The sequence below is a fragment of the Battus philenor genome, unplaced genomic scaffold (assembly GCF_028537555.1).
Source record: "Battus philenor isolate CCGP_79_NKW_IND1 unplaced genomic scaffold, ilBatPhil1.0.hap1 SCAF_19, whole genome shotgun sequence".
Lineage (NCBI taxonomy): Eukaryota > Metazoa > Arthropoda > Insecta > Lepidoptera > Papilionidae > Battus > Battus philenor.
Window position 1 is genome coordinate 8,929,403 of NW_027181681.1, and position 142,598 is coordinate 9,072,000.

General features: G+C 34.0%; 7 protein-coding genes and 9 non-coding genes across 34 annotated transcripts in view; 4 read left to right on the top strand and 12 right to left on the bottom strand.

The window, feature by feature from the left end:
* Nucleotides 1-33, bottom strand: part of LOC137921365 (DNA-directed RNA polymerase III subunit RPC1-like) — an 8,539-nt gene extending 8,506 nt beyond the window's left edge. For all 19 annotated transcript variants that reach the window (XM_068764080.1, XM_068764096.1, XM_068764084.1 and 16 more), the window contains exon 1: nucleotides 1-33. This exon is cut by the window's left edge and continues 60 nt beyond it. The gene's annotated coding sequence lies outside the window, so the exon portion shown is untranslated.
* Nucleotides 34-3,428: 3,395 nt separating this feature from the next.
* On the top strand, nucleotides 3,429-4,341 carry LOC137921694 (probable Ufm1-specific protease 1). Its single transcript, XM_068764506.1, has 4 exons — nucleotides 3,429-3,557; nucleotides 3,627-3,797; nucleotides 3,885-4,094; nucleotides 4,166-4,341. The coding sequence occupies exons 1-4, from the start codon at nucleotides 3,429-3,431 to the stop codon at nucleotides 4,304-4,306; spliced, it is 651 nt and encodes a 216-aa protein (XP_068620607.1). The 3' UTR covers nucleotides 4,307-4,341.
* A 1,133-nt stretch (nucleotides 4,342-5,474) lies between these two features.
* Dhc98D (Dynein heavy chain at 89D) lies at nucleotides 5,475-97,386 on the bottom strand. Its single transcript, XM_068764507.1, is given in 91 exon segments — nucleotides 5,475-5,707; nucleotides 8,979-9,125; nucleotides 10,351-10,530; nucleotides 11,081-11,300; nucleotides 12,867-13,026; nucleotides 14,343-14,474; nucleotides 15,225-15,396; nucleotides 16,815-16,964; nucleotides 17,956-18,098; nucleotides 18,743-18,944; nucleotides 19,021-19,180; nucleotides 20,163-20,341; nucleotides 21,495-21,590; nucleotides 22,518-22,681; nucleotides 22,932-23,040; nucleotides 23,374-23,538; nucleotides 24,445-24,663; nucleotides 25,159-25,306; nucleotides 25,993-26,135; nucleotides 26,697-26,844; nucleotides 26,969-27,487; nucleotides 27,653-27,858; nucleotides 27,930-28,147; nucleotides 28,586-28,730; nucleotides 29,560-29,757; nucleotides 30,278-30,473; nucleotides 31,065-31,207; nucleotides 31,442-31,572; nucleotides 31,937-32,114; nucleotides 32,859-32,984; nucleotides 34,164-34,252; nucleotides 34,942-35,074; nucleotides 36,630-36,818; nucleotides 37,271-37,441; nucleotides 38,148-38,303; nucleotides 38,424-38,576; nucleotides 41,844-41,936; nucleotides 42,793-42,977; nucleotides 43,283-43,406; nucleotides 47,750-47,845; nucleotides 49,356-49,515; nucleotides 50,525-50,785; nucleotides 52,434-52,528; nucleotides 53,378-53,536; nucleotides 54,599-54,764; nucleotides 55,263-55,435; nucleotides 55,960-56,148; nucleotides 56,595-56,848; nucleotides 57,674-57,799; nucleotides 58,483-58,665; nucleotides 59,445-59,623; nucleotides 60,130-60,272; nucleotides 60,919-61,005; nucleotides 62,588-62,723; nucleotides 63,409-63,506; nucleotides 63,586-63,781; nucleotides 64,491-64,669; nucleotides 65,371-65,480; nucleotides 66,243-66,391; nucleotides 66,922-67,175; nucleotides 68,028-68,264; nucleotides 68,774-68,932; nucleotides 69,779-70,070; nucleotides 70,869-71,069; nucleotides 71,967-72,128; nucleotides 73,295-73,482; nucleotides 74,220-74,389; nucleotides 74,996-75,238; nucleotides 75,924-76,050; nucleotides 77,376-77,458; nucleotides 78,466-78,579; nucleotides 80,115-80,295; nucleotides 80,977-81,090; nucleotides 81,572-81,716; nucleotides 81,797-82,044; nucleotides 83,429-83,627; nucleotides 83,787-83,977; nucleotides 84,391-84,483; nucleotides 85,459-85,605; nucleotides 85,978-86,149; nucleotides 89,042-89,129; nucleotides 89,132-89,151; nucleotides 91,413-91,483; nucleotides 91,709-91,840; nucleotides 92,771-93,001; nucleotides 93,729-93,781; nucleotides 94,229-94,351; nucleotides 95,442-95,462; nucleotides 95,727-95,903; nucleotides 96,046-96,349; nucleotides 97,329-97,386. Coding segments are annotated over 90 exon segments (14,616 nt in total). The 5' UTR covers nucleotides 97,329-97,386; the 3' UTR covers nucleotides 5,475-5,560.
* On the bottom strand, nucleotides 40,463-40,535 carry TRNAA-AGC (transfer RNA alanine (anticodon AGC)). Its single transcript has one exon. It is a non-coding gene; the product is annotated as a tRNA-Ala (tRNA).
* Nucleotides 41,079-41,151, bottom strand: TRNAA-AGC (transfer RNA alanine (anticodon AGC)). The gene has a single exon. It is a non-coding gene; the product is annotated as a tRNA-Ala (tRNA).
* On the bottom strand, nucleotides 43,540-43,612 carry TRNAA-AGC (transfer RNA alanine (anticodon AGC)). The gene has a single exon. It is a non-coding gene; the product is annotated as a tRNA-Ala (tRNA).
* On the bottom strand, nucleotides 45,382-45,454 carry TRNAA-AGC (transfer RNA alanine (anticodon AGC)). The gene has a single exon. It is a non-coding gene; the product is annotated as a tRNA-Ala (tRNA).
* Nucleotides 45,779-45,851, bottom strand: TRNAA-AGC (transfer RNA alanine (anticodon AGC)). The gene has a single exon. It is a non-coding gene; the product is annotated as a tRNA-Ala (tRNA).
* TRNAA-AGC (transfer RNA alanine (anticodon AGC)) lies at nucleotides 46,837-46,909 on the top strand. Its single transcript has one exon. It is a non-coding gene; the product is annotated as a tRNA-Ala (tRNA).
* On the top strand, nucleotides 47,190-47,262 carry TRNAA-AGC (transfer RNA alanine (anticodon AGC)). Its single transcript has one exon. It is a non-coding gene; the product is annotated as a tRNA-Ala (tRNA).
* On the bottom strand, nucleotides 51,261-51,333 carry TRNAA-AGC (transfer RNA alanine (anticodon AGC)). The gene has a single exon. It is a non-coding gene; the product is annotated as a tRNA-Ala (tRNA).
* On the top strand, nucleotides 52,126-52,198 carry TRNAA-AGC (transfer RNA alanine (anticodon AGC)). Its single transcript has one exon. It is a non-coding gene; the product is annotated as a tRNA-Ala (tRNA).
* Nucleotides 97,387-99,906: 2,520 nt separating the features above from the next.
* Nucleotides 99,907-101,633, bottom strand: LOC137921696 (uncharacterized). Its single transcript, XM_068764508.1, is given in 1 exon segment — nucleotides 99,907-101,633. A coding segment is annotated over 1 exon segment (1,281 nt). The 5' UTR covers nucleotides 101,188-101,633.
* A 4,196-nt stretch (nucleotides 101,634-105,829) lies between these two features.
* Nucleotides 105,830-110,275, bottom strand: LOC137921698 (GATA zinc finger domain-containing protein 7-like). Its single transcript, XM_068764509.1, has 3 exons — nucleotides 110,187-110,275; nucleotides 109,424-109,581; nucleotides 105,830-109,251 (listed from the first exon to the last, which is right to left on the bottom strand). Exons 1-3 carry the CDS (start codon nucleotides 110,273-110,275, stop codon nucleotides 105,830-105,832), a joined length of 3,669 nt encoding a protein of 1,222 aa, XP_068620610.1.
* Nucleotides 110,276-128,015: 17,740 nt separating this feature from the next.
* On the bottom strand, nucleotides 128,016-130,319 carry LOC137921562 (uncharacterized). Its single transcript, XM_068764359.1, has 3 exons — nucleotides 129,981-130,319; nucleotides 129,502-129,734; nucleotides 128,016-129,158 (listed from the first exon to the last, which is right to left on the bottom strand). Exons 1-3 carry the CDS (start codon nucleotides 130,185-130,187, stop codon nucleotides 128,762-128,764), a joined length of 837 nt encoding a protein of 278 aa, XP_068620460.1. The 5' UTR covers nucleotides 130,188-130,319; the 3' UTR covers nucleotides 128,016-128,761.
* Nucleotides 130,320-130,506: 187 nt separating this feature from the next.
* On the bottom strand, nucleotides 130,507-131,940 carry LOC137921631 (uncharacterized). The gene is made up of 3 exons (XM_068764430.1): nucleotides 131,584-131,940; nucleotides 131,268-131,503; nucleotides 130,507-131,172 (listed from the first exon to the last, which is right to left on the bottom strand). Exons 1-3 carry the CDS (start codon nucleotides 131,782-131,784, stop codon nucleotides 130,770-130,772), a joined length of 840 nt encoding a protein of 279 aa, XP_068620531.1. The 5' UTR covers nucleotides 131,785-131,940; the 3' UTR covers nucleotides 130,507-130,769.
* Between the last annotated feature and the right edge of the window lie 10,658 nt (nucleotides 131,941-142,598).

Here is a 142,598-nt window from a genome sequence, read left to right on the forward strand (position 1 = left end):
AGATGTGTTGTGGGATTTACTTTACTCCTCGCCTTATATAAACATGCACGTAGCCCCTCTCCCCCCCTGCTTTGTCGTTCACGGTCAATATTAGGCAATACGTAAATATAATTGATCAAATACTAGTTTTCCTGTCCAACTTCATGCTAAGTGAATTGAAGTATGTTTTCTATGTAATCGTAATCATTACGAGAATTTGAATGTTTATTATTAATGTTTGTAATTTTAAGTTTTCTATAACATGGCCAAAACTTGGTTTATTCATGCATTATGATTAAGCGTGGTCTGTATTAGAATTATAAATTTTAAGAACGATAGTTTCGGTTTCAATTTTAGTTCATGTTGTATATACCGTAATTTTTTTGCATTGGAGGTGGGAGAACACCAAATGGACTTTACCTAGGTACAGTTAAATATGCTAGAAACATCGATTTGGTCCGCTGAACTCTTTAGTTGCTATGGCGGACCTTTGATGAAGTGACTAGACGCCAGGTAGTTTACAGGACCTTGGCATGATCAATTCCCAATTATAGTCTACCTAAACTATTTGTCAGATATTTCGTAGCCTAGGTAACTTGGAAAAATAATTCTGAATAGCAAAAAAAAAGATATTTGATTAATATTTTCAAGCACACGCTCTAGTATATAGTAAGTGTTAGATATAAATATTAATATATTCTAATTAATTTTTTATCAGAAGTGTTAATTATTCCTAAGAATATATGGGCACCCTATCAATGAAAACATTATAACTATTTATTGTTGTACTTATAAATGAACGCGTGTAAGTATAGAGCATTTCATATTTGCTTCTTCAAAAAATAATCGTATGACGCATCTCTGCGATCACAAAAAATGCACTTACAGAACACTTGTGACGAGATGTGAACACAATTGTGACTGTCTATTTTTTGCAGTACTGCAATTCAAATAACCATGAAAACCTAGTCGTATTAATACTTTATTAATACTAAGTTTTCCTCAGCAGGTGAACGTCTGGAAGAGCACAGCGGTGCTTGTTGTCCCAGTTAAATTAAAATAATGTCACTACTAACAACGAATTATTATAGCTCATCACTAATTTTTAGATTAATATTCTGCTTATAATTTCTTGACACAAAAGAGGCACTTTTCGTGAGCTAAGGGCAAAAGTCGTTAAAAATAATAACAAACAATTTGTTTGCATCGCTGATGGGTCTTCTGAATATGTACAAAATACTCAATCTTCTGGAGGAAGGACTAGTTATGTAGGATTCCTATCTACTAAAACCTTCTCGGTCTTCTACGGTACTTTTATCATTAAAAAACCTAACTTAACTTTCTCAAAATAATGGAAGTGAGCAACAACTTTATTTGTGGAAACTATTTAACTTTAATTGTAATTTCGTTGTACATAAAGTCAAAACCGCGGTTTCTTTATATGTATATATTGTGGATAATTTTCTACTTGCTAACCGGCAAACTGAAATGTATCAATTTTTTTAATGAAGTTCCAGGGATTGTTAACAAAGGCATTACTATGATTGCCTCATTGTATATAAGTAATAAAAACTAATCGGAAATTCGTTCATGCCTTTCAATAGAACAATGACGGTGAATAAGTTTTGGTTAAGTGTTAATGTGGTTTTACTACTGTGTATCTATATATTTTAAGGAAATAAATTTCCTGTTTATGAAAGAAACTAAATATAGAAGTATAAGTTTAATATTATGTTTCAAATTAAACAATACCTAAACCTTTATTGCAGATATTATTCTAACTATAACTCATCAAGGGCTAATGTTCATAACAAGCGCACAAAAATCTTTATAAGTTACAGGAGATAATTGAGAAAAATTCTCTTTTGCAGTCCTAACGGTCCTAACGTTTCAATGTAAGTTACGTCCAGCCATGCTTGCCACTGTCTTTCCCATATTCTCAAGAGAGGTAATTTAGGTTAAGTTTACGCTAAGTTTTATCTAATTAATAAAAAAATTACATTAATTGGACAATAAGAAAAGCCACGACTTAATTCAGTCTAAAAAATAGCGCATAGTGTATGTCAAGGTGTCGTGCAAAAACGTTTTCGTAGCTGACAGACTAAGCATTGACAATAATATCTTGGTCTAAAAATGATAAAAGTAATTATTTGATTTTTATAAAGGAAAATAGAAAATTACTTTTTACATGCATAGATAGATACATGTCTTATAAACAAGTTCGTCAATATAAAAAAGAATGCTGTGTTGAGCTTTTCCTCATTTCAGCGTAAAAAAAGACGTATTTTTATGGATAAGCTAAATACTGCGTAACGATAAGACACTTTCTAAGAATTTATAACTTTAGTAGTATATGTAGAGATTACACGTACAGAATAAAACAAATGATTAGTTTGTTTTAAGCAATTTTTAAACTCATTTAAAGGTTATCATTGAGGTCAGTATTGCGTATTCTTAGAAATCTTAAACCAAACTTTTGTAAGTTACAAGGTGTTGAAATAATTCATCGGCGATAATTGAAAATATTAATTTTAAAATTCAACGTAATATATTAATATTCTTTTAGAATAATATATATATTTGTTATTTATATAGCTCTTACATATAAGTAGACATTTTTTTAAATTGTGTATTTTGCTGGTCAGATGAAAATTTAACAAGCTGATTTGTGTCAATATTATTCTAATGTACGGCTTTAAATAAAACATTTTGTTCAAGATAGGCCGCATTTTCATTACTTAATATGACAGCGTTAACGTTTATTAGTTTTAATATTCTCAACCGGATATAAAATAAATTGACAATTTGTATAAAAAATAATGTATTTTGTTTTTCGGTTTAAAAGCTGTACCATTTTTGGAAATATTTATAAATGTACTATTAAAAAACAGTACTCTCTACTTATAACAAAGTTCCGTGGTAGAAAAAAAAGCGTGTTATACGTGTAGACTCGTGTAACACACTCTTTTTTCTTCGAAAAACGCTCCATGTACAAAAGATTCGCGTTTAACTTTTGAACGTTTCAAGAGGGTCTAAGTCTAATATGGTTTATTTCATAAGTACGTTTTTCGTAAATCATGCAAAATCGCCGGCGTTTGTTTAAGGGTTAAACTGGATATCGTTGAAATCTCAGTTGTATATCTAAATTATTTGTAAAAGGTAAACAAGAGAATTCAAGAAATCTGGTGTTAATTGCGTTTATTAGATTTTTATTTAATGAGTACATTTATTGAAAGCTTAAATTGTATATTTGAGACAGCACAATAGAATTAATCTATCTATATAATATCTATCTATATAATAAAATCTTATTTTTGACCAATACAGTATATAATAACATCCATAAATTAGATAGTTTTAAAAGATTATAACACAATATTATTTCGTATGTTAAAGAAACATCTAATCCTTTTTCTTTTGTCTTTTTTATAAAAAAATATCCGTCAGAGATGTCAAAACCTACTGACTTATTGACAAATGTTCATGATGTGCTTTCTTCAGAATTTGATAGCGATTGTTATTTAACGAAAGGCAACTACCATTATTATCACTACATCTGCGATGGTTTTGATGACAGAGTTAGTTCACATTATTTTAACTTTTAATATTTACGTTTATATGAAACCTTTATGGAAACTTGCTTCTAGGGCTGGGGATGTGGTTACAGAACTCTACAAACGTTATGCTCCTGGTTAAGCCTCAACTCCCAAAATGAAAAAAACGTTCCTACTATAAAAGAGATACAAGAAATTCTAGTTGAAATGGATGATAAACCAGAAACATCTTTGAATTCGAGACAGTGGATTGGCAGTTTTGAGGTTAATAATTTGGGCAATTTGAGATACATAAAACAATTATTTTTATAATAATTGCTTTGCAATGATTATATTAAATGGTTATTTAAGGTGTGCCTTGTAATAGACAAATTATATGATGTTCCATGTAAAATTCTACATGTCAATAAAGGAGACAAGTTGGAGACTATAAGAGAAACTTTAAAACATCATTTTGAAGATTTTGGAAGTCCTATTATGATGGGAGGAGACATAGATTGCTCTTCTAAAGGTGTTATGGGTATAAAATTATCAGGGAAGAATACAAATTTATTAATAGTGGTAATGTTTTATGTTAATATGATGTTTTGTCATGAATCCAATTTTATACTGATTAAACATTTTTATTCCAGGACCCACATTATGTTGGAAAGGAGCAGTCTAAACAACTTCTTAAAAACAAGGGTTGGGTTAAGTGGCAGCCATTGAATGAGTTTTTGAGTTCATCATTTTATAATCTTTGCCTTCCTCAAGTAAAATTTAAGGTTCGATAAGTTGCTCCAAAAACTCATTGAAGTTTACAAAAGTAACACACACACACATTATATATATATATATATATATATATATATATATATATATATATATATATTAATAAAACAATTTATTACAAAATCAGTCTTTATTTTATTAACTAAGCATAGAGTAATGAAATATGATAAATTTCAACAAAAATTACTACATGCTTCTGAGCTAAAAACTTCTTGATCTCTGTAAACAGAGAAAATGTTACAAAGACAATATTCATAGACTAGAATAAAGAACTAAATATGTTAGTGTTGTTATTTAAAAAAGTAGTAATGTTAAGACAAAATCTGTCTTTAGCCAGTTTAAATTTGTAACAAATTGCCACATTTTAGGATATTTATTTTTCTCCTTTACATTTTATCTGTAGATATTGATTAAATGTTATTAACACACTTTACTTAAATTTTAATTTGCTAGGGGTTTTTCAGTAATGTAAATGTTTTATGGATTATCTTTGTTTTATAATAAAAATGACATTGATTCATTCATTAATCAATTATCCTACATTAGATTAGACAAAACTGGAATAACATAAACAAAAGTTATAATTAAAATGTGAATAGATGTTTGTACAAAGCACAAAGCATTTTTACCTGCACCTAATGTTCTACCTCTTATTTTTATTCAATAACATTTTGCAAAAAGCAGCATTTCTCGGGAAGAAAATTAAAGTGATCGACCATTATTTATGTATGTCAAGGATTTAAGTTTAAAATTAAAATCATTTCAAACAGCAAAACTAAACAAGACAATGATATTTTGTTGTTTTAAAAGTTTTAAATTATATTAACCATAGTTCTTATTAAACAGTCATACATATTAAATGAACATAAATATGTAAGACTTTCATTGCTTGTTGTAATTTCACAAGTAGCAATTATGTAAGAATCTTAATAGCGAACATAAATTTAGAAAACTGAATAATTATTTAATACAAACTTATATCAAGCTGCCCAAGTTGAAATTAAATAACGAATATTACTGTTGAAATGAGTTCTTTTTTCAAATAAAGAATATGTGAAATATTGAAGTTTAAACCGTGTAAATATAATATAAATAATCACAAATTATTACGAGAGCAGTTAAGTTACGTAATCAAAACTTAACACAATAGGTATTAATATAAATGCCATTAAAGATCGGGAATTCGCAAACACTAAGCATCTCAACGAAAACGAAGCGTTTAACAAACAACATGTATTTTGTGCGATGAAATATATTTAGTCGGTGTTCATGATAAGACAGACGCCCTGCAAAACCCAATGACTGATGTGTTCTGCAGTCCAGAGGTCTGATTCAAATACCAGTCCAACGCCCATTGCATTTCTTCGTTGTGAGGTCGTGTACACGGGGGTGCGGAGGGTATTCTGTAATGCGCCAAGAAATTAAAACCCATTGACATTCATTTACGTATTTATATTTTTATCCACATAGTGTCAAATAAAATCGAATTGAGCTCCCCTTATAATGTTCAAACAAAGCCACGGTTCCAAACACGTCCTGATCAGAGAAGAGCACACAACAAACGCAGACAGGTTTTTTTGTGGTCATCTTTAGAATATTGTTAAAATAGCAGTCGAGAAATTTATTGCCAGGCCTTGTTATCTCTCAAAAAATCCTTTACAATATAAAAGGTAGTTGTTATTTAGTTCGGTGTAAATACGGGTGAAGCTTGAAAGAATATACACCCGTTTTCTGATGCGTGAGCGAACACACTACTAGACACGCAAATGACATGATCGGTCTAATACAGGTTTTGTAAAGATTTAATTTGTGTCAGAGATAATTTACTCGACGAACAGAGTAAGTGGTGTAGTTTAATAGCAACAAAGACAGCTTTGTTTCTAATATTATGGAGGTGGTCTGGAGTAAAAAGTGACAAAAATTTATAATGATTTCTGTGTAGTTATACGCGTATGTAGCATTCGGTCACGTATCAGAAAACCATTTGAATTAACTACAGTACCCGCATAGCCTCTGGTGCCCGATGGTATCTATCAGACGAATGTTGATATACACAGAAAGTGACCTAGAGCTACAGACTATCGCAGATTATTTGTGCTAAATATTGTAATTTTATTTCGATGAGGGCATTTGGACATTCGAACCCGCTGGTAGTTAACGCAGTTGGACCGAGGAGATAACAATTAATTCACTCAGATCTTTTTTAATTTTTTAGCTCGCGGATTTCGGCTTCGCAAGGCCTAAGACTGAAGCTTTAAAAGCCAAAACGGCTAACAGCGTTCGGCGCCAATCTTATATAGCTGTAAATATACATACTTCTACTCCGGACTACTTGTTGTTAATGCCTCAGGAACTACAGGCCCTAGGATGAATTCCACAATAAAATCGAAGGGCAGGTTTAGACATGTTCCATAAACAGCTGTAGAACTATATTAATTAGAAAGTTTATATTACACACATATATATATATATATATGTGTAATATATATATATATATATATATATATATATATATGTATATATATATATATATTAATATGCTATTCACAACACGAATTTCTTATCGTTATAAAATAATGCTCAGACATAACAACAGTTACTCATCTGTATAAAGTCTAGGAGGTAGTCGATATTAATATGAAAATGGCCTTCACTTAAATACATTATAAATTCGATTTTAAATCATCAAAGATAGCAAGCCTATATAATAGTTAAATTTTAAGGAAGTTACCTTGTGTAATTACGAACCATTGTACATCAAATCTTGCAAAGTGAATGTAATTTAAATCAAAGAAGTTTTTGTTATGATGACATCATATCATATTGGAAAAATATTAAATATTTTATATTAGCTAAGTTTAACAAGCCATTCAATACTTTTAGTATTAATATACGTACGTAAGCCTTGTGATAACTATTAATAGCTGTGTGGGTTAGTAACAATTACTTAAACATTCAAGGTCATTTTGCCCTCAACAATAAGGACAATATGCATTATTATGTATTTATATATCTTTCTGATGTACCTAGTCATTGTAAAAATATAATTGATTGTACATAAGACGCTGGATGTAGGCCGCTTTCAGCAGGTTCTATTGGAAATCTATAGGGGAGATGTTCAGCGATTTTTTATGGCCCCCGTATTTCGGGGCCTCTCGAACACCCCTAGCTTATTGTGAGTAAGGAACTTTTACATTTTTAATAAAATTTTCACGTGTCTTTTACTGTCACCCTCTTCTTCCAGTCTTCACATAATCGTTCATTCACTCTTCTGACATATATCACATAATCTAACGTTGTCATCCATTCTAAATTTCTTTCTTTGCATCGCCTTTCATCCTTTCCTCAATTATCACAGGCTAGGTATACCCGTAACAATGTATCATGTTTATTCTTAATTTATTTGGGCTTAAATTAATTATTTGTATTACAGATTTATTTTTATCATAGTTTATAGTTCTTTTCTTGCTTTTTCTTTATTTCAATAAATTTATTTATATTTTAATTTCATTACATCATTCTGTTACTTACTGCTCTTCTATGTTATTATTATTATTATTGATAAAATTGTCTAACCAGACCGTAATTTAATTTTCGATTTTGTTTTATTCCTCACGATTACATTCTTGATTACCCTCCTGCGGTAACTGAGGATGGATGCTTTGCCTGTTTCGTCCTTTATAAAAGAAGGCGATGTGATGCTCATATCGTCAATCTTTCTTTCTAACCGGCATTTCAAATCGTGTCTAAGTCCTCCGAATACGGGACAGTAGGCTATCAGGTGCACCACAGACTGGTCTACACTTGGTTCACAGAAGCACGCGGGGCTTTCCTTAAGCTTAAACGGGTGAAGGTACTCGGAGAATTCTCTATGCCCCGTGAACATCTGAACCAAGACCGTGTCTCGATGCTGCGGAGGCCACGGTAAGCTACGATGGCGCCCAGGAAGAATTTCCGCGATGTCGATGCTGTTCGTTCTTTCCCTATACCTCCGGTTCCATTCGTCAAGCGTTCCCTGATTAAGCTGCCGCTTGACGAATGAGATGCGGCATTCCTCGTAGTTCGCTCTTCTTTCATTCTTCAGCTCTGCCTAGTATACAGTGCAGAAGCTGTGCGGCGTCCTGCACGCACCTTGTTCTCAATACGGCTGCGGTTGGTAAGAATCGCCAGATCTGCAGCCGCGCTGGCAATTCTGGCCAGCCTCCTCGCCTTCCTTTAGGCAGGAGAATTCCACACCAAACTGACCAGACGGGTGTGGACGTCTTAAGTAGCGAACCGATAATCCCAGGTCTCGGTCCCTTACCGCTTGCCGAGAGAACCTACGTTTTATTTCAAGAGGCTGCTTTATGGACCCGAAAGTTTAGTGGAAATAGTCCGCCAAGGATAAGGGCCGAGTGTAAGGACGCGGTCCTGTAGGTCCTCGCGGTTTTCTGAACGAAACTCCGTTGGACCGCGCCAACTACCTGCGTATCAGCAGCTAACTAGCAGCCGGCGCCTATACACTCGCTGCATACAAAATTGTAGGCTCTAGCATCGCCTCATCACCTCCGGCTTCAGAACCCAAGATGACATAGCAGCCCGGCACAGCTGATGATAGATGATGTTCAGCATTGGGCGTCTTACGGCTGAAATGACGATGAAAAATACTAACGGAGGTGCTTTATCGTTCTTTACCTGCAACTTAAGTTTGTGGGCCTCTATGGGAATGATGTGCATGATTGGAATCTCCGTCACCAGCACCTTTGGATGGGAACGTCTCAAGCATCCGTCTTCAAGGTCCCAACGTGCACCCTCTAAGTATAGGCCGTGGATGTAGCAACCCTGTAATTATTGAGCATATTTAATATTAAAAATTCATCACATGATATCAAGAAAATAGATGTATTTATAGAAACGAATATTATTATTTATTATTATAAGATTAACATAGAAACGAAAATAATAATAATAAAGTCAAGATTTTTTAGAGACAGTTTTTATTAACATAAACAATCAAGCATTTACATATTTTAAAATAATATGTTTGAGTTCTACCTGACTCTTTCTGATTTATTTATTAACTTTAGGAATGAAAAGAGACTCTTTTCATTGTTGCCCCAGGAGGCGATGTTCCCAGCCTTGATCTTCTTTCCTATCTCTATTTCTAGTTTCATTCTTAGCCTAGAATATGTAGGACAGCCGGTGACTAGATGCAGCATGGTCTGGTCCACCCCCGTTTACAAAAGCACGAGGTGAAGGTACTCCGAAAATCCCCCGTGCCCCGTCAACATCTGGTCCTTTGGTATGAGCACCACCAGATACATTATTCTGATCACCTTCCAGTTTAGATCCCAAGATACTTTAGCGGCCCGTCACAGCTGACGATAGAAGCCCTGGGCCTACCTGCTCACGTTCTTTACGTGGCTGTTGAACTATCCTATCGTTAACTGTGAAGCCTAGTATCCGGACCTCCCTAATAAGTCCATACGGTTTACCTCCCATACTCAGTAGGGAGTTGTTGTACTTCAACTTATTGCTTAGCTTCATCTCCTTTCTCTTGTGAGGGGCAAACCTCTTCTTTTTTGTGGACGAGAACCTCGTGGGCCTTACTTGAGATATCCTGTGCCTTCTGTCCCGAGAAGACCACGATGTCCTCTGTGAACGCCTGGCAGCGTGTACCGGCCTTTCCTACATACTTCGGGAGGGGGTTTATAAGAGAAAGAACGTTGGGCCACCGACAGAACCCTCTACGCACCCCACGCAAAGTAGCTATCCACAAAGCGCCCCAGATTCGCAGGGCAGCAAGTATGTTATGTTAGGTACCGGACGTAGCCTTAAGTAGTGTCTGAAGTGGCAGTGGACGAGGCACATCGCTTGTGCAACCGATGGCCATTGAGGCCGAATGTTCACGAGTGGCGACCATGAGCCGGTGGATGCGACGAGGATATTAAGTAAACAAACGATATAGTCAAGGCCGCGGAAAGTCGCTGGAAGCGGGCAGCGCAAGATTAGTCCTTGTGACGATATTGGAGCGTTGATCCGCTGAAATTATAATGAGATATATTACGGAGGGCGGTCGCTGCTCGATGTCGGCGATAGCGGTGTAGGAGGTGACGCGCGTGTACTGCGTGGAGCGGTCCAACGGCCACGTATTGGCGCGACATGCGGTCTGCACGTGCGCGATCAGGTAAGACTCCGGTACGTGAAGCCCCGATAGCCACATCACCATCGGCTCCTCCATTGTTGACTGTAATCGTTTACTATAATGTCAACAAGATCTACAAGATCTTTATCATTAATTTTTTTTTTAATAACAACATACGGCTTCGGATTCTTTTGATTTACCTAATTGGGTATAAAGAATCTTAGAGGTAGGGACGTTCCCTATTGTAATAAAAACAAAAGACTGCTGTGCGAAGCAAACCGCATGACTGTTCGCAGTAAATATATAAATCTTATTTCACAGCGATATTTATTGATAAAAATTTTTAATTATTAACAAAACTTTAATTAACATAAATAACTTTTCTATCTTGTACACTGCAAGGCAATTATATAAAAAATAATTATATGCTTGTAGCTGACCTTCAGCCGGATTGGTAGAGCCTTTCCCATATTTCGAGTATGGTACCAAATTTCGAATTTTATATTTATTTGTGTGAATTATTTCTATATTATTATGTATTGGGACAAGAGAAGTGAGTAGAGAGAAAGAGGTAGAGAAAACCAATAAGATGCTAAATCCGTCGTTATACAAGTTAATAAATTAATAAGACGTAGTTTATTTCAATGTTTACCCAGTTAGTGTACTGTGTCGTGCGTGCCATGAAGTGGTCCATCCAGCCGCCGAGTCCCTTGCAGGTGGCGGGGGCAAGCGCGCGCCACACCTGCGGCAGCTGCCCGTTAAACAGGCTCGAGGAGACGTTGTCCAGAATGGCGTCCATACCAATCTCACCCGCTAGTGCCTTCCGCAGGAGAGACAATGTACTACGCATTTTGCTGATCAGACGGTTGAACCTAAAAGAAACCAAACCCATTTATATTTTTTTGGTTTGTGGGTGGTTTTTATAACATTTTCAACTTTTTAAAGTTTTTTGTTAGAAAAGATTAAAAAGTTGGAATAAAATATAACTGATTTACTTTGTTATTTATTTTTACAATCTCCTGTGACTTCTAAAAGAATTTTCACGGTATTAGAAAAGATACAGTGGTAATACCAGCAATGTATGACGATATAGCTGCATGAGAACAGCATTATATCTCTCAACTCGATTGTATTAAGAGATATAATGCTAGTCATACATTGAAAAACATTACTATATTATCATAATAAATATATTCATGTAGCAGTGGTCACATTTCGTCACTAGTTCGCGGGAACGATTGTCAGGGACATTGTTTAAATTGAATGTTGAAGGAAAATATCACGAGAGATTCTCCATTTCCATGGTCAAGCGACAGCTCAGGCTGGACACGCTTGGCGAATGGAATGGGATACGTATACGTGGTAAGGTATATGAAAGAAATGACGGCATCCACAACGAGGAAATTCTACTCCGAAAAATTCAGCTGGATACGTGTCTGGTCCAGATATTCACGGGCACAGAAGATTCACTGAGTAGTTTATGGGTATAAGCTCAAGGTGAGTCCCTCGTGTATCTGTAATCCGGAAGTGGATCAGACCATGGTGTACATTATTGCTGGCTGTCCTGTGTTTAAAGGACTCCGCCTTAATCTTGAGGTTGAGATGCGCAAGAAAGTGGAAGTGGAAAGTGCCGCCTCCCTCATAGGCGGCGATAAATGTCAATCTGCATTTATGAGGTTCGGCAGAGAAGTGGTGCAGCACACCATTGCTTGGAACAAGAGAAAAAAAATATATTAACACTCGCATTTTAACATTCCTGCCTGAAACGAAGCAGGGGGATCATTAAAAAAGACGAATAATTAAGAAGGTATGTGACATCAACCACGATGGACGACAATTTGTACCCTATATCTAACAGAAAGCTTCTGTCACAATACGCGGAACACAGGTTAATTTTTATCGAGGGCTGAGACTAAGAGTCAATTTATAATATTATCCACATAAGATTATTAACAATGATTTGTGTACTTTATGAGATATATACCAAAAAACCCAATTTTATAAAAACTTGAATCTGATTGTTTCCTCTATAAACGTCACGTTCCACTTATAGCTGTGTGGTTTCTATTGCGCCTGATAAAATAAAGATCAGTTCTTAATCCGCATATTGATTCAATCAGAAATTACTACTTCAGAGATATACAGATGACGCGCGAATTTGCTGATCGACGCTAATTGGAAAGTGCGCGTTCGTGAGCATCCTAGCGCCTAATGTGCGAAGCAATGATTACTTGTAACTGTTTGTCTATCAGTACTTTGTCAAAGCGTGTGAATACCGCATACATTTGTGCAAACTTAGCTTTCATTGTAAATAATTTGACTCTTCGATGCGACTCGGCACTAATATAAAATGATCTCAATAATATCTTCCAAAATGTGGCTAATATATTTAAAATGATGGCTAGCCACCGCCGAAGCTTGTAAAGTATTTGAATCACCTCTCGAGTTCCTGCAGCAGCACGACAACCGAAGGCGTGATGTTCATCTCGAACTGCTTGCGCACGCGCCAGATCTCGTAAAGCGCGGGCAGTTTGCCCAGCACGTCCACCGCGATCAGGTCTATGAAGTCTTCGCGACTCATCGCGCCCCCACCCTCACCTATGTTACAATTATTAAACGTCATACTTTTTAATTACTATATTGCGATACTTTGCAAGTCAATGTATCTACTGAAATGTCTGAACCAATCAGTAAGTATAATTTATTTATCAAATTAATAAGAGAAAATGGAAGATTTGAAAATAAAAATGTTATATTTAGCTATTTATCGGGTTATCCACATTTAACTTAATTAAGTTTCAAATCGTCTCACGACTTGACCTTCACTACCTTATAAATAAGCATAAAAATGTAATAAAACCGATAAAGGAAACTATATCATGTGTGAGATGGACACGTCTTTCGTTTTAAAATCACTTAAACTATTTATTAAGACCAAAATTTATGAGTCAATATTATCGTTTTCGGTCTAGATAATAAATACTATTTAATATAAGTCATCCATGTATGTGCAAGTATAATTTACGTATCAAAAAGTAATAATGAAATAAAAATCATAATAATGAACCGGAATCGCATGATCGTGAACATATTTACCTTCAGCAATTTTTGGTTAAGATATTATAAAGACGACTTCAATCAGTAATCATAAGGTACTTTACCGAAATATACTATTTTCGCTCTACTAAAGCTTAAGCAGGTTCAAATGGTTAAGACAAAATATGATTATCCACATTCTTCCATGCGTAGCAGTCTTCTTACGATATTAACATTATTTTCACTTTTTTTTACAACTTCAGGTAAATATGTATCCGAATCCTTAGTTATTAAACAATAGGTTGTTTTATTACCTTTAGTCACATCTAGCAGCATATTTAAAAAGGTTTTCCAAATAAGTGAACATCATCAAAATTTTATGAAAGCAATGAGTTTATTATTATATCACTAATAACTATATTATTGTGTACTTACGATCTAGTTTCCTGACTGAGCAACAAGGGGAAAAAAAACAGATTGTTATAAGTTCTTTGAAAACACACTTAGCTATTTCGAATAACATTGTGCATAAATTGCCGATTTTTTTGTTGATTTTATAGTTTATGCTAAATAAGCTAATATGAAATATGAAGTCTTATTTCAGAGTATGAACTCTGTTTCGGAAAAGTCAAAAGCTGAAAAAGTTAATTTTTAATTTTTTTTTACGTGACAACAATAGATAGTATTAGCGTAAAGGTTGAGGATAAAAACCAATGTATTAATTTATTAGAATAATGAATTGTTTAAGCGCTCTATTACAACAGAAGGCAACAGAGAGTTGTCAAAAAGTATTAAAGAATGAAGATTTTTTGAAAGACTTTAATTAATAAAGTTTCAATCTTGTGTATAAGTAAAATAAAAAAAAAGAGTCCACTAACTGGTCTGCGGCTGCAGGTCTATGAGACTCATCCACATGTCGCGGACGGCTTGGCTGAAGTACCCGATCTCGGCATTCGGGTGCAAGCCGAACACCTCTGGCGTGTTCGACAGCGGTAAGGTGTCCACGAAATCTGCAAAAATACAAGTACTAGCCGCTAATAATATAGAATTAAGCATCGTAAATAAATTTTTACGCCAGAAAAATCGACGACATATTCAAGGTTGCGAGATGTCGCTTGATGCGGGTAGCGCAGGAGCGGTTATCTTAGTCACCTTTGGGGTACGTCTGTATATGCCTTGTCTTATAATAGAATCTCGATTACAATACATTTACAATAGAAGCTTTCAAAGAAAGTTTGTATGCTAAGGATTACTACACTGTAAATGACCTTACATCTACTCCCTAAGCGTGCATCTTCATAGTATAATGATGTTGTTGGGCTCCAGGTCATATCATAGAAATGCATGTTAAATATATAATTTCGAATACCTCTAAAAACATATATCTTCTCTCACAATTTCTTTTACCTATTATCGGTTCTGAAGCATTGATAATGCCAACTGGCGGCAGACTTACCTTACGTCATTAATAACTGTTATTCATCCTATGTTCAAGAATTTTTGAATTTGAATATGCGAGGCTCCAAGTTAAGGGTTGAACCTACAATTTAGTAAATACTTTTTGAGTCCATTATCTTATCTGATTTATTAGATGGAAACAGCATCGGTTATTAGAGGACTTTCCTTTTACAATGTTGTCATTTGTAGACTTTAGATACTAGAAGCTTAGATTAAAACCGAACGTTACAAAATAACCATGACCACTTCTTTCACTGGCATTTGCTCATTGATCGTTTACAAAGGATTCTACTTAAACTTACCAATATATTCTTCTCGCTCTCCATCCGGAGGGATGACGTAGTCAAACACCTCGTCGCGGTAGAAGTGGAAGGGCTGGAACTTGTCGAACAAGAACTCGCCCATGTACTCGTCCATGTATGTGCCGACAACACGCCGGTCGAAGTCGTCAATCACTCGACCGCCGTACATGACCTACGACAGAACAGGTAAAACAAATATTTCTCGACGCTATGTCATCATGTCAGCCGATAGACGCTCGAAAATCGTCTCGATTTGTGATCTCGTGTTGTCCGCATTAAGCGACTTGCCGCGATTTTATATTATCGATCCACCTAGTCCTCGTCGCTTTAGGCTTGGGTAACCATAGGATTACACTTTTACGCTTGTTTAAGCCGGTGATAAACCCCTCATTAAAAAAAATATATTATGCGAGTCACTGGAAAGGAACGGAAGTACATTTAACACGAGCACTGACAGGCGAGCCGCTTGCGGCCTTTTTGACATTTTGTGTATGCGGCGGCCCTCCAAGCATTTCAAAAAAAAATATTTAATCGACTTTCTCCCATCAATATAATGTTATGAAATTAATAAAATTAAAATGGTACTACACACTAAATTAAAACTATTTGTGACGAGTTACCCACACAGCGACATGTTTAAACATGCAATACTTTTTTTAATGGCCCCCGTTATTAAGGGTATCTCGTTCTCCCCGATCTCGTTAAGAAAAAGGGACCTAAAAATTGTTGTATTTATTATTTCGCATCTTTCTTTTCATTTCTTTACTACTCTTTCAGTCTTCTTAAGATCATTCATTCGGTCTTCTAACATATTTCATATGATCTTACATCAATTTTTAGTTTCCTTCTTTTTATCACCTTTCATCCTTCTCCTCAGTTCTCAAATATCACAGGTATTGGGTATTATTACTTTTATAACTCTCCTATAATACCTAAAAAAGGTCGGTCTATTTACTTCATCGCATATACTATCTGCTATGCTATCTTTCTTAATCCTTTTATATAACAGAAGTTCGGAATCGCATCGGAGTGCACAAAGACTGGAAGAATTTCCACATTGTCGATGCAGTTCTTTCCATGTACTTCAATTCTATTAATCAAGCGTTTCCAGCCTAAGCTGCTACTTTACGAATGACATGGACATTCCTTTTTTTTATTCTTCAGGGCCAAGGCCTGCTGGTCCGCCTTCTCATTTCCCTCCGTCCCCGCGTGCGCTTTAACTCAGTACAGATTCACACTCACTACCTTCCGCTCTCAAACCAACGATAATAGTCTGCGCATTTTTTTTTGTATTGAATTTGTAAATGAAAACTTTTTTTCATTAATTTTAATGTTTTTAAAAAATATAGTTTTAGCGTATTTGTTACTTTATGGTCGACCCGTTGAGTAAAAAGGTTACTCACCCCCGTACTAGATCTAGATTTAAACCCTGTATCACGGTGTTGTTAAAAACGCTCGTTCGCCTATCAGACCTATTGAAGTTTGACGGAATAGAAAAATGATGAATGTAAGTTATGAAAATAAACTTCTAGTAATTTATATAAAGAATATACGCAAATGAGAAAAAAAAATATTTTAATAAATACCAACCTCGCCAAAGAGATACTTGAGGGTGGCCCAGGGCACAGCGTCAGTGGTGCGATCTAAGTAGCACTGTAGGATCTGCATGCACACCAAGAAATCTGATTCGCTGAAGTCATACGATATGTTCCAGCCTATCTTGTCGTACTTGCGACGCTCCTGCCGGAAACAAAATTAAACAAACACTTATATTTTGACAAACCCAAGATCATAGAAGGTTTATAGTAACACTTTAAATATGCGTTAAATGTTCAATATTTTTTGAATCTTCATTTATTTATTACAGGCGCATAAAATTATGTCTATAAATTTTTGGCCTGAATTCGAAATTGTTAATTTTTATGTGCATAAAAAAAGTTTAATAAATTTAATTTTTAAATTTTAACTTCCAAATTTTACACTAATTATAATTACTAAATCAGAAATTAAAGACGATTGGTAGTAGCGGTTAAAAAACTGTATTTTTTGACAGCAGGCTGTGGGTTCGATTCTCTATAAAAATGGCCATATGTAAATTAGTCATATATTTATAAAAACATTTTTAATAAATAATAAAACATTACCACTGCGTACAAATAGTCATCAATCATAGGGAAAGCGGACTTTTTCCTTTTAGAATAAAATCGCTATTAATAAAAATAATAAATAATTTATCTATTCGAAAATACAGCAAAAATAGGTTACAGGTCTTAAACAATCACAGAAATAGCGCGCTGTTTTCTCACTAAGGCGTACAAATATAACAGTCAATTTATAATATTATTTAATTTTGCATTAAATGTCAACAAACAGTGCAACAAAGTCGCGCTTGTGTGATTGGAATTCTCCCTGAGAGAGGGCAGGAGTGTCCGAATAGTGGAAACTTAATAATATGCTTGCGAACCCGCGGAACCTGTCAATGGCATTTGGAGAGCAGTGAGAGTGCGTTTCAAAAAAAATTTAGCCCCTTTACCAAATCACGGTGAGGTGCGTTAAGAGGAAAAAAAAACCAATACCGCCGCTGCGAGCGTTGACAATGGACCGACGGAAAGGAGCGGACAATACTCCCTTGTCTCGCTGTACACATACTTAAGACGCGGTACTGCGGTTTTGGTAGCATTAAAGGTTGGAAAGAACAACGAAGAATAAAAGAAACAAAACAAATGAATACTTGGACGACAGCGTGGAAGAAAGCGAGCACGTAGACAAGTTTCTTGAAAAGTGGATGGACACATTCCTCCAGCGCATGCGCACGCATCTTGAAGTACGTGTTGCGGAGGTTCAGCTTTAAGCCATTAGGGGGCTCTGTTACCACTGAAATCAACAAAAAAATGTAACATATAAATTTTAAAATACACTACAAATTATTCGCACATAAAACAATAATTATTTTCTCCGAGGATTTTCATAGTTGCCTGTCCTGGTGTACACTCCTCCAATATAGTACAGGTTGATAAATGATATGATCCAGTTACGAATAACAGCACCCTCCGAAACATTGATATATGTACGATCTTATCAGTTGTTGTAGACCTTATAAAGTGTACAACACTCGTTATAGATATATGTAGGTCTTATAAAGGTCTTTATAGGTCTTATAAAGGTTTTGGCTAAGGGCTTGTTTTAATTTCCACTTTTTTTTGCTAATCATTTATTGTATTATACTGACTTTGACTTGGAAAAAGTGTAAAACTGGCGTTAAAAAACTAACTATCTATCAACAAATGTTACAATTCAGACTTCTTTACTTAAGTCTAACATATGAATATATTCATAGTTACATGTACGTTATATCATCGAAAATTCTTACCAAGGCCTATTCAGAAGAATAAATATTTGTAATGATGTTTGTTTTTACTTTGACAGAGCCTTATTTAGGTAATGACTAAGTGCTTGTTTTGATCACTATTTCGAAATGAAAATATTTGTGTTTTAGACAGTGAGAAGTACTTAAATACCTTTAAGAGATCTTTGCAATATTCCTATAGGGAAGGTAGGAGTTGGATCAGTGGTTAACCATAGCCGATACTCTGGGTGAGGTTTCGTTAGCAGTTCCAGCTGTTTTTCCAGCTCGCGGAGGAATGATACTAGGAGGTGACAATTCTGCAGAATTAGCCACTGTCCGTGGGTTATAGCGCCTTCCAGAAGAGCTAGAGCTGCCTGTAAATGCAAACCTTTTAGAAATAACTAAGACATTATTGAAACAATTTAAATTTTTAATGTTTTTAATACTGACGCCTTCTTGTCCTTGTCCCAGCGAAAGATATTTAAATTTTCCACCTCCAAAACCGCACCGATCTGCCAGCTTCATCAGGTCGGCCGTGGGGTCCGACCCGGGGCTTAATATGAATACCACGGGCGTGAATGGAGTCGTCTGTTCGAATATCATGTCGAAGCTGAAAGTAATGAATGAAATTATTTGACTAAATAATACGAATTTTATTTAAAATATGTTCAGAACCGCTCAGTGATTTTTTATTGACGACATGCATGTATGTATATGTAACTGGAATTTAATCTGTGAAACAAAAAGTACATATAAAGTAATGTCACGATACAACCTAGGTGTTAAAGAAGTAACAATATATATAAATAATACTATACTAGTCTAATAGCACGCAAAGTCACCAGGTGAAAATGTAAACAAATGTAAACGCATCTTTAGTTTGTTATAACTAACAAATCAGATTGTGAATTTTTTGATTACATACAATGTTCAATGAATATAGTACAGCAGCTATTATATTTTAAATCGAACTGCGATAATCTTTTCATGACACTTGTCGTTGGTAAAATAGGCACCTAGTTTGCGAAGAAATAGCAGCATCACTAAAAATTATAGAATAATAAATAAAATGTTATCGGTGAGTCAGGCCTCTGTCCATCAGTGGACGAATTGTGGCTGAAATGATGTTGTGTTGAGGTGATATGACATGTCTACTTTTATGTCCTAGTTTCAGCGCCATAAAGAAGTGGGCAAGCCAGGCTACTGGCCAAGACGTCAAACAACAAAAATCTGTCATTTTTAATTATACATTTAATGCCTTTCTTATCTTTTCTTGTATGAAAGGGCGCTAAATTTTGTTTAGTCCGGGGCATCCAAAACAAGAAAAGGCCTTGCTTCGTTTACATGTAGTTTGGTTATGTTATCTAAATCTAAATCTGCTGGAGATAAAATAAATCTTTCCGAAGGAATTAAAGCGTGGATAGGCCCGCCACTAGTTGGACAGACAACATAGTTAATGTCGCGAAAACTTGCGGGACGCTGACAGCGCATGACCGGTCATAGCCCAGATATTAGAGGGAGGACTGTGTTTTGCAGTGAGCTTTTATGGGCTGATTTGGCGAATTTGATGTAGGTATCATAGGAGCTCGCACCTAATGACCGGCGGCGTGATGTAATCCTCGCCAAGTGTGACGGTGATGTAGTCGGTGAGCGCGCGGTAGATGCGGTCCACTCGGAAGCAACGCAGAAGCATCAGCAGCTCGAACGGCTTCACCACGTCACGGTACCCGTTTGGTATTGTGTTAGACTCTGGCGTGTCGCTGTCGAACCACTGCAGACCAATGAGAACTTTATACTTTGTGCTATCGATCAATTCTTATTTATTAAATTTATTAAGCATTGTCAACAAAATTAACAATATTACATTTATAATACAATACAAAAGAAAAATAAACGCAAATTACAAAGTAATTGCAATTTTAATGAAAGGCAAATAAAACCTGTTATCGATACATCGCTTCACTACTCTAGATTTTCGCTCAAAAACTATCTAATATCAATTACAAGAGAAGGTGGATGAACAACTATATGAATACAGTGTAAAAGCTTTAAAGAGATAAATGTGGACCGAATTTATTATATTTGAAGCTCTTACATCAATTCACAAATACCCTGTATAGTGTCCATTGGAATGTAATAGGCCAATAAATTCAGGTAGTACATTTGCGGGGAAACATAGTTATAAAATCATCAGACGACTTATTGCATAATAATACGCAAGCTAGGCAAAAACTGATATCTATTTCCTAAACTTCCCTTAGCCGAATGAGCTGTCTGCAAGACGTCGCAAGACTAATATAATCGCCTGCATATTTGTAATGCTATTTTATTTAACACGGTATCCTACATGCGGTATTTCTTATTAATTTCAAATACCCTTTTTATGTCACTTCCTTATGATACATCAAATAGGACTCTAAGATACTGATCCTTAACTAGTATCTATGTACTTAATAAATAAAAAGTATATAAAACTTAATATATAAAAGTAATTTAAAAATGCCGGCGATTTCTTCTTCGTTTATGGCCAAATCGTTTACCTCACAGGCCGTTCGATTGTGGAATGATTTACCGCTGAATATAAGACGTGCTAGGTCACTATTTTTAAGAAAACGGTTAAGAATTATTTTCTTATTTATCCGTTTATTTACTTTTTTTTACTTTCTGAGGCAAGCGCGACTCAAATCAGTTTAATGTTTTTTTAATTTTTAATTATTGTATTATATTAATAATATGTATTATACATTATTTATTACAAGTATATATGCTATACACATATGTATGTTCGAATATATGAATGTTTTGTACTCATAAACTACCCATTGTTTATACTTCTATTGTACTTTTTCGTTTATTATTTTGAAACTATTTAAATTTATCTTAGCGTGTGCAATAATAAATATTATAAAAATAATAAAACATACCTCTTGCCATTCGTCTAGGTGAGTAGTAATATGCGAGGGCAACAGCCCGAATATTTCTGGGAAGTCGACACTTAGCTTCATAATGTCTTGCCAACCCTTAAAAATAGTAATTTCATTTAAAAAAACAACTTTAGTAAAGGTATTGTCGCCCAGGACCTTGCTTAATATTATATAAATACGTTAAAATCTAGTGTAATATCTAGTCAGTGCTTTTGAGATCTGATGTTTATCAACGAAGATATCTAAACGGTTTCACGATTCTATAGAGAAGTCAAAATAAGTATATTTCTTTCCGGTCACTTTCCGGACTTCTGTTTTTTTTTTAATTCAACTGAATTAAACGATGGTTTTATTTATATTAGGCCCATTTTATGTTTCTTGAATAGCGGTCACCAGTTTCTTAAAAAAATATATTCTTTTCAAATATTCCGGAAGACTCTTACAGGCAGTTTCCAACTAGTTCTATTAAAATATCTCGGTGTGGCCTATGTCTATGATTTCGGCTATGCTTACAGCAAAGTATACACTACTTGCATAGATTTTTCGACATTTGCCGCAGTTAGAGCAAGCTACATTTTTTTCCAGCATGACTTCAATATCCAATGATTCTGTTATATTTATGATGCATTTTGCTACATTAAATGTTTAAAAAAATATACTTTATTCTTTGATTAATAATGTTGCTTGTTGGTCTATTTTCTCAAAAGCACAAATCGCTGCGAAGGCGGCTCAAAGTAATCAGCCATATCATTTAACAACATACTTTAGGCAAAGTTGTAATAAGATCTATTTTACTTTTTTATTAGTCTATACCTAATAGAATCCTTTTATAATTATGTATGTACTTAAAAGATCCACGAATAAAGAAATTTTTAGCTGCAAATATAGGAAATGGGGCGCAAGTTTTTAATCCGCGAATAAGCTTTTGTAGTATTACTTTATATCGTTAACTATATAGTTATGATCATATATATAAAAAGAGCTAACTTTACTATCTTACACTTATGGAAAAAAAATTTTTACTTGCGCTGGTATCCATGGTGCCGGGCAGGGTGTGGACGATTTCTCCAACGAGACGTTCCCTTTTATGAAGAAGTCCAGTTGCTGTTGACTCACATTGCCTTCGTTCTGCTCCAGTTTAATATTCATTTGGAAGGAGTATAGCAGCTTGTGTCTCTCGAATATACCTGTTGTTGGAATGACGCAAAAAAAGTACCATGTAAATACAATATCATTTCGTACAGCACCATAGACTTTATTAAGGGGTTAAACAAAGAAACTAGTATTATAATATTATGGCCGTATACCAGTTGCAAGCCCAATTGTGAGAGGACTTTATACTGCAAAATCCTGCATATCACCCTATAGTCTTAAAATGGTGGCAAATATTACGAAAAATAAGTTGAGTTTATAAAAAGATGGAATGTTACAACGAACCGGTGCATCCATAGTCGTACACGTTCTTAGTGAGCATGTCGATGATGTTCTTCAGACGCTTCGCGAGGATCACGTTTGGCATCGCCTTGCGCAATGAGAACGAGAACACCTGTAAAATGTTATAGATATTATTGTATCAATGAAATACATAAAGAAATACAATTTTAATTCGTACATTGAAATTATTGTTTTATCATAACAACAATTGTTTTCAAACGTCAATCTATAAAGTAGTGAGTATGTTTCATATTTTAGTTAAAGCTTTGAATATTTAGCACAGAATGAAATATTACCGCAAAGTAGCATATTGAATATAGGGATATTGCGTTTTAAAAAAGTTTAATATCTACCTAGACCTGAAGTCTGTAATTAAGTAATTCTCTTTAAAATAGAGTAATTTTTTTGATGTTTCTAAATATCCGTAAACATATATATCACTTACATCGAGATAAGAAGACAAAGAGTATTGGTACATGGTATTAACGACCGCCATGTCAGACAAAACAAAGAAAAGAATGGATCCGCGCTTCGCCACCGGCCGGTAGCCGTCGCGTAGCTTCTCAATGTCTTTCGTTGTTACTTCTGCTAGTTCCAATTTCTCCATTACCTGCAAACACATCATAATATATTTTTAACTGCAAAAATGCTTATTTGTATAATAAACCAATAAATAATATGAGTCTTAGAGAAGTTTAGTAAAGCAAAATAAATATTAAAGATAATTAATGTTCATTGTTAAAGGTGTATATCATTGTAAAAGCTCTAAAGAGCTAAAAGAGCTAAATATATAGTTCGTGTCCTGTTAATTAATGTATGGTATCACCCTGCCCACAAATCAATGATGAACGCAATGATGGTACACATAACTAATAAAAATAACTATAAAACGTAACGTATGTAAAGTACGAAAAATCTCTGTGACTCTGTGTTTGGCACTAATCGGTGTAACATAACTCTTGAAGATGCCTCGAGGAGGGGTGAAACACGTGTTGAGTGAATTAACGGTGCCATTTTTGTAATTCGTATTGTTTGCCACATACACATTTATCAGCGGTCTGGCGGGCGGTGCACTTTGTTGCACGACTATCACTGCATGTGCGGAAGTGGCTAAATGTTGGTTCTTTTCTTACTTAGGATGGACTTCCGCAAGGTAACGCCTGATTCCATTAAATACGAAAAATCGTTACAAAAATTCGGATGATAACATATAAAAAATAATTATTGTTTACTATGGTTTTATTCCTGCAAACTGTTCTACCGTAAAATATTGGCCTGTCATATTCCAGTAGAAAAAAAAGTTTCTTCACCTATTTCCAGTAGGAGCAGAAACTTTAATGCTTCCAACTTGTGTAAAGTTTTATGACTATATAATCACATTTTGAAATTAATGTAAACGGTTTTATTTATAAACTTAGCAACCAATAGGCGATCAACAAAAATTTCACGGGAGTATAGAGAGCAACGGAGACCGTTTGAATGTAGATACTCATTACATTACAACAACCGTACGTACCTCTGCAGCTTTAGATTTGGTATTTTCCAATGTATTAACAAGCTCCACATTGTCCAGCATGTTGCCAGTGGACGTAGCCAACTCGCGAAGCAGTGAATCCTCTAAACCGGACAATAAACTTTTGTTGGCGCTCGTCTCCATGATCAGGCTTTCACGCTGTTCTTCTAGATCCGACCTCTCTGCACGTACAACGACGCTGAGAAGTTGATCTTCTAAGCCCTGAACAAAGATGTTTTGAGTTCTATCTGTTAATAAATAAAAGATAGCGGGATCGCTTCTTTAAGGCGTACTCAAAAATATTATAACTAGTAATCATAAATATGGTAACTCTTTACTGTATCTATAACAAAACTACCACATAATTATTGTAAACGCCAAATTTTAATTTAACACATACAAAAACGCAAATTGGAGATTCTTCTCCTGTCCTGTCTTTATTAATATATTCAATATTTTAAGTCATTTCAAATAATTAATGTAATCCTTTAGCAAACATGCATATATAATACATACATGGCACTACATATTTAAAAATATAAAATTTTGTGGAGCATCACGTTTGCTTTCTCCACATTCGCTGTATGAGATGGTTATTTTAGCATACTATTTTAGGCTAGCTGTAAATATCTTTAAACCAAAAAGTAGCCATGCTTGCCCACATTACCTAGGCAGTCTTCTGGACACTTACGTAGTAAGAAATATAAAGTAGTATACCTGTACGGTGACTGTATAGTTGATGACGACAGCTTTGGCGTATGCGGCCGGGTTGAACTGTGGGTTGGCGAGCTTTGTGGTCAGGTACAACCGGAAGTGAGGGTCGTAGTCCACTTCCGAGCTGCCAAGGAGCACAAAAGTGCGCCCACTCTCCACTGAACATAAGAGATTGTGAAATAACTGTAATGTATCCTTCATTCCAATTCCACATTACGCTAAGCAAAACTAGCATTTTTAAAAGACAGGATCTTATTTTAAATAAAAAATCGTATAATAAACAAACGACACATTAAACTGTACTTTTGCTGTTATCTTGTAAATTTTAGATTTTTTAGTTATTGCGATATACTTGGGTAGAAAGTAGTGACAGCCTAGTGATAGAGGGTTGCGGCTTGCGATTGTAGAACGTGTTCGATTTCTGCGGTACAATTTTATATAATTCACACTTTTTGCATTAATTATATAGGATTGCAACTGTTCAGAAACAAGTTTCCATAGGATAGGCAGCATTACTTCTACGTAACATAATACCACATTACGGTCGCCATCCTGCCGATTGACAAAGCGTGTCGATTATTGTATACCCTTCCATAGATATCTATGATGGGATGAAAAGACGACTTGGGTTCATTGGTACAAAATGATTTAATTGTATACTTATTAAAATACATGTTAATTAGTTTTTTTCGATAATTTTCTAATTATAATACATCATTTGCTAATATGAAGTGTTCATGCTTCCAAAAACAAATGTCGCTTGTTTTCTTCTTCTGTTGATAAAGTTCGAGCATAGATTATGATTTTGCTATAACCATGCTATTGGCCACATTTTACTACTTGCCTTTGATATTTTTCTCTAGCACGTTATCCACCACTGGATCTATATACTCGTTGACGTCTTGGAACAGCACGGGTATCCCATACTTGATGGCCATCTCCAAATGCCTCACGAATTGTGGGTCGTTGAATGACAGAACCTTAAAAATAGTTTAGTACCTGACACATTTGATTTGGCACATCGGAAATATTCTTCGTTTATTAACTCTAATCGGTTTTAATTATAACAAATATGATATTAGTGTCTCTAGCATACCAGTTGTTAATTCTATTTATACTATCTACCATCTAAACTACACGGACGGCAAAGCGGATGGAAGGCAGATTTAAAAAGATAGCGTCTGTTTGTCCAAAATTTGTGCTTGGGTACAATCTCAAGATGGCGAAACATCACAGGAATGAACAAAATGATGGCCTTAAAAGAAAATCTGATAACAGCTCTACTTGCAGATTATTATTAACGAAAAAGCTATGTACAGAATATAGGTACAAGTATTAATATTTTGTATTGAACAATTATTTGATAAAATATTTACATTTTACATTTTAAGTGGGTAGTTACACTTTTTTCGTTGGTAATAAATCGATAATAGGTATAAAATTTGATACCGGTAATATTTTGATATATATTATACAATATTTCCTCTCAATGTAACTTACATTACGAAGATCGTTGATTTACAATGAGCTTCGTATATTACCTTGAGGTTATTTTTCGCTTCCTTTCTCTTTATCCACGTCAAAGCCTGGGTTTGTGGGTCAATACAAAGAGGAAAACGCGACGCCCTTGTGGTCAATATACCATTTTGCACTGATAGTTCATCAGGCGGCAAACCTTCGGAATTCCATCTAAAATACCCAAGAAAATCTGATTTTCCATTCAATCACATTAACTAAAGCCATTAAAATTTTGCTTGAAAAACGATATCCTTTTTTAAGCAAAATTATCTATTCGATATAGAAATGTACGTACCCGCTAATTTCCACTTCATTGGTCAAGTTTCTCTCAATAGTGAATGGCTCAGTAAGTGGGATGCCCCTTTCTCGCACGTCGCCGAGCCAATCTTCGTATATCATCGTTTGTCGGAAAGAGAAGGAGAATGGGCCGGAATAGCTTAAGAAAGACGCCGCTAGCAAACAGTTCCCAATCAATCTAGACTGTTCGACGTGCAACGCCTTTAGGTCTTCCGTCCAACGCTTCTGTTCGCTTGACAAACCAGACATCAGTTTGTCAGCCGCGACCAATCGCCTCATCATAATATCGGTTTCCTCTTGCAATTCTTGTCTTCTCAACATGGCAGTGTCGTATCTCTGGTTCAACCCATCTAGAGTCCGCTGCAAGCGGTCGATCTCTCTGTTCAGGGAGGCTAAGTAGTTTACGGCCTCCGTGTACTCTTTCTCGAGCGCTTCCACCTTGTCCTTTTTGGGCTTCACCTCTTTGTACACTGCACAGTATCCCAGCACGGCGATTACAAATTTGAGTAGACCGTATCTAAATAAAACAAAGAGAATAAATATATGTTAACAATACTATCAACAATGTCATTTATAAAGAGTTAGTTGAACATACTAAAAATTAATAAAAAAATATTTATCGTAATATTAATTAATATTAACTTAGCAACTATAAGTTTGTATGTTTTTCCAGCCAACTTACCCAGCTTTACTAATCTGCTGCATAGTGTCCAGCTTCTTACTTTTCTTCATGTGAGCTTTGACGGCCTTAACTTGCGCTTGCGTTATCAGGTCGCAGTTCATTTCCTGAAGGTTGCGGAGGAAATTTGGATCCGCCATCATACCTTTGGCACCCTTCCAGCTCACGTCTTTAATGCCGCGGATTATCACCACGCATTCACAGACCACCTTATTAGATGTATTATTTGATTATTTCGAACTAAATAACTAAAAGATAAACGAAAACGAGGTGTTCATACCTGCACAGCTTCTGGAGGCGTAGCAAATGATCGGATCTCAGTAATATCGTTTTTATCCAAATCGGCGAGAGCCAACCTAGCTGCTTCGAGCGCGGGCAGTGCGGCAGACAGCGCCTCCTCTGCCTCAGACTTCTCTTCAGCGATTACTGCGCTTTGTTCTGTTATCTCTATGCTCTTCTGTGCTGCCACCGTCTGCTTAGCTACTGCTGCATCCGTGGCTGTACAATGGAATATAATGCTGCAATGTCGATTATCGATACAGGTTTTTGATTTAAAGTATATCGAAGCGCGCAGAAACAGATGGCCACTGGGAACTTCATTTTCTTATGGAGACTAAAGAAACCACAGATCGGCAAGCCATCGAACACCTACTCAAAACAGGACAGAAGATCATGTTAAGGTCGTCAGAAGAAGTTGGATGCAGGCTACTTCTGTCCATTCCATTCAATAGGACCAATTATTTGGAAAAGTTATTTTGAAACTTGTAAATAACAAAGAAATAACAGCGCGTTATTGTTTGGTAATATAGGCACCGAAATGACATATTCGTAATCTTTTTTATGTGACACCATATCATCAGTACTGTGGAAAAGTAAAGTAATACTTCAAGTTTCCAAGGCACTTATCCCAGAAAAAGAGAAGGAGAAACTACTTACCCGTTGATATCTCTTTGAGCAGAATCTCGCACTCGTGTGTCTGCTCGGCCACGATCACTTTCTGCACGGCGAGTTTGGCATTCAGGTCCTCTAATTGAACATTGGCCTCTTCTATTTTCAAAAGTCCGCCTTTCAAGCGTTCGCACTAAAATTTGTGCGACGTAAAAGTATTACATACTTGTATGTTACCCTGGTATTTGAATTTGCACAACGGAAATATAAAAAATGATTGATTTTTATAACTTATATGAGGTGATATTACCGAAATGCCAAATCACATGCCGTACATGTGCCAAACAATGTGCATCATAACTTAATATTTTATTATAATATATAAAAGAAACAAAAAATGAAATGATGACGAAATGTAATAAATATGCTTCAAAATTTCCAAAAGTTTTTAAGAGCTAGTTTTTTGTATGTTCTTTTCACATTCGGCCGTGGAATATTCAGACCAAACTATCATAATACCCTTTGGCATGTTTGACTTGATTCCTCTTCTAGATTTGACTTTAATCACATTACATAAAATCTTATTTCTTTTTTAAGCTATACACGGACATAGCCTCAATAATTATCCTGCTACCCGTAACATACTGAACGTATAGTTAACACTATTTCTACATTTATCGTAATAACATTTTGATCAAAAAATTCAATATACTATAGAAAAACAATTTATGACGAAGGGGAAGTGCTCACGCTCCGTATTCACTCTTTTTACAATATTTGTAAAGGCGGACTCAATGCCTTTAGGCATTTTTTATCAATCAACCTAAATTTTAGTATTGAATTATTCCTTTCGAATGCGAATTTGAATTCCCACAGTCACTGCCGTTGTGTTTGGGTTGACATTGTACTCGTAAATATGTGAATATACTATCTCGATCACACCTCCATGAAAGTCCTTGCCTTCAAGTGCTATGATGATAACTTATCCCCATCCGCTAAACGCGTATGAAAAACAACCTCACCTGGGCCACAATGAAGGCGTCTTTCTCGCCGAGCAGCGCGATGTAGCTGGTGAGAAAGTCCATGTAATGTTTGGGCGTGACGTAATTGTTCCTTCGCAGGCGCGCGAGGAACTCCACCGAGTAGCGCGCCACTGACATGTGCACGTGTACAACGTGCTCTACAATGATACTGCGGAATTCCTCCGGGATTTTCTGAACCTGAATTTTCAAAAGAAATACAGTAGTTTATAGGCATTATAGAAAGTTATGAGTACTGACTTATATGATACTGACACCATAAACAAAGCCGAAACTTTTCTATAAGAGAGATTTTCATGTCAAAATTAAAAAAAGCGTTTAATCTGGCGCTAAAAAGAATATAAAATAATATCAGATTCATATTACAATACATTCCCATGCTAAATTATCACGTAAATTTAAGAACTCAACAAAAACCTATAAAACCTATAAGAGTGTCAGTGTTTTTGAGATATAATAAAGTTTGTAATGAATTATTATAAACATGACCACTGAGTTTGTTGTGGGTTTTTCTGAGATTAGGGCGTGTTTGGTACCCTTGTAACTTTATGTAAAATAATTAATTACATTATAAATTTAATCTGATTCTTATTTCCATCAATATGTTTCTTGCATTCTCCTTCATCTTCATCACACAAAAAGTGGCCTCTGTAATCGAACCTATCTGGGTAATGAAAATGAATAAATGTGTACTTCTTACATCGGCGAGAAATACGTTGGCGACGGCTAGTAACGCCTGCTTGGGCCAAGGGAACTGCCAGTCTATGGTGGTGTTGTTGACGAGGCCGGGGAAGCTGCGGCAACGGTTGCGCAGGATGTCTCCGCTGGGTGACATCGACAACACCACGTGCAGATTCGCCGAGCATTTGTTGCAGAAGTAGTTCCACACGGCATCCCTAAGGTGTTTGATTTTTGTAACTATGCAAATGACTGGTTCTAGTAAATAAATGGTTGAGTACTTATAACAAAAAGTCAAGACAAAAAAAAACTAGAATTCTATACTGACAAGGAAACGAGGTCGTCCGAAACATTACAAGGAGAGAACAATTAGCTTACATTATTAATTAATACGTAAAGTATTTAACATTTTAGATAATAATTATGCATCGCACATGTATTTCGGCAGTTATTTAAAAATCTTAAATTTGTCTTTTATAATTGCCGTGTATAGTTTCAACAGGAAAGAAATAATACGCTCCTCTTGGAGACGTAGTAGTGCGTATTACTCATTTTAAGTGTAATCAAACATTACAATATATTGAGTCATTTATCAAAATTTAGCTTCGGTTATGAACCTTTGTAATGTTTTGTAATTCACACAAAGCACACTCATCAGTATCTAAGAAATTTATTCCAGTGCATAATGTTAGACGAAATTAGGTAAAAATATGCGATGGAATATGCTATAGAAATAGACCATGGCGGCACTAGTAGTAGCTAAAAGTAAAATCATCACATGAGATAGCACAGATAAAACGAGTCCGTACTTGCCGACTCCATATCCCGCATCGTTGCTTTCGTTACGCAGCGCGTTGATGATGGCGTCTTTCTCGTCATCACCAAACAGCGCAGGAATCATGCCAATCATGAGGATGTTGTTGATAAACTCCAAAAAGCCCTCCTCTACTATCTGTAGAGTAAAATATGTAGTTATAGTAAAGTAGTTACGATTACATATTTCGTAAGACATTTTTGTTCTTTTCAACCAATAAACGCCCACTGCACGGTATAGGCCTTCCTCAAAGAACGCCACGGTAACTGGTCTTGCGCTGGCTGTCCGCATTCAGCCACTTTCTGCGACCTTAATTGTGTCGTCCTTAATATATATATGGGCTAAATCAGTTTCAAATAATGATGAACACACCTGAGCTGCTGTGAATAGAAATACGCTCGGTTTCCCATCGACGCCGAGCTGGTTGTAGAGGCGCTTCATGTCGTCTTTGAAGGTATTTTCGTTGTAGCTGCGTGTTATTACGATTTCGAACATCTCGCAGCCTGAAGCGTAGGAAGAATTTGTTGACATCTTAGACAATAGTCATTATTCAATCTCGTATTAACAACAGATATCCGCGAACTAAAAATATATATTAACTAACGCAACAATAAAGAACCCCTTTTCCGAGGATTTTGATACAAAAACCTTCGCAGTAAAGATGCATCTCATTGAGATGCGAGAGAGGATGCTTGATATTACGGTAATTTTACTATCCTCCATAAACTATAAATAAAAAAAAAACTAATGCTACGGTAGTATTATACTATCCTGAGAACTTTGGCAATTGATATGCACTAAGGGTTTTTTGTTACATAGCCTCGTTTTTAATGCAGATTATAATGTTTAGGTGCCTGGTGACTGTACCAGCAGCGAAGGCGGCCAGGCGGCAGATGGACTTCTTTCCGGAACCGCCCACGCCCACCAGCATCACGTTGCCGCGCTCCATGCGCAGAACGCGGTGTGTGCGCGTCAGATGCTCCAAACAGTCCTCGAACAGCACCACCGACATTTTTCCAATGCGCTCACTGTACTCGTCCAGTATCTGTGTGCACGGATTATTGTGCTCAGATTGAAGCCAAATATTGGAATATTGGGAACGTAAACGAAGTCGTCCAGACCAACCCAGTATAACACCTTACTGGCACAAATGAAACACACAGAAAGAATACTACGTAACTCTCATTTATAATAAAAAAACAGCATACTTGGTGTTATTCACTAGAGCAATGACACCAAAACGTACATTTTACTCAGTAATAGTTACTAGCTTTTTTGTTTCGAAAATTTAACCATAGGCCGTCCTCTGCTAGATATGGGCCTCCAACAGGACCAGTTAGAAGCGGCCTGCATGTACCTACTACCTGCGCTTTCCGACGTCGTCGTACGCTTCGCTTTTAAGGATTTATGGCACGTGAATTGTGCATTGCAATCATCAAATATTAAGACGAATGTTGTAAAATGTTTATTTATGTTGTTTGTTCGTTGCGGTGTACAGGTTCACAAGGCTTAAGGTTATAAGGTGACTGAGCGCTAAGTGTTTAACTATGACTTACAGTAAGTAATCTTCTTCAAGTAGTTGGAAGTTCTTGAGCTCTAAGATATTAATGTAAATGCTCTATTGGAATCGGGAAGGTTTTAGTAGGTCTTCCAGAGGTAGCACATCTTGAATATCTGGCAAATTTTCCCACCGCAAAAAAACAAGCTACGTATGCGTAAAATGACTGTTTGAAGATGCCCAAGAGATGTTATTTACTCATTATGACAGTAATATTTTTTACGTATGTACCTCTTGAAACAAAAAGTATACGGCCTCGTAGTCCAACAAGTCTTCGTAATAGCGCACCTCTTCTTCATCCAGCGCATTGCGGTAGTCGCCGAATAGCAACGGATCTCGCAGCACATATTCCTCCAACTGTGATATCAAGTTACAAAATATTTACAAGTTATGTCCAGATTTTATAAATGAGCAAGTTATAGAAAATTGATTAAATTTGTTGCGAGTATTTTCTGTACGAATATGTACTGAACTTTGGACTCGAGTATGTATCAAACGTCACGTGTGTATTTCGACTATGGAAATACGATTATTTTAGTATTTTTCCAAAACTGTTTGAGAAAGCCCATTTTATTATTTATTAGAATAATAGACATCAGTTTTTTTGAATCATTTTTTATTAAAGTATATGTGAAACGATGTGTTCGTTTCGATTGAAATTTATCGCTTGATTGATTCGTCCGCTACCGTAAGTTAGTGTGTTTCAAGTGTTTTGATCATTACATGAGACACACATGCAATGTTTTGGGTTTAATAAATTTGGTACAAATTAATTAAGAACATCTTGTCACTTATACCAAAGGGTTTCGATAAGTCCTATGATGATGGTTTTTAATGGGTCTATCCATTATCGCTTTAACGTTTACTGTGGTACGTACGGCCCGTTTATAAAATCGTTTTTCCAGAAACGTTCGAATCAAAACCACATTAAGCGCACATCTGCGACAGGTCGTGTTCGTCATGAATACTTCAAGCGGTTGCTGGTTCAATGGAGAATTTCTTATTTATAAGTGACCAGACCTAGTAGACAGTTTTTACACAGTCGCGACCAGAACTATGTCAATTAATTCATTAAGAAACAATTACAAACCAATTACCATTTATGATAGCTACAGCTGAAAAGATAGTCATCGTTAACTTAAATTAGTATACATTTAATTTAAAAAAAAAAACTAAACTTCAACTATTTTAAATCGAAGATTTCATCGAAAAAGGTTTAAAATTTTCCTGTCTCTATTAGCTACTCTTTGTTATCGATTAACCCCATTTTTAATATTGCCAAATGGAAACGATTGCTATTTAAATTCATACCTATGTATATATACTAAAATTCGTACAGTAGTGGGCAAACCGGTGTACCATGTTTTAAGTATCTGCAGGGCGCAGGGCGGAAGAAGGGAGTAACGGCTGCCCCGTTCCATCATTATCTCCTGCGGCACACTGCAGATATACCTAAGGTGCAAGTACAGCGGATTCGGTAGCACTACACTACCGTCATGTTACACAGTAAATGCATTTAAATCAGCAAATACTTGCCGTAGGGACGTGTTCATGTTCCTCTTCGACCTCTTCCGCAGCCTCTGGTTCAACCGTTGCCTCTTGAGGTTTCGGCTTTTCCGCGAATTCTAGGGACATTTAATACTGTTATATGATTTTTTTTGCTAGTATTTTATTTACTACATTTAAATACTGGACTTTGATTGCTTTGACGACAAGATATATCGCTTTATGCTATAATAAAATTTCTAACACTTTTAAAAATGTATTAAAGATCGAGTTTGATAAGCTTTTTTTACAAAGCCGCCCGGAGTCTTCGTCTATCGCTCAGAAGGCACCTTAAAAAAACTGTTAGTTACAGTACGAATTTGCCCACTACTTTAAATATATTTAAGCCTAGAATTATACGGATATTTTTATTTAAGATTACTTGTCATTTACTATCAAATATACATATATGAGCGTTAAATGTAGTTCAGCTTAGTATTTATTTGGTACTTACCACTTGAAGTAACTATGTTGAATGAATTAACACAACAGGATCGAGGGTTGGTAATGATTTTAGCTTGCGTTTTTTTTATTTACCAACCGCTCCCAATATTTTATACCTATTTCCCTATTACCTTGGTAATAGGTAACATTTAATAAGCCAGTAGAAGGGAAAATTTAGCACTCACTTTCAAGTCGTGACATGCAGTTTAAATTTGATAATTGATTAGTATTAGTTTTGTATACAGTGTGATATAATTCACTATTTGTTTCTTTTGTAGTATAAATATACTTCTTAAGAGCTTCTTAAGTGAAATAATTATTTTACCATCTTCTTCTTCTTCTTCCAGTCCCTTATCTTCTTCCTCGGGTACAACGATTTCTTCCAGCACCGCCGGCTCCTCTTCCGGGAAATACTTGACAACGTGTTCTTGTATGTGTCCCCGCATAAGCTCATTTTCCTGCAAAGAAGAAAATTGAGTTTAGCGAATAAATCAAAGTTTAATAGTAGTATCAATGGGAAAATATACTTTGTTATAAAAATATTTCGAATTGGAGATTTTATAACTTATTAATACATACGTCTTGTTTTACTTATTATTACTTAAGACTATTAGTTATTACTTAAGACTAAGAAAATAAATGTACCATGTACATACAATGATTACAAAGATTTCTTGATTTTCATCATTTTAATATTAATTATTCGCAACGTTTGTACTGTTTGCCCGACTAGCAGTCAGAATAACACCAAATATATTTTGGTGATCGACGTGGTCTTAAAATCGATGCCTTGAATTGAAGTTACATACAACATAGTTCTTATTGCATTTTATAAGATGTGGTTTTAAGTTGTGTTACGGTAATAATTAGTCATCATCATAACTTCAGCCGAAGTAGTTTATGAACATATCTTTCCAACACAGGTTTTTAATACGATCGATTTGCAGCAGCCTGCATCCAGCGTCTTCTACCTGTCCACCTTGTGGGAGGATGTCCTACGCAGCGCTTACCGGGCCGTGGTTTTAGTCACTCTAATTCAATTTGCCCCGCCGCGTATTGTTACTTTTGTTTCTCGCGGAATTCTTCTATACATGGCTTGTTGTGCGACTGTGATCTTGTTAATAAGTTCCGAAGAGACTTTTTCAGTATCGTAAGTCACCGTTAGTAACACACATTTGTCTTAAGGCACGGAGATATTGGAGAAATTGTTTCTTGTTATAATATTGATATACAAAATGAGTACAGCATTTTGAATTATAGAATGGCGCTAAAAAAATTCAAAACATTAAAAAAAATTAATGATTCGAGTCAGTGGGATTCTATATTTACGTCTTTTGTTAACATTAATATTAATAATTATTAATTACCATTGATATTCATTTTGCTAAATTTGGATGATAAAATGATGTTAAGTTTATTTATGAAACTAATCGCAATTTTTTTTTTAAATTTGTAAGTTTTTTTATCAATAGCAAAAAAAGTTAGAATTTTTCGATCGACCGATAATGCCTTTATTGTAGTGAATCTGTAGTTCCTTCTACCAACCGATTGAGTCAACGTGTGACTATCGGGCCACGGTTCTGAATGTTTAGCAGCTAAAGTCGCGCAGATATTTCTCAGGAGCATTGCATCTAGTTACAGCTTGAAGCTCCCGCGTAAGGCGTCTAAGAGATTAGCGACCTTGTAAATGATTAAAATATCGTAATGGTCCGAGTCAGAGCTTCTGAAAGAGCTCTCTAACGTAATGAATGTGGAGGTGTTGGCTTAAGGCTTTCAGAGCTTTGCGAACCTCAAACCCGGTGAAGCTGTAAAAGTAAAAGGGCAATTGTCAAACTAGCGCATAACGTAAATCAAGATGCAAAAGACGTTTAATCAAGTGCGGCTCTTCTCGGCAAAGCCGGTGGTAGCTTACTACTCATGTTAAAATAATTGACGAACGATTTATTGAGGTGTGAGTAAATGCCTACTTAAATAAAGATATTTTGAACTTGAGTTAGGGTTGGCCATGGGTACCTCGACGCTGATGAGGCGGTCGCAGATAACGCGCGTAAACTCATTGCGCCAGCAGCGTAGCACAGCGCGCGGCTCGGCGAAGAGGCGCGGGTGCGTGAGGCACAGTCCGGCCGCCACACGCGACAGGTCGCGAAGGTTGAAGATATAGTGGAACTTAGCCGGCGTCGGTGGTAGCTCCACTATTATTATCTGTTGGGTTTCATTAGGGATCAAGTCATCATCATGTCAACAACGATGCCCGCTGATGCACGCTGCCCGGATTCCCCTAAAGATGCCCGTATACAGACTGTGGGACTAGACACTTGTCTACCGGCTGGTGGTAGTCACAAGAGAACCTTTCGGTCCCGCCCTCTAATGAGCAATTCTTCGAACTACTCAGTATAATAGTAACGTAATGCAGACAAAACTGAGCAGAATTGTTTGTATGATGTGATAGTAGTTTAAGAAAGCTAAGCTAAGATTTATAGCGTATATAAAAGACGGACATTGGCTATAAAACATTTTCTACCGATCAATTTGAGCGAGTGAATATTTGAGATGGCAAATAAACACTATATAGAAGAACATATTATGTTAAGGTATATCTTAGATCTCAGTGCAACTGGCTTCTAAAAAAATATAAATTTTGTTATCGAAAATACCTTATACAGATCTAGTGTCATTTGCACAATCTTGTCGACGATGGTCTTTATTTCATCGGCGAAGATGGAGAAGTGTCCGCTGAGTATGGAGACGTATATGTGCAGCAAAGTGTTTTCGGACGGAAACTGGAGATTGTACACCGAGAACATCGATATGAAGCGCGGGTCAACCTGAAAACAAAAGTAATCGATCGAAAAATTAATCGATGTATGATACACAAGATGATAGGCTATAGATGTAAAACCTTTAAAGGGATGAATGCGAAACCTTAGTAGTAATCAGCAAAATGCTCTATTGCTTTTTATTTCCGATCTTTTAAACGGTCATGACTCTGAAACTGTCGTAGTGCGGAAAGGTTAGTAAGTTATGGCATTAAAAAGTCTGCAGGGACAGATAGTAAACATTAATAAATTTTAATGTGCAGCAATCAGAATTTTGAAAGTATGTATATCATACATTATTTATTATTTCTGACATCATTAATTGTCGGATATATAAAGGGGAAATACACCCCATTATATAAATAAATAAGAGCAAATGAGCTATACAATTTACCCTTTAAAGCTTTTGCATCTCAATCATCCTGTGTTCTGATTAATATGGTATTAGATAAATTTGCGACTAATAATTATCGACGCAACTAATAAACCGTTTTCGGTAAATGGAATATTTATTATATTTTATTTACGTAGTATAAGAAGTTAAGCGCAGGTTTACTTGCCTAAAATATTAGCTAGCTGGAAGCTACAAAATATATCATTATGACAAAATATAAAGAAATATAATGAAAAATTAAAATGAATGTAAGTAATTGACAACGAAGCCACAAAAAAGAGCAAAATAATTTATCAAAAATCCATTACAATGGCTACGTACGTCATTTCGGCCACCGCCGGCTTTCCCCATCGCAGCAAGAAAACCAATATCTTTTAAATTTTTCCAATTCAGATCTTTTCCGCGATCGTAGAAGCCTTTTCTCTCGAATAATAGTTTTAGAAGTGCTATTGGTTGTTGAGTTCCATACGTGTCCACCTGAGTAGTTAAAAACAAATCTTAGAACATACTTATAATGCATGTCGAATTTGCCATTGAAGTTTTTAGAATATAAAAAATTTTAATTGTGTAACAGAAATAATCTTTTTTAAAACTTACAATAGGCATGTTCATGTCATCGATGAACACTAGCATTTTCTTGCCCACCGGTGGGCCGAATGTATCCTTGGTACGTTTTTCCACAACCGATTCCAGATTCCTTTGCACATCCATTGACGACGTTCGGGAGGAGAAGTTCATTTGTTGGATAATCTGGAAATTATATTTATGATCAAATTTATTTTGATGGCGGATATTCAGATAAAAATATAGGCGGTTTATTTTGAAAATGAACAATTGTAAATATAGTTTAGTTTCAATTTTGAAATATATATACATAATAATCCAATTTCGTTTACAAATAATGACACGATAGAAAATAAAAGTATCATTTTTTATTTTAAACGCTAATTACCAGCCTCGAATCGAACCCCCGTCGGGCACCATGCACCGGACCTTCAACATACTTATACCCATGATAAGGCGGTCGCGCCCGCCTAACCCGTGTTCATGCGAGCGCACTCAGGATAAGCCCGTGTCGTTTCCTTCCGCTGAGTAGTCCTCGTTTCGCATAACTTACACTACACTGTACACCTACACGGATATAGTCTCCCTTCGAGCGTACGTCTTCGATGTAACTGGGATACGGTCACCCAGTGTAAATTTTTAGTCCGTGCACCTGCTGTTTCCGCGGACTCAATTTCGATGAAGCTGCACAAAGCCTAAATCGGCCAGCATCACAATTTCAAACACATCTTATGTTATACTAATTAAATTGTTAAAAGTTAGTATTTACTAATAGTCTGCATGTATGGTTTGAATCACACATTATGCATCAGAGGTTAATCATTTTTAATATATAACATAAGTAATTTTTCTCATTACTGCCTTATGGCGGTAACTGCTTCATGTCTTTGAAGTAATAGGCCGCCTGGCGCCTTGGTACAAAGCCGCCAACGTGATTTTTTCAAATGTTAGCGGCCTTTTAGGACGTGTAGGTAATACATTTATTGTTTTAAATCCCTCGTCCTTCATCGATGTTTTATATAAAATAGTATATGGTCGATGAGGGGAAATAATACCCTTTGAAGATTTTCATTTAATGCGAAATTCAGTAGTTTCATTTCAGGCAAAATGAAGTTATCGTGTTTTCGATATTTTTCTATTATGTCATAATAATCCTAGAATATGCAAAATGGATTCTTTTTTGTGGTCATTTCAGAAAGTTATGACGAGTAATTTAAAAGGAAATAGTGTAAAATAGCAGCCTACTGATCAACATCCATCTGCTGAGCCAGGTCGAGCTCGGTCAATGGGACTTATACCAATTTCCTAATCGAACATTATGCAATTTTATTTACCGACTAATTATAAATTGTACCAAACTAAATTATTTTTTTCATTGTATAGGTGCAATGCTAGCATACTAAGTGGAATGCTTAACTTAGATACTTCTAGGTTTTATTACCGACATTTTTTTTATTTGAATACTCGTTCCTCTTTCTTTGTGTTGGGGCAGGGACATTACAATGTGGGTGTAAATATTGGTCATTTTTATTTTAACCCTTGCTTTGTTCCGAACAAAGGTCTGTCGCGCCACTTCTTTGCAGAACCTCAGAAATGCCGAACGACATTTGCAAGCACACTTTGCAGTGGTTATTTGTAATATATACCTATTTATAATATGTAGCTTATGACATAATGTCTTTGAACCAAGGATGTGAAAAATCTGACATTCGAAGTCCTTCAACCCACTTTAAATCGCTGTGACAACAATCCACTAACACCACGTGCGATAGTGGGAATCTATCATAGTATTATACCAATAAAACAATGCAAGCGGGATACTTTATCTAAGAAACCATATGTATGTATGTTTCTGTATGCATGAGTCTTTCATTTATTTCAGGAAAGAGAATCTTTTTACTCATAAAGTTCAATGTAACCTAATATATATGCTATAGAACAATGTAACAATCAATCAATATGCCAATGCGTAACGCATTGTGCAGGATTTTCAATTTGTCTAGTCTGTGTATCTGCTATTTATCATTAATTTAATGTAATTAAAATAGATGCATTTAAAAATAAAAAATCTATGGAGGCGCCGGGTATCGATCCCGGTACCTCTCGCATGCTAAGCGAGCGTTCTACCATCTGAGCTACGCCCCCTATACACAGATTATTAAATAATTTATATACAAATAGCAATCAAGATAAGTAAAAAGAGTGAAAGGTAATTTATACGTCATTGAGTTCCCGGGAAGGTCTATACTGATTTAAAGGCAAGTACGAACATTTGAGAAAGTTTTAAAACAAACGGCGTCAAATATGTACTCTAGTATCTTTCTTATCCGCAATTCAATTTTTAATAGGATTTTATATTAATGTTTTGGGAAATAAATAAGAATTACTATGGAAGACGGAATATAATTTTTTTTAAAATAATGTTAATAGATCTGTGGTCATACTCTCTACACGCATGCAACAAATTTTATCTTAGGCTTTCTCGTATCCTTAAAAATATGTAATTTGAAAGGATTCTATGCAATGGTTTGAAGTCTCTTGGACATTGTTTGTTTTAGATATATATCTATGACGTATTATTACGTTTTAGTGTTGACTTTTGTATTTATAAATATTACATGAATGTAACTGTAGATTTCTCTTTACTTCTTGCCTAGACATCCCTTTGGAATAAAAAAAGAAATATTTTGGAGGCGCCGGGTATCGATCCCGGTACCTCTCGCATGCTAAGCGAGCGCTCTACCATCTGAGCTACGCCCCCTGTAGCAGATGGTGTCAAAATAATAGTTACTATCATCGATATCAAATTGAGCAATCATAAGTAAAGTATGTGGTTGTAATTAAGACATATTGTTACAGCGTTCATTACACAACTGTAAAAATAAAAAAATTTTGTGTCCATTAGAATATATATGCTTCATGGTTATGGTTAATCAAGAAAGATCGATTATTATAACTAAAATATAAAATGTTATAATATCGGCAGATATACGTCTGTATTTCTCATACAGTTTTTTAATCCGTAAAAATTATGGATAGGCATCATTATTTCAGCCCATAAACCCTCACTGCAATTAATTACCTTCCCCCAAAGATATCTATGGGGGAATATAACATAATCGCGGCGTTAGGCAAGCGGGTTGGCGATCGCAGGGTGGTATTAAGATACGCAGAGCACACTGCCCATTTTCTGGAAGCTTGTTTGTGAGCAGTAGCAGTCCTATACAATTAATGCACAAAGTGAGAATGATATAAGATTGTATTCCGGGATTCGAAACGGCGAACTAAGATCTCAAGTCTCATTCTTTACCGCTGGACTACCACTGCTCTGTATGGACAGGTTTACACATAATTAACTTTAAAAAATGTATAAAATCCGAAAATAAACGATTTTGAGGACACAGTAAAGTTTTGCATATCTGGCATGTTTTATGAATAACACAATGCACTCACGTATTTATCAGCCGGCAGTCCGCGTAGATAGTTGCTGATAATGGCGGTTTTAGACGTGCCTGTTTCGCCTACTAATAGAACGGGCCGTTCCACCTGAGAAAATTACTTTAGAATTCAATTATTTATATTATTGTTCACATGGTATTATTTACAATGACCATTCTTGTACTTCATGAGAAGAATGCTAGCTCCAATTCGATTGAAACTAGAATCAGATTGAGCTCCTTATAAGGGATCAATAATACTTTAACATAAATCTACAGCAAGGGTCCCAAACGCGCCTTTATGTGAGAAGTGCCCACAACATACTCGGACGTCTTTCTTTTGATCATTTTGATGGTATCCTAAACACAAGCAATTCCTTTCCAAATTTTATTATTACTAAAAATCATTTACAGTGTAATGTGATTTTTTACAAGTTCTTGTTTAATTAACTTGACAGAAAAGAGTATTGTAATACCGTACACAGTTACCCGCAAATCAGTTATAAATTTTATGAAGTCTTAACAAACGTGACAACGAGGAACTCTAAGCACCTTGACATTTGCGCTATAAAGAGTCGGCGCTGAAGTAACTAAGTCTAAACATCTTTGCGATAACTAAAGTGGAGTTGTTGTTGCGCGGGCCACTCAGCTCCTCGGTTGGGACACCCCCATTGAGTTCCTCGGCGCCAGGGCTCCTAAACTTTTCCCTAGTACATCTCTTTGAAATGAAGAGAATAGGATAAGTACATAGATGGCAGTGGCGAAGATAACTTGTTCTCATTTAAAAAAATCATATGGCAAACGTAACGATACCATATAAAAATATTAATCACAATAGGCTGATGATGTTTTATTGCATTAACCAGATGTTATGTTGTGATGCACTATTTAAAGCATATCTGTTTAAAACAATCGATACCCATATTTCAGAGAATATATATTCAATATGAACAAGTGTTACTTACGCTTTCCATGATCTTGATGAGCCAGGTTAGACGTAGCGTGTCCACCGTTGGGACTAGTATAGAGGGGAAGTTCATCTCCCGGTCGTGGATGTACTCGGGCACGAGCCACTCCCACGCCTCCCACGTTTTTGTCGTTAGCTCCAAGCAGTAATCGTACAGGGATGGGAAAGCCATGGGAAAGTGTTCTAGTAAAACAATTTATATTTATTATTTTCGACAAACTTCGAATATAAATATAAAAAGACAAAGTTTTAAATATATAAAAAAACGAGATAGTTATGCCACTGGTAACGTAAACAATGTTATTTATATATCTTCTGAAAATGCCACTCATATTATTAGTTTCTCTTTTGAATTTTATGTAAATAATCAGAAACCTACTTATATGTGTCATGTTAACCGTATTTAAAAGTTTAATTACATCTATTAATAATAAGTTTAAAATTTATAAATTGTTATAATTTCTTATATATTGATATTAATCACTTACTTGTAGTAGCCTTCTTCTCCGGGTTGTCTTCGACTAACATCATTGGACAAGCTTTTTTAACGTAACCATCGAAATCGAACCGACCTTCGTCCACTATGGATGCACCTAAGCTGTTGTACATCGACTGCAAAATACACAATAAAATTAGATTAAACAATCCTGTGATTCGGACATAAACTGTAATGAAAAGTAAGAAGATTTTGTATTTTTTTTAATTCAAATCCATACTCATTCACTATTTACATAAAAATATATTTTGGAGGCGCCGGGTATCGATCCCGGTACCTCTCGCATGCTAAGCGAGCGCTCTACCATCTGAGCTACGCCCCCCATACTTAAATCTTTTAATTTTTTATATTGATACCACAATCTAGACAGATACAGAGAGTTAAAGATTATTATTACAACATTAAGTCGTTGAGAAGGTTTAAACCTATTTAAGAAGCAAGTACGAATACTTAGTAAAAAGTAGTTTGTGCACATTAATAAAGAAATTAATCGATCTGATTGAAGGTATTTGAAAAGAAAAATCAAGCTAGAGGCATAATTTCCGCCGGTTATGTACAGTGTCCACTAGTTGAATCGACCATACAGTTAAAGTCGCGGACAAGTCGCTTGACGCGGGCAGCGCAAGATCGGTCATCGTGGCGATCTTTGGAGAAGCCTATGCTTTGCAGTGGATGTCATGTTTATCGGTCTATATAATGATTATGATGATGATGATGTTCGGCGTCACATGTTTTCCTTGCGGCTGATGATGATATGTGGTGCAGAAAAAAACGTTTTCTCACGTTTAATATTTTTTATCACATCTCAACAACAATCATTAGTTTCCATGATAAATCGCACTCTTATGAGATTAATACATCCTCTTGGCCGTAATCCAACAATTATTAGTGTAAGTATAGAGGGTGTTAATTTTAATAGTAGGCAATTTATGGGTTAGGCAGTTAGTTGAGAATTCACACATAGTATAAACGCTGACGGGGATGGAACCTGATTTGCAAACTTAACTAAATTACCAAACTGCAATCTACGTTCAAGAGTTACAGTTGTTAAATCAAGTATGATTAGAACGTAAATAATCGTAAAATAAATCAGAAAAATAATAACAAATTCAATGCAATTCTAAACATCTCTATTCATCAAGTATATATCTATACGTATGGCCAAATAATCCCTATATAAAACCTCCAATTTTACGTCATTCATTAAGTTACAGAACATGGATATAAACTGTGTATATTTTTATAAAATATTTCAAAATTAATTGGTCTGCTATACTGGAGGAACAATTACTTTTACGACAATGTCATTGCAAATGTTTCATAGAAAGTAAGCCCAAGGAATTTGCTCGAGAAACCAGTTACGCCCGCGTCGGAAAGCGGTCGAGCCCGTGCAGATTACATGCGCCGCCGTTGTTCGGTGAATGTTAACGCAGCACTGCCCCAGTTCGGTCACGCAGGTTTCTTTGCGTAAACAAGATTCATTATACAATTTTTGAATAATACATGCTAATTACACTTCACATTTGACTTCTATAGAAAACTCTGTCAATTTCGTGACATCACTTTTAAACTTGTTATTGTTTAGATATCCATTTACTTGTGGTGGTGAAAGACACCTATTAGATTGGTTTCGCGTAGAATGAGATCACCATCTCTTTCTGCTGCTAAACAATAAAGTATTATACTGTAGCTGGATAATTTTTTTGACTGTTAAGCCGTAGTACTAAGAACATTACAGAATTTTTATTTCAATACAGTGCTAAAGTAGTGAACATTTAAATTTGCAAGGATTTGCCTTTCTTAAAGTTAAAAATAGTGAAGAACTAACATGTGCATTGTGAAATGTGCATGCAGTATACCATAAAGAATTAACCATTGAATATTTACGATATGTCTAAACACACGTACAGTTGTCGCGTGCATTTTTATGTTCTTATGGAGGTTCCCATTGACAATTCTAGCCTGAGGTTAACCCTAAGCGAAAAGATAGTCACAAGGGTAATAAGAATTTCTTTGTCTACCCTTTCCTAAACTATTTATGAGGAGTATGCAATTCAGCTCGGAATTCCTAACGTTTTATTATAAAAACACTGGAGGCGCCGGGTATCGATCCCGGTACCTCTCGCATGCTAAGCGAGCGCTCTACCATCTGAGCTACGCCCCCCTTGTAAACGTTCAAATAGATTATTATTACTTTAAGTTTTCAAAATAAGATTTTACATACTATTGCTATCAATTATTTTTATAATCTAACAATCTTTTTAAAAATAGTATAGCGTTTAGAAATAAGTATTCAAACTAAAACCAATTTGCTTTTGATGTCCAAAAACTAAAATTATACAAACCTATATAGAATTGATTTAAATTGTTCATCAACAATTTTTAATTCTTCCACCAAGGCAGTTTTAGTGTCGGAACCCTGACTAACATATCTTGTGGGTAGTCTTGCCACATGGAATTCATAAAAAAAAATCAAAATTGATCTTCTTGGAGGCGCCGGGTATCGATCCCGGTACCTCTCGCATGCTAAGCGAGCGCTCTACCATCTGAGCTACGCCCCCTGTTGTTATAAATACATAAATTTCTTATTATAATAATTATTCAGAACCAGTTTATTACACTTCGAGTGCTTTCGTAACTGCTGCACGTTGTTTTTAACTGCAATGTGCGTAATGTTGTATTGACGAGGTTCAAGGTGATCCTTGCATAGAAAATTTTTTATCAAGTGAAATCGATTTGTTATTTTATTATTGAGTAGTGCATAGATAACGACTAAAGTATAGCGACTCGTGGTTCTGTTTTTAGAGCAGAGAGATAAGTTTTTCGAGAAACGATTCATTGGTACATAAAATAATAAGTAAGAATGAGCTGAAAAATAATACCTGAATTTAAAAATCATCAGTGTTCGTCTGGTCACAAACTTCAAAATTTTAAATTCGTTTACAAAATTATAATAACTAAGAAAGGGAATAATACATAACTACTTCTGCTATGCAGCAGTAGTCGTGAAAGGAAGTACACCGCCCGCCAGCCCGCTGTTAAATGCGTTAGATATTAATTCCTTTCTTACTTATGATGGACTTCCGTAAGGTAACGCCTGAATCTATTAGAAAATTATAATAAAAATTTGTCATTAAGTAACTGAAATAACTTTCAACTTTTCCTTTATTCCCTAAAACAAAACTAAAGAGCTTGAAAATATAAATACACCGAATCTGCTAGAATTGAAATTTTTTTGTGACTTTCAACTGATAATAAATATTCGTTTTTAGTCTTGCTTTGTAATAATCAGTTAACATGCCTCTCTTGAATTAATAACATCGATGCAAAAATTTTCGACAGACGAGAATTTGTCTAAATATTAACAGATTATATTTACGCTAAAAAAAAGTTGATAGTTTGTTTTCAATGTCGTTAAACCTTTTTAATCGTATCAACGTATACATTGGAATTACCAACAATTCTCAAATAAAATAACTAGAACCTTTCATTGTTAAGTCTCCTTAATTGTTACATGTATATTAAGAATTTGTTTTTTCAAATATAGGGGGCGTAGCTCAGATGGTAGAGCGCTCGCTTAGCATGCGAGAGGTACCGGGATCGATACCCGGCGCCTCCAAGAAGATCAATTTTGATTTTTATTTATGAATTCGAAGTGACAAGACCACCCACAAGATATGTAGGTTAGGGTTCCGACAAAAAAACTGCCTCGGTGAAAAAATTCAAAATTGTTTTATAATTTTAGTTTTTGGACAGCAAAAGCAAATTTTGTTTTAGTTTGAATACCTATTTCTAAACCTAAACGCCATTTTATTAAAAAAAAAGATTGTAATTATTATACAATTAGTGGGTAAAATTCTATTTAGAAACTGTAAAGGAATAAAGGACTATACAAAAAGGGGGGCGTAGCTCAGATGGTAGAGCGCTCGCTTAGCATGCGAGAGGTACCGGGATCGATACCCGGCGCCTCCAAGTAGGATTTTTTATTTTATTTTACCTCCCAGCATAGTTTTGGAAAATACACACGCTCATTCGCATTCTCACGCAAGCGCACAAACAGCATGAACATATGCACACATACAAACGCACATTCATTCTATGATTTAAGTGATATAGTTGCTTTATATAGCTACGGGAATTCTCGTAAAAATAAAGGGAATATTTTCGTCGTCACTGCCAATATAATAAACAATTAAATATAGATAAAGTAAAACTAATATTGCTATAAAATAGTTGAACACTAAAGGCTGCTGATATTAATGACTTTATTTAGTTAATAGAATACATAATTTGGTGCTAATTTATTTATTTATTATTTGTTTTAGCAACTTGTTAACCAATAATATCCACATCTTATATTGCGAAACTAAAAAGAAAGAGTTAAATACATTTTTATTTATTTAACTTTTGAATTAAATCGACAAATGTAAACGGTACAATAAATATAGTCAGTACGTACCACCATGAAGACGCACTCAACGACAGTCCGGTCAATCTCTTCATCTTCCGCCTTGTTTGATAGAAGTCCACTGATCATGTAGCATAATTGCACGACCTATGAAATATCTATTGTATAATAATTGTTAGTTCGGGAAAAAGTTATTCTATTTCATCGATAATCACATATTTATTTTATTTAAAGACTTTTTATAGGTTCTTTATAAATATAACGACGAACTTAATAACGAAGGCATTCTCAGTCAGTTAGCTGTTAGGCGGTGCAGAGATACATTAATAAAGGTAGTTGTAACAAGTTAATATAGTAAACGCCGAAAAAAAAAAGTAAAATCAATTTGAGAAGGAAAATAATCACATAAAAACACCTTATATATTACTAATGTCTTACTAATGTCTACTTAATATAATTATACATAAATATACCATAATATTTATTTAATTATCTATAAATACTATTTACAAATATAATTAATAATAAAAATCAATTATAGTATTGATTACGTCAGCTTATCAAGCAACAGCTTTCGAACGAGCTTCGAGCTATCGAGGGGGAGCGCGGTCCAGAGAAGAATAGATTGTATTACGAAGGAGGACTGAGTAAAGTCGGTACTATCGAATATGTTGTTTGTATCTGGAAGATTTTCAAAAAGGTAATTTGGATTCTCTTTTTACTGCTATTTGAAAATGGAATTTTCTACCTGGCAACATAAATTGGTGAAATTCAGATACGAATTTGTTACGTTTTGTAGTCTTATTTAAAAACGACACACTCGAGAAAATGAAAATAGTTGACTTTATGACATAAACATTTCAATTTTTAAATTGTAAACATTATTGATAAATGTATCTTGATTTTTTATATAAGGATATTTTAATCCTTATATTACGTTACCAAAATACTGCATTTTGCAATTTGTGCCCTTGCTAAAAGGATAATTTTATTTTATCTAGTGTCCTCTCTGTCCCTTCGCATTTTTATCTTCATGTTGCTTTTAACATATTTAAGAAAGTATAAAGTCCACACTGTCGGTAATCAAGCTACGTGCAATAAGAGATTAGTTGTAATTGGAAATATTGTCATAAAGACTTGCTAATCAAAAATGTCTTCATTGCCTTAGAAGGTCATTGCAAATTATTGAACGATACTTCATTTATCTGATCGTCACGAATAGTATTTTAGATATAGACTAGGCAACATCATATGAGATTCCTTGCTAATATTGTTAAACAAAAATCAATAGGTAGTATACAATACTTATACAGGGTAATTGTTTTAGGTGTAATGTCTTTAAATAGTTAGCAAACCAAATTATTTAGTTAGCAAAAATCTTTAAGGCTTATACACCTATTTCCAATCATTATGTGTACATATTTGTTCTACTTGAATGTGACAAGCCAATAAATACAACAACATAAATTTTGCTGGGATAGATAGTTAACAAAAATTAATTTTGATATGTAGTGTTCCGAATTTGGAAAACACGTTGTTTATTATCATTATATAATGATGACGTTATAAATTATGAAACCATTGATTTTTACACATATCTCAAATCACTCTGTATAGGCAGACATTACTTAATTGTTTTCATGTAATGAAAACCTACCAAGTTAAGTGGAGTCTGGGGTACAATAGTAGAGAGCGGTGTTTGCTGCTGCAAGCCGAACATCCCGTAGACAATGTAATTGATCGCACCCGGCACGTAGTGGTCGAACAGCCCATCGAGTTGCTCTCGTTCCTCTTCGTTGGTACGCCCGCGCAGCCACCTGGTGTTAGGTACATGTTCTTACAAAAATGATCAACTACTGCGATCTGACCACTATGATTCACTTCAAAATTGCTGTGACGCGCCTAAGGAGAGTGCAGTGCGACTGTGGGATATCAATTCATTAAATCTGATGTCGCTCACTCTGTTTACGCTCGTCTTACTATGCCGCACTTTTCTAACTCGCGGTACAGGAGCCTTGGTAGTAGTCATTATAATATTAAAGCTGATTACAATCCATTCTTAAATTAATTAAGGACGGACTTTTTCTCCTTTTGAATTACTTAAAAAATACCCGGTGTCGATAGTTTAAAGTTTTACGATAATAAATATAAATATTTACATAGAGAAGCATTAGAACGATTGGCATAGTTTGATATCTGTTGTAAGTAAAGTAATTGTTATTCAACTGTTATTTTGTTTCTAAAACCGCAACGCAGCGCTTTTTGTCTGCGAGATTCAGTGTGTCTTTGTTGGATTAAATGTGCGCTTCCCCTCGATGCCACACCCATAACACATTTTAATTTATATTTTACACATCACTGCTTGAAAATAATGTAAGAAAAAATAAGACAAAAAAAATGTGAAAATAATGTTTTATATGAGAACATGAAGTCAAAATACGTCCCACAGTTTTCGTGAGTTCTTACAAGAATTGCTTGGCAGTCGAACGGTTATATTAACGAACACAATATTACAAAAACACGACAGTTCAAAAAAGATTAACACAAAGTCATGTACAGTTGTATCTATAATATTTCGACATCATTTGACGCCATTATCTAGTTAGAAATCTATGAGTGAAGCCTATGTCCAGTAGTGGAAGTGCTACGGCTAACAAGTTATTGATCGAAATTATTCATACATTAAATAACGTCAGCCGATATCCGCCCACAGCAAGGTAAAAAGCCTCTCCCGAAGATGATCAGCCACAATGATCGATCTTGCGCTTACTGTATCCAGCGACTCGACACAATGATCAGACTAGCTCCATTAAAATTAAAGTTTACCTGTCCCAATATGGTTGGTAGCCCAAATTCTTCGGATCTACGAACACCATGCCAGCTCTGGATACGGTGGCTGGGGACGCATAGTTCAGGTCACCAACTTCGAACAGTAGCGAGCAGAACGGTGCCAGACGAATTCTCTCGCCGTTGGCGAGGGTCAGCAGCTTATTGTCATCCATGACAGAGTTCATGTTCTCTATCCACAGCGCATCGACGTCGCCGTCGAACAGAGAATACCGGCGCTCGTCCTTATTTTCCCCGGGCCTTAAATTGATCACCGAAGCTTAGATATAAGCCTTCAATTATAATTTTTTTTACTAAATTGATTAATTTATTGATAGGGGTGAAGGGTTTATAAAACTTTATATGATCTGAAAGAGAAAGAAATATAATTCTATGTGCTCTTTTAATTTGAGCATCAGTAATAAGTTGTAGCGTTATTAAAGTTTTCAGGTATTCTAAGATTTTTTCGGTATCGATTATTTAAAAGTGTGTTCTTTCTATTCATTTTAACAATTGATGAGCGTTGTGCGTAAGATTAAAGCTTGTAATAAATAATATTTTTTCTAATTATTATGATACAAATTAATTTCTAATTATTATGATATAAATTTAAGAAGAAAATTGTATTATACAAAAACAACTCGCCAGTATAGACAGTGCAGTTTTATAGCTTTGTTATCTTTTATCAAAAATTATTAGGAATTGTTTGTTAGGTATATTAAAAAAAAAGATTTATTGGAGGCGCCGGGTATCGATCCCGGTACCTCTCGCATGCTAAGCGAGCGCTCTACCATCTGAGCTACGCTCCCTGTTGTACACAATGAGCAAATTCATAATTTGTTCACTTTATATTATGTTTAAAATATGCTGCTACTTTTTATAACTAAGTAAAAATGAAGTCTTTGTGTGGTTCTGAAGTTGCAACATTTTGAAATCGGTTGTTATAACTTTGCGACTAAAATTATTACATTAACTTTTATAAACGCTTTAATAGAGGTAAAGATTGGTATAGGACATTTATATGGCTAGCAGGTAGATTGACAGGTGGATAGGAAAGGTATCGGAATAAATAGAAGGACGTATTTAGCGAAAAACATAAGTTTTTTTGATTGAAATATGTATGTACCCCATCTACAGGCTCTATGTAGACAAATATGAAGAAATAGTGTTCTGAAATACTTTGTGAAAGATTTTAATAAAAGCCTTCCCATCTCTCTCTGGTCACGTACATCAGTCAGATACTAGCATTAACTACAAAAATCACTATTAAGTATCATGAATAATTATAAAATGAATGCTTGTGAGTGTACATATGAATGAATGCATTATTATGAGATGGTATTATCATAAGATCAGATTATGAAATCACATCATATATAAAAGTATGAATAAATATATACATTAACCGACGCTTAAAGCTAGAAAACGACCTTTACCTCAAAAAATAAATCAAAATCAACTACATTAGTTTGTAGCTTCATTATGAGTATGTGTATATGTGATAAAAATATATGGTAGCGAAAATATATTTGAGTGTATTAAAAACTAGTTAACTCATTCTTTTCATTGAGTGTAATCAAATTTTACCACCTCTTATATCAGGGGGCGTAGCTCAGATGGTAGAGCGCTCGCTTAGCATGCGAGAGGTACCGGGATCGATACCCGGCGCCTCCAAAATTATAAATTTTTTAAAAACTTAAAAAAAAAACAAAGAAGAGTATTTTTGCTGTTTTAATATTTAATATCAATTATTATTATTATTATTCATTCTTACAACTGTTCTTTACCAACTTCAACCTTTATCCATCAATTTAATCGTTCCGTTTCTGCATTAATGTATGCATACCCTAATTATAGTAACGTTTAAACTAGGAACATTAAAATAAAATATGTTTATTAAAATAATTACCTGTTCATCTCACGGAATATTTTCGAATACAAACCATCCGTCCAGTCCCGAGTCACTGGATCGAGGATGCCGTATAGTTCAATAACCGAGCAAGCCTGGGATGTAAGTGAATAGTTAAAAGCTATTTACACCATAAATTTCTGTTTAATTTCTATGATATCACGTAAGTTTTAAAAATAAAGACGAAAATGCATAATTAAAAATTAATGACGATATTGTGTAAATGGAACTTTATTAAATAATTATAACTGTAACTTTAATATTGTAGCCGGATCTCGGCGTCACTTGGGTGTTAAAAGCTGAAAACATAGTTAGTTTCTAGTCGGTATTCTATCTAGATTGGCTGGTAGAAAATATAAGGCATTAAGTCTGCCATGGCATCAAATCTAAAAAGAATATATAAAGCAAGTTATATACCTTAAATTAAGATGGTTACTTTTATTACGGAGCGACTTTGAGACGCTATTTAGAAAGTCTAAATTTAAGATAATCGCCATGTTATGCAATTCTATCAGACTGTAAAGAGCATAGACAACATAGGCATAAAAGTGTTATTTATTAATTTTCCGTTTATTTGATGTATTTTAAGAGGCAGTTTTCAATGAGTTCAATAACGCGGCCGTATTTATTTTATTTTTCAAATTAAATATCTATATATTAATTTCTTATGTATTAAATACTGATGAAGGTATCTTTAGTTTAATAATTTTGTAGTAAAAAAAGTAATGAAAAATAATAAGAAAAATTTAAAGGAATTTTTTTGGTAGGCACCACCATTTCTCTGGGCTTATAACCTATGTACATCATCTTCCTTACTAAAATGTAACAATATGGTTTGGATGGATTTGGTTTGATATTTGGTTTTGGATGGACAATATGGATTGGATTGAAAATACTATTACAAGTACGCGATAGTTTAAGATATTAGTAAGTATTAAACTGACCTTGGGGTTAACAACGGTGAGTTTAGTTGGCATGCCAAGATCGGTTTGTGCCTTGACGAGGGTGTCCAAGATGACAGTCTTGCCGCCGCCTGTGGGCCCCACCAGCATTGTGCAGTGCCGGGTCATCATTGTTTCGTATAGCTGCACCACTTTATCCACCTGTATTCAATAATTTAAAGTACTAATTCCCAACGTTTGACTTTTATCTAGCAATTACGTTAATTAGGGGAATAAATTAATGTTTTTGTACGAATTTTCTTTTAAATTTAATTTACAAACTATATAAATACAATAAAAGACGCATGCGCATGACGGTTCCGTCATTTACTCATTATATATATATTTTTTTTAAGAATCTCTCTTTACCTATCATTTTTTTGAACTCTCGGTTTCACTAAGTTTATCAGTATAGTTTAATTTATTATTATTCTTTCTTTGTCCATTGCAATATCTGGAATTCTATCTTCTCCTTTCTTTTACATTTTCTATCATTCCTCTTGGTTTAATTTACATACCTTATATGCTTCGCGTTCCAACTTCCGCCATTTATTTTACAATTTTATATTTTTTATAAATTTTATTTTATACACTTCTTTACATTGATATTTCTTTAAAAACCGTTTGTATATATTTCTAATTCTTACTTATTATACAGGTATATTTTATTTCTTTGCCCAACCTTTATTTTTATTACCTCCTTTATCATAATTTATGCACATTGTGCAAAAGTGTAGCGGTATCCTGCCTCCCTCATAAGGAAATATTTACTTATATTGTACCCTTATGGATATCACTGCAGTGGTAGTGTATGTTATTAATAGATTAAGTATATTTTGTATACACATAAAATATATCCGAAATATGGGTTTCTCTATGGTGGTGATTACAGTATGTGGATTTTAGGTATTTTAATTTTTGGATAGAATACGAAACGTATGTATATAAAAAGGTTGAAGGAATGGAGCTACATCAGTTTTTAGATGTCTGACCTAACAATTAGGTTTGCAATTGCAAATCCGAGTTTATTGTGGGCTTTTCTCAGATCAAGTATATGCTAGCTTCATAGCTTTGAGTTGAAAGAATTTTATGAGAAGTTCAATCCAGTTTATAGTTTATATGAAATTGATTATTCTTGACTTCTGGTATACAAGTGACACAAGTGACTACCATAAATGACCTTATTTGTATTATAAAGAGATAAACATAAAGTGTGTATTCAACCTGGTGAGGCATAACGATGTAGCCGCCTCTCTCTAAAACCGTTACAACAGCAGCGTTGAAGTCTGGATATCCGACGCGAGGGCACTCCAGACCCGGGAAAAGATCTTTAATGAGACCCAGGAACAGTGGCACATCTTCGAAAACGAACTTCGGGTGATTCATATCCCTGTAAAGACAGTCAGTGAAAATTAATACTGTACTAGTAAATTATTTTCTCAAGTCCAACCATGGTTTTCAAATTTTTAAACGCATGAAGAAATGAATAACAATCACTTAGATTACATCAAGAACTTTTTTATGAATTATTATAGACGAGATGAACATGACGTTATCTTGGTCGTAAACGTTAAGACCATTTGGAGCACCTCCATAATTGTTTAAATCATAGCCTAGTACCATTAACGCCGACATTAATTAAAACCTCCACTTTCTTTCATTGTCACTATTTGAGCACTACCAGCAAAGGCCGGCTTTGTAGTCTAAAGATGTAGAACAAGCCTTCAGCATTAGGCCATGTCACTTACGGTGACATAAATGCCAAAGTGTAAAAATCATTAATTCACGATAAAAAATGTCTGGCGGAAACAGAGAAACAGAAAGCGTGGTGGTAACTAACAAATTTCTACTTCCAAAATTCACTTCATCATAATAGTTTGTGTAATACCTAAGTGCCCTCATGAGCACCATAATTTCGCTGAGGCCCGGCGAGTCCCTCCGCAGTTTCCCAGCCATGCGCAGCACGGCGGTCAAGGCGCGAAGGCCCCAGTCATAGTGGGACTGCTTTGATAGCTGTTCTCGAGCCACTTTGTACAGGACGGTCATCTTTTTCGCTAGCACCTGTGAATATTTTTAATCTTTTATTTATTTTATATACACACACACACACACACATATATATATATATTTATATATATATATATATATATATAGTATATATATATATATATATATATAGTATAGTACAGGACGGTCATCTTTTTCGCTAGCACCTGTGAATATTTTTAATCTTTTATTTATTTTATATACACACACACACACACACACATATATATATATATACACATTTCCTTTACATGCCTTTAAGTCAAATAAAAATAATATGATATAGATTATTAAAAAACATGATATAAAAATCTATAATACATAAATAAACTAACGATAAATGTACGTTTGATAAAAAAATTAAGGTGCATCTTTATCAGAAAAGATTTTTAATTGCCTATAGCTGTAATGAAAATCAAACGTATGAATTGAGACTAATTAATTTAATTAACATAGTAAAAAAACAGTATCGGTTTTAGTAGGGATAAGGTGACGTACAACTTAGGTACATATAACACATAAAGCACCTCATTACTCACTTTTGCTGTTAAAAAGCCGTCGGAGAACAGTGATATTTGGCAAATCATCTCAAGGTCCGGCAGAATGCAGACCACGGGGCGGAACAAGGCCTTCACCGACTCGGGCAGCTCGGTGCGCCCGGCGTATCCGGGATTCATGGTGATGAAGATACCGACCTTACTGTCCATCGCTATCTCTTGCCCCTCGAACTGGAAAATAACATATCTCGTTTGTTAAGCTATGACATATTGAATTGATTAGACCCCAGTGTCTTCCGTACGCACATTTATAAGCATGTAAGTCGTAAATAACAATTGAAAAATATTACTACATTTCTTTAAATAACTACACAAATATTCATTAATATGCGATATTAAAATATCAAACTCGGTGAAAACATTAAATAGGTAATCATTAATAAAATATAATTTATTAATATTTTTAACGAAACTTTAGTACAAATGAATTACATACATCAAATTTTTTTAAAAACTACGCCTTAACTACAACAAAATACACGATTTTAGTACAATAAAAGTAAATTCTTAGTCCTATGTGTCATACTTTTAGCTATAGGTTTATTTCATTATGAAGAATATTTTTGTAACAAGTTTTAGTGTGACATTCACGTTACTTTCAGTGACAGTATACTGACCGTAAATCTCTTCAGCTTCATGAGCAGAGCACTGCGTATGCATTGCAACTGCGTTGATATCACGGACAGCACGGACACGTCGATTCTGTTGAACTCGTCGAAGCAGCCCCACGCGCCGCACTGGCACAGCCCGGCCAAGATCTGCCCCACTGCCCTGAAGTCCATACCCTCTCCGCAGTTGGTTACGACACAAAGCAATCCGAGCGCCTTTGCGAGGTCTTTTGTCGTCTCCGTTTTACCCGTACCAGCAGGACCTGCACAAGATTCGAATGCAGTTTCAAGTAGTTATTTTTTGAGAAAAAATTATAGACTACATACTACAATTATTAATTGAAATATATAACTGTTTTTAAACCTCAAGACTAAATAGTGCATACATTAGTGATTCGTTAGACTTGCTTATTCGCATTTAGAGTTCGTTTCGGTACAAATATACTTTCCATTATAAGCGACCATTAATTTTAATTACATATGCACTTGATTTCTGACTAATAGTCCAATAAACAAAAGGCAAACAAAGAATAAAGGTACTTATATGTTATTTAAGAATATGATTTTTCTGATGATTTTTCGTGAATAATAATGGAGGGATTTAATGCTTTTATGTATGATAATTAGGTTACTTGATACTACAATGTGCAACATTATCATTGTTATTTCAATGATTGAAAAAAATATGACATAGGCATTATTCACAGATTTCCTAGCTCGAAGACAATTGCTCTACTGTCTCAACCAAAAAAGCTTAACATTATTGGAGAAAAGAATTGAGTGTGTGAATAATGTTCTTGTTCAGAAAGGATAAGACAGGAACTCTCATAGTGGTAAGTACAAACGCAAAGTTTTCCACATAACTATAGTATATCATTTTACCAATTTTTTATTTGTATAAATTCGATGTCTCCCAACTAAAACATGTTGCTATTAGTAAAAAACACCTTATTATGGGTCCTTTTAACTTTATCAAAGTGCAAATCTGTTGAACATGGCAATACCCATCTAGATAGGCGCTTATAAAATAAGTACGTGATATTAAAATATGCCGTTATTAATCTTAAAGGTATTATTATATTAATCACCTGCTGGAGCTCCTCCGAGTTGCATGGTTAGCGCCTGCGTGATGGTGAGGTAGATGCGATCCGTCAGGGGCGTAATGACGAGTCGACCGTTCAACCCCATGTACTCGTATCCGTATTCAAACAGCCCTTTAATAACAAGTCATTCTATAATACAGTAGTATATTAATAATGTCGGGTTGTGCGTTAGAAATTCTACTGACATTTTTAGCGTTAGTGGGTTTAACCACTTCGATATGGTAGTGCTTGTCGGCCAAAAAATTATACACAAAGCCAAGCGTTGATTTTAGTCGACGCGCACCGCTGGGCGTCGACTTTAGTCGTGAACTCATTTTTTATTTATCTTTACAATTACAGTTTATTATAATAACATTAGATGAACGTAATGCGTATCGAATAAGCTGTTAACAGTTTAACAACGTCAGTGACATCTGATGGTCATGGCGTCAGTTCTGGGTTAGGCTCCGGGGGAATCGCTGCTCATCAGAGTACCAGCTCACTCACAGAATCACCAAATCGACTCATAGATAAGTCAAACAATAGAATAAGAATTAAATTGTTGTTTAACTTTTTTAAAAAGAAGTCTCTGATTTATGAAACTTGATAGCATTGTAATACCTGTATATTGTTTGTATATAAATAAAAATAAACACATCTCATCTTGTGTCGTTTTTTCAATTCTGGAGGTTGTTAATATATATGTATTGTTATTTGTACAAATTAGGCATACCATTAAATATGTATTACTTTACTGATTTGGTACTATTATAACGGTATTAAGAAGTTATTCGTCTTTAATATGAGTTACATACCCGTGCATTGCCGTATCCACAGATTGTCGTCTCGCTTCAGCCAATAGAAGCGCAGTTGACTCTCCCACTGGAAGGCCGAGCCCTCGGTGACATTGTCGCGGACAAACCCCTCGATGATGTCCCGAGCATGCACGTCGATGGTGGTGATCGTACGGAACTTCAATCGGTCGTTTGATGATAGATCTGGTAGGAATTTCGCATCATATTTTCTAGGTTTGGTACTTAAGTGGTAATTGTAAGAAAGAAATAGTCTGTATTGTATGTAATATTTTGATCTGGAAGAATTACAATACTTGTATTATGTTTACTAAGTGGTGCGATTAGCAAAACTTTCACTAATGCATACAATTGCGTACAACAATAAAGTGTTACATAGAATTCAGATATTAAAAACCATGCATAACGCATCTGCCAATTTTTCGGCAGCAAACGTGAGATCGCGGAAAAGAACTGGTGACTTAACATTAACGCAACGTAGACGCAGAGGCGGTGTGGCAAAGAGTTGATCAATTTTCTAATTGATCAACTCTTCATAATTCTTTATGAAGGGTCTAGAAACGGCTTGTATTCATGTATGAGACTTCATTTCTTTCGTTGAAAAGAAGACAGCTAAGAATGGATTTTATAGAATCACATGCGCAAGAGAAAGAGGGGTGAACAATTTAAGACCGTTTGCAAAACGGGCCAGGAGGGCAAACAGTGTTAGATAAATCAAAAGTGTCCGAGAAGTATGGCGTGCTACACTTTCAAGCCACAACGTTTTTCGTGAAATTTAACTGATAAGGCCTCCATAGACTGATGATTGCGAAAAAGCCTTTCTGCGGACCTGCTACATAGCGACGAACAAGTAGCAATGAGGAAGCATTAGCAACGCGACGTCACATTTAGCAAAGGATATTATTTGTACCAGTCCTTGTCACCTAAACGGGCGGTATGCAACAGCATTAGCAGTATTAACGTACCTAGCCTCACTTTAACGACTAGCCCGTCCAGCTGCTGGTTCTGCTGTGCCAGGTGCTCCTTCATGGCGCGCTTATTGCCTTTGCGAATTCGTAGGAAAGTCTCTTCCGTCTCCGCCGTCCACCACACGCCGTTTGCCGCCAAGCACACCATTCCTTGATACTCCATTATCCAATCTGTCCTGATTTTTAACACACAAATATTATAACAGAAAATGCAGTTGTTCCATTGCAATTCTAAGTTCAAATTAGAATATTTTTTTGAGATATCATCAAATATGAATGCATACAAAATAATCAAAACAATGACAATTTTGGGTTAAAGTTTAAAGAATAATATAATACAACTACAAATATTAATGTTACAAACCTAATAGATACATAATTAAAAAGTGAAATAATTAACTTGTTCGGTTACAAACCAATCTAGCATAGAAATCCAAAAAAGGGAGTTTTATAAATATAAATTTTTGGACAAATTAACCTATTTTCGTAAAACAATACACTAGGGGAACAACTGGGATTATGAGGTTATTACAAATTGAATTAAAATTATATTTTAATGTTGAAAAATAAACCAGAGCTTTTTGTTAAATTCTTTAATATGAACGACATCAGCTTTTGTGAGAGCTACAAGAGTGAAGAAACAGAAATACAGAACAGTTTGTCAAAATAGCGATATACTAACCTAGGGACATTCCAGTTTTTACCGTAATAGAATATAGCCTTTTTGGTAATAAATTTGTTAGTACTTCGCATCTCTGCAAGGACCAGATTCATCCAGTCCTCTACTCTGCCTTCTGTATACACCACATATCTGAAGTCCATGATCTAAAATAAAAAAATTGCAAATACACGTTTACTGTAGTTTTTTTTATAAGGTGATGGAGATTAAACAAAATAAAGATAAAACGAAGATGAAAATTAACAAAGTATAAAGGAAAATCGAGAAATATTTTTAAATATTTACTCCTTTAAACATACGAATTACTTATATATTTCTTAAAGGTTATATAGTTCTAGTATGCCAGTATGCTTCATCAGAATAGTCAAAAAAAAAAATAGATTAAAAAAACAAATAGAAAATCAGTTGATCAATTAGAGGTCTGTTTAAAGTTCGTATCATAAATAAAGTTATTTCATATTTATCTTTATTTATTCATGTCAGCCGATAGACACTTGCTGCAAAGAATAGACTTCCTTCAAAGTTCGCTATAATGATACGTCTTGTGCTGTCCGCAACCAGCGATATCTGTGCATGGAGGCCAGAGTCAAGAACCTTTCGGCTTCTATGGGGTCAGCTAAACGTCAGTATGCCTAGCGCTCGTATCTCCTCGTACATGAAATTATTAATATCCTCAATGACAAAATAATAACCCGAAGTCTGAACGTATTTTCATCAAAATTAAAAATACAATGGAACTCAAAGAATGGTACGGTTGAAATGAAAACAAGGTTTTTTTCAGATTGAAATTACCTCTCCCTCGGCGGATATCATTTTAGCTGCAACCGGACGGTTGGTGTGGTCAATGTACAAGTCCAAAGCGCGTATGTTGTCAAACATCTGAAATTGTTTGTTACTTAAAAAACATGTCCATTATTCAAAACGAATTGTAGTTTATGAAGGTTAACTAACGGAATCAAACGATTTTTAGAATTTCAATAAATGATAAACTATTGCAGTAGTCCACTATATGCATTTCATGCATGCATAAATTTTTTTCTTAAATAAAATTATACGTCAGATCTACCACAACTTTATTTTAATAAATTCTACTTCTGATTTTTTCCCTATTGATTTGTCTCACTGGAATTTGTACATCATATTGATATCAACTTCTTATTAAGTCTTTAAAAATACATCATCACGTATGAATACTGTACTGTACTGAATGAATACTGTACTGTACTGTACTGTACTGAATGTGACACAGGTCACACTACTTAAGTTTTTTTTATTTTCTTAGTGTTGTTTTTAATTATGTTTGTCATTGTTTTTTGGGAATAATGTATATTGTTGTAATAGTGTTAAATAAATGGTTATCTATCAAGAAGAATGACAACAACAATTAAAATGAAGTCATTTTTATAACAAGTTACTACGCCCAACACTAATTACGCAGTATTTTGTAAGTTTTAAAACCCCCCTATTTAGTGTATACATTAGTATATCATTATATTAGTTTTTATTAACGCCTTTTTATGAAAAGCCCTGGTTTAGTACAACAGAAAAAAAATGTTTATCATTGAAATAACAGGTTGTCAAATATCTCCCTTCCGCTTTTTTGCTCTTTATTCAATGCTTTATAAAAAGTGTTACAGTGATCGGATTTAGTTCAAATATGCGCCGTTTTGTTCGATAATCTGTTTCCATCTAGACGGCAACTTCATAATACCTCCCTCGTAGAAGCCCCCCTCCTTATTTGCGAAGAACTCGGACAGCCACTTTTCACAAACCTCTTTTGAGTTCAACTTTACACCACCAAGGGCGTTCGCCATGGACAGGAACAGGTGGTAATCACTTGGCGCTATGCCCGGGCTATATGGTGGATGTGATAAAACCTCCCATCCGAGCTCCCGTAGCTTCTGACGAGTCATCAACGAAGTGTGTGGTCTGGCGTTGTCCAGGTGGAACACTACACCCTTCCTGTTAGCCAATTCTGGACGCTTCTGGTCGATCGCCTGCTTCAAGCGGTCCAGTTGTTCGCAGTAGATGGTAGAATTAAGCGTCTGGCCATATGGGAGCAGCTCATAGTGGATGATTCCCTTCCAATCCCACCAAACACACAGCAAAACCTTCCTGGCCGTCAATCCCGGCTTGGCCACTGTTTGGGACGATTCACCGGTCTTCGACCACGACCGTTTTCGCTTGATATTATAGCGGATTTGCCTTTAACGAAGGAAAACTTTAAAATAGCGCGAATTTCGGCGTTAGTGAACTCCATGTTTTCACGTCTATAACTGTTGAACGCAATATCCAAACTAATCATGCATAGCGTCGTTTTGTAGGTTATGTCAAGACCTTTCAAATTATGTATAGTATTGCCAGATACGAGCTCTGTAGCGCTTTGTACATAGCCGCGAAATTCACAAGACAAAAAGGCGGAAGGGAGATATTTGACAACCTATTATTAAATAAAACAAACCTTGATCATGTGTTCCTGAACACAACTGCACTCACTGCTTCCCAATATAGAGAGCAGTTCGTCGGTCGATATGAAAAAGAACCTCGGGAATATACGTCGCTTTGAGTCCAAATAGTCGTTCAATGACTTCTGACATCTGCACAAGATATTCATGAATTTATTAATTATTGAGACAAAGAACAAAATTACAGCCCAAAAAGTCTATGGGTATGGCGTATGTCAAGCTATGGACGTCATACCGCTAATGGCTGTAAATAAAATAATACATAATAGATCTGTATTTGAAGCACAACTAGTTTTCTATTGTTATTGAAATACAGTTTGTCCACAAGCATTTACATTCTAAGCGGGTTTGGAGAAGTGGAGTTAATATTTAAATGTTTTTATATGAGCTAACACAGTTCCGCTGGAGGCATTGTATTAAATATCTTTCTGGATTAGGAGCTTGGTTGCTCAATTGACTTGAAAAGGCAATGTAACTTTGTAGCACAAAACAGTTAAAGAGTTAAACATTAGTTTTATTTCATTGCAGTAAAAATGTCTTTATTTGTTCATTAAAAATTAGCGAGATCAGCTAGTAAATCTATAAAATTAAATTGTATGCAAACTTGTATAGATATATAATAGAAAAAAATATTTTTAAATTTAAATTGCTTTAACAATATGAATGACGTAATTAAACCATAAAGTAATAGAGCGCATTTTCTATTGAAATAGTAATCAATGAAATAATAAAGTTGTATCATCTGTATTATTATGATCCACATAAGACTTGAAGATCTGCATACGTATAAGAGTTATACAGAAAAAATTAAACATACTTCTGCAGTCCAAGTCCAAGATTGACAAATTCCTCTAATCTCCCACTAATGGTACAGCAGTCCACCACGTTTAAACGCTTCGCGGTGTCCAACATTATCTGAAATATCGTTTTCGAAACAAATATTACATGATTGTGCTATATTTTTTGTATAAAATGTTGAATAAAATTACAAAACCTTTCTGAAAGATCTATCTATATCATCAAATTTCTTAGCCTCATCAGGCAATTGTGTGCGTATGTCTCCTCCGACAAATATACCCTCTAGATAGAGCCACTTGCGCTGGGTAGCCATCCATTCCTCTATTACTTCTGATATAAGAGATAGGCGTCTTTCCCAAGTTTGCACAACTGAGAGGAACGGTCCGATAAATCTGAAACAGTAATTTTTAATGTATTGAGTAATGACCCGCACCCAGCAACCAAAATTTACCAAATTGAGTTAAGTATACAGAATATACTAAAGATTTCATCATACAAATTTTTCTATAACGAATTGGTTATTGTTATATTTGGTAAGGAAATGGATAAATGCAAACGCAATGTCATAATACTGACTAACAAGGTGCAACATAAATAAACTTTCGTCTGTTCCATTTCATATAAAATTTGGGCATCGGAATTATCACAGTTTGTTAAGTAAGATATACTGAAGTTAATGAAGTTTCATACAATATTGTAAAGAATACACTTCCGTAAGTATTTGATTTGTTTGTCTTGGTTTAATAAATTGATTTATTTAAAAGAGAATTTTAATTAATTATAGGTATTACTGATAGATAAATATAAATTTAGATATTTTAATTAAATATGTTAATATAGACAGTGTAATTCAATTGTCGTTTTAAGATGTCTTTTTTTCGAATAGGCTTCGCTAAGGACCAAAAGTAAAAAAGACATTGGAATCATACATATTTAAATATGTACTTATTGGTCCCAATTTCTCTAGATAGGAATGTTGATTCTATCGAGAAGAATCCCTGGCAAGAAACTCTGCAGATCCTATTTTAACGCCAATTTTACAATTATTTCCTGTTTGTGTAATATTTAGGCATATTCGTCGCTTGACACAATAATACTGACTGCGACGCGGCCATGCCCTGCAGCGTCATGGCGTCGTCGTCCAGTTTCACGACGATCTCGTCGCAAGGGTTAAGCGTGTATCCGCGGTCCTCGCCACGCGCCGAGTGACGCGACACAGAGAACATTATGTTTGCCCACGCCTCCTGCACATCCTTCACGCCACGTTCTATCGCCAGCTCCTGTGTGAACAACAAAATGCATATACATAAAATACATTCATACGCACACAGTATTACATCACGATAAAGCTAAAACACATTGTAAGACATTAGTAGCTGTCCCAAGTGAAAAAGTCACTAAGACGTAACGCAACTCTCTGTGAAATATGCCAGAACAGCTCTATCCTGATACTTTGCGCTAGAATCAGATGACTTACTGTTGATCTTCGGGGTTTCCAGATGTACCCTCTTTCAATTTTCTTACCAAATACAGCAAAAACCAATTCATGTTCGACAAATGTACGCAATGAAATTATAATATTTTTATAATGTATACTCTAAATATTTATATACTATTTTGTAATAAAAAAAGTCCAGACTCTAGCTCTCATTGCGTTTACGCTCAGAACTTTAATGAGAGACATATGCAGTTTCGTTAATTAAATAAATATTTTACATGGTTGACAGACAATATAGTCAAAATCGCTGATGCGGGCAGTCATCATGGCAATCTTCACGAGAGACTTATTTCTTCTATACTTGAACCTTACTAGCTTTTACGGGTGACATGATGATGGTGATAAAAATATTTGATCCATGGAGAATATTTATTACATTATTATTAATAAAAAGTTTATTGTTAAAGTTTACTTATAAGGTAAAGTAAGTAAAGTTAAAAAAAAACCTTTACTTATAAAGGACGAAACAAAAGAGTAACGAACTTTGATTGCGTGGTTGACGATCTCCTCGGCGACGTCCTGATACTTATGCAGTTCCATTGCGAACATGTTCTCCAGAGTGAAGCGCTCAGGTGACATGTCGAAGTCCTGACCTGGTAAATTAATATTGTAAATACAGTTTTTTGGCGAAAAAAATTATATATCTTCTTAGTCGTGTATCTTCATTTCTGAAAGTTGCGCCTTTCCTGAAAAGACTACTACGGAGGATTCAACAAGTTGCCTCCACAGGTCTTTATTACCTGCTTTTCTCAGTGATTCCATTGTCGTGAGGCCCATAGCTACTCGCAAAAATCTGCTCATCGGGTTGGTGATCGCCCTCTTGGTCTCTTTACCTTACTTTTTCTTCTCTTTCTCTTACCTCTTTCCCTGCGAGAACCTGTTTATACGAGACTCTGGTTGCCTCCGAGCTATGTGACTGAACAAACTCACAATCCTTTTGTTGCAGGTGTATTAAATAATCTTTAATTTGAATTAATATAATTTAACGAAAAGCTTAAAACTACGTCACTCTAAAATCGAAACAGTTTCCTGTCAGTAGATTCGTGCTACATTTTCTTCAATAAGCACAAAAAATTCATGCAATTTGGAAAAATATTTAAAGTGCCATGAAAACTATAAAACCACTTATCACTTTATTTACGGTCTTTTAATTCTACTTGTACATTTCACAATTATTCCTAAACAAAAATAATTACATGAACCAGAGAAAACAAGTTTTTTCAAAAATTTGTTGGAGGTAATTTAATATCAAATGCGTCCTTATTCTTCTTGTATTGAATAATAAGACCATATAAAATTAGTTTAGAAGGATATGTGTGACCCAATTTTAACAATGACAAGTTTAAAAACATTACCAGTTTTAAGCATTAGTTCTTTCCAGTGTCGTTCGCGCATAGCTTCATTCTTCAGCGATACCATAAGCGGTACGACACCTTTGAATTGCTTCATTTTAAGATCAAGCATTAGTCCGACGGGAGACAGACGAGCAACTTTGGGTAGTTTACTGGAAATAAAAAAAAATGGAAAAAATTAACATTTTACATTTATTAAGATTAACGTGTTACAGTACTCAAAATTAAAACTTTTGGTTGCACAGAGTAAAGACTCTGATTCAAAGGATTTACTTTGATTCCCACCACATCTTTTTTTGATTGAGCCGAGTTATCACAGCAATGTCGAATCAGAAGTAATGTGATCCGCAGAAGTCACCGACGCAGCTCTAAGAACTGGTTGTCTAAAGTGGCAGTCGGCGAAGCACATCGCTCGTGCAACCGACATGGCCGATTATGAGCCAGAAGACGCGGCTTTGGTAGGTCTCCCATCAGGGGGACCGACAACCATAGTCAATGTTGCTGGATACAGGCAGCACAAAAGTAGTCATCGGGGCAATCTTCTTCGGGAGGCCTATGTCTTGTAGTAGGCATCATCTGTAGTCTGACATGGTCATGATGATGATTTGGATAAAATATGTGTGTGTTTGTAAAATACATAACAAAGAGTGACGTTAAAGTTTCTTATAAATTATATTCGTACCGATATTCTTTGAAGAACTGTTCAATGCCATCGACCAGAGCTTGAGGGTTTAAGTTGACCCACAGTGTCTTGGCCCACAATTCCCTGGCGTTCTTCTGTGCTTTGTAAATCTTATACACCAAATCCATGGCTTCGAAGTCAGCCTTGGCTCGATTGAAGTTGGAGAAGTCGGCTAGGGCATTGTCGAATAGTTGTTCGGCTGCTTGCAGATTTTTCTTACGCGCATCTAACTCTTCGAAATATTTAATATATTCCTGCGATAAAAAGATTGTATCAATAATATTTTCTCGTATAATTTTCGTACTATTTTCTCTATGTATTATACAATCATATCGAATGTATTTGATGTTGTGCCTGTTTCATATTGTGAAAGAAGATAGGTTGCGTTTCTCTTTACAGACACAAACTTACGACATGGCCCCTGCTCTCAATGCTAAAATATAACGTCGTGAATAAATACTAAAAATCAACGTCTACAGATCCGAACTGAACCAGCATTGTGGATTACGACCGTGTACTCTTTTACAAACAGAAGGCTTTAGTCCCAACAGTGAATATATGTATAAAAAATAAATCTGTGGCGAATTTTCCATCAAATAAATATAACTAATAATGTACAATGATGAAGGTTAATTTATGTAGTCATTACAAATACTGACAGTTTCGAATTCTCTATACTTACACTATAATTCGGTATTGTACTAATTAAAAGAGCGTTTTTATAAGCCGACCGTTTCAAGTTAGTTTTTTGTAATATTTTTTCAATTACGTTATTTATCAAAATCACGTCACATGATAGACGCCCACTACAAGGCTTTTAACAAAGATCTTCACGTCGACTTTGCGCGACCTCGCTTATGTAGCAAATCCACCTAGCGTTGGGCCTAGTCACGCCGAGTCTACCGCGTACAATATAATTAATTATTGCTTATTTGATAGCTTTAAAAGTAAAAAAAAATAACATTAGGAATATAAAAGTATTTTAATGGTCTTTGCTAAATTTGTTAATTTGTCACTATATAAAGTGGAATTTGTTTGGTTTTGATTGTGGTAGTTCGGGAAAGTATATGTAAAAATAGTCAAAATTACAATACACAGTCATTCACCTCCATCAATTGTAATCCCCTGTCCATGTCCTCACCAACACTTCCTGGACCCTCAGCGTCAAACTTTTCCACAAAGTCATCCAGCTCTTTGAGGAAGTTCGATATTTCACTTACGTTCAACTTAGAGAATTTATCTTTCGTTTGTTCCAGTGTATTACCGCGGAATAGGGATGACTGGTATAGAGTACCCCACGAGGATTCGAGGGTTTTGGCAAAGCTGAGGTCGTCATCGGAAACCTGTTATGAACACACCTAAATGTAGGTTTTGAATAACATAAATACATTTTAACATAATAATTATTAAAGCTTAATACTTCTCCCATTGTCACTAAGTTTCACTGTCAAGTTTAGAATATTAAAGTTTTCTCTGACATTGCGAGGCGGAAGTTACTCCTGTTCGATCCTAGATATTTATTTTGTGACTATCCCTTTCTTTATTATATTTCTCTCTTATACTTTACTTTCTTTTGTCATTGTGCTAAATTATAAATGTAATGAATTTTGTATTTACAAGTACGAGTAAGTTACCGAGGCAATACAACTTGCACGTTTTGATCTACTTTATTATTATAATTTTTTATTAATTATGCCAATAATAGAATAGTTTTATATTTTTATACGACGTTTGTTATACAAAATTACGTATAACATCATATCTGTTGCACCAGTATTAGTTCTCTCTAGTAAAATAACTCCAATTTCTAAATATGTAACCCAAATCATTATAGTCGTAATTCAACGCTTACCTCAATACCATGCTGCCTCAGCATGTGAAAGATCTCCTGCATGCCGCGGTACTTCACCTCGGCTGTGATGGTCATCGCCTGCACTTGTGTGATGGTAGCCATAACTAATTTGAAGTCCTCCAGGCCTTTTATATTCATGTTCATAGTCATACGAAGTGACTACGGAAAAAAGCAATTTATACTTTATTCATATGTTAGCAGATAGGTGCCCATTGCAAGGCATAGGCCTTCGCCAAAGGTCGCTGCCATGGCCATTTTTGTGCTGCCCGAATTTAGCGACTTTGAATATGTCGTCGGTCCGTGTGTGGCCTACCCACGCCGCGTCTACCGGCTCACGTTCGCCATACGAAAACGTTGCGACTTCTACGGCTGACGGCCCAATTTAAGCTTAAGTTTCAAATTGCTCATTTTTGTAACTTAATAAGGATCAGCATCTATTTTTAATCATGCGAAAATACTGTTTGTGTGATGGCATTTACAGTTATCCGGGTTTGAGGTAAGAAGCGAAGAAAGCGCTTAGCCATCTTAAAGTAACTGCTTTATAACTCCATTAAGAGTCTACTTGACCGTTTTAGAGGTTTCAGGGATAGCGATTAATTGACATATAATATATAAATTCTCTTCATTTTTGATTCTACCCTGCAGCGAAACTCAGAGCATAGCCTTCTCCATCGCTCTCTGGATGACCTTGAACCTTCTTATGACATCCCTCGTAAGTAACCATGTCTCCAATCCGTTTGTCATCCCCGGAAACACACATTGGTCAGAGATCTTTGTTTTCAAACATTGCGGTATTTTGGATGGGAAACTGTTAAACCACGAATTATTTGTGCGCATGGGAATGGACAGACCTAAGAACAGTGAATTGGGCCGGAGAGCCTACATATACAATAACGTGATTTTGTTTACTTACTTGACGTTTCAAACGTCACGTCTTACAAAGAGATCACTGGTAAACTACAGAAATATTTTCCAAGAAATATACCTATCAAAAACATTGCGTACCTCGATCTGATTTTTCAAGTCATACATATTCATTCTAGTTTTCGCCGCTAAGCATTGTCCCAATATATTTTTCCACTCCTGCGCGTGATCTTGTATTTGACCTATGATAGGGCGCAAGTTGACTCGTATTGCTCCCACGTCGACAAACTTTACGTGCGCATCCAGGTCCGCTATTATATCCTCGAAGAAGAAGAACTTCTCGTCGTACTTGTGTATCTGATCGTTCTTCTGAGTGTACTTCTCGCACGAGAGCTGTTTGTCGAAGGCCCAGAGGTGTTGGTACTTATGCCACCTGTAAACACATGTTTATATGCCACACATTATAATTGACCTCTCTGCCTGCTTCATATAGATCTAAATTAGTGACGAATAATAAACCACGAATATATGTCACGAATATATGTCAAAGTACACTTTTTCATACAGTTATTTTGTCTTAATTTAGTAATAATGTAATGACCCAAAGATAATGCTTAAACGCGGTTTTTAAAATTAAGTATGTTTTTTTTACTATTTTAAAAGTGGAAAATCTTAGAAATAAAGGAGATCACCATTGTAATTGAAATAAAACTGTTTAACTTTATTTAATGTTCTTTATTGTACACGCTAGGATACATTAACATTTCATAGTAATAAACAAAAAAGTACAAATGGGCGGTCTTATCACACGAGGCAATCTTTTACAGACAACCACAGTATGGACACAGTAGAAGTATAAATAATGGGTAGTTAACGTTAGTCACAAAACTGTTGTGCCAGGTAAAAACAACGGCAAAGCCAGGCAGAATGATTGTATGGAACGCTTTTATTTGTTTTAGTTACATGGCTATTCAGCCAATAATAGGAAATGAAAAAAAAATCATGGAAAGTTCCCATAAACGCGCGGCGTATAAGTTATAGCCCTGCTCCATACTGAACGTTGCGGGAAGTTCGTTGTCTGACAACAAGACAAGAGTTTGTCGGGAATCGCGAGACAATAAATTTCCGATAAAATATCACAGTTCTCACTGCTGTAATAAGTCTTCTCTTAGAGGGAGGGGAAACATTGTGACGGATGTCAAAAGTGTATACTATTGTAACTATGACTTACTTTTGTATGTATACATAAATATCCTGCGTGACTCTGTACATGGTGTCCTGCAGGAAAATGGTGATGTCGTTTATGGAGGCGACCCGCAGGATGTCTTCGAAATAGGAGAACACGTAGTACTCGTTGCCGGTCGCCTCCGCGATGCGTTGCGGTGGACACGGCACGCAAGTGTTTTTCATCCAGCGTGGAAACGCGGTCAGTCTGCGACACTCGTACGTTAGTATGAAGTCAATATTATCATGTTAACAGAGATCGTTACTACCTCGAGCCGCGCGCTTCCACCAACTTCCTGTTATCTTAACTATGTCGTCTTTTCACTCAGCGAGAGACTACCTACTCGATCTATAAACTGGTCGCCGCCACTATAAAAAACCTTTCTGCCTCAACAGCCACCGAGCGTAAGATAATATGACATATCTTAAAAATTATATAACATTACATTGTTTTAAGTAAGTTTTTGTAGGATTTTTATGTGGTGTTACTATTTTATAGGGAAGACCATGGACCGGCGAGCACAATGTAAGACGTCAACTCAAAAGGAGCACAACTATCAATTGGACTTTTCGAAAATCCACAAGAGGGGTTCTCTGAATTCATCATCATTACAGTTGCAGAGCGAGCTCTACGATGATAACTTTGAAATTGTTCTTGTTGAAATATTTATATATATTCTTTGGCCGATCAACTATCCTTAGAGAGTCTACACGTTAAGTAAAGGTCCATCTACGAACTAGACGTGAACCGCCTTACTCGTGCGATAAGGTATTTAAGACCAAGTTCAGTCCATCGATTTACGCGAGGGATCACACTTTCCAATTTGTGGGATCGCTGTGGATGGGTTGATTGATTTGCATACACGGGATTGGTTATACAAAGTAACCACTCTACATAACCAATCACCCTGTATGTCACCATGTACTTTTATACCCATAACTAACCAGTTATAGGTTATAACGTCTTAGTTATAAGGTTTAAAAAGTATATGTTGACTGACATAGTGGGATACTCAATTTTAATTTTATGTTTTAATTTGTATATTAATTTAATGTAATTATAATTTATTAATGTACTTTAATATTCAATTGTAATTTTACGTACCTGTTAAGAAAGTGTTTAATATCGTAGCCCAATATATTGCAAACTTCAGCGGAGGTGGGGCGAATAGTGATATCTGGTGGCACAAGTACGGCGTCCACTTGGAAAAGTGCCGTTTTCTCGCTTAACAACTGTTCGAATTGCACCATGTTCTCAAGGGTAAATCTGTTGGATTAAAAAATGTAATTTAAAATTAATTCAAATTTTAAGTCACTTCAGAGAGGTACTCATAGATTTTTTATTGATGGTTGTTATATCAACCGATAGCCACCCCACAGCAAGGCATAGGTCTCCCCCATTTGCCTGCCCAAGCTACATCTACCAGTTCGTGATCGACTGTCATTAATAATGAAATATAATTCTTATAATTTTTTTTAGGTTCTTTATCTTTTCTTCTTATACATTACAGTTACAATATATGACCATAGAGTAAACTGGTTTTATAATGTTTACATCAAAATGATAGTAAATGAATATTCACAATATTCTCTGATTTCCTGTGTATTCTTTAGATTAGCTACATACAAAATCTGAGCCTAGAATATTGGCAACAACAAAATTAGTTTAGTTATTATGTATGTCATTAAGTTGGTAAATTTCTGTTTCAGTCAGTGTCAGTCAGTGCTACTGAAACTGCTGTAACACGTGTTGGGAAAGTCGCAGCGAGGTAACCGAGGAAAAACGCGAGGCGACCCACGGAGGTCTGACGGAATGGAGCGTAAGGTACCCCCCCCAACCCCTCCCCTCCTCTCGCGTATAACGCTAAGTAGCGTTTTCGAAGGCACTCTGCGTAAAAAAAATTCATATCCGTCTCAAACTTCCGAGTTTATAATACATCTAAATCTAACTGAATAGTAAAATATTGACGGTTTGATAATTGTGAAATAGTAGAGGAAAAACATCATCATCATTATCGTAACAGCCACGGGACCACCACTGCTGAACATAGACCTCTCCCATTGATTTCCAATAGGACTGTTTGGAAGTGGCCTACATTCAGTTGTTTTCATCGGCCTTAACAAGGTTGTCGGTGGGCAGATGGTCACCGATCTAAGTTGTATTTGCCGCTTTGTAGTCTTTACTTCAGAACTTTATGGACCTATTGGCCATCTCATCCATCTTCATCATCATCATCCATCAAAAATAACACTACCGTTAATTTTGATGACGTAAGGGATGTTTCTAGGTACGACCTTACACTTTTTATTTATAAAAAAAATAGTAACAATTGGGTACTCGAATTATGACAGTGCAATAATTTCCATTGATCTTATTAATAAATCAAAAATGTTTATAATAATTTTTACGCATTGCGTGTTTATAACACTAACCGGATTAAAGATTTGAAGATCTTTTTCTCCCAGTGAGCGTAGTATGCGGCCATGACTGAAGACTTCCCACTGCTAGTGCCAAGTATAAGGTATTCTAATTTCATCAATATGGGTCCGATGCGTTCGTATAGACGGGACACCGCTGCCACGCGACAGATACGCTCGTTCTCCATTTCAACGAAAAATGTCTGCACAATATTATTTATGTATTTATTAATATACAATAAATATAACTCAACTCTGTCCCATCCCTCGTCTATCAGCTTCCTATATATAATTGTCCATGAAAATAAATATGTTAAACATTTACAGCCTTCATTCAAACAAAATGTTTTAAAACATATTGATGAGGGCAATGGTAGCCTAATGGTAGAGGACTGAGACTTACGATCGTGGGTCACTGGTTCGATTGTCGGGAAGCAATCTTATAAAGTTTAAACTATGTGCATTAATTGTATGGGATTGCCACTGCTCACAAGTTTCCAGAAAAAGTGCAGCAGCGTCTTGTGCCCACAATAATACCACACTGCGATCGCAAACCTAGAGTGGCGATCATCATGGACGATGCCTATGCCTTGCTGTGGGCCTATCGCTCGTCTATAGGTTAAAACGATGACAACGAGGGTATTACATATGTAATATTGTTATTTTTTCTGATTTTTTTTTTATAAATTAATTAAGAAAACAAAACAAATTAAGAAAATTCCATCTGTGTATAGGTTCATCGCTGTTGTACTAATTTGGTAGGAATATTCCTACCGAAAAGTATAAATCAGCTAAGTATAGATATAGATGACCAAATAATTATCAGGTAAATTATAATATTCCGATCCATATTTAACGCTACTCGAAGCGGGCTGGAGACAGCTAGTAAATTATATTTAACTGTGGCAACAACAGATACAACTGATAGTTCAAATATTACCTTGCAAGGATAAAGCCAAGAAGAATCACTCTCCCCAGTCTGCGGGTTTATGTAGTTATCAGGTCGCATTATCGGAAACAAATCAAACAGTTCCAGTTGATCTATTAAAGCTTGAATCTCTTTTTCGACTAGTTTCAACTGTTGGTGTACTGCTTGAAGTGAATTTTGACCTGATGCGAAATGAAATGTATGATAAGAAAATTTCTCCTTAATCGTTATTTAAAAGTATTTCTATACATGACAAAGTTATTGGTGACGCTCATGCAAGAGTGTAATTTTTTATATGTATAACATAGTAATTTGCGTGTTGCTGTCGCATTTTAATACTATGATTATTGTTGGCTCGTTGATATTTATAGCTTAACAAGATCATTTATCGACCTTATGAGAGGATGTTTTATACGCATGACTGTCGCTGGTGTCCACTTCACTTTGCCCCCGCGGCCAAATGTTTGCGCTTTATTAGGCCGATTTAATATAATTTCAACTTGCCAATTCGCTGAATTAATTTGTCGGAAAACTCTGGATGTAGGACTCTTTCAATCAGTCCTATTATCTATTGAGGAGACAATTCTTCTGCCCGCTGGGAATATTATTATTTTATAAACAATAAGTTTTTACTAAAAAAAATCCAACAGAGAGCCTTACTCTTCTGTCCTGCGTGCCTAATCAAATGCCGGGTACCACATATAGACGACGCGATTACGACGTCGAAGCACCTTCTTCAACGCCATCATAAGTTTTTGTTTTTTACAAGAGAATTGAAGTAAGAATACCTTTGGTAATATCCGTGATATAGTCCTTGATCCCTAACGCTGTCCACGTGATCCTCGTGAGGCCGGGCAATATATGACGCTCCATGTCCAACAGATGTTTCTTCATGAGGTACGTTTCCGAGGGTCTGAGGGACTTGCTGCTGACGTTGTACCTTCGGATGACGATCTCCAGCGACTCTAGCTCGTAGTAGAGTCGTGACTTTTGCATTGCCACGTCACGAATGTTCGACGGGAGCTGAAAACCTGCATTAAAATATAAATGAACTTAATCATCATGATTTCAGCCGTGAGACATCTATTGCTGGGAAAAGGTTTTTTCCACAGATTTCTTGTAAAACTGGTTGGAAACAGCTTGTATACATGGCGTTCCACTAAATTGGTTCATTATTAGTTCAACACTTTAATTGTAGTAATCACTTGTTATAAATGTGTCAAGCGAAGAATGAACGAAAAGCTTAATTTGGTAAAATCTAGTATCAAAAATTGTGCACCTTTACAATAAATCTTTCCATGTCATTTGTTAGTACGACTTTATAAACAATTTTTTCAGTGAATCTTTTCACATTTACTGCATGACCATAATTTTGAAGCATTTTAAAGCAAATTATTATTAATTCGTACACACAATGACCTACAACAGATTTCAATTTTTATTGAGTTAGAAAAAGGTTAGGCATGTCCTTGTTTCTATTTTTATCATTGTTTTCCTAAATAAACCAACACTTTAGTAAGTAAAAACGGATCTTATCGACTTTAGTAACTAAAACAACCTTCAAGATAATCACTCTTCACCTTTTAATTGTAAGTCACGACATTAAATCGCAGAAAACAATCTTCATAGTGATATCTTAACTTTTTAAATTGTAAGTGACGCTTGTCATTTTCATGGTATTCATTGCGCACAAAATTTGGTCTCAAAGTACTTTACCTAACTGCTCCATTAGTTCAGCCTCCTGAAAAATCATAAAGATCTTCCGATTGAAGTTAGGATGAAATTCCAAGTCGTATTCTTGTATAAGTTTATGCACAGTCAGATCGCGCCATGTTACATCCGTCTGTAAAACATAAGTAATACCTATTTAGTCTAGTTGGATAACTCTTATAATCTAGTTGGATAACATAAAAAGCCATAACGTAGACATACCCGTGAGTTCTGTTTCTTCGGTTATAATGCTTTTTCAACTTATGGCCGATGACATGGCTCAATCGTAATAAGAGAATGCAATACGGATTTTTGTGAAACTAAATACTGTGCAATATTATATACACAGGGTTCTAGGTATAAAAGCTTTAAATTGGCTAACCGTCAACATGCGTAGGCGCTGCTATATTTAAGTTGAATGGGCTATTTAACTTTGTCGTAACTATACCCGTATAGTTACGATAACGTATAGTAACACCCAAGTGTTTGATAATAGATTTAAAAACTTTTGATTTTGATTGCATAAAACAAAGATTTTACACCTATTTCCAATCATTTTGTATTAAGTGATCACTCTGAAACATGTTACATTAATTTATTTTTTTCTATTGAAATACGAAAGGCTATTAGCAGTACAAGATGTGCAGGGACAGATATCAAACAATAACTAATTTTCATATGTAGTAAAGGGGACCTAATTTTACGTTCGATATTTCTCTACGTGATAGAATCAAGAACCAAGGATATCCATAAGGGAAGTTAACCGACGTAGGTCAATATATTGGCAAGTTCACGTGACATGTCAGCAGGTCATATATAACGTAGAACTGATGACCCCTGGGGTGTTAAGGTTTTGGATCACAGAGCAATGACAAACGTAGTGAAATCTCCACCAATAAGGTGGACAGACGACCTCATTAAGATCTTCAAAAAACGCTGAATGCACTTTTAACCTGTCTTATTAGATATTTAATGGATTCAGGCGTTACATTGCGGAAGTCCATCCTAAATAAGAAAGGACCAATATCTAGCCACCTCCGCACATGCAGTGGCTGTCGTGCATGAAAGTGCACCGCCCGCCAGCCCGCTCGTAAATGCGCATGCGACAGACAATGCCAACCACACAACCGCCACCGTAAATTCACTCAACACGTGTTTCACCCCTCCACTAACTCGGTGTTGACTCGGTGTTTAGCACTAATCTGTGTAACAACTCCTGAAGATGCCCCGTGGAGGGGTGAAACACGTGTTGAGTGAATTTACGGTGGCGGTTGTGTGGTTGGCATTGTCTGTCGCATGCGCATTTACGAGCGGGCTGGCGGGCGGTGCACTTTCATGCACGACAGCCACTGCATGTGCGGAGGTGGCTAGATATTGGTCCTTTCTTGTCTTATTAGAAACAGACGGCAGTTGATGACACTGAGTCATTCGGAATTTAAATAACTTTAAAATATGTACCAGTCCCTCCTTAGCGAGCAGCGATACCGAGCTCGGCGACCTGACGTTCTCGTAGTGCTGGCCCGGTATTCGCATCAGCATTACTGCAATCATTGTTGATGAGGAAGTAACAAACAATACAAATATAATGTATCGTATAGGAAATATATTATCTCTCTTGTAATGTTTCAACTGTGACAACGTTAATTTCCGACAATCACAACACATGCTTAGTCGATTTGTAAAATTTCAAATGTCTTATTTTTGCCACACGTTATAACAATTTCCAAGAGATTTTCTTCCTATGAAAGTACACTTTTCATTTAATTTACATAAAATAGTGTATGTTTTATCTTGATTGACATGCAGAGAATTCTTAGGCTAACTATCTAACCCCGGCGAACTTCGTTCCGCCTAAAATTCCATCAGCAAGTAATCACAAAATTAAGTTAAATTATTTACACTGCAACTGATGTTTTTAAATTTAAAGAATTTCATATGTTAATCCCTATTATCCTATTACGGACGACAACTAACACAAAAAACCCATAAAAATTAGTGAAGGCGTGAGTTATAAGCGATGTTACTAATACGACTTTCTGTTTTAAACATTAAGTCCGCCATTGTACAATATCTGTAAAATGTAAATAAATATATAAATAACTATGCACTTTTCGGGAAACAAAACTGTGGTGATGACCCTATCCACTAGATTATGCTACCAATACTCTTTTTTATTCTTCGTTTGTTCTCAAGAACTTAAATCAAATGGTATAAAAGGATAAGTAAATTGTATTAATATGTTTTGTTATTTCATTCGACGAACATCGTAGGTGTTTTGTCTCTGTGACACAGATATATCTCTTCTTTGCCATGTCATTAGGGTTAATATGCGTGCGTAGGTATTTCCTCGTGTAAGAAAAAAAAATGTTTTCAACTGAACCCGTTGCGAAAATGACCTACCAACTTTAGTGTTTATTTAACATTACTACCAAAGGAACGGTAGAAATACTAAATTATTAATTAACAATAAAGAAATTTGTTTTGAAATATTTATAGAGCAATAAAGAATTTGTATATAATAGATGGATAGTCCTTGTATGATACTGACATGCTTTGTCCCTGCGCCTTTTAGCGGCTATCTCCTTATCCACCACGTCCATGGGAAGCAAAGAAGTGTTGGACGTCTTTTTTCCTTGACCGGGCCCCTTAACTGGCATCACGTCTGTTAAAAAAATATTTATTACAGTTACAGTCGAAGGATCGAAAAAAATATTTAATGGAATCAGGCGTTATTTTGCGGAAGTCCATCTTAAGTAAGAAAAGGACCAATATTTAGCCACTTCCACACATGCAGTGGTAGTCGTGCAACAAAGTGCAATGCCCGCCAGCCCGCTGATAAATGCGTATGCGGCAAACAATGAAATGAAAGAGGAAGATTAAGAAAGACACACCCCGTCTACTTTTCCTTATAAAACTGGCCTTATAAAATTGCCCTCCTTAATAATGCCCCTCTGTGGGGCGTGGGCCCCACGATGGGAAAGACTGCGGTAGACAGACTGTTTTAATGGAAATATTCGTGTAATTTTTAAACACGATAATTTTACTACAAGAAAGAAAACTAAGTTCAGGAATGAAAAGAAATTAAATCTACATAAAAACAATTCACCCCAAACTATAAACCAAAAAATAAATAAATACTCAAGTTATTATAAATTTGAGATGGAAGTGGTTAAATCTATCAGATTTTTCTTTTCAATGATAAATTACTATTAAATGTTTTATGCAGTAGAATTGAATATTTTCGGTTTATCATTTATTATTAAGTATTTATCATAAATTTCTGTTATAAAATCTAAGGTCCATAATTCCTACGAGAAACTCAGCTACGGATATTACAATTAAATTTAGACTGGGTCGGAAGGCCCTTAAAGTCGTTCGTAGCTCTTGGCGTTAATTGTCTTTGAGAGAAGACCTCAGTCTACGCTGTTTTTTAATGCGTGTTGAGGATTCCGTTGCAAGTTCAGTCTATTCTTTACGTATATCAGATAGGTACAGAAAGAAGCACTTATATATACTCTCACGCCATTACACACATTTACAACAATACACATTAGATCCATGTTGTATTTACGCACTTTTTTGCATAAGCAAGTAAAATATTTGAATTTTTGTTTTTGTCAATTTCTTTTATTGGTTTCATGTTAAGGATAGTCAAAAATGCCTCTCACTATAGCGAGCCTAAAAGGAGACTTCTGCGTATTTACAAACGAACAAGTAAATATTTTAACGAATTATACTTTAGTGTAATAATAGTAAAACTTACCAGTCTCCGAATATGCTGCATGAAGAAAATAATCCACTCAAATATTTTTTTAATTGAACAATAAATAATTTGGTGATATTTAAAAGCTCGAAACGCATGCTTGTAGAAATAAGTTTATTTAAATCAACTATACTGTGGCATATTACAGTGTTAATATGCAATTCACGCCTTGCTTCAACACCCCAATACCTTGATGGCGTTCAACCGTGGTGATCAAGTTAATTCTGCTCGCATATTTATGATAATGGATGGGAACTTCCTACTTCAACCTAAGACTCCCAGGCACAAGGTTACCGCCATTGAAACTACTGCTATTCGAAAATGTTCCCATTGTATCTTCAAAGAGCGTCAAAGAATAACCATGAAGTTCGGCGTGACCCTTTTACTATCCCCACAACAGCAAAGTATCCCGTGTAGAATATGTAGAAACTCACCCACTCCTTCTTTAAACTTGACGTGTAAAATATTTTTCTTCATCATGCTATCAACGAACAGAGAAGAGTGCTCTGCCCACTCCTTGAACTTTGCGTCTTCGTAATCTTTGATGAGTTTCGTGAACGCCTTGTACTGATTGAAAGCTTCCTTCTTCTGTTCACTATCGTTCAGTTCTGGAACCTGACATTGACGGCAGAAAAATAAAAAATCTATAACTATATAAAATAGTAATATAACCATCATTATTTTAGCCGCAGGATGTCCACAACTGGTCTTAGGCCTCTCCTTTGGATTTCCAATAAGACCGGTTGAAAGCTGCCCACCTCCAGTAACTTTTAACGACTTTAATAAGGTCTTCAAGGTCAAGAAGTCCACCTTGAGGGCGGACGTCTTACGCTGCTCTCGGTCTGTGGTCTACAATCCAGAACTTTAAAAGCCAATGTAGCCATCAGTTCACTGCCAGTTCGAGTTTGCCCACTCTTTAGGCTTTATCGGTTATTTTCATTCGTTTACACATTGATTCCTAATTCGATCACGTAGTGAAATCCAGAATACGACCCTCTCTATGGCTAGTTGACAGATTAAGCTTGCCAAAGAAAATCAGAGACTTAACAGACATTTATCAGCATAATACAAAATGTTTATTATGTCTGTGAAAAACATATGTCGTAAGTTGTATAAGGGAAGTTTTATTTGGTGGATAGTGGTGGACGCATAATATTAGACAGAGCTAGATCTATTTTTATGAATAAATTTAAATAAATCATAATAAATTAGTTAAGATGTATTAATAGTGTTTATGGTATGCTAAGGCCAAACATATTTTTCAAATGTTTTATTATTTGCGTATATGGAACAGACCTTCTGAAACTTTAAGACCAGTTGCTTCATCTTAGTGAATAACGCTCGCGCCCAATAAATTGCACCGGCAACCGGCGGGTGGTTGCGAAGTAACGGCGGGTTCTTGCGGAAACGCTGAAATTTATATGCAAATCGCATTAAGACATGATAATTATGGAATGTACAGCTTTAGGTTTAACTTTAAAATGAACACGTTATTGTGTTAAGTGTTAATAATTCCTCCTATATTTCGATACTAAGTAGTGATATACAGCGAAAGAATTGCAGAATAACATATTCTGAAGTGATTATTTGTAATCGATTCAATTAATTACAACTAATAACTCGATGAAAATTAATAAAAGGTATCAATTTAAACACAATGTTCAACAAAACATACAATCAGTTCGCATACAAAATATATTTATAGTTATAAATTATACCTGGTTAACTATGCCCTCTCATATTTTTAAAATATTTTTTGATAAATCTTTATTTTGATATTACTTTTATAATACACAATTCTCATGAATTCAAAAATATATTTACTTTTTTAATCGTGAGAATAAATTGAAACATTATAAAACATAGGCTTTTACTAAAGGAGAAAAAATACCGTAAATTTGTCGTCGACTGCGGTAATCTCTTTTATGAACTGACGCATGACCAGATCGAATTTTGTAGAGAGTTCTTGTCGAATAGACTCCCTTGTATCAAATTCTAAGAACTTCAGGAGCACATCTAGGGCTTCATCAGAAAACCTACAGTTAAAAAAAATATATTAATTTCATTTGATATAGTATCCCTTTGACGTTGATAAGAGGAAATTATCAATTCCGACCTTAAATTCCCAAAACTCTGATTGATGTAATTCTTCGCTTCGTCCTCGAGGTAGCGCACCTCCTTCCAGAAGTCGCCCATGATAACGTCCCAGTTCTCCTTGTTGTCGAATACGAACACACTGAAGTCAATGGTACGTATCGGGTACACAAGTCTTTTCACGCGTTTGCGCACATCGTCGATTTGTGTGGGGTCGCTTATTATCGACTTCAGCTCCGCTCCAAATATTCGCTCGAAGTCTATCAAAACCTATACAAAATATTTAAAACCTTTATAGATATAAATAAATCGTTAAATATCATGCTTCACGCTAATCTCGACAGCGGCTCGTCCATGGTCATTATTTTGTTGGAGAAAGAGTGCTTTTCTTTCCCATACAAATCGTTGAGTAAATTAACTCTTTATGGGCCGAATTGGTTTGATAAATTAAAAAGAACAGTAAAAGTAGAAATTTTAAACCAATACCCATGCAAATAAAAACTACTTTTTGCGTGTAAACTATCTGTTCCTCAACAGTCAAAAATTTGACGTCTATAAAAACATAAGACAGATGTATTATGATTATTTTTGATATCCTTAAAGGTGATAGAGGGAAGCACGAAGGAAGGATATTTTGAAAACTAACGAGGAGCGTCAAGAGAAGCATGAATTTACACTCATGTTCCCTGCTCCTGCGATGGTTTGTCCTGCATTTCAAGTAATGATACAAAATATCATAAAGCACCATGTACCATAAAGCAAGTATTTTATTTATTTATGGTACACAAGATAAAAGACTATAATATATTATATCATATATATACACTGTAATATATTAATATATATATATATATATATATATATATATATATATATATATATATATATATATATATATATATATATATATATAAAACAAACTGGTTGCACGCAAGAGAAAATACTTGGCTTGCGATTTTATCTTTATATGAAAATGTTTCTTCCGGAGCGCAATCTTCTTCGAGAAAAATGCTTCGAAATACTCAATTTAAAATACAAATGCAAAAATATTTTTTTAAGTAATTCGTCTTCGTTTCAGCATACATAGCCGCCTACTGTAAAGCCTAGGCCTCAAACAGATATATCTATAGGGAGATATACCATAATACCAGGGTTAGCAGGCGGGTTGGCGATCGCAGTGAGGTATTGATACATTATATATTATTGAGGTATATGATACGTAGAGAATGCTGCTGCCCATCCTCTAGAAACGTGTTTGTATAAATATGCTTAAGGAAATATTTATTTTATTATTAAAACATTAAATCAATGAATAAGGCAATCGAGTGTTTTATTTGTTTATTTTGTGTTAGTCTGCAGCAGGCCAATAAATTTTGACACTAGTCTATCGGAGCAGCTGAAGAGTAAATAAAATTGTTTAATATTTTCTAACGAATATTATTTTAAAAGGACAACAAAGGAAATACGCGAAATTTATAGATACATTTAACCCTTTATAGTTTTTATACCTCTAACCAATCACTCTGCATTATACCGTTTGTTACTTCTACCTAAATAAAACAATGTATTCGTATGTTGTAACGCTCTCCGTTGGTTCTTGTAAGTATTGCTAAGATAACTTCTAATATTACATAGATTTTCGTCAACTGAATACCTGCACAACGTCTCCCAGGTCGCGCGCCACGGTGCCTATATAGTCCGTAGTGTTGAAGAGCAACGGCTGGTCGAACTCCCAGCGCGCGCCCTTCCCGCTAAGCTCAATGTTGCGCCGCGTCTCCTTATACAAGATGTGCCACGTCTCCATTATTTTCTGGCCGGTGCGTGCGAGGGATAACACTTCTTCGTTACTCTTGCTGTTATAGACACAAACATTAAATAATGATCGATCGATGCATATATATATATATATATATATATATATATATATATATATATATATATATATATATATATATTTATATATATATGAATACATGCTAAAGTTTCCAATTTAACATAATAATAAAACTTACTCGAATAATTTGTGAACATTAAGAAATCGCTCCAATTTATTACTAAGTCCCCATGAGATCCTGGACATGAGAGGTACCATTGTTTCGTCAGCTCGATAACCCTTCGAAAGCACCCACACCATGAAAATGCTTTCCATTAACTCTGGCATTATCTCCAAAACCTGTTGTAGAGGTGATTCATCTTCTATTACCTAAAAACAAACAGATTTTAAAGTCTCAATTATGTAACATTATAATCATCATCATTTTAGCGGCAGTATGTCCACTGCTGAATACAGGCTTCCCCCCCCCCCATATATTTCCAATACGACTGGTTGGAAGTGGCCTGTATTTCGACACTAGAGTCTTTCTCCTTAACAATAAAACGCTTAAAGTTTCAGCGGGCCTCTGTTCTTTCCAATTCAACTTGCCAATTCGCTGGGCTTAGTCGTTTACCTTTTTTCCCTTATAGATCTGCCTCATTCCTGATTCGATCTCATAGAAAAATTCCGAGCGTCACCCTCTCCACTGCTCGTCGACCAACTGTAAATTTGCTAACAAGGTCCAGAGAAATTTTGTAAGCGTTCAAATATATTTCATAGTAAAAAGTACAACACAAACTTACATTGAAGAAGCGCAGTAAAGTAGAAAGGAATTTCAAGTTGTCGCCGGCCAGATTGTATTGCTCCATAAGTCTCTCCTTGTAGTTAATAAAGCTCTGCCGATACATTTTTACATATTAATTATCTCGCAAATATCAAAGTGTTTTTTTATCAAAAGTTTAGCTGTCATAGCTAACCACATTTACTTGTGCCAATAAAGAGTATTGTGTTAGAATTTTAAGCATAACGTAGTACACTTTTAATCACAATTTTATAAGCAGACGAAAAATACCTTTAATTAAAGGATAAGCGCATTACTTTTTATTTTTTCCAGCAAATAGAGACCCTCTGCAAGACACAGCATAAAGATCGCCTAGATAAACCGTCTTGCGCTGCCCAAATGTAGGGAATTCCCGCGTGGAGGGCTTACCTACTGCCTGCCACTGCCATCGCTTGCACAAGCGAGTGACATCCCCCGTCCTCTGCCACTTAATATGAGCAATTCTTCGATCTACGTCGGTAACCTTGGTTCTTCTACGAAGAACATCACTAAGTGTATTTTTAGAAACAAAATGTTCTAAAAAAAGTTCTCAAAACTTTCCATTATATAATTCTTGTAAGTTTTAAGCTTAAGTTAAATAAAAATATTTTTTTTGTTCATACTTTAAGGTTATAGTATATTGAATTCATTTTATACCTTACAACCTTCACATTATATTCCAATCGCCGGTTGAAAAGATAGGTAGCGAAAAGAAACATATGTTCCTATTTACCTTATAGATATTGGAAGGGAAAACAAGAAGACTTAACGTAAGAGCAAGAAAATGCCAGACATTCATTTTACTCACATGTAAACGCGTCCTTAACATCTTACTAACCAATGTGATAAATTTCACATCTTATTTTATCAACTTTGGCGAATATCATGTAGTGATAACTGGACTAGATGAAGACATTTTTTTTTCCTCAGGATCTATTCTAATATATCTACATGTAATGTAATGCTATGTAGAAGAACCGGGAGACTGGCATGATGGCTTCGTTTTATTTTTTTGTTTTTTTCTAATAACGTAGTAAATATATAAGTTCACCTTCATATACGGTGACTTGACTTTCGCTAACATAGTAAGTATCTTGACAACAATCGGTTGTTTCAGCTGTTCCACAAGAAGAGATAGCTCTGCATCTCGCTCGCGCCAGTATTTGTACTCAGCGACTGGACCTTCGCCTTCGTGAGCCTGTCAACCATATATAATGCATTTTGCTTTGAATATTTTAATAAAACATTTTTATTATTAACCTCACAATGAATATCGCTTAAATAGAAGTACGACCGAGTATGTAATAAAGTCGTAGTACGACTATGATCTTATATATTAATTATGTTCCATAAATTTAAAAACAAAAAGGTGTAAACGGGTGTAAACATCCTACGCTGCGCTTGCCCGGCCCGTGGTCACCATTGAAACCTTAAGGCCACTTAATATATACACTAAAAATAATTATACGTAAAAATATTTTAAAAAATCTAGACTTGGAAAATGTACAGCTTTAAAAGCCTTTTAAACTTCAAAGAAATAATTTTTAATCTAGTTAACATATCTACTAACTTTGCTCAAACACGCAGTGATAGTATTATCAATGTGTGTTTGCCACATAACGACAGCTTCTTCCATTTGCGCTATCAATTCAGGATCGACAACTTTTACGTCTCGTTGCTCCATCAGCAGGGGTATGTTTGGCATTGGCATCTGTATTTCACCCTCAATATGCTCTATGGTCCTGGAATAAATGATCAATTACTTGATAAATTAACATATGAAAAACATGTAGACTACGTAGTCAGTAAAGCTCGGAAAGCAATGGGTTTTGTTCTTAGATCTTGTTCCCAATTTTCAAGTACAAAGGTAATGAAAATTTTATATTGTTCCTTGGTGCGTAGTATCCTCGAGTATTGCTCTCAGGTTTGGTATCCTCGTAACAGTGTACATGTTAATAGGAATGAGTCAATTCAACGTAAATTTTTGAAATACTTGCAATATAAATGCAGAAGGTTCGATTCAAATTATATCTCAAGGTGTATTTGACACCACATTTTACCACTTCAAGAAAGAAGGACAATTGTAGACATTGTTTTTCTAGTGAATATTGCACAGAGTTTAGTAGATACTCCACACTTGCTAACTCATGTTCACTTAGTTGTTCCAAATAGGACAATTAGACAGCCTATGTATCTTAACATTCCCAAATGTACATCAAATTACAGACAAAATTCCTTCTTTATAAGATCAGCGAGAGAGATGAACAAACTAGCTCGGTACCCCGAACTAGATTTGTTTGTCTCTAACACGCATAATTTTAAACAAACTTTATCGAAGGCGTTGTTTGACAGTTCTGGAGCGTGATGATAGCTTCATATTAACTTTAGTGTATTCGCTCAACTTAAAGGCAATGTATTTTTTATTGTTTTTTACTTTCTGCGTTTTTTATGTTTGTGTATCAATGTGCAAAAACATGTAATTGGTGTATAGTTTTTATTTGGGTTTTTATTTGTAGTTATAAGACACTGTTTGTTTTCCGAATAAAATAAAATAAAATTAATAAATAAAATAGTCTAAAAAACTAAAAAAACTAGTACAACTCATAACTTTAGATTTTGAAACTTTGAAAATGGCAATAATGAAATCTATATACAGGGAAAGGAATTATGGTGAGCAGATTTTTAAACATCACAGAAATAAAACTACAATATTAAGTTAATTTATTTTTAATATATAACATATGCCGTCAGGTGTTTCCTATCCAAACGTATTCATACTCCTTGAATCCAAACGCTGCAATTTCGTGAATATTTATAAGTTTTGACGTAAACGGCTCTAGAGGTAATCCACGAGAGAAAAATCTAGTGTCTCGTCACTATACATCAGCGGCGCAGTTTAAACAACTTGTGCGCTTTCCTCACGCGGACAGCCGATCTCAGTATGCTAGCAGTGAGAATACGCACAGCGCTACGCTCTGCTTGAGCGTTGAGCCTCAAGGTGCTTGAATTGTAGACACGAATGGCATTGGATAAACGGAGAGAAGTCATCGCAGTGAACCCTCTGGTGATCCACTCGAACCCTACCCATCGCTTTGAAAATTCGAAACAACCCGGGAGTAAGCGCAAATACTACGTTATGTAAGTTGCAGTTACAGTTATTGGCTTAAATTTGAAACGGGTATCAGTATCCATGTAGCCCTTGATTTCCGGGTTTTAGTGTAATAAAAGATAATTCGTTGCTTGGAGTCTCAACGGATATCTTCTCTCTAAGTTTTTGCCTTTACCGCTGTGACTTGTGACGAAACGAATTTTGTAAGACGCTGTAAAGAAGTCTTCGCAGTCTCGGACTATGTCAAAGTTTACGCGAAGCTTGTGGTTCGACAATAGAACTACTTTAGCTGGGGCATCGTTAGACAACCGAAATGAAATGTTTTTCCGGATGGCTTCGACCGCCAACTTCTTGGTGCTGACTGGTGTCTGCGGTCTTCTGGGTTTTTTGGTCGCTGCCTTCGTTCCAGTTTTCGCTGCAGGATGCCTGGCTATTGCCACGTAGGATGGCGCGCTATTTACCGGGGCAATGACCGCGGCCGAGGTCGCATACACCGTAGGCGACGCGCACGCGGTATGTGACGTTTCCAGGGTGGCCCGCTTTTTGGACGATGCCGCTCGTGCAGCGGCAACAGAGCTTGCCTAGCTCATGACGCGCTGGATAATGCTGGGCGGTTTTGACGACTTTTCAATATTCACTAGGTTCCCCGCCATAGTTGATGACTTAAATGCATATTGAACATGACTAGCGCACTTCACACCTTCACGAATCGTGCGTGCTGTCATACACGGACACCCGACGAAATGTAAACAAAACACGTCTACCTTCAATTTAAATGAAAAATGTCTCTGTCTGGGACTTTTTGGCTTATAAAAGTTTATTTATGCACTGATTTTAATAGTTTTTTCGCAATAGCACTGCTAACATATTTACGCGTTTTTTGATGTAAAATGCATCAAAATCGGAAAACTTTTTTCGCAACTGCAATTTTTCGTATGCGGAGCGACTCGAATGCGTGACGTTCGATCCGGGCGTGGTCCCGCGAGTCATACTTTATAGATGGTTCTTATGGAAAAAAACTAAAACTTCAACTTCGAAATATGCCTGTTAAAGCTTCGCATATGACAATTCGCTATGTTCTTTGCGCGATAGACAGCTCGCTTTGAAATCCGAATCGATTATTCATAGATAAGACAGAACAACGTCTACCGGGTCAGTAACTTATAAATTTACTAGCTGAACCCGCAAACGTTATTTTGCAAAAAAATTAAAGTAAAAACTTTAATTTTTTTATTAACAAATAAAAAATAAGAGTTGATCGTAAAGGGGTGAAAATTTAGGATTGTATGTATTTTTGTATGCTGTATCATAAAAAAAATGTAAAAACAAAATGTCTTGTCTAAAAAATAAAAAATAATAGGGGTGAACCACCCTTAACATTTAGGGGGATGAAAAATAGATGTCCGATTTTCCACCCTGGCCGATATGCACGCTAAGATTCACGAAAATCAGTCAAGCCGTTTCGGAGAAGTTCAATCACGCACACCGTGAAAAGATAATTTTATATATTAGATTAATTATTTACCAATCAACAATTGACACGAGTTCCTGAATATCTTTAACAACTTCCTCTGCTGTAGATTTCTGTTTATCCTGGACATCGTCCAAGATTTGGTCCATGAAAGTCGATGAATCCTGCAACAAATTTTTTTTATTAAAAATTTTCTTGAATATTGACAAGCTGACTGAATCATCACGATAATTGGACTTTATTATATTTATATAATTATTATGTGAAGATATTTAAACACTTTTTATTAGGGTATTTATACATAATTTTTTTTTTATCATGTTATCTTGTTTCATCTACCTTCATTAATATATGTCTGCGCTGCCGAATCGGTTAATTCGTAGAGAACGCCTTCGGCATTATGTTCTACGTTATACATAAACTGTATAAGAAGTGTTATATAAATAAAGAAATGAATATTACATTAAAAATCCTTGGTTTCTACCAGAAAGCCTCGTGTATAATTTCTAAGGAAGAGACTACAAATTTGTCAAAAAACAGGCATCATTTTACGAAGCATTGTTAACGAATGATATATAACAAATTAATATGTAGAGTATATGGTCTGTAAGATTAAAATATAAAAACTAAAGATTACTAGAGTTTTAAAAGAATATTAAAAGACTTTGTATTGATTTTAATAGATGAGTTCATAAACTATTACTATAGTAGTGCAAATACAAGAAACAAGAAAAAGTTACGTATAAACAAAATATAAGACAAGACATATATTTATTTCACACCACAAAGACAAATACACATACAAAACAATAATAAATAGACAAAAACTGCACTAAATTTTTAAAAAATAAGCACTTATTACTAATAAAAATATTACAACAGGTATTGTAATATGCGTCAATCTATGATATATCGAACAAGTAACAAAAAATAATCTATAAAATTATGGCCAAAATTATTATACGTGTAATATTCTAAATTTAATCACATTGGTGTATATGCTCTTAGTGACTTTGCATTAAACAAAAACCGTGACTTTTTATGCCAAGAGTAAACAAAATGTTTCGCTAGGAAATGAATTAAATCTACTTTTTTATTTATTTGTTGGTGCAGGAAGCAAAAAAATTACCGCATTCACAATATTTTCCTTCTGTACGGTTGCAATTGATGTGCTACGCATACTTTTTATTCTGAAAAATCACAAAAAATATGTTTATCAAAATAATTGGTTATTTACAGCTTATCTGTACCATATGAAAGATGTACTGTATATTACTGTTTTGTGTGTAATTTGATGATATCAGAGCTACGCTAAAGTTGTTGCTTTTGCTTTGCTTATGTAGGCTTCACAAAATTAGTAAGTCTTTTGTGGGCAACTCTGTGGGGTATTACAATATACTCCCTTCATATAATGTCTCTGAATTATCATAATAAACGTAAAAGGTTTATAAAACAAGAACTTAAAATATACTATTATAGTGTAAAGTATTGATAATACAGCTTGGGAATTAAATCTTTGACTACTGTATAAAGGATATTATAAAAGTGACCACTGAATGAAATCCATCGGAGTTTGTTGAGGGCGCTTGTCAGATCAGTAAACTTTGTAGTTTTAAATTGTTAGGCGTCATTATTATATGGAACTATATCTAATTCTAGTAGTGGTCACTGTAATCGATTCTATGAGTATAATATGACTAAATGAATAAATAAATGGGCATTCTATTCTCTACCAGTCATTCTATGGAGCTTATGAAACGATCTATGAATTTAACACTTCCAAATCAGGTGAAATAATTACAGGCCCGTGCTTAGATACCGAGATAAAATTTATATACTAAGCGGTCTACCCCCTAGCGTACTGCCACCGGAACCTATAAAAGGATAAAAGTCTAGCTAGAGGGAAGGCGAAGGAAGTAAAGCAGTGTACGAGAGGAAGGGATAGAAAGCAATGAGAGATATTGAAAAGGAAATTAGAGGAAAAAATGAAAGACATTGAGAAGAAAGAAAGATGAGTACAGATATAAAAAAACTGTGGAAAAAGTACCCTGTAAATAAAGACCCTGTCCATCCACGATATAGTTTAAACGGGAGGTCCCATAAACGGATTCATATACAAAAAAGGGGGTAAAATCTCGAGTCAATTTAAAAATGTGATGCTTTGCAGAAAACTGTAATTTGAAACTCTTCATGAACACTTGTTGCATCACGCTAATGTATTAGGTAACTATTCGATAAAGTGACAATTTCTGGGAAGGCGGTGTAAAATTTCGACTTCCGAAACGATTAATAAACAATATATGCACATGTCACTAACCCATAAACTAGATCTGTTTGTTTACGATGAAAAAAATGTCAGAAAATTTCACGGTTTTTCTCTTAAGGAAAAATCAAAACTCATATGAGTTGCGAAAAAGATACCAACCTCCTTTCAGCGTTTTCGCCTCTTGCTATATTTGACATTCTTCTATAGTCCGATGCACGAAGATAATTTACCTAAAACACAAATAACAAATTAAAACAATTGTACTAAACCTTTTTAAAGATATTGAAAATACAATTCTCCAGTTGCACACTACAATGTCTATGTACAACTTTTACAATGTATTATTGGCTATTAGTCTTAAAGACTTAATTCTAATGTAAGAACAAAATCAAAATGTTGGAGAAAAAAATCCTTAACTGACCAGAAAAAAGTTAATAAATATTAACAATGCTTACTTGGGATCCTGTCTCGTCCATTTTGTAATGGGCGCCCGCGTAAGACACCTGCCTAGATAGCATCGCGTGCGATGATTCTTTATTCGAAATCGTTACTTCTCTAAACTGTTTGTTGAATAGCGGGATGAACATCTAAAAAGATTATAATATTAAATTAATTATACATAACAAAAGGAGATAGGGAATCTCGTTATCTTTGTGAAACAGCTAACATTTTTTTCTTTATTAACTTTCGCAAAGAATATAAAATGTCTCTACGATCTCTCTAGTGCGCACCGCAGCTTTTTATTGAAAACGCAGAGGTCCAGAAAAAAGGGGGCCTACCCTTTTTATTAGGCTTTTTTACCATCTGTAGGACATACAAATTGTCTCTTAGTTTCCTGGTATATAAGACAATGATTAATGAAATTAGTTATTGAAATTTACATACTGTTGTAGACATATTATTAAAAACCACGTTGAACATTAACTTCCTTTTACATTTCAATATTTTCATATGGGCAGAAGAATAAGACTTAGGGATCCGGTATATTTTTTAGTGTTGTTTTATCGCACAATGCTCCAATGGCTTAGTGTAAAGAGTATAATTAAAACCAGCAGCGTTTATAAAATATTAACATTATAAAAATAAAAATAGGCTAAAACAAAAGCCGGGTACTACTTCAAGTTTTTTCAAAATTTTTAGCAATTAAGACGAGCGATAACTCTTGTAGAGAAGGGAGAAGAGGGAAGGGGAGAGAATATTGTGGCAGCTCCATTCTCACAGGTCGTCAACCCGCGCGGCAGCGGCACATGCTGCCGTAGGAAAACCACGGCCGCCTCATCGTGCTTTTCTAAGACGTGGTATGGCGATTTTTGCTACCACTAGATTAAACAAGTATTCGTAGTTGAATTGTTACACAAACCAGCAAACCTTTTTCCGAAAAGTTTACTTATAACAGAAGATGCTGAACGCAGGCCACTTTTCCAACGGTTTCCAACACCAAGCCATGAATTCCAACTGGAAATCTATTGGAGAGCTCTATCTCCAGCAGTACACGTCCTACGGATAAAAGTACTTACGTCTTTAAGCTGCATGCTCATGCTCATCAGAACTTTGCCAGAAATATATCCCGAGAGTATGTACTCGGGCATTTGAAGCATAGTGACTTCACTGTGTTCCGCTAACGGTATGCCGTCTGTGCTTTGCCGCACGAAGTAAATATAACGACGATTGCGGTTGATCACTTTCGGAATGAAAGCACCAGAAATCGGTATCAGCTTCGGGTATTGGATTATACGTGGCACTGGTCTCTGTAAAAGTAATTTAACAATTCTTTCTAATTTGAAACTAATTCTTTTCACCTCATTCATACACTCGTCCGATTCCCGCCTTGTTTATTCATTCGCTTTTTTGTACGCCACAGACAGTAACCAAAAAAAAACAACAAAATAATACATGTAGAGGTACAAGAGGTGGTGTTATCGTTCGAGGCGATCCCTACTTTTGATAGAGATGAGAGATATGAAGAAGAGCAGTTTAGGGTGTACAGATGCGGCGGCAATGAGACTTCTTTTTTATGGTTCAGAAGAGAAATGAAAGTCTAGTCTAGATCTGATGCACGCCGGCTGAGAAGTCTATTTTGACTTCTTTTTCTCGATGTAATACAAATTTAAAAGCTTGGATGAACTACAATGATTATTCAATCAATAATATTTCCGTTTATCTATTAAATATATTATTAAGTTAATCCTCTTTACTCCTTAAATTCATCTTGTCTTCAATAATTAATGTCAAGTTTCGATTAACTTAAAAACTGAAAACTGTATATTTTCAAAGTTTAAGAACGAATATACCAGTATATTCAATACTATATGTATTATCTGTAATACATATTGTATTTAATATGTAAATAGGCAAAGCATTTGATCCCTATCCCGTCTAATAAGAGATAAAGAGTTCCATAATTGTACATGCTTTCTTAATAGAAACCAAAGAATCATACGAAAACAATACAATTTTATAACAACTGCAACTCACCACAACAGTGTAAAACTCAAGTGTACCTTCTTCAGGATCAACTTCTTCCGGTGCTGAAAAATTATTGTCATTTGTATTAAAACATTTTGATTAAACGTTTGATTCCAATGTCTTCCAAGTTTTAACAAACTTGTTACTTCACCGATTTTACAGAAACAGTTTCTAAAATTCAAAATTGGAATGTTCTAATAGAAAAAGAAATTAGAAATCTGAATATTTAAAAAAAAACACAGCGCGCACGCTGCAAAATGATATTGGAATTTAACAGATATAACAGTCAGTATTAACCGACCATAAAGTTAATCTATTTACTTAATCAAATAATAAAATAAACATTTTGATTTAATATTTTTTTATTTGAATGCTATGTCTCATAATTTCTAGCAGCGTACAAAGTCTGACGAGGCAGCTAAGTTATTTTTACAAAAATTATAGTAAAGCTAATTATATAACAGAAAGACGCTCAACAGATTGTCAAACATAATTAACATGAAACTCACGCGGTGGAAAAAAGTACGGATCCTCATTTATAGTTAGAGATTCTTCTTCTACGGCACGAAGGTCTATCGATGTTCTCGTCTCTTCGACGTCATATTCTGTTAATTCTGCAGCTGTTTCTATATCTGGTGAAAACAAAATTAATCTAGACCTACACATCCATACCAACCTTCAATAATAAGGCAATATTTGATCTATATACATTATTATTCACCAAGGATCATTTTGTAAATCATGAAAAGAATATTGAAAGCCCAATTTGACAAACTGGAATCAGATTGAGCTCCTGTGTAATAGAATCCTTGAACTTTACGTTGCGATGGTTCTAAACGCGCCCTGATCTGAAGAGCCCATAACTGCCACAGCTATTTCAAAAACAGTATTGCAATTTATACCCCTGCCTAATTATCACTAAAGAAATTATTTATACTGTAATAGGATTCTTCTAGCATTTATCTAATAATATTTTTTTCAAATTTATTACACAATCATTAAGACAAAATTAATAAAAAACGAGATACATAAAATAATAGATAATTTAGTAGGATACAACAATGATAGTCAATAAACCAGTGGCGTAGCTATGGTATTTGGGGCCTGGGGCAGATTGGGGCTTGGTGCCCCCCCCCCCCCCTAAAGAGTCTAAATAATTTCAAAATTCAGAACAGAATGTTGTTAATATATATTTATTGGGTTCAAAATAATAATAAATATATATAAAATAACATTAGATCTCCTCGCTTTTTGGCCTGCAAAGTCATTAATCACATTTTCAAAATCAATAGTGTCGACTAGTTCATGTTCTATTGACATTATTGCAAGATTATTTAATCTATTTATCATTAAATAATCTTGCAATAATGTAATAATTTATTATTTTGTCATTTAGGGCCCTTTTAAAAAACACTTTGTGTGTTTTGCGAATGAAAGGCTTAAACACTGTGTATATTATAATTTGTAACCATTTTTTTTTAATGTTCATATTATTTAACAACTTTTTTAGCACAAAAATAGTAAAATTCGATATTCTTTTTATGTTATTTACTTTAATTTATGGTTTTCAAAATTTATCTTTCAACATTTTATTATTTATCATTCAAAAAAAAAAAATCAACTTTGGTGCCCCCTACTTGTGGTGCCTGATGCGGCCACCCGCTCGCCACCCCCTAGCTACGCCACTGCAATAAACTATATAATATATAGAGTGATACGTACCTTCAGTGTCCTCTTCCAAAACTATAATGAAAGCAAATGGTTTAATCAAAAGAAGAATCAAAAATTACAATTAATTTTATTTTATAAGACTTTACATGTTCTGTATTCCACTGTTTGATATTAATTTTTTTTCAAAGATCACAAATTACTGAAAACTGTTAGTTTATAGTTTCTAGACTTAGTATAGTGCCCCAATGAGTTTTCTATTACAGTGCAAAAAAAAATGGAATGTTAAAATTTCAATTCAAAGTAAAGTTTTTAAAATCACTGTAAACATCTGCTCACCTTTAGAACTTTTAATGCTTTTAACACTTTTAGTACTCCTAACCTTCCCTGTACTTCTCTTGCCAATTGTGACTCTCTTCTCTTCAGGCTCCGGTTCTGGTTCTTCTTTAGGCTTTTTTTTTCCTCTTTTCTTTTTTGATGGAGGTGGAGGCGGAGGAGGAGGCGGTGGTATTATTCCTAGAATTAAAATTTTGTTCATAAACAACTGTTAATTTAAATTGTATGTATCTTCATTTAACTGTGTGTATGTTTGAAGTATTAAATGAACATTTACATTTTATATGTACATATGTATAATAATAGTTCTAGGCCAACTTACTCCATTCGGTAAACTCCTTATCTTCATGAATAAGCTTATCAACAATTATCTTGGAGATATAAAAAGTTTTCTTTTCCAATGACAGCTCAGTAGGAGACATAGATTCGGTTATAAAAGCTATCAGATTCCGTTTCATATTATCTTCTTCCAGCATATTGTAAAATAATTCATCATCATCTATTCCAATGTATGAAAGAATGCGGTCCTTCAACCAGAGTACTCTTGGATCTCTATGAAAATCGAATTCTATGTCATAATCATCCTCACACCCTTTTTCACTTTCTTCTGTTAAATGAGTAGACATCTGAAACAGTATATAATTAAATAAGTAACATAATGTATCTACAAATACGTAAAAACTTTTATAATAGGCCACCTTATGAAAAAAGTGTATTTATATATATATATATATATTTAATGTAAATAACATAATCAAAATTAATAATATACTTTCATGTAAAAATGAATATTGTTATGGTTTTTAGGTAATACTTTTTGTGTATTGTAGTTACTCTTTAACCAGTTTGAAGTTTATTTCAAGGATATACTTAATAATTGGTAATTATTATGCAGTTGAACCTACAACAACCTACAACAACAATGAAATATTAAATTTTAATTGATGACTGTTTCTGCATATCCATATGACACTCACTACTGTCCAAGATATTGCATTAGAAATAAACATTTATATGAAAGTTCATTGTAAATTCATTAATAATAAACTATGTTATCATTATAAGTGCAGCAAAGGATTGTTAAGAAGCACATGGTGATGTACTGCAAACTTTAAGTCATGTCTAATGAGAATTAAATTCGGCTGAAATGACTAAACGTTTTATTTCTTCCAATACCTACTACAGTGTCTTACATGCACATATAAAAAGATGATGATGGAACATGCTTTTAAACACATCAACACAAAATTTAAGAATAAAGACTGAAAGGAAAACTATCTGGGCATCTAAGCTAATACATATATGCTCTGTAAGTGATGGATGGTCCCCTCGGGCAGTTTGTAAGAAAAATAATCCAATTTGTCAATAGGACTACTATTAATCTGACTGTAGGTACACTATGGTCAAGTACATATCAATACGGGAATATTTAATTACTAGCATAATTTTACTACTGATGAAGTTAAATTTTGGCATGAAAACTTGAATTTTCTTTTGAAAATTTTTATTTGTCTTAATAATTTTAGTTTTTATATTCACCATACCAGTAGTTTTATAATAAACTATATTAAAAGCAAAAAAAAACATTTAGGTTTAATTACTTACATTAATTGAATATGTGATGTCTTCGATATTGATTAGTAGTTTCCAAGAATTGTTTACAAACAAATGAATATCAATACAAGTTGCTGCTATAGCAACGAACTGGCACTTCAGACTTCAAATTCAAGTAATGACATTTGACTTTAATGGGGAAAAAGTAAAACTAATATGGTATATTTCAAATCCTTAAAAAAATATTTTACTTTGTAAAATAAGGGAATATGTAAAATAATATATAATAATATATGCATTCGTTTGTTTTGTTTCATTTCATTTTTTAGTAAATGGTATTTTTAAATTTATCTATTAATAAATTATTTAATATTTTTTTCTATAAGAATTACAAATGATTTCTTTAAGTAATATAAATTAAGTATTATAAATTTTACACCAAGATTTTTTTCACTTTCAACCTTTATTATAAACAATTTCTTTAATTTCATCTTTTTTATTTAATTTCATTTGGAAATACAACAATTCACTAAAAATCATCATATTTTTGAAGGATCTTTATAATAAATATATTTCCCTTATAAATATAAAAAGTAATTGTTAGTTTTTATACAGCTGTTAAACGGAGGATTAGACTGAATTAAATAATTAATAAATAATTAAAGTTTCTTTGTTAAGGTTTTTATTTTATCGCTGGCTCCAAAATGCATTTTTTTCTCATTAAATTTTAATCGTTTCTTCTAGTCAGCCCTTTCTGTGAATGAACCTTAAAATGTTAAGTAAGAAAACAAAATCACTAATAGCTTGTCTTGTTATAAATGCAAAAATGGACTGCATGAAGATATTGATATTAAAATGTTATTAAATGTTAACACAAACAATAAAATTATTATTTGATCTATTTATGATTTCGCATTGATCTAAATAATTAAATTAATGTTCTTACTTTTGTTACTGTAAATTGTTAGTTGCATAATTTTTTAAAAGTTGTCCTGTAAGATGCTTTTTTCACCTTTTCCATTGTCCTTTATATACACTGACATATGCTCATAAATTGCGTCAATGTTCAAAACTCCTTTGAAATAAATATTTAAATCAAGTACCAAAACTATTATATAAATTTAAATTGAAACCTATACTTTGGTTCGGTAACTTCATAACAGCATAGTTTCATGTCCGTAAGCGAAAGTTTGTATATTGGAAAGAACAAGATTCTGAACGATTTCACATAGATCTGTTAAGATTGTTAAACGGTCTTGTGGAATATTGTTATATTTTTGTGAAATCGTCCTTCTTAATCCTATAACTGTTGTGGTCACAGAATTTCTCATACATAAAGTTTTCTTAATTTTTCTATACATATTTAATAAAAGTACGATCCAGGCTGAGTGCTGGCCAAATCAGGGCATGTTCTCAACTTCTTAGCAGCATTATCAATTTAAGCAGCGGTGTAGGGTCGGACTATCTTGTATCCGTGTAAGGTATCACGTGAGCTTCCAAAAGTTCTGTTTAAAAATTTTGTGCAGTCAAATCTACTGTTTTGATAAAACATATCTATGAATACTAGTTCTACTCGCTTATTAAATAAAATTCCACCCTACACCATACACAAACCGCCTCCAAAAGGGATATGCTCTTTAATGTAACTTACCGCATATCTCAACCCATGTCGACGAGGAACTTTTCTGCATCCTGCACTGAGAAGTGAACAATATGATTCAGGAGCATCATATCTTCTTAAAGGACTTTGTACGGGAGCCGCAGACAGCTTTGAGCCCTTTGCTCGTGGGCGATTGCCGGTTCCTTAATCCGCTTTCTTATTGTCCATATCGACGCTAGAAATCAAACACGTAGTAACCCGCAAAACCGAAATTGTTCACCAGAGCAAAAATACTTTTTTAAAATTAAAAAAAAAATCATATCTCCCCAATTTATAGACGTCGAATTGCCATTTTTAGACACCAAAGTTGTAATTTTAAGCTTAATTAATCCCATTCAGCGGCATTATATTTAAGTTATTTTAACACAATATTTTGCGGGTTACTACATTTGAAAAGTATTTTTACAAGCCGTTAATATGTAGTAAGTGAAATCGGTACATGTATAGAACTATGCTAAACGCACTTTTTTACGGAAAGCGAAAATGTAGTAAACTATACTACTTTAAGTAACGTTACCTGAAACAATGTTATAACAATAAAATATCAATGAATATTCTGTCATTAGTACGTTGTAAATAGCATTTTTTGTCATTACCCTGAAAACGTGATTGCATTAAAAGAAAATTTTTTGAACTGGGTATGTACAACATAATGCTGTAAGAGTCAATGAAAAAAAAAATAAGTCTATTTTAAAAATGTTTAAAAATAAAACCATCATCTTGAAAATAATTTGTACTAAAAATTTATTTAATTTTTAACCTAAGTCAATCACAGTTTGATTAGTTAACATTCACAACAATTTTTGGCAAGTAGACATACTTAAATAATAAACTTGAAATAGAAGTTAATCATTAAGATTCGTTTTAGAAACTGTTATTACAACAATAAAATGTTTAAGTATCAATCAAAGTATTTTTAAGTATAATTCTGTTTAGTATGAGCTTAACAATAAAGTCAAAACAATTCGTTTAACAGTCTTCAACATCAGTCAGGTCTAAATATTCTTTTGCGAATCTTTTCGGAATCACTAGTTTATCGACTAATTTTTTCAAATCTAAATATTTCTTTTGAGAAATTGGTAACTTTGAAGGGTATAACTTTTGTTTCGATATTGTATTCAAGGCACTGAGTATGACTTCATTGACTTCTGCATCCGGCAACATTGAGTTTTTCACGAACATTTTCTCTGGTTGTTTCTTCCGGAACGTAACAATGGATATTTTAGAGATTTGAATGTTCTCAGATTTTTTGAACGTATGTTCAACAATATTTTCAAATCCTTAGAAATCCTCTCCGTTTAGAACATTCACAACGTAAGGCTGGGGATATTTCCGAGCAAATTGAACTATTGTAGGCCACTGTGATGGTGCCCAGACAATAGAATTTTTCACAGAATTTTCTATCGTAGCATGCATGCTATCGACTGGCATGTACGTGTGCCCAGGGATTAAGTAATTTATCTGAATAATGTCAATATTATCTGAAATAGATAATTCATAACACAACATTGCCAGAATAGTTTTGTTTTTATTCTGTCCAAAAGCCCAGTCACAGTACAATATTATCTGTTTTACTTTGCCACGTTTGTCAACGTTTTTGATGTACTCGAGCAAACATGTGGCAATTTCGTTTTCACCTCTTTTGGCATCCGCTTCAGTCCACAAATTACAAATACCTAGCTGTGAGTTGCTTTCGTATATTGTGAAGTTATACACAGCTATTTTACGACTATAATAGAGAGTCATGCTCTCTCCGCAAGGAGTGTTTAAAACCTTTTGAAGGTCAAATCTAGCACATACGGTTCCTTTATCTATAATATTTAGCTTCTGATGAAATATGAATCTTTTATAAGATTTTTCTTTTTCACTTTCATGTTTCTTTAACTTTTCCATCTCTTCTTGAGTTTTAACATCAAAATTTTTGCTTGAAACGCACAATGCACATTTGTCTTTTTCTATGTTGAATGTTTTCTTGAACCATCCTGAAAATACTTTGAATGACATGAGCTTCTCGCCCGCATTGGTATCTTGGTAAATACGATACAGTTTGGACACATTTTTGAATTCTTCTGGAAGATAGAGCTTTGTAGAATCTCTGCGGCAGTAATGCGATGGCAAAAGAGGTAGATCGAGTATAAATTGTTTTGCGTTTTGAATTACATCGTCAGATGTTCTGTTGTGACCTCCAGCACTTCCTCGTCCATCTTCTTTTGCAAAACCGTCAACCATCATGTCCAAAGTATACAGCATGAACCTCTGCGTGACGTCTAACGTGGCAATCAAAAACTTTTGGTATACTTTTCGTCTACCTTCGCCTTCGTTTATATAGTATTCATATGATTGATATCTGTTCGATACAGCAGTTTTACTCGGGCATTTGATTGGTTTTCTAATAGCACACTGAACTATCCAATCTCTTCTTCTTTGGTAACTATTCAAAGCCCAAAAATGGTTAAAAATATTAAGACATCAATCCTCAGGAACGTTGCCACAGTTGTTTCCACACTGAGTTTTAACACAGGGATTCGGTTTCACACATTTACTTTCAATTATTTCTCTCTTCGTATTAATATATGATTTTCCTTTCTTTTTCTTTTCATGGTTTTCTTTTTTAATTTCAGCCTTAGATTTTCTTTTTTCCACAGGCAGTTGGTGACTTTCTTTAAAGTCTTTTGACTTTTCTTCTGTTTCTTTTTCAGATTCTTGTTTTTCTGCTTACCTAAAAAAAATTTGCATTTAGTACAATATTTCATGAAATTCAATTGTTTAATCCTATTCAAATAATAACATTCTTAAGAGCAAATATTATTAATTAATAATTGTACCTACCTCGTTCTGATTCGTTTTGTTCAGAATCACTTGGAGACAACGCTTCTTTTTCACTCAATTCCAGACTTGATTCTTCTGAAGGAAAAGCGTTATTCAGCAAAACAGTATCTGGGTCATCTTCGACAAAATCTAGGTAAGATTTATGAAAACATAGTTTTCTTTTTGATCGTCTAACAATCTTTTTGTTAAATTTCTCTTCTTCAGATTTTGCAAGATCTGTGTCAGAGACAGGTCTGATATCATCACTAGTGTCTACAAATACAGCACCTTGCGTTTTAGTATCGTTTATTTTTTTCTTTGTCATAAATTCATTACCAGTGCTTATATTTTCTTTTTCTTCAAATACCTTTTCATCATTTGTCTGTTTTTTCCTTCTAATTCAGATTCCAATATTTCATCACTGTCGATTCCAGAGTTACGTTCTATTGTTACTTCTATGTTATACGTTTCACAATTTGCCCAATTAGGACTATCGCATTCAGTTGTCGCTCTTAAACAAATATCTTCAGAAAGCTCGCCTTGAAAGGGGCTCTCTTTTTGTGATAATATATCTGATTTATCGGTTTCTGTAACATTGGACTCTTTCTCAGCTGAATTTAACTGAATGCCAGAGTACAAAAAATCATGGTTTAATTTATCTGTGTTAATATCCCCAATACTTGTATTGATTTGCTCAGAATTTTACCTTTGAGCTTTAACCTATAATCTTTAGTAGTGTTGTAAAACAAAATTGTCTCTTGAAGTGGTTCCTTGTAAATGGTGTAAAGATCAAAACTTTAAAAACCAGATACCGTATAAAGTGTCGTTAACACCAGCATTTTAGTAAATATCACCCACTAAATGCTGTAAATGCAAATAATTAATATTTACGAGCAGCAAAAATGTAGTAACCCGCAATAGAGCTGGAATTACAAATGATGTAAGTTCCAGCATTAACATTTTTATAGAAAATGAATTGTCGTAAGTAACATACTAAAAAATAATGCAGGATTTTTTGATATTTACAGCATTTTGAAGAACAAAAACGAAAAAAAAAATGCCAATTTAAAAAATCCTATTTTTGACAATAATAATCGGATGGTAACTTGACATAAACCATTCGACGTGGTTTTTTTTACTGATTCCAACGATGTAATAAAAAAAAATATAGTATATTGTCGGTTACTACGTGTTTGCTTTCCAGCGTCGATATATTCCGTTCTGTTCTCATTTTAAATATGAAGCGATTTCGCAGGGAAATTGTAACAATAAATCCATCGTCACGACGGGTGGTTTCCTAAAGTTCTGCAGGTTCCGGATCTCCTTTTGTAAGAACCTGTCTTTATAAACTTTCGGTATGTTCTAGAAACAGACTGATCAACCGTTAAGATAACTTTTTGCAATCTAATTATAATTATATTTAATCCTGCAAATTCCCCTAACCAAGCAAGGTTCGACGGGATATTAGCATTCCTTCACAACCTCCAAAAAAAATCAAGCAAATTCAAGATGGCGGCCGCACCACGGGTACAGACTTTTCCCATATTCAGTTTTTTCTCGACATCGGTGTCGTTTTCGGGTAATCGGGGATGTTCTATACGATGAAAATACGGCGAGTTGAAAAAACCAAATGGCTGCTGAGATATCGCATAGCCTTGATCAAGCGTTTGCTTCGCAATCGCGTAACGTCGTTTTTGTGAAATTTTCCTTTTCGAAAATATCACCAATTTTCACCCAAAAACACCTTTTCCTACCTTCCTTTTCCTCGCCCAGTCGAGTGCGAGTTTGCGGGCTTGATTCGGGTAGGGTTATAAACGAAATTTCAAAATAAACTTTTCAGGTGTCTTGAATTTTGTCAGTTGTGAAGGCTTTTGGTTTTCCCGGCGTGATTCGTGTAAAAACAAATCTTAGATATTGACGACAGGAACATTTTTCGAATTTTCACATTTCGATTGTGTGACAAAGTTTCTTCATTTAGAATAGTATTTACAGGAAAAATACAAAAGGAAGGTATTGTTGTAAAAAAAAAATACTTTTTATAAAGAGCTTTTCGGGCTGTTGCCGCTGTTTTAATAGTATATCATGGTACTAGAAAATTGTTGAAGGAGGTCCTGGAAGAGTGCGTTTTTAGGTGTAAAATTAGGGATATTTCTGGAAACGAAAAGCGAAAATTTCACAAAACCGAAGGTTCATGATTGCGAAGCAAACGCTCGAACATGGCTATACGATATTTCGGCGGCATCTCGTTTTCCCGACTCACCGTACTTTCATCATATAGAGCAGAGTTCCCCAAACTTTTTTGTATCGTAGACCCCTTGTCATGTTTATCCGTGTTGGATAGACCCCCTACTTACCTGATATTTATTTCCTGTAAAATTCTAACTGTAGTGAAGTTTAGTGTTAAAAACTTCAAGTAAAACACGTGTTAATTTATACATTTATTAATTGAATTTAAATTAAAACTACTCAAAATAATATTTTGTATTTATTATGTAAAATATACGTAACAAACCACAAAGCGAATACCAACATCCTACAACTTACACAATTTTATAAACATAGATAATATTCTTTTTATTTCATAGGTACTTTTATAAATAATGTAAATGTTTTGATATTATAAGATAGGAAGATAAGTAAATAGGTACTATCAGTGTAAGTGTTGAGATCCTCTATCGTGGACCCCCATTTTCATTTCATGGACCCCCAAATTTTTTTTTGGGAACAACCTTGGGAATCACTGATATAGACCTAGACTGATCTAGACCACTTTAGGAATCACTGATATAGAGTAGAGTGTACCCGAAAACGACACCGGTGAGAAAAAGAGTCTGTACTCGCGGTGCAGCCGCCATCTTGAATTTCGCAAATGCCCGATTATTTCAAAGATCGCATGAGGAAATGTGGAAATCTTGCCGGACATTGCGAACCTCCATCTCTACTCCTCCCAGGTGAACGGTAGCGAGGATCGGTAGAGGGAAGTTGCGGGATTATATATAACAATAATAGTATAACTTTTGTTACTCTTAATATTCTAAAACTGGTGTATAAAAGCAATTTGTAATATGAAACTAACGGAAAACTGTAAACCATATTTCAGAAATTTAAGGTCACTAAAATTCGCATTGTCGTACGTCTACGAAACTGCCGTGATCACGAGGGTTAATATATACTTGCACCAATATCTGTCTATCCAGCGGGACGGACTAAAACTTAGATGCCAAAATATAAAATCACGATTGTCCAAAAAAAATATGCTTGCAATTTTAATATTAATAGACTGACGCGCGCACTGCTGAATCGTATGCTTCTTCGTTTAAGCAATTAAGCGTTGAAGCGTAACTTGCACACGCTATTGGTCGATAAAGCATGTATTATACAAATAACGAATTTTTAAATGACAAATTATTATTTTTGATTGTGTATTGTCATCATTAACATTTTTTATTGCTTAATTCGATTTTGATATTTTAAATTTTATTATAATAACTATTGTGAATGTAAACTTAAATTTGAACAAATAGGCACAACATATCTGGACTATTTATTAAAACATATTTGACATGTGTTATACGAAATAAATGATTTGATTTGATATTTTTAAGTTTTCTTGCAATTCTATGTTCATTTTTATGAAGAATAAACAGTCTTCACATTTTCATGTAGCTTATTTTATAAAATTTGCATACCTATTAAAAACATAATTCCGGAAATTTAATATAGTTTATAAGTCCGTCAGATATATATTCATTGTACGTTCACACATAATAAACATATTTTTCAGAAAAAAAGTAAAGTACCGGGCAGTACTTTTAATAGAAGACTTTAGTTTTGTTTTAAGTTGTAAATTATCTCATTCTTATATTTATATGAGTTCTGCTATGAAAACACATATAAAGGATAAAGTAGTCTTTAATATTATCTTTTTGCAACATTAATTATTATTAATTACGTACATTTTACAAAATGCGACGTAAATGATACAACTAGTAGTAATATTAATTTATATTTTATTGCGTATAACTATTAGAAATATTTACAGAATTGCATTTGAGTACTAAATATTTGAGGGCTGGAATTCGTATTACTTGAAAGTAAACTGAGGTGAAGGTTTTTCTTTTGGATATCCAGTTAAGTTATTGTCCTCATCTAAATCTTCTATTTTTGAATTATAAGTATCTTCTAGTCCTTCAGTGGTCGGCATTAAGTTACCAATTGATAATTGTGGACTTAAATAAGAAGACGGACCGTCATATAAAGTATTAATATCTTCTTTCTGTTTCCTAGATGCGGAATTTATAGTGTTCAATCCTATGTGGTTTGTGTGAAGCTCATCTTTGAAATTATTATTAAAAGTCTCTAGATAATCACCAGTTTTTTCAAAATTGTTCTGATTTAATTGATAATTCTGTGAGTCAGTTTGTAAAACCAATTTATCGTTCAGGTTTTGCTTTTCCGAAGGAATAAAGTGAAATGTTATTAAGTCAGGATACATGTTGTTTCCAATTTTTTTTAATTTGTTCTGATCATTCGATAAATTATCGTTATCGATGTTAGAGTATAAATAATATGTTTGATCTTTTTTGTATGTTATAAATTTATTACCTTCTGTGGGGTATGGGATTGTTCCGCTGATTTTATCTTTTATTTGAGCTGTTATTGAGCTCCTGGAATTTAATTTGTTTATTAATGCATTATTGTCTTGTGTCTTAAACAGAGGTGTCTCGGTGGTTGTTAACTTAAATATTCCGGAAATAGTTGGCGATTTTGGAATTTGTAAAATCTCTACATTTTTGTCAATTTCTGTAGATGAATCTAATGTTTTCATGGCACTGTTTTTAGGATTTACGACACGTCGTGATTTTATTTCGTCTTTCTCAGATTCACTAATAATATTTGCATTTGCAAGACTTGGTGCATTAATTATTTGTTGAGTTACTTCAGGAACAGAAAATTTATATAGTTGACCACTGTATGTTTGTTGATTCGTTTTACTATTATCTATAAGGTTTGTATTACTATTTTGCGCTTCTGAAGCTAACGAAACGGGCAGCTTAGGGGTATGATATTTTTCAAATTTATTTTTATTTCTATCATTAAGTTCTTTTGTTGTGTACGTGTTAACCTGTTCCGATGATAAGGGAGAATTTGAACTTTTATACCCATCCTTATTAGGAAATTGCGGGAAAGTTTTAGAAATTTCTCCGAATTCTCTATTATTTACGACTTGAAGTTTTACTGGCGGCAAGGGTGTTGGAGAAATTATATTTTCTCGAATGATATTATTATATTTTTTGGCTGTATTGAGTGTGTCGGCTAATAATGAAAATACAAGAGCCTGTGAAGTAGAAAGATTGGATTTGTCATACCAAGATAGTTTTCCTATAGGAATAGATGCCTCCGTATCTTTAATATTGGCATTTTGAAAAACCATGTAATTACGATCATCTGTGTTGATTATTTCTATTTCAGCATCATTGTTAGTTTTGAAGAAAACATTAGCAATACTTTCTGGAATCGTAATTTTTATTGATACCGTTCTTTCTATCGTAGGCAGCAGTGTTTCCTTTAAAAATGGCAAACTGGAAAGTCTATTTACATTGCTGTTATTAACAAAAGTCTCAATAGGAGGTTGCAATTCTAACGATGGTCGAGCTATTTGCTTAGCAGGTTTAGGCAAGAAAGATGATTGTTTTGTCAAATCTTCTTTATCTTCCTTATCATATTCAGAAGGGATATTATTTGATAATTCTGGATTTATTTTTATAAAGTATTCATTGAAATTTATAGGCAAAGTCGATTTTGTAATTAGTTTGGTGTCATTTACGATTTCATTAATAGTGATATCAAGATTTTCTTTTGATAATATATCCGAAAATGATAAATTATTGGTTTTAAATTTAATGTTTGATTGTTGATTGCGTTTCGGAAGATTTATGTTATCTATTGTACTTGAAGTAGTATACTCAGTCGTTGTAGATGTAGGAGGGGTGAGTAATTGTGAATTTTGATATCGAGAAAGTTTTCTTAAGGAAGCATTGGGGATTAAATATTGATTTGATACAGTTGAGCTGACTTCTAAAGGTGGTAAATATCGTTGGGCAGCTTTAAAAATTTTGGTCGCAAAATATGAAGAGGACGGTTTCGTCGGCTGAGGAGTTGTAGTCGATAACAAAGGTTCAGTAACACCATTATTTAATATCGTAGGAGATAAGTGTAATGGAGAAATTTCTTGTTCGTTGTCTGTTTCAATAGATGACGTTGTAGGTTTATTATAATCGTAACCTTCAAATTTCGGTCCAGAGATATTTTCATTTGTTATCGCTTTATTATAGTTATATGAGGATTCCAAGTTTACTACTTTACTGATACTGTTAATTGGTTGATCATAGGTATAAGAAGTAGGGTTAGCACTTAATTTCAAATTTTTGGTTGGTTTCAATACCCAAGTTTTAAATGTTATTCTAGACTTAGGTGATTGTTCTTCAGGTTCTTTGATAAGTCTACTATAAGCTACAGTTTTTGTTAAAACGGTAGGTGGTACAATATCAGTACTACCCATGTTCTGATTTAGTTTATCACCTTTTTGCGGTTTATTCGTAAATGGAGGTAAATGCACAGGATTTAATATATTATTTTGATCGTCTTGATAAAATGATTTTGTACCGGTGCTCGTTATTTTGTCTTGATTTGTACGCCCTTCGACGTATTCATTGTTTCGTACACTTTGTGAGGGATTTCGTCCACTATTCAATACATTTACTTTATTAAATTGTTGATTTCGTAAAATGTTTTGTGGGTTAATATAGTTTTCAAGTTTGCGGGTTTTTTGTTGATTTCCCGCGTTGTTAATGTGATTATTATTTCTTACAAGAGGCAAATGACCAGTGTGGCCGTTGTGTCTATTTAGATTGTTTTGTAATGTCAACATTTTTTCCGATTCATTTGGTCCATTCTGATTAATTAAATTTTGTCGACTTAAAATTTCTTCGTTTCCTAATGTTGTGAGTGGATTGAAAGTAGGAGAAATATATTGTGGTACAGGCGTTGAAGCAGAAAATGATTGAGATGGAATTTTATATTCGTTTTGTTCTAGCGCAATTTGGATTGCTTTTGTTGGTATATAAATATGACTTGGCGCTTTTTCAGGTGGAGCAAGCAAAGCACCATTGGGAAACAATTGTCCAGACGGCGGCTTATAGTTCTGCATCACTAATAATTTACTTTTCACTGCGTTTGTATTTAACGGATTTCGAACGGGATGAGTGAGCATTTTCTTTATATCTTTCATCAACTGCGGTCCTAATTTCAAATTTTCAAATTGGTCATTTTTTATAAGTAGCTCATCGGATTTCTTACAATTAACATTCATCCACCAGTCACAAACGAAAACTGCTTGGTTAAATAAAGTGCCATTTGGGCAGAGAAAAGATGTGAAGCCATAAGTTGCACCAACAGTGCACACTCTGAACACCTGGCAGTTTGTATCCACGTCAGCATAATAGCCTGAAAATAATAATTACATCAAAAAATATCGATATAATAAAATATAATATATGTAATATATATATATATATATATATATATATATATATATATATATATATATATATATATAAAATATGTATATTAAATTTTGAAGAATGACAAAGTATCAACTGTTATAAATAGTTCTCACCAGGTTCTCTTCCAGCACACGAAAACCTAGTACGCGGTATAGTAGCTAACGTAGGGTAATCATTGCCAGGTTCGCCGGGTACTGCAAGGCGGATATCCCAACCGTGGCCGTTGTTATGGGGAGGCCGTTGGAAATGTCTACCATTCTGCGCTCTTACGCTGTAGAGTAATAGACCTGAAAAAGTACGATATATTTATGTAGGGTTAAATTATTTTTCAGTATACGTATATAACAAGTAATTTATCGACATTGTTCAGTACAGAACAAAAAATAATTAAATTATTTAGGATTTAATTGTAATTTATTCGGTAAAATATTATGTAACTTTGGTATCATTTAAATTAGCTGCAACTACTGACAACTGCCATTTTTTCTTGCCTAATTTTGCTTTGTAACGCTATGAGTGTCTTATTTTAATAAATCTAATTAATTTATTATTAAAGGTTAACAGCAGTTTTATTAAACAGACATAGTCGATAAAGACATAGTCGTAGTGGTCCTTTTCGAATCAGTAAACACGTTACTTCAAGTATTTCGCGGGAGAGGTACTTTTTAGCAACTTGCTATATCGAGTCGTCATCCTTGAATTCCCGGCGTGGAAGTGACAATATTACATATCTTCGCTTATTCGCAGCGTTTGCGAAGCGGGGCAGCACTTCAAAGGAATATCGTCGCATTCTACAGTGATCGCCATCGAAATTCCACATATTCGGTCGAACATTTTTTTCATCACATTTTGATATCGACGGTGATTTGAAAATACTCGAATAGCGTGGCGGAATGATATTCGTGCGGTGCGCGAACGAGCGAGCTGAGTTGGTCGTCAAGACTGGCAGCACTGAAGGCGATCATGCTGTGAGGTCACTTGGAGCGACTTCACGTTGGTGAAACGTCAATGTCAAATAGTTTGACATTTGGATGTAAACAAACAAGCGGCCAAGCGGTTTCTATCATATTTTCGTCGATTAAATAAGGATTGTGAACATTTCTGCGGTTCATAAAAAAGTCTTAGATTGTAAGAAGTGCGTACATGTGCGGCAGTACATTATAATATTGCTGCTAATATATATAGTGCGGCATCGTATTACGATGGCGGAATCAACAGAGCTAAAACGACTATAACAACAGCGCGGACAGTGCAAGGCAACTATAACGTGCCTCTTAAACTACGTTAGCGATCCGTTAAAATATTAAAGTAAAGTATTAGATCATTTATATCTCAAATATGTCAACAACTTTATGCTTTAATAAATTTAGATCAACCTGTTAGGCTTAGAATATGCTGCTGATATCTATAATATCACGCAAGCTTGATGCCCATTTAAGTCGAGCTCACTACCTTGACAGGATATCTGACAATTTAACTAGTTTGGATGAATTTTCATCCTTTTTTTTAAAGAAAAAAAGCAGTTGCTCTGGAAGATAACACTCCACTAAAAAAAGATTGCTATGAAAGAAACTTAAAAATAAATAATAATAATTAGATATCCTTCATTTTTACTAATACAAACAGTTCAAAATTAATATGCTAATTTTGTAGTAATGATCACCCTATTTTAATTTGCCCAAATTACAAAATGGCCTAACTGGCACAACTTGTAAAGTTTGTAGATGTTAAAAATTATATGTTACTTGTCTGAGCAGTTATACAGCAATACTGCAAGTATAACTTTAAATGCAAAATATGCAAAGACAGTCACAATACCCTGTTGCACAAGGTAAAGCCGGAAGAGGATGAAATTATAACATTATATTCCTCAAAACTCTTTAATCAAGCAAATGTTTTATTGCCTACTACTAACATGAAGCTCATTGACAAATATGGTCAAGACATTAATGTTAAAGCGCTTTTGGATTGTGGCAGCCAAGAGTCTATTGTTTAATGTTTACTTGTAAATCAATTAAACTTGACTTCTATAGCTCAAGATTCTAATATTACTGGTTTGGGCAGTAACCCAAACAAAATTTAGGAATGTACTACTATATTAGTACAGCCCGCTATGTACAATGTAAAATTTTTAGTAAAATGTAATATTGTGGAGTCTATAACTTCACTTTTGCCACAAAATTATCTTGATTTGAATAATTGTAATATTCCAAAAATGTTAAATTTGCAGATAAGTTCAATCAACCATCAAAAATATCACTGTTACTGAGGGGTAGGCCTCTACTCAAAAGTAATAGTTGATGGCCTTGTCAGATGGATAATGGTCTAGTATTACAGGATACATTATTTGGTCATTGTATTTTGCCATTGTTGTAACAGGCACCATTAATAAACCAATTAAAATACATGTCTCATGTTAATTTGGTCTCAAACTGTTATTCAAGAAAACATGATGATAGTTCAGGAAATATTATGAAAATTTCTGGATATCTGAAAAGATGCCAGGAGAAGAAAGTAATAAAAATTAAGTTTTAGAAAGTTGAAAATATATTTCAAGACAGAAATAAGAAAATAGTAAATTTTAGGTTGTCATTACATTAAAATGTTCTTTAAATGAATTAGAAATTGGAGATTCCTTTTCAATTGTGTTATAATGATTCCATGCACTTAAAAGAAAGTTTGAGAACTAACCAGAATATTTTGAAAAATACAAAGGTTTTATAGATGAATTTATTATGCTAAAGTATGTTTAGGAAGTTGACATTAGTCAATATGATGTTAATAATGACCCAGTTTATTTTCTGGCACATGATTGTAGCAAGACAACAAAGTTGTGGGTTGTCATTTGTGGGAATAAGAAATCTCAAAATGGTTTTTCTGTGGACAATGTAATATGTTGAAGGGACTTATAGTCCTAAACAATCTTTTAATAAGTTATCTTGTGTTAAATCTCCCAGAAAAGAATAATAAAAGTTTTGGGACCTAAGCTCAAAATTAAAACAAGGTTTTTGAAATCTTTGATCAAATGACTGTTTAATTTCCCTTTAAAATAGGCTAAAGTTGAAACAAGGAAATGATAATTTTAAAGGTGATGTAGTCATTGTTAGAAGAAAGGAAATTCCACCATACACACCTCATATTACTAAAACGTTTCCGGGAGCAGACAATAAAGTGAGAGTGGCTGAAGTTAGAATAGGGTCTAAAATTAAAACTTATGTAAGGTCACCAAACTGTGCCCCTTACCTATAAAAACTTAAAATTGTAACTAGCTTAAGAAATAGCATCTTGTATTAGATACTAGTACAACTGCAAAAATATTCATATATAACTCTATTTCTATATGTTAAGTTTCCAGAAGATCTGTGTTACAAGACTTGTTGTTTTTTTTAAATAAAATTAATATGTTAGAATAGACTATGTTAAGATGTTGCACCTTTTTTGTAATAGAAAATTTAGCTTAATATTATATTTCATATTACAGGTCTCCAAAAAAGCATTTCAATAAGATGTTTAAATAGGTACTTGTTACTATTTGTAATTTCTATGATTCTCATCTTGCATAAGTATTCACATGGCGATGTTAGCTAATTATTTTTATGAATTTACTTGTTTGTAACAAAAGGTAACTAATTGAAAAGATATTTGCCTTAAGTACTTAACCTGATACTACTGCACTCAGTATTGTGATTAAATTGAAAATTGTATAATGTGTACCTAACCTTAGTAGTGGTGCTACTTTGCCTGCCCCAACTATTTTTAGTACAGAACATAAAATATTTAGGTTTTAATTGTAATTTATTTGATTAAATATTATGTAATTCTGGCAACTTAGAAATTAGCAGCAACACTGAAAACTGTCACTTTTTCTTCTCTATTTTGTTTTGTAAGGCAATGTGAATTTATATTTATTATGAAACTTTACAGCAGACTATTACTAACAGTAATAATCTTTAATGATACATGAAAAAATCTGTTACAAGTGTTAAGGACTAGTAAAATATTAGTTAAACAACAAAAAACAACAAAAACAGTTAAAAATATTCTAAATACTGGGCATGTCTAGGCGTTAACAGTGTTATTATTAAAAAAAAATTACTGCTTTTGAATTCGGAATCTGTCATTTTTATATTGTTCATTGTTTTTTTTTTATTTTCGCGCCAATATAAGTATTGCAAAATATTTTATGATATTAAAATGGAGAGAGTTAATAAAGAGAACCAAATCGCTATGATTGCGTTACATAAAGTAGGTACGGTATCACATACAATTTTTAAAATTCTCTATACGCTTGGTATCACTCAAATGATCAAATGTTTGTGTACCGGGCTTTTGACAGGTATAATGAACCTCCTCTGATTGCGACTGAATAAGACCTGGCTGTCCACGTAGTGTTTGTACGAGATATACAATCAAAGCAATAAGGGAAAGAATCCGAAGAAAGTGAAAGATTTTTTCTCCGGAAATGAAGATACCACCTTAAACTATATCACGTATTTTAAAACACGACTTAGGACTCGCAGCCTATCAGAGGTGCATTGGTCATTTCCTAAGAGATAATTTAAAAAGAATGGAGTTGTGAAGTTAACAACTGCTTGACAGGTATTCAAAGGGAGGTTGCAGAAAAACATATGTTTACGGGTGAGATAATTTTTAAAATTAAGCAATATTTTAACAATAAAATTTAGTATTCATTCAGAAAGCTATAAAAAGCATTCCGATTAGACAATTCAGTACAACTCGGACATTATCCGACATCAGTAAAGATTTGTTTTGGTTATTAGCTATGAGGGAGTGTCTGATCAATATTTTTGTGAAAAAGTTATCCAAACATCAGTACAAATGTATAAAGGTACTATTCTTGTAAAGATAATTAAATTCCTTACAACACAATATTCATCAACCAAGAATGGTCTTTTTACCAAGAATCGGCGATGGGTCATTAACCTCGATACACTCAATTTTGGTTAAAAACGAACGTTCCGGACTTCACCAGAGCTAAAGACTGGCCGTCATCTAGTTCTGATCCTTATCCACTGGATTATGATTAATGGTCAGTTTTACAGAGTAAGGCTTACTCAAAAGGCCAAGATAATTTGAAGTCTCTAAAACAATTCATACGATTGTTAGTAGAGACTTTTCCCATAGAAAGAGTGCACGCTGTTATTGATACAGCCAACGAATAACTCTTCCAATAAGCTTTATATATAGTAATGGTTTTATATTAATGTATTAAACAAAAACACTATAATAGTTATTAATGTACAATAAAAAATGTTTTGCTTTGTAACAATATATACTGTAAGGCCAAGTATTTACTTGTATATATGTGTGCAAATACTTTTAAAAAATTCTTATTGCAGTGAGAAGGATTGTTTTAGCTCCTGAATGATTTATAAAAGTTTACATTAATAAAATCAGTCATCGTAAACGAATAACTATGTAACTAACTGTACAAATCGAGTTATGTTTATTTATGATTTATATTTTTTTGTTTAATCTTTTTTAGAAAATATCTCTATTTTAGAAATAGAACTGTAGCTTTAGTTTAAACGTTTTAATGCTCTTTTATGGTATAAATAATTTCTCCAAAAGATATAAAACGGTTACTGAGACAAATTGTCATTTCAGACAATAGACGCCCACTGCAAGGCATAGGACTTCCCATAAATCGATGGGATACATACTATATTCACCACGCAAAGCAGGCTGGTAGGTGATCGCCATGTGGTATTATGGTACTCAGAGGACGCTGCTGCCTATCCTCTGTAAACTTGTTTGTGGGCAGTGGCAATCATTTATAATTCATGCACAAAGTGTGAATTATACAGGATTGTGTCCCGGGACAACGAGTCTCAGTCCTCTACTGCTGGTCTTGTACTCACTGCTCTGAAACGCATGAGTGACGGTTTTTATTGGACAGTGATTTTAGTTTTTTTTTCGGACTAACTATTTATTGCTAATCATTTATTATATTAAATAACTAGTCTAAAAGAAGTGCATGGTTAAGAGATTCAGAGATCTGTCTGGCTTAAAATCAAATAGTTCATAATATCACCAGTGAAAGAAAATAATACGAGAAATGCGATACATACTGGAACAAAAATTCAAAACAGACATCTATCGATCAGGATTGAGCCCATACAGACTCTGTGTATCCTTTGAGAATTGAGTCACAGCGATGGGAACAATAAGGCTGATAAAAGATTCAGAATTATGCATTCATAATTTCTTAATCTTACATAGCCTACATTAGTAATAATATTTTGGTAATCATATTATGGTTGGATGGATTTGGAGTAATCTAAATAGATAAATATAAAAAAATTGTTTTAATATTCAGTTACAAATTTTGTGAAACTTCGGTTTATTATCAGTGTTCGCACTTTACCGTGTCAATTTTTTCTAAAGGAAAGTAGTTAAGACAAATGTAATTAATACTTCTTACGAGTTCATAATTCAATCGACTGTCACAATACTATGTCGCAAACACAGATATACGTGCCGTGAAGACAGTTCCCATGTGGTTTTGTCGTGTTGACAGTAAGGAACATCGTAAGAAACGTACAAATGAACCAACTCCTTAAAAAGCTCGCTCAATTGGCTCTTGTGTAACATGACAATTATAATATAGTCACTAGAAAAAGTAATAACGAAAATTACCAAATTGTTATGACATTTTGATGCGTCATATGAATGTGATATTTTGCTGTGAGGAAAAGATAGAGCGACTTTTTACGAGTAATAAAATAAATAGTATGTACGTTTTTTCGGGAATTTCAATTATTGAGCATTAATATAATAATATAAAATGTATGTTGGCGGTTATCTCTTAAGAATCTGAGAAATGGTCGTTTAGGATAGGCCTTATAAGAAGGCGTTCACCCAGTTCAGTTCCCAAATGGGAAGATTCGCAGAAGTAACAAGGTTACCCACGTAGTTATTAGAATTGGCCAAAAGGCCGAAAGATTCTCGATTGGCCATCATGAGCCTATAAATGCGGCTTGGGTAGGCTTTTTACTAGGTGAACTTACAATATAGTCAAGGTCCCGTGAAATTGCTGGATGACGAGATGATGACCGTAATAATACGTGTTAAATTATCTGTTTATGATAAATAAATATTATGTATATCTGAATGTGTATTAGATAAATTCTATTCACGAAAATTCGATATTGTTAAATCCAGAAGTTGTTATCATAAATATTCAGTATGTTCGAAATATCACGATAAGCCTAATTGCAATCGAGTTATGGTTGTGCTATGCTAACTTTTATGTCGACTTTGATAGATGACGCCAGTCCAACCCGTAATACTTACACCGCCGATATTGAATTGAGGCCTCGCTGCTCGTGCGGATTACAAATTGATTGGCTTTGTTTCAGATAGACGTGGCAATTTATGTTCTATATCAGAAATTAGGTTATGCCTATGATCATAAAGATAATGAGAGTACTTATATATTTTTTTGTTTAATTGGTGATTACATCAAATACGCGAGCTATTCTCCACTTCGTAATCGTAGTGAAAGCCTTCTCAACATCCTTGCGGTTAAAATTTTGTAAAGATCCATCTACTTATCCTAAAATAAACGTTTCTACCATGATTACAGAGATATTGAGATAAGTTAGTGTATATAAATAAATCTCTTATGTACAGCGTGATTGTTATAGCTTTAAAAAGGTGAATATATAGTTCCTTTGTCATCGAAAAACTTTAACTATACTTAGATTGATGACACATATTATAAAATATTATATAATACAAAGTTAGTAATACAATTTGCTCATCCTGTCACTAAATACTCTCACACTAATTGTGTTCACATATATTTATATTGAATTTCATTGCTTATGGCAAACTTTTAGATTTAAATATCTAATAATAATTGCTTGGAAAAACTTTCCGTTTCGGAAAAGTCCACTCGTCTCTGGCGTTTGTTCTTTTTTTACTGTTTCATTTGATTTCTTTTATTTCCTGTGTTGATGTACAATAAAGGGAATATAAATAAAATAAATTGCACACGATACCTCTTAAGAATATTAAAATGTTTAATTAATTAACAATAGATTATTTAGGCGTCTAGAAATTTTCACGCCAACATTATCTAGTGCGAGTAGTTCTCGATGATGATATTATATGTGATGTGTATGTGAAATTCGTTCGTTAAAATTGCCTTGTTTACATAGACGAATATTAGGTTCGTAATGGTTTGTTTTTCATTATGTTAACAACATTTTTATTTTCGTTATAGCCTATTCCGTGTAAACATTATCTATCTCTTATTAATAAAGGATTCTTTAATCACACTATTTGTTTTGTATTGTCATAATTAGATAAACACATTCGTAAAAAAAATTCCATTCTGAACATAATCTTTGTTTAAAGGATTGTATTGTAATAATATTCTAAAGCTTAAATTACAGTTACTGAAATATTAGAGAAATATAAAATACGTTAAGGAGTTAGGATGCGGTAAATGCGTTACGGTTTAGGAAAGTTACCGTAATGTTTTACGCCTTCTTGCTTATGTAATAAATCATCCTCGTTTAACATAAAGATCCTGGCTTTGAGTGTTTAATAATAATGTACATAAAGAGCAAAACCTCCTTGAAATATCAACCATGGATGAAATAATAGAATATACTTTTTACAAACCATCGTCAATACATATCAAAACCAAAACATATTTAAATTATTAACTACCTACGGAAGTTAAGGCAGGTTTCGTTAAACAAAATGCAATGAAATCACAGACTCCATGTTTTATGTTCTCGCGTTAAGTAGATAATACATAATGAAAATTATTCACTGTATATTTTCTCCTCCGGCTCGTTCTTATTGCGGTAGTATTAAGATAAGTGAGTCTTGAGTGAGATTACAGTCCGCCTACACAAGACAAAGGAAGGACCGTTTCATCTCCCGTAGTTAATGCACTCGGCTAAATAATATTATTTCTTTACAAAGAACAGAAATGTGAATCTAACATATTAGTTAACAATAACATTAAATATTCTTTGTGTCGTCGACAGCTACAGATATATCAATAAATTCAATATGAAGCCTAAATTCCAGGCCCGCTTTTGTGAATGTCATCGTCAATACTGAATGCGTTTCTGCTAATAATATTCAATATTAAACGGTCTCTAGTTTTATATATTAATCATGAGGATGAAAATGATTACGGTAAATTAAAATATACGTAACAAATAACTCAGTTACAAATCTGTTCTTACATTGTAACTATACGCTATACTCGGCGAGGGTTTGATTTTGGTTTAAAATTTCACTTTTTATCAAATGATTGACGGTAAAAATATAATTCAAGTATTTGTGTTCTCTTTTTCTTTATACTTTTTTATATATTGACGATATGTCAATATTGCTTAATATTAATATTTTAACATATTTCTTCGAATGAAAATTAGTAATTTTAGATATATTAACAAAAGTATTGGCCGAGATTTGGTGAATTATTACTATATTGGCTAGTTACAATAATTATTAATATGGTACGAATTCTTATTATTTAACGGTTTTTGTTATATTTTTTCACTGCCTTAAAAACGTCGTCATCGTCATTCTTCTTCAATATCGTTAGACTACAGCTAAGCCAATGAAAGTTATGAAGGTTGCCGAACGAAATCTTTTAATTTCAAAGATGTCCGTATATATTTCACGACGGAGGACACTGAAGGTCGGACCAATTTTATTGCAAATCTATAGGAGAGACTTATGTCAAGCAGACAAGAGCCTTCGGATGAAATAATGACGTTAAAAATTAATTCCATCAGAGACCCCAACAATGACATCTTTCGGAAATAACATAGTAGTAAATAAAGACAGACACAAAAGAACTTTATAAAGCCATGTATTTACGAATACTGTGACGGTAGGTCAACAGGGAACAGAATATTAAGCGATATGAGCCCGTTATAAGTTATGAGGTTATTAAATATCTAATATGTGCGATAATGCGCATCATGTACTTGTTAATAGCGCCGGAACCGAGCCTCGCATATCATCGAGCGCTCTGGTATATAAATAGCAAGGATAATAGAAATTTACTGAGGACTTTCATGCGATAAAATGGTACTAGGATTCTTGTAACGAGAAGAAACATTGTGTTAAATCATTTTCATTTAAAAGTGAATACTACAAAGAAATTATCACCATCATCAAGTCAACCGATAGACGCCATCTGCAGGAGTACGTACTGCTCCAAAGATCGCCATGATAACTGGTCTTACGTTGCTCACATTCAGCGACTTCCTTCGAACCTTCGACTCAGTTTAAGTACTCATTATGAATTAGCTTTTTAACTAATTTGAAATGAGGCCCAACTATGCAATTAGTCGAAACATTTTTTGTTTCGACTAATTGCATAGTTGGGTTTTTCTTTTGCTTGCTTTGAGTTAAAAGGATTTAATAACATATTTATCAGTTTTTGTGATGTCGGGCCTTCATCAAATCCTTATTTGTATCAATTAATTTTACATAATTGGAACTTATTTTGACTTGAGATTATAAAAGCAAGTACTAAAAAAAGTAAGTTTATAAACATAATTTGTTTTCGAGTTTCTTTTATTAAAATTATAATATTACAGAAAAGAACTGAGGGCCAGAGACTGTTAAAATTGCTTTTATATTAAGTGTCAACGCGTCGAAACAAAGTATGATTACCTCAGATGGAAACAACGCGAAGTGGTCTCCGGTCTAAACTGAATATTATAAGTGAGCAAGCAGGTCCTACCACTTTCGCAAAATTAGAATTTTAAAAGAAACATTGCAAATTCATTAAGATTGTTTATTGACGAATCTACTACAGTAATAAAAAAGTAAGGTGAAATTGTCTTTTAAAACTCCCGGGGATCAGGAAGGCAGGTAATTTTTTTTTCTAGATAGTAGTATATTACAGTATTTTCCAAGCGTCTGTTTGTCAAAAGGTTTAATTATCCCCGAGTTACACGTGTTTTTGTCAAATGTATCAATTTTGTCAAACGCGTCCAGTCTTGATTAGCGCCAAAATCGCTTAATTCTCATATCGTTTGGCAATCACTGTTTTCGCGTGATTTGGTATCGTGCAACTTCCGGCTATTCAGCAAATATCAAAAGGCTAATGTGGGGCGCCATTGTGAGATGATTGAGGTGATAAAAACCGAACTAAAAAACGTCTTGAAGGCTATATCGGAAAAAAACTGTTTCGGGAACTGAAAAATTCGTTAGCAAAAGTGCGTTTTATAGAATGGGGACTGCTTTGAAGTGGCTGAAATTGATTTGGAAGAATGAATAAAGAATTCACATATTATAAACAAATTCACCTTATTATTTGATCTTAGTATTAATTTGAAACACATTTAAAAATACACAAAAGACAACTAGGTCACGATAATTGGTTATTAACCTCGGAAGAATTCGAAAATTTTATTGTTTTTGTTATGTTCGTGGTGCACTTGTGACAGAAAGTATCCCAATAAAATATGCAGGGTACACATCTTTTTAATAACTATGCCTCGCTATAGATTCAAGAATATCCTCCCTACCGGAGATTGTGTCTGTCTACAATGCTACCAAGTACGGCATGGAGGTAAAGCAGTATCTAAAAGATAGCATTTACAAGATTTTTTTAATATTTGAGATCTAGCATGAATAAAGTCTCACATCATATATAAGAAATTTAATGGAATTAATATAAAAGAGTGCGCTCAGCAGAAATACTCAAATTGTTGCTAAACCCTTCTGTTCAGATAATTTTTTTTTAGAACCTACTCCTTAATTTTCTCACTCTTCACCGTTGTCGAGGAGAATAGAAAAAGACGGGATTGTTATAATAGTAAATGTAAAAATGAAACAAAAAATTATGCGACAGTTGAAAAAAAGCTAATAATAAATTAAATAATTATGTGTTGAGTGTAATTTGTACATTTATGACTTATTTTCTTGAACTTGATACATAATGTTCTGAATAGTTGTACTTGCAGTTATTTTACTGCTTGCCGCCCTTACAGGTATTGAAATTTAGCCGTCTTTCTTGTGTAAAATTGTTAAAAATCTCAAATTAAAATCAATTAACGATGTAATTAAGTATTAAAAATAAATATTATGTATATTTATTAAATAAACATTTACCAAATAATGATAATTTTTTACAATGTTTTGTACTAGATATCAAAGTTCATTGTATCTGTGAAATATTTTTTCATGTATTAATAAATTGAATCGTGCATTGTTTAATATCCCAACTAATACGAACTACGTTTACCATGTCATAGTTTTTATGTTAAGCCTTTGTTCTCTTTATTGCTGTCTTTGTCTCTGCAGTATTATGTACTTTCTTTCCATCTTTTTATTTATGTATATAATTTTTATATAAGGTGATTGGTTATAGGTGTAAAAGTTTTAAAGGAATGAATGTTTTTTGCTGTAAATTAATATATGACATATCCAATAAAAAACAAATGTTTTAGAAATAATATATAACTTAATGATTAAAAATATACAAAGACCTTTATTGTTTACTATCCCTTTTCTGCTGACGACTTTGTACTACTAAAATTTAGTAGGTTGTCGCATATTTCAGAATTAATAATTATCAATTTATAAATGGTAATTTTAAATTGATGTAAATAAGTTTAAACGCTTTAATATATACAACCAATTATCCTAAATAGTTTTTTTTTTATTATTGTAAGCTATGAAATAGCTAAATGGTTTGTAATGGCTTGGTGCTAAGTTTTATTTACACATTTAAGTATGTAATGTAAGATCATTAACGGCAACCTTTGTCACTTTTTGAGCGTTCTTCCCTGCGATTTAAGTGATTAAAGTGGACAGCCAGTATAATTTTAAAGAGAGGAGTTTTAGGTTTTATATAAACTTATTCGTACTTAGTAATAACATTTTTGACTATGCGTCATCTGCCACCTCCAATTTGTCGAAGTAGTAAATGCCACGATATCAGATAGTATATTTCGGTAACGGAAAAAAATATATATGTTTGAGATATGATAGTACGTCATATTGCTCACAATTTCATTAACTACCAATGACTTAGAACAGCACTCTGGAATGTAGTTATGTTTACACACTAGTGCTTCACGTATGGAAGTCGCAGTCCTTAGGTTGTTACAAAAGAGCAAACGATTAGTAAATAATTTTTAGTATATAAGTCGCCAGTGATTATAGTGACTATGTCGCTAAATACAGAAATATTTAGACACAGTTCAGCCGGGTAGAGAATATGCTGCTCCATAAATATTGTCTATTAATGCAAACAACTTCATTGCTACAAGGAGCGTACCGCGCATAAGTTTTAAGGCGATTTCTGCACAACAAGATACTAAAGAAATTAAATACATATTAACCTAATATCTTTATATATATATTTATAGAAATTAATTTGTTTTCGTTTCTTAACTATAGTCAACTTTTAATAACGATACAACCCTGTTTGAAAAACTCCCTAGACTGGTTAATAAACTGCTTACTTTCGTAGAAGATACCCACAACGTATTTGGATAGAAACCCTAACGCCGAAGTATTCCCCTAAAAATATCAAGCAAAGCGCTTCGTTCGCATGCGAGGAATGTCTCCAACAAAGGAATGAATGCCCGATGTAAGTCTTAACATCCGGTAATAAACGTTTGACATCTCACATTTAACCGTAGAATTATTCTCTGTTAACGGTTGTTTCTCTTACTCTAGACCCGCAGTCGTCACGGCAATATATGTTTTTTATTTTATTTTAACATACGTTTTCTCCGAATCCTTTTAAATAAATAACACTTTATAACATAATATTATTTCGTCGTTGTAAATCATTGATAATTTTTGATTATATTATTCTTAAAATATACTCACCATATACAAGCAGAATCTTCATTTCAAATCTTACTAAAATATTCACTATTCACTTGACATATAATCAAAAATACATTAGACATTTACTTTATTAAAGATTATTATGAATTATAAATTTTACTAGTGAGACGCATTAATTAAATCCTAGTTAAACGGAAAATGTTTCAAACGTCTACTATACGCTGAACAATCTGTTCCAGCATTATTACTCGTGGCGACAATACAAATGGTGGTTCGGTCAAATGCATTGTGTATAAACTCTCGCCCTACCAAGGCATTGATTTGTGGGAAAAAAGTATAAACCCCGCTCGCATGTACTAACGAGTTATTTATTTTTGATCGAAAAGTTTCGAAGCACTTAACGTTCTTTAGCCCAATAATAGTAAAACATGTTACGTGTAAATGATGAGAATATTTTTTGATACCGGTTAAAAAGCGATATATACCCAGATAAGTTATATGAATGCCTATTTAGTTTTGTCACCGTGTGGTTAAAAATACATTTTTTTTAAAAATGTACATTTTTTTGGAATTTTACGACACGTGAAAGTTCTCAACCACCATTTAAAAATGCTATGATTAAATAAGTGTGTGTAGCTTGTGTCTATTAAACTCACTCATTTTGATTGTCATGCGAACTATTGCAAGAAAAGCCATTGTCTTGGCCTGATAGCTGTTGCAGCGAACCAACTTATTGGCAATTACATTAGAAATGCATTAGACGTAATAAGGTCACGTTTGCGTAACTGACCTCGAAGTACAATAAGAGGGCGGTTTGGTAACGAGTCCCTAGAGAGTATGCTATCGATGTTAATTGACCTCAAGCCACAAACGATTCTGAACGTTAAACTATTCCACACTTTAACTTCCTCAACATTTTGAAAAAAAAAAGTTTTGTATTTTAGAGATCTAAATGACCTCTTTAATATATTTTATTGTGGTGTATAGATCAGTCTCCCACGCGGCCCTTCTCACCGCCCTTAAAGCGGAATTTAAATAATATCCGCTCCTCCGTCCCGACGCTAGGATACATGCCTTACTTCGCGCCCCGGTGGTCTCGATGCATATGTCATGCACTACTCACACACGACATGGCGGCCGCGTCCGCCTAACCCGCGTTCAAGCGAGGGCGGTCCGGAGAGGCCCGTGTCTCTCCCGACTGCCGAGTAGTCCTCGCTTCGTGTTACACACACTACACCCCACTTATTACACTATGCACCTACGCAACTGAGAGGTACGATCCCCAGCGTAAAATTTTTAGTTCGTGGACCTCTGTTTCCACAGGCTCAATTTTGATGAAGCTGCACAAACCCTTGACCGGCTAGCAGCATAGCTTCTAATACATCAAGTAGCAATCAAAAAGATCTCTATTCTCTAGTCTCCTATTTTTATAACACATTTTACTTAATTTTCAAGCGAAAAGCTTTTTATTAGATTAATTAAACTATTCAGAGTAACCAATTAAGTAAAAGCACGATTTCTATCGCAGCACAAAATGAAAGTCCTGCTAGAGGTCCTTTGGGTATCCTAACGTAGGAAACTTATAAACTATGAATAAAGTTTTTCACGATTTATCTTGTAACATTTGGATATTACCACATATGTTGGAATAAAAAGGAATAATATTTCTTAATGTTCAACATACTCAATATAGTGAAATATTAATTATTACTTTGCTCGTCTTGTAACGATAAAAAAACGAAGAATTATTTAATAACATCATTTTGCTTGACGATTTTTTTTACTAATATGACTTTTAGTTAATTTATCGCTATATAATATATTAATAAATCCTACATTAAAATATTTATACGATATGATATTCAAGTAAACTAAAAATGAGACGGAACAACAAGATATAAATTATTATTTGTAATAGATAAAAACTGAGCAAGTAATTTGTTTCGAAGTAGTTACTTCTAATATTATATAGACAGCGCATGTTGCGTATAATAGTCCGTTTGACATTCGGGGATGTTGACAATATAGGTCCGGACGTGCTGGGAATAATAATTATGTTGGAACAAAACACTCATGTACCCTCTGTCACCCGAATTTCTGTACTTGTTTAGTCGTTTTGTCTAGACATAGTTCATTACGTTCCCATCACAGTTTGAATTTGTTGTTCGTTCTTTACTATTCATAGCCCTTCAGTTTTATTACAATAGCGTTATTAAATATTTGAAACGGTTTATAATTACACTCGATATTTGAAGGTGTATATTGAGCACGAATAAATTAAAATATTTTGCTTTTTATTCAGATCGAGTAATGGTAATTAGTTATTAAGGAGCTGGGATTTAAGATCATGGGTTGCAAATTCACACTTAGTATAAATTACTACGAATGACGCTGAATGCCGACCGATTGCAACGCTTCCTATTAGGAATTTATGGGAAGGCCGATGTCCGGCAGTGGATTTCCTGCGGCTGAAATAATGATAATGAACACTCCTTGAGTTTAAAATTTTTATCGATTATCTCTTAGGTGTATGTATTTGTAGGTATTTTTATTTTCGACATGGTTAATTAACAGTGCTAGCAACAGTTTATATATATAGCATCTACGCGGGTCTTTTCAATGGCTTGAATATTATTTTGCAATGAACTAACGTATTAATAACGTAACTGGTGTTTTCAGAGATATTACTGTGGTACATTCAAAGGGCTATTCTTAAAAGCCAGTGGGGCAGCTATTATTCTAGTTATTGTTGTTGATTTTTTTCAAACATCAGTTATTCATATTATCATCATTTCACGCCCCAAGTCTGACGGCTGAAATGGCTAAAGGCCTGCATCCAACATCTAGTAACGACTTTACCAAGGTCATCTGTAAGAAAGACTTTCATAACCCCTAGTTTTTCTTCCTTTCTTTCTAGGCGGAAGACTTGCGCTGCGCCTGGCGGTCGGTGGTCTCCACTACAGAACTTTGAGGCCCCAGTGGATACTCGTATGAATATACTAAAATTAAATTGTTGGCTTAATATGGAATGCGCTATTGTAACGAAAAAATCTACAAGAAATTGTTTCTTACATTTACAATGAAACAAAAAAACTTGAAGTTAAGGTATTTATCAAATATGAACAGCCATTTATATTTGTCGTTAGTTTTAATTGTTAAATTTGTCCTTTTTGTTTTTATACTTTTTTAAATTAAAAGATTATTATTTAACACAAAATTACTAGTTGTAATGTTAGTATGAAAATTACATGAAATATAAAGACAATATTATTTTAAAATACCACGTCCGAGTTTACGGTTATCGTATAATATTCTAATCATTAAAGTGCAGAACAAATTTAGGTTTAAGGTTGCCTATTTCCAGAATGTTCCATTTAGCTATCGAGTTAACTAGAAAAAAACAAAAGATTTGCCTTTTTCATGATACGGTGGCATTAACAAAAAAAAATTAAAACCAACAAATTTATAGTTGTTTCATTATAGTTTATTTTTAAATAAATTTTAAGTTAACAATTCTTTGAAGTACTGTTAAAGTGAAACAATAAGATATACAAGATAGATTCAACTTGAGTTATCATAATTATTATTATTAATTATATATTAAATAATTATAATTGTAAAAATAATTTAAGACATGTCAGTTAACCAATAATTATATTGTACATCAATATTTTTTAATCGAAATACTTAACATCTATATCAGAAAAACGTGATTTTCTAATATAATATTTTTATTATATCTTTGAAGCCTTATAATAAGAGATGTAGTCTGCTAAGAGTAGGATGGTAATTAAATCGTTCTCCGCCTCCCTGGTTTATGCGACGAGGACTTTATTATTTTGCCTAAACTAAGTACCAACTGTTGCTGAGTCTTACTTAATTATAGGGAGTTGGGTACAATGACGATGCATACTCAGTCTTTAATAGATTTTTTACTTAATTCTCTATTTTAACAATTTAATTTGTAATATTGTATCTTATCATCATTATTTTAATTAAAGAACGTCCACTAGACTTCTTTCATAGATACTTTAAACTGATTGAAAGCGGCCTGTTTCCAGTATCTAACGATCTTAACAATTTCTCGTATCAATCTAGTCTCCACTTCAGAGCTTTAAGGTCCCATCGGTCATCTGTTCTGGGTGCTATGTAGACTATCCAATGCCACGTCATTTGCTAATACGCCGGACTAAGTCGGTTATTTTCATTTCAATATTTCTCCTCAATCCGGATTCGATCTCGTAAATATTTTCGGAAATTCAGAGCGTAGCCCTCTCCATGGCTCGTTGAGCGAAAGTCAAAGAGATCACGTAAGAGTAGGAGTAAGAGTTTCGTAATTTAATTATGTATGTAAAGTGTGCAAATACAATTCGATAAATAAAACCTATTTAGTATTGGTTCAAACTTCTGGGACAACGAATCTGAATGCTGTAATTGTTTAAAGTGTCAGCTTCTTCCAAAGTATCGAAAGGGCTTGGCCACTTCCCAATTTGTAACTTAATAGCATTAGAAAGAGTTTTGAAAATGTTCTCGGCTTTAGTTAATGTATATATATGTAGCATTTACTCTAAGCGGCTTTAACGTCCTACCCTCCGATCTGGAGATGATATAAGTACTAAAGGGCAAACAGCAATACATAACGTGTAATATGTACGGTTTATACAATATATTAAAACATAAAACTTTTGTTTTATCTCTCTTAATTACAATTCATGGAATGATTTCTGCGTCAAAAATATAAGATATCAGTTTCCTTTAATGATTTGTACTTTTTTATTGATGGTATATAGTTATGTTAAACATATATTAATTATTATTTAGTAATTAATACGTGCGTGTTGCATGGATTTTAGACAAGAATAATAAAGTTAAAAACTTGTTTTTTGGATGACTTTATTAATTTTGTGTTTATTTAGCTATATAAACTGTAGGCATTGTTTCCATATGATTATAGCTTAAAGTAGCCGCCTTGAAATATGTCATTGAACATATTATCCAAATAATGTCAGTAACTACATTTCAACCTGAAATAACACATATGCCAATGCATTGTTTGGCAGTATAAATAAGAACAAAAATTAATATCACTAACACAGACAGTTTTAGGATAAAGATACATATACGTTGTTACATAAGTTGAATTTTGAAAGGTTGTTTTTAAATGATTGCTTCGTGTGTGTAAAAGAGAAGGCGTGTTATACAGGTTAGATGGTGTAGTTTAGACAAATAAATGCTCAATGTTTGGGAAATTAAGTATGACAATTTATTTCTTTATAATCAAACTTACTTTTGGAATAATTTTTAGTGTAATACTTTTGGTAAATAGAAAAGAATATTATTTATTTCGTTAATTTATATACAATACAAACACATATTAATAGAAATGTATGAACATTTTTAGAATTAATTTATTCTCTAAATGTCACCCGGTCAGCATCTGCTTCACGTCAATGCTAATCGGGACAATTCTCACGATTCTTATTAGACGATTCATGATTCGTATTTTATGTTAAATAAATTAAAATGTGTACACATACTAATGCATTTCAAAATACAAATATAACTCTATAACTCTACACCGGTGGAGTATGTTAAAATACAATTTCCTGTTAAATTATACTAGATGAATAAAATTATGACGAGGGAATAAATCTACACCACTCCGCTTCACCGGAGAGCTGAAACCCTAATTTCTGATAAAGCTTATAGGCGCTCGCATTTCCTTCTACACAAAATGCGAACACATATTTCTTTTGCTTTAACAGAACGTTCGAAATTAATTTCAGCACCAGTTCACCGTAACCTTTCTGCCTGTGTTCTTCTAACGTGTACAAATGACCAAGAGCTCCCATTTCTTTGATGAATACCCAGGCAATAAGTTCGTCGTCTTTGAATAGACCGTATCCCAAATTGGCTTTGGTAAGTAGCTCGAAGTACCACGTCGAATCTGCATATCTATGCGGCCACTTTGAATCCACAAGTTCAACGTATTTCAGAGTCAAGAGTTTGAACGTTAAACCTGCAGGAATTCTGAAAAATCATCATACCTTTATTATAATTAATTTTATGTAGCGATAAATATTTAAAATTTGGGTTTTTCCATACATTTTTTTATCACGTACCATTCACAGAATGATATTTTAGGAAGACCATAACTTTTATTAAAGGAATTTTATGAAAATAATTATTAAATATAGAGATATATTCGCAAATCATAGACGAGTTATATGGTTTATTTAAGCATTACAGATTTTACAGACCGTGTAATCTAGTATGCCATAGATACTTTAATCAAACTATTATTTAGATAAAGTACTGGCGGAAAAAGATAATGTTATTCGTTGCTATGAAATAATTCAAGGTTAAAACTTACTCTACGTCAAACAGTGGTTTGTTTTTATCTAAAATAAATGTATCCGTCAAAGCCTTAAGTGTGTTCATCTTCTTGCTAAGGTTTATTTTCATCATGCAGTCTATCACATGTTTCGGTGCAAAAGGAACTTCAAATTCTTGAGTCCAATCGATCAGTTTGGTATTCTTTAGTGCTTCTTCTAGTTTTTGTGTATCATCGTTGGGCGTTTGTATCACAACTTCGATAAAGTTGTTCTGAAAACGTTAAAAATTCCTTAAGTTTATAATATATCATATAAAAATAGACTTAATTTAACAAAATATTAAACGGATTCAATAAACGTTTAAATATCATGTGTAAACAAATAACAAAATCAACTTTTTTATCCAACAGATAATACTTTCGTCAAAAGACTTTAAATCCATACGATTTTAAGGTAAGGAAAATGACAATGTATTTAATTTATGACACTTATTACGTTAAGACTGGTTTTATATTACCTTGACATTAATAAGAACCATTCCATTTGACAAATCTCCATAAGGACAATACGCTTTAAATCCATAATCAAGATCGAGTGCTAAAATTTCTTCTAAAGTTTCGAGTATGGTAAGACCGGAGATACTCCTTGGCATGTCTGATCTAAATATATTCTTCATCTCTCCCCAACGATCAACTGGTAAATGCACTAACGGATCTTCACTCATTTTCACTTTAATTATTTAAAATAAATAACCCTGAATCGCTCCGTACAGCTTCGTTCTGCGGACTGCAGATAACAGGACAATGCGGCTATTATACATTCGCGATATATCTGACTCGACGTGTATTTATAAATATGATACAGAACTAGGGGTTATGAAAGTATTAAATCTTATTAAGTAACAATGACATTACAGTCGTTATGTGGTGAATACGTCATGCACTGTGTTTATATATAAAACAATTTTTTTTAAATAAACGAACTTTATTTTTATAATACCATATATCAATGATAGCAGATTGACAAGTTGAAATGTGTGAAGTGAAAACTAATGGCCTCAAAGTTCTAGAGTTAAGAGTCGATATTAAGGCGCGTAGTACGTTCATCCATAAGGTTAACAGACGACCTTCTTTAGGTCGTCGGAAAACGTTGAAGGCTGTCCGGTTCCAAACGGTTTTATGTTATATCTTAATATATGAAAGTTGCGAGTGTCCTGCAGTGGAGTTCGTATATTTGCTGATTATGATGATTAATATTTTCGCCCAGTTTTTTTTTTATATTATACTAGAAATTATTTAATATTTTTTTAATTTATTCTTTTTAAGACAATCCAATAATCATAGCCTATATTTTTAAATCCTAATTTTTCGAAAAGGTTTTGAGGCTTTTCGTTCTCCTCAATAGTGTAGGCTATTATATGTCTTCCTTTTCTCAATAGATCATTGCATGCGTATTTCGTCACAAGTTCAGCATAACCATTTCTTCTAAATAGTTCCAAACAAAAAAGATGTGTCAAAGCTCCGGCTTCATTAATAGTAATCCACGCAAGCGGTTTATCATCTTCAATATTATAAAGTACGTAGGTCATGTCATTTTCCATTAATGTTTCGAAAAATTCCACAGAATGTTCGTTTTCATATGTCCAAGTTTTGTTAACGATATCGATATCTTTTGATCTAAGAGGAGCTATGTAAACGTCTTCAGGAATACTGAGAAGTTTAATTAAATATTAAAAAAATTACCATTAATGTAATGATGTATGTATGGGATGTCTATATATATGGCGTTGAATTATAATACCTACCTTAAGTCAAAATTAAGAGAATTTTTCGTAAAAAGATATTTAATTGCCTTGCCATCATCATAGTTTATACTAATGTTGATTCGATTTGACAACTTAATAAGTAATTGAAGAACACCAGGACTAGCAAAAGGAACTATAGTTGTTCTATCCCAATTTATGATTTTTGTTTTTAATAAAGCCTCTTCTATCTTTGATGTGTCATTCAGTGGTTGAATTATAACTTGTCTACACCCACTCTGAATAATTAAAATAAATTGGTTATACACATTAATAAATAGTTATAAATTTAAAAAAAATGCAGGAATGTACGACATACCTTGTCTGTCAATCCAACAAATCCATTGTTTAAATCTCCAAATGGGCAATAAACTTTAAAGTTAAATTTCTCAATTAGATTTGGGGAATTTATTTGAGTGTCTAAGAGACAATATGCAGCTGCTCCCTTCGGCCAGTTAACACTAAACAACTCTCGAAGTTTTGGCCATGTACTTAACGGTATCTTGATCAGTGGGTCCATTGTAAGAAACAAATTCCTTTATAATTGAATATAAAGTGAAAACAGTATTATAAGAAATTTAAATACTTGTACCGATATAATTATATTTATGAACAGCGATCGTTGTAATACGTTAATATATATGTGGCTCTAAATAACTTTTACTTGTTTTTATTAAAGCAGTTGCCGAGGTTGCGCAAGGAGAACGTTCGTATTTGTATTGCTATATTATTTGTGATAAGATAAAGTTATTATATTCATTTCATACATTACAGTCTAAAATAAATAAGCGTGGTAATATAACAAGAACAAGGTTAAAAATAATAAGTTGTATCTCAAGTTTATAAGACGAAAATAAACCAATAAACGTTAATTATATTTATAATAAACTAATAGAATCTTATGAATTAATATTTAGAAATAACTCAAAAAAATCTATTTTTTAATATACTTTCTTTTGATTCAACAATAAACATACATACGGTTTGGAAAAAGACAGACGATTTTGTGCTTAAACTTTTATGCACCAAAAACTATATTATCTGACTTATTAATTAAACACATGCTGAAGACTGTGTTGCTATTGCAATATATTATTATATATAAATAAGTTTTTATTAAAAACTACGTATCAAAGGGTAAATTTAATGTCCTTTTTTATTAATAATAATTAAAGTTATTTAATTTGTCTTCATATAATATATATGCTAGCAACCTTTATGTATGCTACCAAATTATAACCAATATATACATAAGTAGAAAACACTATTTGCTATTTTATTTCAAAAGGTGATTTTTAAATAATTATTTTTTGAATTAATATATTCAAATAAAAACGAGTATGTATCAAAGTTCGACGTCTAGCGTGTAAATGTTAGATATAATTTTGGGAATTTATTCACCATCTGCTTGGTATCGTCTAGCTTTTATTATAATTTGTTGATAATTCAAATACAAACAAGTTTTTTGAATATTTTAAAGTCATACGTAATTATTTAATTTTTTACCTTATAGTATTAAAACTGAAATTAAATAACGCTTATGTAATGTAATATTTCACAAAGAAATTAGATTTTCTATTAACTTGGTATCTATATTAACTAGAAATTTTCAGCTTAATAATCCTAGACTAAAATAAAATAAGATATAAAAGGCGCTTAGTATTAATCTTATAAATTAATATAATTAGCTTTGCTGTTGAAAAAAGAAAGGATACAAAGAGAATGTTACGATATCTTCACATAAACACAATTTTTTTATTTATTAACAAATATTTGACAAAGACTTTTATTTAAATCATTGAGCCTTTGTGTTCAGGGTGATACATGAACAAAACGATTCATCGGCTGCATGGAAGTACTAATTGGTTGTAACCAATTCTACTATTTTTGTCATTTTACCTAATGTACTTACTTTACATAAGTATCATTTTAATTTCAACTGTTTTTCTATATTTTAATACTTTAAATAATTTCTTTGTATGAGTTACTATAATTAATAATATAGGTTAAATAATTTTGAGGAAAAAAACTATATTGTGTGCTTTTTATTGAGGAAAAAACCAATATTATTGAAAAATATATTTGCCTTACCAATAATATATTACAACTTTTTTGTTACAATAATATAACATAATATTTTGTGTACGTCATAAAAATGACGTTAGCGTATATTTGATAAATTGGGTATAGTAAACTCCGACTGAAGGGCGATGTACTTTGCTGAATTATTTGATAAACGAACAACCGAGTCGCGGTAACTACGTTTTATAGGTGCGTATGTGTGTTCAGTCAAGTAATGAGATATCGGAGACGCTGTACGATAAATTGGACTTCGAGAACATCGATAATGGAGTTTATATATTTGTTCATAAGTGATATTGTAAGTGTTGTGTCGGTTACTTACTTATTTTTTATGTATTTTCAATATTATAATGGATCTCATAAATTGATAAGTATATTTTACAAAATCGGGATAATTTTTAATATGCTGCATCTATCTCATCATGACAAGTGATAAACGTCAGGATCAAGGAATGGACCCTCTCCAAAGATTACCAGAATGACCGGTCGAGCTTTCTACATCCAACATAACTTCCAGTGTTGACTATGTTGTCAGTTCAGTCAGATCTCGGAGCATAGTTCCGAGAAATAGTCCTTTCCATTACACTTTGGGTGACCTTGAGCCTTAGGTTTAGCTTATAAGGCCCACCGCACACATGTATCTATATTTACTGATATGAATAAAAAAAATAATCGCCATGATTTGCTAAGCGCAAACTTTAGAGTCGCTCAATCAATTTGTTTTTTTTCCTTCACTCAAGCTTCCTTTTCATTGATCTTTGAGCCGCACTTAATTATTTATTGAATTATTTATAGCTTGGGTGCATTGAGTGATTAAATATTCATATTATTATCATGCTCGTTGCACCCAGCGTTTCCCACGACCTTGACAAAATCATCTGCCCACCTTTTGGTTGGGCATACTGTGCTTTTCGGTCCGTGGTCACCATCAAAGAGCCTCAATGTTCCTGTGGCGAAATGACCGCGTCGGCCTTAGGGTCAGGACAGACGTTCTGCGCGCTATGAGGTCAATTACAACTTCAACGTTCTTGTATAATATCTTAAATTCAAAATTTAAATGCTATTCTTTTTGCTTAATTTTTAATCGATGTTTACGAACAGTGTACTAAAATACACGTACCACACATAGTAGTAATACACAATTTATACAAAAAACGAACAAAATAAAATCAAAGTTTTAAATACATGTTTATTGATTTACTTACAGCAAAATACAACAAAATTCCTACTTTCTAATTGAATAAAATATATATCTCGGCTTTATAATCCTGCAGTCCACCGAGCTTAGTTTATGATATGATACGAAGAGGTACTCAGATCAATTGAGGGCAGCACTACGGCACATGCATTAGACGCGCATAGAAATGACAAAACGATAAGCTATAAAAACTTGTCGTTGTATTGAGAATATTTATTATTGCTTATTTCTCTATGGATTACGATAAATGTAATACCAATTTAATATAACAGGGTTACTTTTAAACTATTGATATATTATACTAATTGAAATTGCAAAGTATATCTGATTGATACATTCGCACCAGAAAAGAACGTAAGTCGAAGTTTCGCTGAGAGATTGAATCAAAAATAAGAAGATACGCAGAAGAACTAAGTTTACTGACGAAGGTCTAAAAATTGCTTGTTTTAAGTGGCAGTAGGCGGGCCAAATCTTTCATGCTTGCGATGGCCGGTGAGTCCGAAAAGTTTTAGAGTTGGTAGGTAGGCTCCACTACGTAGACTCACGATATAATTAAAGTCACGGAAAGTCGCTAGATGAGGGAACTGCAAGTTCAGTCCTTTTAAGATCCAGACATCGATCGATCTTTGGGGGAAGCCTTCGCTTTGCAGTAGGCGTGTACCGGCTGAAAAGAAGAATAACGTAATATGCATGTATGTATACTTACTTACGTGCGTGTAATAAATACTTTTTGTGTTCATATGTCAATGTTGCGCGTCATAGCACGAATGAAACTTTATAATCATCCCGCAATAAGCAAATGTATATTTAAAATAAAATTGACAACTATGCGCAAACCTCGAGAACGGCTTGACTAATTCGGGTATTTTTTTCATGTTTTCGTTAAGAGACGATGAAGGTTTTTACTGAGACAATGGCCTCACCTTATTTTAGTATTGAACACATAATGTAGATATTACCAACACACAACGTTTACCACAAAGCATTATAATGAAATTATAATAATCACATTTTTGCTAGTCCTATAGTTCAAGATAAAGATATCTTAATTTTTATTTGCCAACGTTGTTTCTTATTAGCACACCATATCGTTAAAAAGGTGAGCTGTGTTAAATAAGATTTCTTTTCATTTTTTTATAAAGAACTAAGACAGACCTATGTCTAGGAAGGTAAGCAGCTTATAAACTCTAACATTCTTTATAAAAAGTTTTTGTGAAAAACATATTTTTTAGTTTGCCTCGAAAGTTAATAATATAAAGGTAAGGTTTGCTTTCATATCAAACATTAAAGATTACTTTCATTAATAAATGAAATATCTAAAGGTGTATTTGTCACGTTATCATTGATTTTTGAATTATATTAATGTATCCTATAGTTAATGCTAAAAATTCGTTTAAAACATTCTCCTGTCGTAACCAGATTTAGTTATAGCACACAATGATTTTTCTTTTGAAAACGTTTCCTGAATGCCGGTATACTCTACTATAAGCGGTTTCAAAGAACGAATGTGCGGTCGTTGGAGTTGAAGGCTTAATCAGTGGCTGCTTTCCTTAACCCTGCGACAAAGGAAAATTTCTATACAACCGAAAAATCTCTTAAGAAGAATGAAAGAAAGTGCTTTGTAGCCGACAAGCCGACGTCACGCCGGTTGGCTCAGGGCCAGACGTGTTTAGATCACTCGTAACTAACTTTCGAGTCTATAGAAGTGAGTGCTTCTTGACATTTGCCCTCATTAACTTTGCTAACATTTTATACTCGCAATTTTTTAAACCATAGGCGTTTTTTTAATAATAACTTTGGTTACGATGTATAAGTCTATTTTATGTATTATATAATACTTAATGTTACTAGTCGTACTTTTGAACGAACAATGAATGATGTACATCAATTTTGTATCCTGATTTAATAAAGGCATGAAGTTTTTGTTAAAAAATCTGATCACCCGATATTCATATAAACTTTAAATAGTTCAAAGAATTTCTTTTCCGATCATCGATTGATAATAAGCGGAGATAGAGCACGATCTTTCATCTACATTTGCTCGCATGCTCCTCGAATATGTCACGTTTATTATCTTTATCTATATGTCTTTGTCTAGGATTTACGATGAAAAATAACAAAAAACCTTAAAAAACATATTAAAAACTACTTAAGTAAATAAGTAAGTGGAGTAAACACCATTTTGATTTTTATTGTTTATTTAATTGCGGTGTCCTAATTGGAACGGAGTTTTCTTGTGAATATTTGCAGCTGTGTAAGTGTTTATTATTTACAAGCTATTGCGAGAGACATCACATTATCATAGATTATTGGTATGATGCAACCTGACAGAAAGATTAATAAATAACACCAGTCCCAGAACGATTACTATATTTATCGATCAATGTCTCAATAGTGAACAAATATCATTTAAAATAATTAGCTTTCTATTATTAGTAGTATTCTGTTTTCTGTTTGGTTTGTTTTTGTAAACGAAAGTTTTAAGTTTATCGTTTTTATAGTTCTTTTTTTTTCTGTATTAGAACCTTGCTTATATTTTAAACATAAAATAAACCACTGAATTGGTCGATCTGACTATACATAAGGCTATTAATTTTTAATTACTTATAACAATTTTTAACGAAACTTGACACGTATAATCTAATTAGATAATAACCGAGTTGATCTTTGTGTTCTACATAAATGTACTAATGTAATGTAAATTTTTTATATATTTATTTGTATTTGGTACATGAATACGCTCTGGGTCGATCCGACGTCACTTACTCTACGAATTCCACTTGTTTTGTTGGCGCACGGTTAAAATGAAAACGTTTTCATATAACAACATGAAAGGATAACAATGAAAAACAGATGGTTGTTTGTCTGGAATATTTCGAACTATACACAATAACATGAGTGCTTTATATTTTCGGCGATGAACAATTTTCGTTTGGTGATTAATTTTATTTGTCATGTAATTTTATGCTAAAAAAAACAGAATATTAGATAAAAAATTGGATTATTTAGTTAGTAGTTTTCTTACTAACAAATCACAGAGATACAATAACTTAGCAGTTAAACTTAACAAGATTTGTGAAAAATTAGATTATTTCGAAATGATACAATAAAATTACAGCTGTATTTATAAATAATTGTTTAAACAGTACCCGGTCACTTTTTATTCATTTCAGCATTGCGACTGAAGTTTGAATTCACAGGATCGAGTCATCTATCAGATATATGTCAGCAAGTGGTTATATTGTAAAATCCAATTTTTAATACTAAATGTTTTTATAGAAACTTTAGTTATGGAATGTTCCATGCAGATTAAAAATAATGTTGAAGACATTATACAGTATTTGAGATAAAGGGTAGCTTATCCTACTGGCGTTGTTTTCGTTTCAGTTCATATTTCAGTCTACTCGTAATGTAAAGCATAGGCTTCACCAAAAGAAATCTCTAGGGGTATATATCATAATCGCCACGCTTGGCAGGTGGGTTGACAATCGCAGTGAGGCATTATGATACGCAGAGCACTCTGCTTCCCATTCTCTGGAAATTTGTTTTCGAGCATTGGAAATCTTGTATTATTAATGCACAAAGTGTGAATTGTATAAGATTGTATCTAGGGAATTGGAATTGAACCAATGATCTATGATCGCAAGACTCAGTACTCTAATGGATCGCACTCTATTTTATTGTAAGGATAGCGGCAATTCAACTTTTAATGGCATTTTTACACGAGTGAGAGTAGAAGCTCTAAGATTGGTTTTGTACAATGTACTGACTAATGCCTTATTAAAATTGTCAAAATATTGGTAGATCTGTTGAAATTTATGTTTTGCAATAAGTGAACCAAAGAATAATATACTATTACATACAAAACTCCAAGATATCTTTATTCGACGAAAAAAGAAACACATTTTATAGAAGGAGTGCACCATCATCATCATTACGACACCCGTCAGACCTCCTCAGATGTATGTAGGCCACCTTATAGAATTCCAAAAGAACTAATTGGAAATGGTAATATAAATATTTCTAAGTATACAAAGGTACATATTTAAAGGGCTTGCTTGGGAACGGAACTTTGCGAATCGTAATATTAAGAATTGAAGGATAATATAACCCGAGGTCTCTTATAGGGGGCTTTTGCGCATAGTTTACGCAGAGTTCGATTTAGCGAGCCGAGAGCTTGGTGGCCTGTCACACAGCCATGACAGCGCGCACTTGTTCGAATAATAAAAACAGAGATTTATAGATGACTAATGTTAATTTTATGACTTATTCATCTATAGTAAAACCGTTTAGGTATTCCAAACAATGATTTTAATTGTGTTCTAATACGAAGGCCGCATATCAAGTAAAATTACAGAGCTAATGAGGTATAATATCTTTAACGCTTAAGTAGCAATCATATTACGTACTAAATATTTTTTTCGTTAATTAACGTACGTTGAATATAATATTTTCCAGATACTATAAAAATGTGTGCGCAAAAATATGTTCAAAAACTATTTAAGATTTTCATTTTCATTTAGAAATAAAAAAAAACCCTTAAAGCTCCGTCAACGGAGCACTCGAGTGCTCGAAAAAGTTTTATTGAAAATGGTCCGAGAATTTCATAGAATCCGTTTCACAGGAAGATTGCTACCAAAAGCAAATAAAAAAAGAATTATTATTGTAGAATTGGTTAGAAAAGGACAAATATTGATAGAAACAAAACATCATAATTCGAAATAAATGGTATAAATCGATAAGCAGTAAATCGATGTATAATTACAAGTGTAATGTTATTATCATGCATAATAATTATGTTAAAAAATATTTTTTTTATGTTATCAACTACAAACAATGGCACTTCTCCCTAAAAGTAAGTAATTATTACCATTATTTCCTCTGTAGGATCGATAGGAAGCATTTTACATTTTCCGACGACCTTAACAAGGTCGTCTGTTCACTTTGTGTGCAGATGCCTTACGCTACGCGTGCCTCAGTGCTCTCCACACCAGAACGAATACTCGAGAAAGTTCATCTGGGTACGTGTCTTGTCTAGACATCTAGACGTCTAGACATCTAGCACGGGTCGCGGGGAATTATTTGGGTACCTGTAAGCTTAAGAAGAGTCCCTCGTGCATCTGTGACTCGGAGGTGGACTAAACAGTGGTGCACCTTATCGCCGGCTGTCCTGTGTATGGAGGGCGTCGATCTGATTACGAGTTAGAGATGGGAGAAAAAATAGAAATGGATAACATTGCTACGCTAATGGTCGACGATCAATTACATCTATTGTTCATAGAGTTATAAAGAAAGGTAGTGCAGTATGCAATAAATAAAAACAAGACTCAAGATATAATCAGAACAAAACTACAACCGTCGGGCAAGACTCTGATGTAAGTACAGTATGTATTGTAAGAGATAAAAATAAGAATGGTGCTAGCTAAAATTGTAAAAATATAAAAAATAAGGGGTAAATGTAAATAAATTAAATAAACATGAGTCAATCCTGTCATTCCAAAATATACCTATGGTTCAAACTATGATTTAAGAGTGAAGATGAGGGAAGGAAGGCGATGAAAGGCAGATAATATGTAAGCAATGGAAATATAGATATTGTGAAGAATAAAAGGAAAACACTAAAGAATTAGTGAACAATGGCAGGAGAATGACAAATGAAAACCTTAACTGAAAAAAAATATTTAGCCGAATATGTAAAGTCCCTGACGCGAACATGGCCGACGGAACGAGAGGTCCCCAAAAAGGGCCCTTAAGAAAACCTAAAGGCTCAACGGCCATTTGTTCAAGTGGCCTACCTACCACCACTTTAACTTGTCAATCATCTAGGATATGTTACTTTCAACTCACAAATATCGTTATTTCCGATATGATTTCGTTGAAGAAATTCCGAGTATCGCCGTCTCCGTAGCTCGTTAACGACTATGAACTTTTATCACAATGGCGTTGAAAGTGAGGGATTATGTTTCATTGCTGTAAGTCATCACTGCTAACAAACATTGGTCGTTGACCTTAGTCTTCAGGCACTAAGAGTTGATTAACATATTTCTTAAAGTTGGACTTATCTAGTTTAAAAGTATGTAATATTCTCTTTTCATAACGGCGAAATATTAGTAGTTTAAAGAAGCTAATTTTTTTCAATCATGAGAATATACATATTTTTGTTATGTCACACGTTATGTCACAAGATTTTAGTAAACATAATAATATCAATAAATCAAACATTGGTGTTATGAAATCAACAAATGCAAAGGTAAACTATTAGTAAATATCACTATGAAAATCAAATTAAATTTAATGTAAACCGAACATTGAGGTTATAGACATATTAAATAAGAAATACACGTTACATATATACAAACTTGCCTTGTAATATAATTCTATAGTCATTTCATAATCTTTAAATTATGTATTCAAATGTTTCAATTCAAATTTAACTCTTTGTGTTTGTAATAAGTAAAGTTTAATATCTTATTTCTTTATGATAAATGGTCTTGTTATAATTTATGCCTGATTTACAGTATCCATGTTCTCGGGCATAAACGACATCCAAATCGTATGTATCAACAAATCCTTAATAATAAGTTATACTATGTATTAAAATTTTAAATCAATATATATTTTTAAACATTTGACTGTTTTATTTATTGCTTAATTACGTTGTGATTTAATTTATCGCATTTCTAATTAACATGGATAATTAAATAGGTTATTAAATTTCATTTATCGTATTTAATGTTTACGTTATACGATATTGCTGTGCGGTGATGAAATGAATGTTTTAGAGTCCTTTCCTTTTTTTGTATTATCATAACTAAAGTATCGCGGTTTATAATTTAACGTACATTTTTATGGGACATTTTAATATTAGTACAAGATAGATCAGATAATTTCATTGCCCCAGGTTGACATTCATAGCCCAGATTGTATGCGAATGTTATCGGCAAATGGAATGGATTAGATATTACATTAGAGACCACACTAAAAGTTTTTATTTAAAATATGTGAAATAATGTAATGTGCATATATACAAATTATCACATTATTCTCAAGAGAAATCTGGTCAGTGGCAATATACAGTTAGATAGAGCGGAGGTAATGGTTAAGAATTTTCCACTCGGAGGTTGTGGGTTTGATGCCCGACAAGTCAATCTATCGTGCAAAATATAAAACTCCACTACTTTTCGGTAACTGACCAAAATTTCGAAATGTACTTCAATTTCACCAATTCCCGTTTGACTTCTGTGGTAAATCAAATTCCACGACTCTTTAATTAATAAATTTGAATGAATGAGAAATAGAAAAGATTTGTTTCAGTTTAAATAAAAAAATCGTGTATTTCTTGTCCTTCAATATCTGTATAGTGGAAATCCTCAAATAATAGGTTTATACTTTTTCTTAAAACAATAAATAAAAAAAAACTTATTAAAAAATTGAACCTGTACGGTGTTTGACAGCTAATGCAATTCCCCAGCTTTAGTTAATACAGATATTTGTTTGAATCTAAATGCAATAAATATGTTAGAGAAAAATGCGCAGGAGTAGTAATTTTTAAAATAATCGGTGATACCTTTGATAACACCGTTAAAATAACTTTGGTTCTTGGAATCATATCTTACATTTCTATCACAACAACGTTTCAGAAAGTCTTCTTATATTCAATTAACCATAACAACGTTTCCAAAGTTCTATGAGACAAATCTCTTGTGCCATCGGTGCGTCGTGCCAGAAATAAGTAACTAAACAATATATGAAAGTTCCAATAAGTAAATTGTCCATCCCCAATAATAACTTCTTTTTTAAACTGGTGTCAATGAAGTATGTATCTACCTAAAGTCCGCAAGCCTACAGTAATAAATTTTCAACAATTACGAGATTTTACATCGCGATCATATTGACATTTATTTGCTATCAATCATGTTCAGAGCGTTAGATTAAATTAGTCTTTTTATTTTTTTTACATAGATTTCAGAAGCGCCATACAAATTACGTTGAACTTTTTACAAAAATGCAATTTACTGTAATGGTATACGTTGTATTGTATTGTTTATCTTGGG

Bases quoted from the DNA above. Each gene is read 5' to 3' on its own strand.
- LOC137921694 (XM_068764506.1), top strand. From the start codon at position 3,429: ATGTCAAAACCTACTGACTTATTGACAAATGTTCATGATGTGCTTTCT. The intron at 3,558-3,626 runs GTTAGTTCACAT...ACTTGCTTCTAG, and splicing joins GCGATGGTTTTGATGACAGA to GGCTGGGGATGTGGTTACAG. The intron at 3,798-3,884 runs GTTAATAATTTG...TGGTTATTTAAG, and splicing joins AGTGGATTGGCAGTTTTGAG to GTGTGCCTTGTAATAGACAA.
- LOC137921698 (XM_068764509.1), bottom strand. From the start codon at position 110,275: ATGATCGCCTTCAGTGCTGCCAGTCTTGACGACCAACTCAGCTCGCTC. The intron at 109,582-110,186 runs GTATTTTCAAAT...ATTACTCTACAG, and splicing joins CATTCCGCCACGCTATTCGA to CGTAAGAGCGCAGAATGGTA. The intron at 109,252-109,423 runs GTGAGAACTATT...TATTATTTTCAG, and splicing joins GTGTGCTGGAAGAGAACCTG to GCTATTATGCTGACGTGGAT.
- LOC137921631 (XM_068764430.1), bottom strand. From the start codon at position 131,784: ATGGACCCACTGATCAAGATACCGTTAAGTACATGGCCAAAACTTCGA. The intron at 131,504-131,583 runs GTATGTCGTACA...TTAATTATTCAG, and splicing joins TTGTTGGATTGACAGACAAG to AGTGGGTGTAGACAAGTTAT. The intron at 131,173-131,267 runs GTAGGTATTATA...TAAACTTCTCAG, and splicing joins TCTCTTAATTTTGACTTAAG to TATTCCTGAAGACGTTTACA.
- LOC137921562 (XM_068764359.1), bottom strand. From the start codon at position 130,187: ATGAGTGAAGATCCGTTAGTGCATTTACCAGTTGATCGTTGGGGAGAG. The intron at 129,735-129,980 runs GTAATATAAAAC...TAACGTTTTCAG, and splicing joins TGGTTCTTATTAATGTCAAG to AACAACTTTATCGAAGTTGT. The intron at 129,159-129,501 runs GTAAGTTTTAAC...ATGATTTTTCAG, and splicing joins AAACCACTGTTTGACGTAGA to AATTCCTGCAGGTTTAACGT.